The 125,246-nt window shown below is 35.1% G+C and overlaps 3 protein-coding genes and 6 pseudogenes across 4 annotated transcripts; 4 read left to right on the top strand and 5 right to left on the bottom strand.

Annotated features, from left to right (window-relative positions):
* The first annotated feature begins 5,704 nt into the window (after window positions 1-5,704).
* LOC120203290 lies at window positions 5,705-11,122 on the top strand (annotated as a pseudogene).
* A 5,052-nt stretch (window positions 11,123-16,174) lies between these two features.
* On the bottom strand, window positions 16,175-17,931 carry LOC120203299 (annotated as a pseudogene).
* Window positions 17,932-48,161: 30,230 nt separating this feature from the next.
* Window positions 48,162-50,457, bottom strand: LOC120203279 (annotated as a pseudogene).
* A 1,892-nt stretch (window positions 50,458-52,349) lies between these two features.
* On the bottom strand, window positions 52,350-73,567 carry LOC120199182 (annotated as a pseudogene).
* Window positions 73,568-74,911: 1,344 nt separating this feature from the next.
* Window positions 74,912-83,673, top strand: LOC120203268 (annotated as a pseudogene).
* Window positions 83,674-85,630: 1,957 nt separating this feature from the next.
* LOC120203259 (interactor of constitutive active ROPs 3-like) lies at window positions 85,631-89,984 on the bottom strand. Its single transcript, XM_039203590.1, is given in 6 exon segments — window positions 85,631-85,909; window positions 86,001-87,201; window positions 87,204-87,678; window positions 87,957-88,128; window positions 88,916-89,033; window positions 89,209-89,984. Coding segments are annotated over 4 exon segments (1,857 nt in total). The 5' UTR covers window positions 88,936-89,033; window positions 89,209-89,984; the 3' UTR covers window positions 85,631-85,909; window positions 86,001-86,011.
* An 18,662-nt stretch (window positions 89,985-108,646) lies between these two features.
* LOC120199173 (LOB domain-containing protein 1-like) lies at window positions 108,647-110,035 on the top strand (the record flags this gene model as incomplete). Its single annotated transcript, XM_039200354.1, has 2 exons — window positions 108,647-108,961; window positions 109,611-110,035. Coding segments are annotated over 2 exons (657 nt in total), but the record flags the coding sequence as incomplete, so codon positions are not given.
* A 9,356-nt stretch (window positions 110,036-119,391) lies between these two features.
* LOC120203245 (isovaleryl-CoA dehydrogenase, mitochondrial-like) lies at window positions 119,392-124,760 on the top strand. 2 transcript variants are annotated; one of them, XM_039203573.1, is made up of 15 exons: window positions 119,392-119,530; window positions 119,648-119,731; window positions 119,834-119,891; window positions 120,049-120,173; window positions 120,264-120,308; window positions 120,788-120,836; window positions 120,945-121,054; window positions 122,113-122,189; window positions 122,578-122,628; window positions 122,721-122,785; window positions 123,118-123,272; window positions 123,355-123,395; window positions 123,475-123,527; window positions 124,246-124,304; window positions 124,595-124,760. In XM_039203573.1, exons 1-15 carry the CDS (start codon window positions 119,420-119,422, stop codon window positions 124,739-124,741), a joined length of 1,230 nt encoding a protein of 409 aa, XP_039059504.1. In that variant the 5' UTR covers window positions 119,392-119,419; the 3' UTR covers window positions 124,742-124,760. The 2 variants fall into 2 exon arrangements, with proteins under 2 accessions (XP_039059504.1, XP_039059508.1); XM_039203577.1 differs by lacking the exons at window positions 124,246-124,304; window positions 124,595-124,760 and adding an exon at window positions 123,959-123,999 and having other exon boundaries at window positions 123,475-123,550.
* A 206-nt stretch (window positions 124,761-124,966) lies between these two features.
* LOC120199163 overlaps window positions 124,967-125,246 on the bottom strand; it is a 4,738-nt pseudogene continuing 4,458 nt past the window's right edge.

Here is a 125,246-nt window from a genome sequence, read left to right as displayed (position 1 = left end):
TGTTATGATTACTATATTTTAAGGTGTCGTTTGGTTCACTCGAATATTTTTGAGGGAATTAGAATCTGTGAAGGAATTGGAATCTAAATCTGTAACATGTTTAGTTGGCAGGAAATTGAATTGGAATCTAATTCCATATTCTATTTAGTTCGCAGACATGTCAGATAAATTTGATTTCAATAATATAAAATGACATAATTGCCCTTTTTGTTTTTTTTTTGCCTAATTTTAGTTTGTTTTATAACTTACATGTAGAAATATATTATAAAAAGTAAAAATTATTAAATTTTCATTTTATTGATTGATTATTCATTTCAATAAAATATAAAAATCATACTAATAAACATCATAAGTTAAAATCATCCCAATTAGGATGGCTATGAGTCGGGTTTTTGGTTCACCCGACCCGAGAACCTCCACCCGAGACCCGACCCGACCAAAATAAAGTTTCACCCGACCCGACCCGAATATATGAATTAGAAACTCGACCTGACCCGACCCGAAATAATAAAAAAATTATTCCTAATATATAAGGTAAATTATATATTTTTTCGGGTCGGGTTGGATATTTTTCACCTTAAACCCGAACCCGACCCAAATATCACACTTAAAAAAACCCGACCCGACTCGACCCAAACCCGATTTTTTAAAAAAAAATCCGACTTGATCTTGAAATTTTAAAAAAAAACCCGACCCGACCCAAATATCAAACTTAAAAAACCCGACATGAACCTGATTTTTTTAAAAAAAATCCGACCCGATTCCAAATATTAAAAAAAATCCGACCCGAATACTAAAAGATTGATGAGGGTAGTATGGTCAAATTTCACATTCCCTCCTCTAAAGGATTTCAATTCCATCATGTTATGGATGGAATTTACTTTCACTCCTTTGATGGAATTGGATTTCAATTCCCCCTTTGAAAACTTGAACCAAACATGGGAAACTGGTGGAATTGGATTCTAATTCCCCTAATTCCAAGGGATTCCAGCGAACTAAACGCCACCTAAGGTCTTTTACCTAAGCTATTAATTGTCTAAAAGTCATTTTGATAGCATTTAGAAGCATTTAGTTGCATTTAGGTCATATAATTTCATGTAGTGGAAAAATCTTAATGCATATTAAATTTATTGATAAAAATGATGTTGTTGAAGGGAAGGGTCTTGTGGTGGTGGTGTTGTGTAGGAAAGAAAAGTAGTCAAGGAGAAAAGTTTCACTATACCATTTTGGAGCAAAGGAGAAAAAATTTTGCTGTGGCAAAACTTTACACCAAAGCTAGGCGCAAAAAAGGACAAAAAAGAAAAAATATCTAGATGCCAGTTGTCCAAGGCTCACGTGAATGCACTACCCTGCTGATATTTTTGGGACTACCTGCCAGTTTTCCTCATATTCACGTGTAGGGTGTGATTCCCTAGGGTATAAAGGGATATGATAAAACAAATTCTACGACAATACCTCTCAGCGTGAACTGCAACACTAGTCTATCAAATACATCATATCCCTTTTAGTCGATGAAACCCTCTCCTTTTCTCTTAGGCAGATTAGAACCTCACCATCCCGGTTTAGCTCCCTTGCTCATGTCGATCTAGCCTAACTCTCTTGGTATTAGGCATCTATACTTAGAAAATGGCTATATCTCGAAAGATTTTACAAGACTTAGCATTTAAAATATAAACAATGAGCAAAACAACATTTAAACATAAAAATACATAAACCATTCATTAACATAAAATAAAAATTTATTCAAAACAAACCCAACGCCAAATAAATTAATTCATGGTGGGGCTAAGTTCATCAATCCTCAACGTTAAGTACAAAACCATATAAAATAAAGAAATGAAAGTACAAGGAGAAGAGAAACTCTCAAATGAGCTACTGTCGTGACTCTTAGAACCACTACCAAGAACCACCTTAGTGAGCTAGCCTCTCTCAAGGTCCTAGCTGCTACCCCTTCGAAGCTAGGCTATGGAGGACACCACGAAAAATGAGGAAAGAATAAGAAAATGGAGGTTTGTGAGTTGTCGCCTCCCTTGCTTAAGTCACTCTCAAAAGTCCTCTAAAATGTATGGTATCCTTATGTATTTATAGTAAGGAATTTTCTAGGGGTTTGAGCCCAAAAATTCCCTTTATACCCAAGGATTCGTGCTATTAATGTGAATATGAGGCAGGTTGGTAGGTGGTCCCAAAAGTGTCGTCAGTGCAGTGTAGTCACGTGAGGCTTGGACAAAATGGTAGCTTGATATTTTTGCTATTTTGTCCTTTTCTACACCTAGAATTTTTGTATAAGAATGATGTAACAGTATTTTCTCTCGATTAGTTTCATCAGTCCTTCGATCTCTAATCTAAAATGCTACATTGAATATTTTCTTCTCGTCAGCTTTCGTTACCTGCATAACACCACAAACATGAGACCTTTCCCTTCAACAACATTAGTTTTTGCAATAAACTTATGTAGTAAAACTTTTCCACCACATGCAACCTTATGACCTAAATGCAATTAAATGCTATGATAATGGCTTTAAAACAAACAACAATCTAAGTAAAAAGGCACAAAATTTAGCCTTTTACGGAGTTATCATTTTTATATCGCTCATTTCAGAGAAGATATTCGTGAGAGATGTGAATTTGGTAGCCAAAAGTCATTTCAGACTGAGCTATAGTGCCCATTACCTACTTTTATCAGATAAATTTTTTCAATAACCCTCGGGAACTCCAGATGCTCCTCTAAATATATGATGGTTGGCTACTTAAGCTTGCATAGAGGAAGTCGAAAAAAGGGTAGTATTTTTCCCATATAACACTACTTACTAGAGAAGAAGGATTTTGTATTAGCCTCTACCATTGTTTTGCTAATAGAGCCACATTAAACTTTTCTCGGTCACAAATCATCTTTAAGTTTACTGAGCTCTTTTCACGAACAATAGTGAATCATGTGCTTATGAACCGATTTTTGTCACCATAATTTAGCCATTATGCCTTCGAGGTCATAACACAAGCTTTCCGGGATGTGAAAGCAGTTCATCGTATACGGTGGGAAGGTTTGAAGAACGAATTTGATGAAAACCTCCTTCTCTCCTTGTGATAGGGTTCTTATACTCTAAGTGTGTATTTGATATGATTTTTCCTTTAAAGTGCTCAAACGTCCTTTTATTTCGATCTACAAAAGTTGGGAGTCTCAAATATTTTTAGGGTTTAAGGAGTTCAAAGCCTCAAGGATACCTCAAACGTCCATCCGATTTGCTTCAATGATGTTTGTGTTGAAGAACAAACATGATTTGCCGAAATTTATTCTCTGACCTGAGTTGTGCCCATATAATCGTAGCAATTCTTTCATGTTGTCTGCCACCTTTTTCGTGGCTTAATTAAAGATTAAACGGTCATTTACAAATAAAAAATGAGTAATGGAAGGGGTGCATATGTTTACTCGTACTTTTTTAAGGCTCTATATTATCAAAACTTGTCATAAGAGTGCCGAAAAACCTTCACTGCAGATGAGAAAAAGGTGAGGACTAAAAGGGTCCCCTGAACATAAGCCTCTTTGCGGATTGAAACGTTCACCTTCAATGCCATTTATGATTATTGAGCAAGAAACTGCAGATACACACCGCTTTATTAAGTCGATTCAGTCTCTTGAAAATCCCATCTTATCCATGATTTTTCACAAAAAAATAGATGAACAATTTATTAAATATGAAATGTAATAAAATTTATGTTGTAAAAAGTATACGATAGAGATGATTGATTTATTTAATTTAAAATAGAATGAAAATTTGTAACAAGTCAGTTTGACATTGTTGAGATTGACAAATCAAAGGAGAATGGATTGTTGAGATTAGTCTAAGATCTTCGGTAACTTGGTATCAATTTAGTTCTAATTAAATAATTTAATCTTTAATATTTTTTTTATCAATTTAATTTTCATATTTAAAAGTTTATATGTTATATCCTGATGTATAGAATTTATATGTGTTATTATGATATATGGAATGTTAGGTAATTGATGTGTGTATAATTATAGAATTGTAAATTATTCAATCTTGAATTGTAATAATTTAATATGTTTTTATGCAGTTTATGCTTTTAATATAACCAAAATTTAAATATTAATTTTGACGACTTAATACATAAACCATATGCTGAGATTCTGCCCGAGAACTTTGCTGATATGGGCAGAACTGATTGATACCCAGAATTTGGATAAATTTCTGAGTAACAATATCAAGGAGTGGATCATCGAGAATCTGGAAACAACCCACTCCCCTTCACCATTAATAGAAAGCTCGCCATCTTTCTTCAGGTTTGTAATTTGGTACATTTGGAAAAGAAGAAATCAGGTGATCTTCGACCCAGAAATGATCGAAAGAGAATCTATTATTCAACAAGCTATAAGGTTGTCTCAAGATATACATAACCCAAGAGTTAACAAATCTGGAAGCACACAAAGCAGGAACGACATCCGATACAAATGGCAGAAGCCTAATAGAAATTACTGTAAAATAAATACAGACAGAACCAAGAATCAGAGCACTGGAGAAGTTATGCGCGGGGTAGTTGCAAGAGATCACAATGGAAATTAGCAATGGGGTTTTGGTAGAAGAATAGGGACTTGCTCCATCTTGGAAGCAGAACATTGGGGCATTCACGAGGGTTTAAATATGGCTTGGATTAGGGGAGAAAGAAAAGTGGTTTTGGAGTTCGATAACAAAGAAGCTATCAATCTTATCAAAAACAAATCGGTTGAGCACATAAAACTTACCATATTGCAGCACATAGAGAAACTTTTAAAGGAAAATTGGGAAGTCGAGTTGAAGCACATAACTAGAGAGGCCAACCGCGTCGCAAACTTCATCGCCAAGCAGATATGGAAGTATCAGGAAGACACAATTTTTCTGGAAAACTCACCCAAATAAGTTGAGGAGTTGTTAATTGCTGATAGAACGGGCAGCTAGGTGACCCTTTTTACCTGTTTCAACCAAAAAATCAATGAAATAACCATTAAGAAAATTGATTAAATGATTTAAGCTAAAATTAACAACGAACTATTAAAATAAAAACAAATTTTAATATTAAATATGATTTTATAAAAAATGGTAAATTATAAGTTCGATACATAAATTATCAGTTTTGATTCGTTTTAGCATCTAAACTTTTAATTTTTTCAAAATCATGCCTAAAGTTTATTTTTTGTTTCATTTTAGTATCCCATTCAAATTTTAATATTAACTTTTGAAAAAATTGAAAGTTTAGGTAATAAAACGGATCAAAATTGATATTTTAGGTACTAAACACACTAAATTTTTAACGGCGGGTACTAAAATAAAATAAAAATTAAACCTTAGGTATGATTTTGAAAAAATTAAAAATTTAAATACTAAAACAGACTAAAATTAATAGTTTAGGTACTAATTACGTAATTTATCTAAACAATAAATGAATGAGTAAAACAAGATATGAAAATAGTTTAAATAATAGATAGGTTACAGACAAAAGGTCTTGACCCAACTTTAAAATTTGATAAAATATGGAAAAGAAACGGCCCATCAAAGTCTACGTGGATTATACTGATTGGTGGAGATGACAGCGTTTGTGTCAAATAAATGAGGAAAAAATAGGAAATAAAAAAAAAAAAAAAGTTTGCAAACGATATGGATAATTGATAAATCCATAAATAAACCAATTAAACAAGCAGAAACAGTCTTAAATTTGGTGAAGCACTCATAAATTTTTTTAACTCGCAGTTAAATCTCCCCTCCTCGAGAAAAGAAGATCGAATAAGGTTTCTCTTATTTTCTCCTTGTCGGTTCCCTTTCCCCTCCCGAAGTTTCTCTCAACTCGGTATTGATACCTTCTTTTTCTTCTTCTTCTTCTTCTCATATTGCCTCTTATTAGACAGAGAATTATCGATTTCGGAAGTTCCTGGATTTGATTGTTTGGCTGGAGAGAAAGGAATTTCACGGAAAATAATATGAATTTCTTTTCCTTTTGTTTTGTGTTGATTGAAATAGGGATAATGTTTTGAGCATGATGCTATGTTTGAACGACTGAAGTTCCTTGATTTGATTGTTTGGCTGGAGAGAAAGGAATTTCACGGAAAATAATATGAATTTCTTTTCCTTTTGTTTTGTGTTGATTGAAATAGGGATTATGTTTTGAGCATGATGCTATGTTTGAACGAGTGAAGTTCCTGGATTTTATTGTTTGGCTGGAGATAGGAATTTCACGGAAAATAATATGAATTTCTTTTCCTTTTGTTTAGTGTTGATTGAAATAGGGATTATGTTTTGAGCATGATGCTATGTTTGAACGAGTTCCTGGATTTGATTGTTTGGCTGGAGATAAAGGAATTTCACGGAAAATAATACGAATTTCTTGGATACAGAAAATATAAATTCGTGCGATAGTTTTACTTCTTTTTTTCGTTTGTACAACTTCACTTGATCTCAGCGCGTTTAAGCCTTTTATTTTTGTTTCATTAAAATTAGATGCTTTGCTTTCTTTTTACCTCTTATTAGATAATTGATTTTGGAAGTGCCTGTATTGATTTGTTTGACAGCTGAAGGAAGAATTTTCATGGAAAATAGTTGATTTTTTTTTTTCATTTCCGTTTTATACTCTTGTTTGATTAGAATGGATTATAACTGAGCATCATATTATGTTTGAATTAGTAAAGTTCCATTCGTCTGGATATAGAGTTTATAGTTTTATGGTATTTTTTCTCTTCTTTTTTTTAAATTAATTTGTTCTCGGTGCTTATGCTTATATCAATGTTTTATTACAAATTAAATGTTTTAAAAGAGTGAGGATACTCGATTAAGAAATATAGTTTTTTTAATTTTCCTCTATTGAATATTGTTCTATTGTGATCAGGTAGAGCAAAATGATGAGGCTGCGAACATATGCTGGTCTTAGTTTTGTATCGACACTAGCAGTTATATATCATGCATTCAACAGTAGAGGCCAGTTTTATCCTGCTATGGTTTATTTATCGACCTCTAAGGTCAGCTTGGTGTTGCTTCTCAACATGGGCCTTGTAGTTATGTGTGTCTTGTGGCAATTAACGAAACTAGTATTTCTTGGGTCTCTTCGTGAAGCTGAGGTTGAGCGGTTGAATGAGCAGTCATGGAGAGAGGTCATGGAGATCCTCTTTGCGATCACCATCTTTCGGCAGGAATTCTCTGTTTCATTTCTTGCAATGGTTACAGCTTTATTGTTAATCAAGGCTTTGCACTGGTTGGCACAGAAGAGGTCGAGTACATTGAAACAACCCCTTCTGTTCCAAAGTTAGCTCATGTTCGAATAGTTTCTTTCTGGGTTTTCTTCTTCTTCTAGATTCTCTGTTTTTATACAGTTCAATCAAATTTCTGATCCAAACTCGACAAGCGTCAGTTTCCATCTTCTTTGCATTTGAGTAAGTATGTTTTAATTTAAGAACTTTTCTTTTTTTGTAATTATCAGTTGAAAATTTTCTAAATTTGTTAGTGCCTGTCATGCTTTATGGTTCATCTCTTTAAATGGATTGGCTGGGATGAGCTCATGGTTTGAAGTCCTACTTTTCTTTTGTGATTTAATGTCCTGATGGAATATGTATTGGAATCTTGATTTTTTGGAGCATGATTACAAAGGACTAGAAAATTCTGCATGTTATGTAAGGACTGCTAGACTATAAAGAGACAGGAAGAAACACTTTAAATGTCTCTTATGTGAGAATGATAAATGTAGTTGACAGTGTAAAGGCCACCACAAATCGAATTATTAAGGTTGCTAGATGAAAATGCTCGTTAAAACGCTGCTATTATTTGTTTTACTGCAATTTACATAAATATTTGATTACCTTGACCCTACCCCCTTGTTTCTTACAAGTGCTATGTGTGCAACATCATATTTCCAGTTTATCTGTTTTTGCTGAATTCTTATTTCTTGTTTGGGTTGTAGGTACATGATATTGGCAACAACAACAGTGTCGACTTTTGTAAAATATTTTCTATGTAGTGACATGCTTATGGAAGGACAATGGGAGAAAAAGGCTGTATATACCTTTTACTTGGAGCTCATCCGAGATTTGCTTCACTTATCTATGTATCTGTGCTTCTTTCTGCGATTTTCATGTAAGCTATTTATTTTACTTCCTGCGTGATCACATATATTTGTTATATTTTTCTTGTGCATAATTTTTTAATGGAAAGCTTGGTTGGGCACTACAAGATCTTTAAGGAATAATGTATACTTAAAGAATGGACATAGAAAGATAAATGTACTATAAAAGAGGGACAAAACTTAAAAATCAATCCTTTTTTTCTTCACCAAAGTCTCAGATCTCTTTAATTGTATCTTATAGATTAATTCATGGTATGGTTGTTGATCTTGATTGGTGTCTGCAGGAACTATGGTGTACCTCTGCACTTAATAGGGAGCTTTATGAGACATTTAGGAACTTCAAAATTCGGGTTGCTGATTACTTGCGTTATAGAAAGATCACTTCAAATATGAATGATAGATTCCCAGATGCAACCCCTGAAGAACTCGCTGCGTGAGTTGGATAGATTTTTTTAAACAGAATCTTTCAGTTGCAGGTTTCTATTCTTGATTCTTATTTCTTAATGATGTGCTGATTGTATGAACAGAAGTGATGCAACCTGTATTATATGTCGTGAAGAGATGACCTTGGCAAAGAGTTAATCTGTGGACATCTTTTTCATGTACACTGCCTTCGGTCATGGCTAGAGAGGCAACATACTGTCCTACCTGCAGAGCACTGGTTGTACCATCTGAAAATGGAACAAGTTCATCTGGAGGGCAGCATGGAGCTGGTCAGATGCTCGTCAACAAGGTAATCTCTTTGTAACATCATCTATGATAAAATGAACTCATCTTTTTCTTGACAAATCTACACTGGTGTATGCCAATTATTCTGCTATTTGATTTTGAGATAATAGGAATCATGCATGATAAATTGCCCTATTTCTGAAAGTTGACTGTTTTCTTCTAGGTATCAGGCAAAGCTATCTTTGAGGTCTTTAAAAAATTTCCATTTGTTATTAGTTCGAGATCCAGTTTTTTAGTTGATATTACTATGCTTGTTGACCTGCACTTGAGCTAGCTTAGCATGCTCCTCTTAAATAATGTGTGAAAATGCAGAATCTGCACAGATGTTACACGTGTACTAGTATGTGTTGCATTACTTGAAGGCATTTCCTCCCCAGCCCTATCTTGAATGTTATTCATGTTTTGTTCCTTTTTTGGGGGATAACTTGTTCCCTAACCTACGTATTATGCCATATATATACATCACATAAAAGCTTGTAAGCTGATTTGAGTTGCAAAGAATTTTGGATGGATATTAAGTATTACTTTGGTTGCGGTATTGCTTATCTTACAATTTTGCAGTTAATAAAACTGACTTCATGGTCTGAAAAAGGGCTAACTGTTTAAAGTTGAACAGGGTCCAGCTCAAGTTCTGCCACACAAGGTCCTGGTGTTGAGGTAGCCACTGATAATTTGACCCGCCATCAGGCCAGCTTCAGGCTGCTGCTGCTGCTGCATCAATATATGAAAAATCATACGTTTATCCTTCTGCAAACACTCTAGTTTGGTAGGTAGTTTTATGCTTTTAATTTTTCATATCTGTCGATGACATTTGCAGTTTTCTTATTTATCAGCCTCATAATCTTGCCTCTTTTCTCCTTGGGATTTTTTTACCATGTGCCCATTACTTTGCGTCAATTTATCAATTATTGCAATTTCAAAGAATTTCTTTAAGTCTGAGGACCAGAGAAAAGAAATAGGGATGTGCCATTGAGAGACCTAATTTCTTTTGCTTCTGGTTGTACAAAACTTGTGCGTGTGAAGTGGCAACACTTTTCTCCTCTAGTTACTTACCAACTTAATTTAGAGATCTTAAATATAGATATAATAAAAAAAGGTAATCAATTGCATTCAGACCTTTTACATGAGTTGAGAAGTGACATGTCTATTGCCTAGAGAAAGGGGGCACTTAAACACATGCAGATATCAGAATATATTGAATTTGTGTTCTATTTTTTTACATCTGCTATGCTTTCTAATTCTTATATCAATGCACTTGTTTTTCTTTTCACAAGATCTGGCTGTAAATTCAATCAGATAGGTTTGCTAATAGAAATGGCAATCCATGTTACAATTTTGTGCATGGTACATGCAGGTCTCCAGGAAATGCGTTACTTCCCAGGGCTTCTGCTCCATTAGGCGATTCCATGAAGGTGGAAAGCACATCCATTGGACAACAACAGTTTGCCATTCCCAGTGGACAGGCAAACTTAACCTTTCCGCAATTCCCACACTGTGTTTTTGTTCCTATCCAGTACCTGGTGCCAATGGAAACTCTGGAGAAGGGTCAGGTAGTAATCAGAATATTTCAGATTCCAAGTTGGAGGCTCAGAAGAAGATCATCCAGCAGCAGATTGAGGTATTATTTTTGTAGTGTACTATTACCATTCTTGCTTTCTCTATATAATTGTGTTTAAATATTTTAGAAATCATTCTCTCATATTTCTTGTGCCCTTCCAACGGTTATACATACTTAGCAAACTATATAATGTATGTCCGTAACATTTTGGGATCAAGTGAGAGACTTGGAGTGCATGGCTTACATGAAATTCATCATGGCATGACATTTTGAGATATCCATCATGACTAATTTCTCGATAGCAACCATCTAGTTGCAGTAAGATTTGATAGCTTCAAATTTTTTTTTGGTTTCTTTCCCTTGTATGGAGCTTCTTCTTTTATAGTCAAAATACTGTTAACATTTAACACTAAAAAGCATAAATTAACTCACACTGTTCCCATTTATAGCTTTTGTTTTTCAACTTATTTTCCTAAACATGCTGCAGCATCAGCTCCAAATACTGCAGATGCAGAAGCCAAAAACCGAGGAAAGCTCGGGTGTTGGTCTCACAGCGTCATCAGATTGTAAAGGAAAGGCTGTTGCATCTTCTTCTGAGGAGGAATGAAGAGGGTACATAGTTCTTGCACAACTCCAGCGTATCTGAATTAGTGTAGTGATCTTAACCCAACACAGAGATTATTACATGCTTCGGAATTTTACTCATAACGTTAGTACCAAGTCACCTCTTTCCTTTTGTTTTATCTTTCTAGCTTATCATACCAACACTTAAACCTTTCTTTCGACGTTGCATAAGCTTTTTAGGACAATTATTATCGTCTATCAAATGAGTTGGAAGAAGGAACTTTGAATCAGAAAAAAATAGATGCTCATTAATCTAAGTTCTGGGAATTAAAAAATTTCAACCCCTTCATTGTAATCTGTTCATGTCTGTTGGGTATAGTTTTCTGGCCGGGCTAATGTGACCGGTCGAGGCTTTAGGTAGAATTTGTTTCCGAAGGGCAATGTGCAAGTAGGTTTTCGAGGAAAACTAGTGAGAAAGAAATTTATCAGAATCTTAGCAGCATTTTAGTTTTTATCTCTGTACATAATCTGTTTTAGTCATGGATAACACTCACATCCTGTAGCAGCTCCTTAAACTCAGAACTTTCGCGCTCCTTAAACTCAGAACTTTCGAGGAGAACAACATTCTTTCTTACTACTGAGAACTCAATGAGTAACGTCGACATGCATTTTAAAAATGAAGAATTCGAATGAACAAACATAACAATCATACTCACAGCATCGGTAATCATCTCTCGAACTTAAATCCGTTGGCAACGCATCCTTGGCTGCCAAATCTAGACTACTTATTCATGTGACACAGAAACGTTAATCATATATTGTATAATGCCTTTTGGGGGTTTTACCGAAATGCATAATAAAGAGACGGAAGCAAAGTGAAGTTGCAAATGGATTTGAGCAAGTTACTGGAGCAATGTGGCACGATCAAAACTTTCCAGCTTTCACCGACTCTCCAAATTATTTCCTCTCTTTTTCCTGATACGAAGATGCGGTCCCAAGTGAAATGAATATGTTCCATTTTTGGGCATCTAATTATCGTGCAATCGATGCATGCATTCTTTATGGGCGTAGAACTAACATTGAAATAGCCTATAAATAAGTGCAGAAATGAACTAGGCAATCCATGAGAGCACACGAGTCTTAATTTGATTGAAGAGCAGAGTCTGGCCTGAAAGCTAAGGATGATTGCCGGCTTCCTTTCCCCAAGGCCCAAGTGCACATGCAGCCGGCAGTCTTCTGGCTTTCTTGACAGCCTCTTCTTCCATGCTAACCCTCCTTACTTGTACTATGTATGGGTCTTATCAAAGCATCGAATGAAAGGAGCTCTAACTCTGAATTCCCGTTTGATTGAATTTGCAGACAAATGGTGGAAACTGAGCAATCTGAGCAATAAGAGATTTTAGTCGATGGTTCTTTTTATTAGACATTGAATAGCCTATATTTTTTTAATGATAAATTTATATTTATCGTCAATTGTATAGAACTACTTCTCGATATAATGATATCTTCTTTATACGATAATACTATAATTGTGGAGCTTTATGAACCGTCTTCAAAGCATCCTCCACCTTGATATGGAAACATGGAAAAGAAGACAAAACCACTCTAGTTCATTCTTTTATAAAAGAGGAATAGTTTCACGAAGTTCTTATCCACTTCAATTTACTAGATTCGTGGGTTACCTACTAATGGACTGTATTTCTACTCTACAATGTTAGTCACACTAAATATTGGGAACAAGTTAACAAAACAAGGGCCCGTAGTCTAATCCTACAAAACATTTTTTTTATACATGTTGAAGATCATCGCACATTCCTTAGGTACCGAATGATTACATAATAGGCTGAGTCGAATTTTAATTATATTTCCTTTCAGATTTTGGTAGTTCAATATCGAGTAAAAATTAGGTTTCCAATAAAATTGTTGAAAAAAATCGAATTGTAAGTTTAAGGGAAAATAAAAAAACTTATTTATAAATTATATTTTTATTACACTGCAAAAATTATTTACTAGATGTATTGAATTTTGAATAAAATATCAAAAATATTATTGAACACCCAATTACTCACACAAAACAAACATGATACTTTTTTTAAGAGAGTTAAAGCTCAACTTCAGTTATCTCCATCTTGTAAAATAATAAAATAATAAGATTAATTAAGTGAAATTGAATAAATAATTTAAAAATAAAATCTAAATATTACTATTGATTTTTTAACGATAAAATAATGAGTAAATGACTAAATAAATAATTTATCTTTAATTATAGGTAGATCTTTTAATTTTGGGTCCCGGACAAAAGCTCATCTACTCAAGCCCATATATCCTTGTATTTAGTCCATTTGTGACCAATCCTAAAATAGAGTTTTTTTCGCTCGCATTAATTTTATTCGGGTTTAGAAGAGCATCATCCCATCTAAAACTCGACTCAATTTTTAAGTCAAATTTACATCAGTCCAATCCGAATTATATATATATATAATTCTTTTTAATTGGATTAATAGATTTATTTTAAAAATAATATAAAAATTAAATATTATCATAATTACTTTTAAACATATAATAAATAATTATAATTATATCATATCGAATTAAGACTTTCTCATCTTAAATTTAAATTTGATTCAATCTCACCTTTTAAAAAGATTCTACACAAATCTTAATTTAAAAAATAAAAATTAATTCAATTAGATCATAATCCATCGGATACTATGAATTGCTGATCCCTAACTAGGAGTATAAGTCGAGTCGAGCTCGAGTATTGCTAAGCTCGACTCGACTCCAAAACTCTGAAATGAAGTTCAACTCGACTCGAAAACTCCGAGTTTAAAATTTTAAGCTCGATTCGAACTCGAAATCCTTAAATAAGCTCGTGAGTAGCTCGAAAAGGCTCGAAATGAAAAAAAAAATTCTTAAACTTAACTATATTGAATCGTCAAACTCGAACTCGAACCTTAAATACATGAGTCTTACTGTATTTGTTTTTAAAAATCAACACATAAATGTTAATATTATTAATAATTTATTTTTAAAAAAATAAAATCTTAATATATTATATTTTCGAGTTGCTAACGAGCTTTTCGAGTCGAGTATCAAGTAGCTCGTTTCAACTCGTTAAGAACTCGAGTCGAGTCCATTCGATCCAAGTATTTATCAAGCTTTTGACCGAATCGATCTAGAATAACTCACGATCTATCTCGTCTCATTTACACGCCTATCCCTAACTACAACGCTAACGATGACGCAAATCTAAAGTTGTAATGAAATGGTGCCGTTTCAATGCGCTTAACAAAAGATGATCATCTTCCCCATTTAGCTATCTTATAACCCTCCATTTTATATTGGAATCTTTAAAATTGACGGGAAGCTAACGGCTTTTAAACCCAAAACCTCTAATTTCAAATCTAAACCCGTTTCACCCCACATCTCCTTCAAAACCATCACTAAATTCTAGCAAAACCCTTCAGTTACCTAGCAAGACCTCACATTCGTCATTCGGTCTTCTTTTCCAATGAAGAATCCTCTCTTTTCCGCCCTCCTAAAGACACTGATTTCGGGATGCTTTCTGGGTTTAAAGATTGGGTTGTAAAGTTACTTTAGGAACGGATTTGGAACAGTTACAGGGTGATAAAATTATAAATTGTTTGAAAATTTTGAAGCCCTGATTTAACATTGATATTCTTTGATTTCACGATGAATATTTGTAGGTCCTGGCATTTAGGAGATATTTTTCGTTGGGAGCATACCCTAATGTTGGAAGGTAGTGATTCTAGTTTTGAGTGTTGAATTGATTATTCCTTTCTCGTTCGAATCTCTCTCCTTTTTAATGTTAATTTGGTTTCTATTCATAGAAAATTTGTCATGCATTTCATGGCATTGTTTGTATCGGTGATATATGTACTTAGTGGCTGCAATTGTTGGTGCTTTTGCATCTGAGTGCAATTATGTTATAATCAGATGACTTCGTAAATGCTGATTACACAAATGCTTTTCAGTTAAAAAGTTTTTATTTGAGATTTGAGATGGCTCATGATGCTATTCTATATGTTCTTGCAAAGATGAAGGACCATGAATCTCTTTCTTCATATGACCTTTGATTTAATAGTCTCTCATACAACTTGAGGCATGCTGATATCATGTCGGATGTATGTAATAAAAATCAAAAGATTTGGAACTACTTAGAGCAAGTGAACTTATTCTAGTCATAAATGACTTCTGAAGGCAATCCATGCCACAAGCTGCAGTTTCGTTCCCTGTGTTACTTAGACTCGAGATGCCCCTATGTTACTGACTCTGGATGCAGGTGTGTTCAATTATTTTTTTAGGTTTATTCATGTATTTGATTCGTATCTCTCCGTCCCATGTCCAAATATGTTGAACATGGGTGTTAAACACATATTCTTCTATAGAAATGAAAAGAAATGGAAAGTCGAAGCAACATAGTTCGTTTGCAAGAGATTGAAGTGAATGAGCTTCGGCCTTCTGTTGTTTTCATTAAATACAATTGATTCAAGATATTGAAATTTCGGTTTTTTGGATGTTGCAAATCGATCTTTTTCTCATTTAATTCTGGATTGAAACTATTTGTACTACATTTAATTAGATGACTTACAGTTACAGGATGACTGGTGCTTGGAAAGTAATCTATATTTGCAAGCCTGCAACAACAAAATTCCATTACAAGTGTTCAAGAACAATTAGCTTTTGCAGCTGCCAACAACTTGATAGGCTGTTCATATTGCAAAGAGTATTCGATTCGTTTCAAGTTTTTATAATTTTAAGTGTGCTTTTCTGCCCTTTAGCTATGCTCTAATTTTATTCATAATGGTAGTTTCTGAATAAACAAAAATTGTGTTAACCGAGTCTTTTCTTTCTAAATGAAACAAGGAGGTTTTGATTAAGTCTGAAATTATTTGGAAAATAGAGAAAAATAAGGTTAATTCTAAATATTTGAATGCATGTTTTGATCACATTAGCTTTATAGTGGCCCTATGGTATGGGATGAGCTCTGTTATTCATCATCTTAAGATTGCTGGTTCATTCAATGTTTGAAGGTAATGTCTTAATGGGTTTGGAAGCTTGAATATCTCATCACCATATGTAGATTGGGAGTAGAGGTTTGTGAGTTTTGAAAAGTTTTGCTGGATCAGATATCCTTCGAAAGAATATATGCATGTACATGTATTAGTATAGATATGCAGGTTCGCATGCATACATGTAATCTATTGGATAATAATGTTGCATCAAGAAAATTGAGCATCTCTTCTGATATAATTGCACAAGGGAAGACAGTATATTATTTTGCATTCCTGTCTGATTTTCATGCAGAATCTAGCACTCTTCTCATGTCTAATTTATCACATTTTAAAGCATACCTGCTTCAGTTTATGTTCTTAATGATGGTTTTTTCTGTTTGTTCAAGCAGTGCATCTGTGGACGTCCCAATAAAACAGTAGTATTTATGATCCACCAAGTTGTCGCAATTCTTCCACAAGTCTATCCAAATCTTTCATGGAGCTGCCCCCATGACTCGCTGCTTCCTGAGCCTTCTCTTTCAGATCCTTCGCCTTCACCTTCATTCCTCCGTCCTTAGCCATCGCCTGCTATGGCTTGGCCTAGTTCATCAGAGTCGGGAACCGAGTCTGCACCCCGCATACCCTAACACCCACGCCGATATCATCCACCAAGAGTCTAGTGTTCACATACTGATCAGCTTCCATAGGCCAAGCCAATAGCATGACTCCACCCACTATTGCTTCCGAAACCGAGTTCCACCCACAATGGCTCAGAAATCCACCCACCGCTTTGTGATTCAGTATCAATACTTGGGGTGCCCACCCTTTTATCACCAACCCCTGACCAGCAATCCGATCCTCGAATCCATTGGGAACAACTCCATACCCTTCTTCCTGTTGTCGGATTGTACCCAGTTTCACCACCCAGATAAAACGTGTGCCACTCTTTCAAGCCCGTTAGCCAAGGCTTCCATTTGGTCATTTCTCAATAGCTTCTGACTCCCAAGCAAACATAAACAACCGAAACCATCAGGGCATTGATCGAGCCAAGTCAAGACCTGATTATTTTGTTCAGAACCAGAATTGCTCCGGCCTGTACTTCAAGGCCTGTCAACTCAATGGTCCGACGGTGAAAACACGATCATGACTACATGTGTCTTCAAATATTGAACATTCTCGGCTTCCAAACCATCAAGGAATTCAAAACATAACCCCAACTCTTCGTATTTGCAATACATCCATCTTTCACAAACTCTGAGTCCGGATCCGATCGTTATAGAGCTTGAACAAGGATGGCAAATGTTCCTGCTTGAAGATTGGTGACCGGGGAGATGACCAAACTCAACTTCACTCAAAGACTTCACTTTTTCAACATTGTTCCAAAGATAATCAAAGATGGAGACCAGCAAAGTAGAGATGGAGAAGAAAGCGATTATGGGGATCTGTAAGCGGGTCGCAAGGGTTGAGTCCAACCAAGGAAGAAATCGGATATGATAGCAACAGGAGGGTTAGAGTGAGAATCGAACCAGTTGAGTAAAGGGTCATGAAGTTTGCCTAAAGCAGCCATGATGGGGAAGTTTCCAGTGTTGCCAAGGTCTTTAACATGTTCGACACCCGGTGGGATGAGAGGATGAGAAGGGAAAGGAGAACGAGAGGGATGATGGAAGAAGGGTGAGAGGAGAGGAGAGGGAGAGGGAAGAGAGGTTTTAGGGGTGACTAAAATGCTGATGGTTAGGCCTCGGGAGCAAGTGGTGGGTGAGGTCTAGAAGGGCAAGCATGTGGCCTTGAGCAGGGTATGGGAACACCAAGATGTGAGGGCTGGGTCCGGTGGCCATGGTAGATAGTAGTGGATGGCTTGATCGTCGATAGACCAAGAGAGGGCAGCTGCTTTAGGTGAAAGGAGAAAGGAGAAAGGAGAAGGAGAAAGGAGAAAGGAGATGAACTGCTGAGTCAAGCTGAGTTGCTTGAGGATTGTTGACTGAGGTGTAAAGCCTGTAAAAGACTAATACTTAATCAATGGAGTCCGTGTCGTGGGTGCGCGTCAAGGACCACAAGAATCTGTAATTACTATATTGGAAATTTAGAGTAAACTAAGTGATCACTTAATTATTATCTTATTTTACTTTGATTATCAATATTTTTATTTCATCAATCAAATCATTTTATTATTTAAATATATATATTTAACGGAAATGTTAACTTAGAAAAATTGGTATAATTATATATTTGATTCTTAATATTTATATAGTTTATTATTTTGATCTTAATTTTAGTTTAATTCAATAAATTTAATCATTTAATCAAATTGTCATCATTTGATTGAAAAAGTTTTTTTTATAATTTATTATTAAATTTAATTATTTTTTTCATCCAACTAGATGGTGATACAATTCAATAAAAATATGAAAAATATTAAATTATAGATTCTGAACTACACAATTTAATAAAAAATAAATTAAAATATAAATAATTTGTACATTTTATTTTTTAGTATGAATAAAATAAAATAATTAATTAAATTAAAAATGCTAAATTTCAGAATATATTTATATATATATAATCCTCAAATTATAAATATAAAAATATTAAATTTAATTTAAAAATATATAAATTTTAAATATATTTTTTAAAATGGAGTATAAATTAGTGTTTTAAAATCTATATTAAATCTATCAAATTATTAACCAAATGTAAGATTTGTTTAAGTGGTTAGATATTTTGTATTGTGATAATTTTTATTCTAAGCACTGGGATGCTTTACACGTTATTGTTGTTTTACACTGTTACTTGTTGGATATTGATAATGATTGGGACACATTCCAGTGGGTCAGGGACCCAGAACAGACTTAACGTCTACAAGCCGAAGGGATGGCACTAAAAGCTGGAATGGTTTCAGAAAGCGATTGAAGCAACTCAAGCTAAACTCACCGGTACGTTACGAACTCAGGAATGAGGCAAAAGGTACTATCAAATTGTGTTGGACGAGCTGGAGGAACTCAGAGTTCATATCAATTTGATTCAACTGGCTGTGGGTAAAACGGGTGCAAGCGTTGTTGAGAGAAGTCAGAGGGTTAAGGTAACTGAACCTCAACAATACAAGGGAAATAGAGATACCAAAGAGCTGGAGAATTTCTTGTTTGATATGGAACAATACTTCAGGGTAATGCAGCTATATAGGACATGGCTGAGAATGATAAGGTGTTCTATTTTCTTGAAGGGCTAAAACTGTGAGCTAGGGCAGAGATTTAAAGACAATGCGTGAAAGATGTCTCTGAGGCCATGGCTATTGCTGAACGTCTTACTGATTATGCTACTTCTGCACTTAAAAGGAAGGGCCTATTCAAGGAGAGGATAACTTAGTTCACAAGTTTGGGAGTAGATAATAGATCATCGTCCAGAGATCCAACACTAAGTATTTCAAGCAATGGGTATAACTAGGGTGATGAGAAACCAAGACAATCTATGGAGTCTCTTCCAACAATGGGCATCGACAGAATGGAGAAAGATCGAGGCCTTCTTTGAAGTGTTTCTTGTGTAGGGGTCCCCATCGGATGGCTGAGTATCTACAAAGGATAGTACTTAATGCGTTAGTGAATACATCAAAGAATGAATCGCAACAAGATCTGCCTGAAAAAGATTGTGACAATGGGCCATTTTTTTGTATTAACTACAATATAAAATATATAAATTACTGTGTAAATATAGCATAAATGATGAGATTACCTTAGTGGTTAAGGTGTGTGCAATCCATTCCCATGACTTTAGTTAAAGTCTTTCCACCTGTTTTATATAGAGCTTCTTTTTTGTATTTTGCTTTTTCTTCGACCGAACGTTGATAAAAAAATAATTAAATTAAATTAAATAAATTTAAATTATAAAATATATAAGTATTATAGATCGAATGTGTAAATATTAATTTGTTATCTATCACGTTAACACTTTCGCTAAAAGTTAACGATACGTAATTTCATTAAAGTATTTAAATATTTGGATGGTCCGATTAATAAAATCAAAACATCGGTGATTAAAATGAAAGGAGACAACAGTTGAGTGGTCACTCATGTAGTTTACCCAGAAATTTAAATTGATTAAAATATTACCTGACAAAAACTTTTAGATAATATGGCTTATTTAAGTTGCACAAAATTAAATGTTTTTTTTAGGTTAATATAAAATAAGTGCTTAAATTTTATCTCGAAAATCAGTTGGTGTCTAAAGATTTTTTTTCGCTAAAATTTGGTGTCTAATATTTCTCAGTTACACTTTTAAGTATCTATACTTATTTTTTTATTATAAAATATTATTTTTTAATTAAAAAAACTTAATTTTTTTTACAAAATTTTAATGAAATTACAAAAAAACTCTAAAAAACTAAAATCTCTCATTTTAACCCCTTGCCAACCGTCGCTGACCATCTCCGAGCACCATCGTCATCGCTGAACGATCACCCACCCGTCGCCAGCCACCCATCAATCAATCTTCGCCCTTACCGTTACCCAAATCCCTAAATCTCTAAAATCCCTAATATCCAAAATTTTAAAACTTTAAAATCTTTAATCTTCATGATTGAGCGCCGGAGGAGCACCGACGGAGCGACGACGAGGATGAGTCTTGAGCAAAATTACATGATGGTTCGAATGGCGGTGATAGTGCGGCTTATGGATGTTGGGATCAACCAGAATCGACGAAAAACAACAACAATGGCTTAAAATCCGACAAACCTTTGAGCGTTTTTCCATGACAAACGGCGAAAGGCCAACGGAGGTTTGATTGGGGGTCGACGTCGGTGCTAATGATGATGACGGTGGCAGTCATCGTTGGTCGGCCGGTCGGCGACCATGGAAGGGGGTACTGCTAGCACGGGTTTTTTTAATAAAAAATATTTTTACTTTTTTTAATTTTAAAATAAATTGTCAAAATTATCAGGGCTTGACATGTGTCACTTAACGGTCAAATTTAACTGTCGTTATGGTGCAAGAATCTAAAAGTGTTCCGATAAAAACGTTAGATATCTATTTTTAGCGAAAAATTCTTTATACACCAAAACGTTTTTCGAGGTAAATTTCAGATACTTATTTTTATATTAAGCCTTTTTTAATAGTTGACTGTCACATTCGACGACCGATAAAGTCCAAACTTTTTTACCTCATGAAAGCGATTCCGGCCTCGATATTTTTCAGGAAACGCCTCAATCTCCCTAAATTGACGATGAACTCTTCAATTTCTTCATCATCTAATCTCTATAGTACACCGTTGGATGGGCCTAAAACTAGACTATGTTGGTCAATTCGTCATTCTCTCATGGTCCATCGTTCGAATTTTAATGATGGGTAATAAAATAAAACAAAAAATAAATGTAAAGTATGGTTTTGAAAAAAAATGAAAATTAAGATAATAAAACAGATCAAAACTAATAGTTTAAGTTCTAAACACATAATTTACCCTTATTAAATACACCCCTTCAATTCAACGGATAAATATAACTTTCAAATTTTAAAAATAATACCATTACTGGAATTTTCCCACTCTAGAGACCCATAAATCCAAACACTTCACGTTCACACGCACTCCACCATTTTAGCTAGCTGCCAAGAAAATAAGGCGCGAGAATCTAAGCCAGTGGGGACGCTGTCGATTGAGGAAAGTGGTAATTGGGGCTGGTGGTTGGAGAAATTATCGTAACATATTAATATTTTATTTATCAAGAGAATTCATCACGCTTCATATATAGAGAAAATACCCCAGTGACTAAAAATGCCTTATAATATATGAATTTAACCAACTTTTTTTGGATTTGCCAAAATGACCAAAAAATTCGCAACGCGAATTCCAATTTCGCAACTCAGTTTCCAAATTCGCAACGCGAATTTGTAAATCGCAATACAGAAGTCAAATTCGCAACGCGATAGTCAAATTCGCAACGCGAAAGTCAAATGTTTTTACGCGAAACACATTATTAATTTCACAACACAAATGTAAACAATATTATCGCAAATCATCTCTAACCTAAAACCCTAAAGCACAACTCAGTCCCATTTCCATCTCTCACTCTCTCCCACAAAATCCGTCCCCATCTCCGATGAAATCCGTCCCCATTTCCGACGAAATCCGTCTATCTCCATCTCTCAGAGCAACCCTCACAACCATTCACGGTCAGAAATGGAAAATCAACCACCGAGGGTTAGTTTTTTAATTTTTTTTATTTTGAAATTTTTGTATTATTATTAGATTAACCATTTCACTGAGATTGTTAAATTCATTCGGTTACTGCCAATACTGCTAAACTGTTTAGTCTTTAACCCTGTGAAGTTAGTATTTGTCTTTGTTTTGTCTTTTTGTTGAAGTAACCCTAAATCGCAACACCAAATTCGAAACGCGAAAATGAAAATCGCAACGCGAAACTAAAATCGGGTTGCGATTTTCATTTCGCGTTGCGAATTTAAGTTCAGAAACTTCTGTTATTCTACAAATTGAAACTTGAATGAATTGCATTACTTCAACCAAAAAACAAAGACAAATACTAACTTCACAGTGTTGTTAATCTAAGTTTCAAGAATAAACTACTATTCTTTATATTGTCCTTGAACCTACACTAAACCTATATGTTGTCCTTTTAAATGTTTATATAAGTGCTTACTTCTGGAATGTTATCTGATGCATTTTGTGAACTATGAAGAATAATGACTTGGGTGAATACCGTGCTAGTTTGAAACATATTTGGCTTTGTTTTCACTGTTTAATATCATGTCTGTTTATAGTGTATAATTTCTAGTTTTTGGTATATCTAACTTGGTATGTTTATTGTTTTTGTAGAAATATTTTTTCGGATGCATTGACCTTAAGGAATAAATTAAGCTTAGCCACTAAAATTGCATCGACGCTTACACCTCTACAAAGAAAATTGTTTGAGGATACTTGCTTCCGGCCATGGTTGAAAGTGCAACATACGGGTGGAGATGCTATGTTGACACATTTGTTTCTTCAGACCATGACCAACGATCTACCCGAGGGGGTACAACGTGGTGATAAGGAGATATGGTTTCATTTTCCTCCGGCACCGGCGTATACTTGTTTTGGGCGGGAGGATTTTTGCTTAATTACTGGTCTACGCTTCGAACACGATGATATAGGTCGGTACACTAGTCATATCACCTGCCCATCATGGTTATATCGGGTTTTTCCTGAGCTGGCAAAGTCGAAGCCGAGTATATACGTCGACGACTTGAAGAGATTATTTGATAAAGATGGTTTTACTCGGATGGATGACCTTGATGTTATCTGAGTATGCCATTTATTACTTTTGCATGCCATCTTTTTAGGCAAAGAGGGCAGACAACCAATCTCTGAGGACCTAATATTATTGGTAGAGGACCTAAATGCATGGAACCTGTTTCCGTGGGGTTCATATCTATGGAAAACTACCTGGAAGAAGTTGTCGTCTGCCTTTGAGGACCGAAAAAGTTTACGGGGCGATGGTTCTAAATACACTTTGACAGGCTTTACTTGGGCCTTTAAGGTAAGAATTTCTATATTATAATGTTTCCAAAATTATAATTATTATTTAACAATTACTAATGTTTGTGTATTATATGTTTGTAGATTTGGATATTTGAGGCTTTCCCCAGCATGCGGACATATGCGATAAAAAGATCAAATGATATTCCTAGGGCTATTACCTGGAAGAGGATCCGCATGTTGGATTAGGAAGAGTTACTCCCATATACGACGATGAATAATGTAAGTTAACACACAAATAATACCATATAAACAAGTTATTACTAGTACAAGTTTAACTTTATTTGAGCTTTTATATTGTTAGGTGGCCAACTATCTATTACAGAGGTTGACACCCACAGAGGCTGAGCTTGCCACTGATTGGTGGCAAGCTAGTAAGCGGTTTTTTGATGGGACGGATGATGAGCACCCCCACCTCGAGAGCCATCACATGATCGGGCCAATTCTACAGCTCGACACCCGGAGCCATCACCTGATCGAGCCTCTTCTCCACCTCCACCATCACCTATTCCATCACATCATCATGCATCTTCTCCACCATCACATCATCATGTCTCTTCTCCACCATCACCTCATAATAGGTGACCGGCAAAGAGGCCACTACATTTATCTCTCTGTTCTCCACCTCCACGGGATGAGTTAGGAGAATTACGTGATGAGGTCGGTGCTTTGCGTCATGAGGTCTGTACTTTACGTGAAGATAATGGTGCATGGCGTGATGAGGTTCGATCTTTACGTGGTGAGGTGGATTTTTTACGCGATGACAATGGTGCGCTACGCTATGAGGTGTCTACCTTACGTGATGAGGTTGCCACTCTACGCGAGATTGTTTCATTGTTGTAGAATGAGGTTAATACTCTATGCAATGAGGTAAATTTGTTTAATATTATACTAAAAATGCAAATAACTTTTTTTGGCATTATTTATTTATTTATTTAATGATTTATATATTAATTTATTTTCAGCGGCTCGATAAGGTAGATGCTTTATGTCGGGTTTTTCTTGCACGACGGGATTCACGCATCAAACGTGGTGCACGTGCCATTACGTCTCCGTTCACTCCACTAGTGCCAAGACTCCGTAAGAATAAGCCCGATGCACCTATCATCATTTAAGAGGCGTCTCCTATCGTTCAAGAGGCCCCTCTCATCATCGAAGAAGCCCTTCCCACCGTTCAAGAGGCCACTGTCATCGTTCAAGTGGTCTCGCTCGTCGTTCAAGAGCCCGATTCACATGGCGTCATATGTCGACATATTGATAAACCCCCTCCCGTACCCGATATAATGGATGCGAGTTAGCTTTCGTATGTGTTACCGGCCAGTACCATTCCTCAAGAGGAGAGGGAAACACTGCCAGAAATAATTACTGATCGCAGTTGATTTTTATCTACATGAGCGGAGCAAGGGGTGTTATTCTGACCTATGCCAAATCGACGATGCATATCATTTGTTTCTTGATCGGTCTTGGTGGGGTATTTTATTAGGGGTTGAAGATAATGGCTATCTCGAATGGGTGATAAGTCTTATATTCTTCTTATATTGCATTTTGATTAATTGTTTTTAAATTTATTAATAAATTCACTAATATATGTATTTTTTATAAAACAACATATTGATGCATGGGTGTCACGTCTTCTAATAATAAGGAAATTGAAGAAAATAAAAAATACTCAATGGACTATTATGCCGACGTCTTTTCACACAGCTCGCTTGAAGGATCAGAGGGATGCTTCATATAAGTTGGCTAATGGAAAAAGCTAAACTTTATCATGTATGGTGGGAGGTCGATAAGGTTGGTATTTATTTTTTTGAATATTTTAAAGGTTTTCATAAATTTTATTTGATGTGCGCAATTATTTATGATTGCAGGTGTTTATCCCTATTTTGGAACGTCGTCATTGGCTTCTCGTCGAGCTTCAGCTCCAATCCCTGAAGACAATGGTATATGACAGCATGTTGAATTACATACCATTGTCTGATTTGAGAGATATTATTACAAAGGGATGAAGCGATCATTTGGCTAAATACTTGAATGCGCTTGATTATTGGACAAATTCTGGAAACAAGAAGCCAAAGAAGTTCAAAATTACAATGATCAGAGACGAAACTGCGCCACAACAAACGCATGGAGCCAGAGGGGATTGTGGTCCTCTCATATGCTTGTGCTTGGAATGTTTGACGACAGGAAGTATACAGTATCTACCTCCTACAGATAGAGATAGAGCTGCAGTAGGCTTGTGGTTTCGATATTATATGGCCAGATCGATATATGCGAGACGCTGCCTACCTGCATTCGCGTGCTGAAAGTTGTACATAAACAATTGGTAAATTTGAGCAAGTGTTGTTATATGTACTCTTTAATTGGTTTGAAAATATTTGGTTAAGTGCCTAGAATTCAGTAATTTGTTGTTTGTTGGTTTTAGATGTATAGAAAGTGTTGTTTGATCAAATGTTTGGTTTCTGCAGGTTAATCCTGAAGTGAGCTGTGTGAAATGTATTTGTGCATAAACAACAGTCTGGGGTACACTTTTTTTTCTTTGTTTAATTGAATTTTATATTGAAAGTTAATTTGTTTAATTGATGAGGAAATAAGATTTATGTTTTGATTAATTTGATTTGTAAAAGATGATTTATAAAAGTTGATTTGTTTAATTTGATTTGTAAATAAGAATTATTTTTTTGCTTGTTTAATTGATTTGTAAAAGTTGATTTGTTGTTTCTAAAAAATTCAAGCTCATTATGTTTGAAGGCAAAAAAGACATGTTGAAGGTACAAATTCGCAACGCGAAATAAGCGTTGCGATAGTCAAATTCGCAACATGATTTTTTGGTTTGCGAATTTGACTTTCGCGTTGCGAATTTGACTTTCGTTTTGCGAATTTAACTTTCGCGTTGATCGCAACATACAATATCAAGGTGTAGATGCTCGTTTTTGTCCGGAGGCTTCGTATCTAGTACACGATACAAATTTGGACCAGGGAAAGCCCAAATCAGCCCAAACAACATGTTATCCTAGCCTCCAGTCCACGTGAGTTCCTGCAAAACACAAATAAATATCCAGCGGGAAGGAGAGAAGCAGTTTTGATCATGGGTGGGATACTAAAATGTAAGTCGATTTTTTATTGGCAATTAACCTCCAGAAACGGAGAACACTATCATCAAAAAGGAAAGAAAAAAACACATAAAAAAGATGAGAGAATACGAGAGCAACAGGGAGGAACCAGAGACTATTTTGGAGGGGAATCATTTTTCCTACAGGGTTTTTACTGAACCTATCGCAAAATTAACCATTGTAACAACAGTCTTACTGACCATTGTATAAAAAATCAAGGAGGCAATAAAAGCAGAGGATTTTTCCTAGCATCTAGATGCAATTCTTACAAGGTTTTTTTTTTCTTTTCCTTTGTTCTTATTTACCGTAGTATTTTCTGCATTTATTTATATTTTTTTTCCTTCTCGTTTTCAAAGCAATGTATAGGAATAACCAAGTATAGATCGAAATCTAGGTATCATTTTTTATTTCTAATTCCCCTAATCGAAAAACCAAAGAAACAAAAATATTTAAAATCAAGAAAATAAGAAAACAAACAGATGGAACCTTTTCTTAGATCTTTTAGTTTCGAAATAACGAAATAAAAGTAAGAGAGGTTGATTTACCTTCGGGTATAAATGTAGTCGATGTAAATGAGTCGTCGAGGTTGTAACGTTGCCGGAGTTGGGTCCAAGGTCGAGGCGTTGAGAGGCTTGCATGTAGGTTATAGGTTCAGTTTAAATTGGGATTTTTTTTTTGTGTAAAATAAAAAGAGTAAGAACAAAGAGAGAGTGTGAAAATCTTTTATCTTGGTGAGAACTTCGACGTTAGGAGGTGACCGGAGTGAATGTAGACCATTTGATGAGCAGTTGAGCGTAGAAGAAGAGGGAAGAGAAGCGACAACCGGTCTCCTTTTCTGGTAAGCTGTTTGCGTGAGAATGAGTGAGGAAGAAGGAGAGTTAGAGAGTTGAGAGTGATAGAGATAACGTCGCAGAGAATGAGGAATTTGTTGGGTTTAGATATTAGGGTTTCGTCTTTAGGTTAGATTTTATTTTAGAATTAGCTAAAACACCGTCGTTTCAGTTGATGCTTTCCTAGTTTTTATATTTGACCCAGTATTCTTCGCGCATTCCATTTCGGTCTCCAAAATCAGGCATTTTTTAGCTTTATTGTTATTTTAATATTGTCTCTTAGTTTTAATCGTATTTATTTTAGTCCTTAAATCGTTGTTTCCATAATTCTGATTTTGTCTCCATATTTTACCCGAATTTAATTTCATCCTCACTGGTAATGTATTTAGTTTATGCTTGTTTATGCTTTTGACTTGTACTTTTACGCATGTTATATTTTAGTCCTAGAGTAAAATCTTTTCTGTTTTTTAATTTAGTTATTAATTGTTGCGTGCATTTAATTTTAGTCACTAAATCGAAGTTTCCAAGATTATAATTTGATCTTCATATTTGTAATCCTTTCCTTTTTAGTCATTAGTTTATGTTATTTTTTTGCTTGTTTATGCATTTGGCACGTAATTTTGGTTAATTGGTGTTCTATCCTTTAAATCTAATCTGTTGTGTTTTAATTTGGTCTTTGTATTGCATGTTTATTTAATTTTAGGCACAAATGTTGATTATTTTGTTTTTGTCATTTAGACATTAGAGTTCTATATTTTTGCATGTTTCTTTATGTCCTAAAGGTTGATTTATTTCTTCATACATTTGACCATTTAATATATACATGTGCACTTTAATTCTTACTTTGTTTGTATTTAAAAATAGTAAAATTTTGTTTAATATGATTTAGTCCTTAAATATAGTTATCTCGTGAAATTTGTATTTTGGAGTTAATATGTTTTTTTTTCAAGTCACTTTCGTACATTACATATTAATATATATATATAAGTTATAATTTGTGGTATTTAAATATTTTGGCATGACATCCACTTTTTTGCATAATTTACATGATAGCCTCACGTGCATAACTCGACCTATTACATAATCGGATTAAGGGTAATACCCTTTTAATTTAAAATTGTTTTAAGTGGGCAGTCATAATTGATTTGAGATCTGCTTTTAATGATTTTAAAATAAAAGTGTATCCTGAAAGTGAAACCAAAAAATTGTTTCGTCACCTAAAATTTGGGAACGAGAGAAAAGGAAATGTTTGTTTATTTAAATATATCGAGAAAAGGTTGTTATATCTTTAAGATCTGGTCTCGATATTTGTAAATAATCGAACATTCTTTATCTTTCTAAAATGACTTGGTAATTTTAATTTAATTTGTTTGAATGCTTTTGAATGTTTTTAAATTTACATCTTTGTTTTATAGGATCAAAAATCAAATTAAATTCGAATTTGTAAAGTTCATGGCAAAGATATTAATTAATCGACTAGGTACCGTTTTAGGGCGTTGTGGGGGTGCTAATCCTTCCATGCACGTAACCGACTCCCGAACTCGGATTTTGATAACGCAGACCTTAACTTGTTGTTTTAATTAAAATTAATTTTTATTTAAAATAACAAATATTTTTGGGTGCCCAATCACACCCTAATCAAAGATTGGTGGCGACTATTTGAACCGTATTTTTTCGATCGTAAAGAAAATCTAGAATTTTCAAAACGAGAGTTTTTTTAAAATCGCATTTGTTTTTTTTAAAAATCGATTGAACGAGATAAATTAATGTGGTTTTCAAAATCTCACCTTTTCACCTTTAAGAAAAAAATCGTTTCGACAGCTTGGCGACTCTGCTAGGGACTTTTTTTTAGAGAGTCAGGCCGATAGTCGATTAATTAATTGTCTTTGCAATTGAAAATTACAAAGTCGTTTTAATTTGGTTTTTGATCCCTTGTTTTGTTTTTAATAAGTTTTGTTTGTATTTTGATTTTTTTTAATTTAATTCGATTAACAATTAAATAGTTGTACTAATTTGTTTGCTAATGATTTCAGATTAATTGTGTGAATTTAAGAAATTTTGAGTGTTTTTATTGTTTTTTTTCGCTTTTCCTCACACACTGCATATTGCATTTTCATGACATGAGCTAAAACCCCGCTCCGTCCTAATTAAGTAGGAGTGAGAGACTATGCCCTCGTGTGGTTTTCACCTCTACATGGGATAGTGGATCGCTCCTGGAGCTCACGCCTTATGGTCCTCGTGATGGTAATCACCTCCGCATGGACATAAGGAAGTGTGTTCCCTCAAAATTGAACTCGATCCCCTAAGGCCTGTGATGGACTAGGATTGAGGGTTCGGCAGCCCAAGGGGGCACCGACAAAGACAAGTCGAGAACATATTACTTTAGAACCTAACCCGGCATATAGTGAACGTAGAGCCTGAACTTAGGTTGAACCAAACCCGAACCTTAAGAATCCTGTGAGGAGGGTATACAAGGAAAAGCTTTTTTTTGAGTTATTTATTTTGGTTTTTCGAATAAATGCATGCGAACTAGATATCATGCGGTTAGGTTTATTTTTTGAATAAGCATGAGAACTAGATATCATGCAGTTAGGTTTATTTTTTGAATAAGCATGCGAATTAGATATCATGCAGTTAGGATTTATTTTTGTGAATAACAAAGCATGGGGGTAGATATCATGTTGGGTAGGATCTGATAAAGCATGATTGGGTAGCCAGCATATGAGTAGGATTCTTGAACAAATTATTATCCCGACTTAATTGCTTTATGTTTACTAACTGATCTTTTGTTGTCTTTTCTTTATTTCTTTTCTGTTTTGCATTGCAATGTCCATTACATGGTGTTGATTTTGGATCGATGTCCATATAGAAGGCCAATAATATGGAACGAACGGTTCAGAAAGAGGTTGAAGACAATGCAGATATTCTGAGGTGGTCGGAACGGTCCCAACTGACCAATGGGGACAACGTGATGCCTGGATATGTGTCGGAGTTATTTGGTTACACTCACATCAACGTACGTCAGAATGATCTGAGTGAACTAAAAGAGGTATGGGGAAGATGGGAAGCAACCGACAAGGAGATGTTTTATCAGTTGTATGGCGATATTCCTTATCTTTTCGATGTTTCTATTGGCCAAAATCTGTTTAGAGCGTTGGCACAGTTCTGGAATCTGGCTTATAGCTGCTTCACATTTGGTAGAGTGGATCTGACACCAACAATATAGGAGTATCAAGCTTTGGTCCGTTGTCCGAGGTCCCAGATAGATAGAATATATACCAAGCTGCCAGTCACTCCTTCGTTTAAGAAGAAATTACTATTGATGACCGGAATGAGTGAAGATTGGGTAGTCAGAAACATTAAGAAGAAGGGAGACAGTGAGTGCATCTCTTGAGCTGCTTTGAAAAAAGTAATTGCTCATCACCCTGATAAGAGAAAGAAGCTTGACTTGTGTGCTTTAGGGATTTATGGGCTCATTATTTTTCCAAAGGTGTTAGGATATGTAGACGTATCAGTCGTTGACCTGTTTGAAAGATTAGACAAGCACGTGGATCCTGTTCCAGCCATTTTAGCTGAGACGTTCCGGTCTTTGAGTTCTTATAGGCGCGAAGGAGAATGACGCTTTATAGGATGTGCGCCTTTGCTGCTAGTGTGGATTCTGATTCATTTCAAACATGTTGAAAGAGCACCAAGACGAGTGTTTCTAGAGGGGTTTTCACATTTGAAGGATTTTCTTTCTAAATAATGGCCTGGGGGCTTCACCGAAGAAAAATGGATGGTCATCTTCAAGGATATCAGAGACGGTGATATTTTGTGGCGAGCTTCGTGGAATGTCTCTTCGGCTATACTTTACCAATGTGGAGAGCGAGATTGGGTTCTTTTACCAGGTATATGGGGTTCTGTTAGGTATGCACCGCAACTAGTTTCCAGACAGTATGGGTCAAGGCAGTTCATTCTAACCACATGGGACTTGGTAGGGTCGATTTTGCATTCAAAAGAGATCAGTATAAGGGTAAAGTTAAAGGGGTTACTGAGGCCTGGAAGCAAACTCGTCTTGTGAATCTGTTCACTTATGATCTCGAGTTATATCAAGAATACGAGTAGTGGAGAAGCGGTCGAGTAAATGACAACATCCCGATAGTGAATCCTGAAAATATTCAGTCGGTGGAGGAACAGTTGAGAGTGGTGCCATCTCCATTAGAGTTAGCTAAGCGCGATTTCGAAGCAGAACGGAGATAATGGAGAATGACTTTGCAGAAGTTGGAAGATAAAGTGTATCAAAAGGGATTGGAGATTGACATTCAGAAGAGTAGAGCAGATCGAATTGAAAAAGTAGAGAAGCAACTTCGGCTAGATTTTGACGATCTTCGGTCAACTTATCAATGAATGGTAAAAGTTCATGCAGGTTCTAGCTCGAGTAAGTCTGTCAAATTGAGGCAAGAGGTGGCAAGCCTCAAAAGATTAGCCGGAGAGAGTCAATAAGAGCTCAAGCAAAGCAGACACCAAGTTAAGATTTTATCGAAAGAAAATGATTCTTTAGAGCAACTGTTACAAGAGAGTCAAGCCCAGAATGAGAAGTTGAAGGAGAAGATTTCAAGTTTAGAGACTACATTATGACGATACCAAAACAGGGAAGGTAGCTCGAGCAAGGAGGAGGTTGAAAGTCTGAAAAAACAAGTGAGTGAGCATGAAGCCATGGTTCAAGATTTTCAGAGGCAAACAAGTGAGCTATCGATAGTTCCTTATGAAGGGGATATACAGTGGCGTTTTTGATGGGAGCGAGCTTAGGCGAGAGTTAAGCAAAGAGAGGACCTTATTGCTTGTTACCTAGGACACGCGCGAAGAATAGCTCAATATTTGGTCATTTTATCTGAGGAAGCTGCTGATGTGACTGAAGAACTGGATCCAGAGGCTGAAGAAAATCAGAAGATTATAGAGTTGCTAGCACATGTACAGCAAATAGGAGAGATGGTACAGATTTATTTGTGATATGTTCCAACTTTGTAATTGAACGTCGTTATAATATAAAGAGTTATTCTAAGGAGTTGTTCCAGGATCAACAAAAGGACTCTGTGACAGAGAAATACTTGAAAATCCCAAGCATACCTACAGAACCAGGAAGAAAGTTATGGATGACAAACTTGCCCAAATTGAGAAGGCTCAGTTGGAGTTACAAGATAATATCAAGAAAATGCAAGAAGATATGATCAATGCCCAAAAGGAGATGTTTGCAAAGTTTACGAGTATGTTGGCAGGAAGAAATCCTGAACATGGGAAAGACCCTATGCCAGAAGGTGTAATTGAGGACCCACTTTATCCTCCAGGGTTCACCCCAGAGCAATCTCAGAACGTTCAAGGGACTCATGTTCATGTCGGGAAGGTGCATATTAATCCAGTCGGTGCTTCTATTAACGTACAGCCTGGATCTAGTTCGTATTAGGAAGAACATCAATATCATCAAGTTCCGGACCTTGATGAAGAAGCCAAGAAAAACCAAAATAATCCGCTGGAAGAGAAATGGAAGCAGTTAGAAAGAGAGGTCAGAGCCATGAAGGAAGATACAAGTGTTTATGGATTTGACGCAAAGGAGTTAAGTCTAGTTCCTGATCTGGTCTTGCCTCCAAAGTTCAAGGCTCCTGACTTTGAGAAGTTTGATGGTACCAGGTGTCCCTCTGCGCATATCATGATGTTCTGTAGGAAGATGACTGGATACATAGGGGACGATCAACTGTTGATACACTGCTTTCAAGAAAGCTTAACTGGTTCGGCAATCCGGTGGTATAACCAGCTGAGTAGAGCTAATATTAAATCGTAGAAAGACTTGCCTATGTCATTTCTTTAGCAATGCAAACATGTAAAAAATGTTAGGCCCAACAGGATGATGTTGCAAAGAATGGAAAAGAAGTCTAACAAGAGTTTTAGACAATATGCTCAAAGATGGAGAGATGTAGCGGTGCAAGTCCATCCACCATTGGAAGAGGAGGAAACAAATATGCTTTTTGTCAATACCTTAAGGGCTCCTTTTTTCTCACACCTTGTCGGTAATTCTTATCGAAGTTTTGTTGATGTAGTTATGGCGGGAGAAATGATTGAAATGGAGGTTAAGAGTGGAAAGCTCGAGGGAGAAGAGTCTAGTAAGAGGCCACCAACGAAGAAAAAGGAAAACGAAGTCAGTAATGTGAGGCAGTACAATTCTAATAACATCACTGTTTCCCGTCCTCAAGGAGTAGGGTCATCAACACAAAATAACAATAGACAAGGGGAAAGGGACCAGAAGAGAGAGAGACCTCAATTTGACCCTATCCCGATGACTTATAAGGAATTGTTTCAGATTTTGTATGATCGACATGTGGTTTCACCGTATCACGTGACACCAATGTAACCTCTTTTTCCTAAATGGTATGATTCTAGTGCTCAGTGTGAGTACCATGCGGGGAATCCCGGACATTCCATTGAGAATTGTAATGCGTTTAAGAAGGTTGTCCAAGCTTTGAGAACGAGGAATGTCATCAACTTTGGTGACAGTGAGCAGCCGAATATAGCTCAGAATCTGTTGCCAAGCCATGCAGGGGCAGGAGTTAACGCAATTACTGAAGAGAAAAGAAAGAGAATTGTAAGGAATGTTAGTGAGGTGGTATCACCCATGAGTTGGGTGTGGTGCCAGATGGTTAAGGTAGGATTGCTGAAGCCCAGTTTGATGGTTGAACAGTTTAACAGTGGAGAGGTATGTCAGTATCATAACAGTAAAGGACACAGTATTCAACAATGTCCTGACTTCCTATCTTTGGTATAATACATGATGGACAGTAAAGAAATTGTGTTCTTTAAAGAGATTGCTGAAGAAGAGAGAGCAGAAGTTTGCGCTTCAGAAGGATCGTCTAAAGGGGTATACAATGTCAGTTGTCCCCTAATCATTACTCCCAAGAATCGATTGCCTGAAAAGGTAGCTTCGAAAGTGGTTATTACACCTCCATCTCCATTCCCATATCGGGATAATAAACAAGTGCCTTGGAGATATGATTTCCAGATGGGAGATGTAACAAAAGAGAATGAGGAAGTAGATGATGTGGGACACTTTACCAGAAGTGGTAGGTGTTATTCTCTTAATCCACCTAAAGAGTCTGAGAAGAAGGTTACGGTTGATAAGGGGAAAAAGGTTAATATTCAGATAAAAGAAGATGAGCCTATTATCAATGAACCAGTAACCGAGAGTGAAGCGGTGGAATTTTTAAAGTTTCTAAAGCACAGTGAGTACAGTGTTGTTGAACAGTTACACAAGTTGCCTGCCCGTATTTCTGTTTTATAATTACTTTTGAGTTCAGAGGCCCATAGGAATGCTCTGTTAAAGGTTTTGAACCAGACTTTTGTTACGAAAGAGTTGCCCATTGAAAAGTTGGACCGGTTAGTTTCCAATATACAAGCTGATAATTTTTTATCTTTTTCTGAGGACGAGATCCCTTCTGGGATGATTGGTAGTCAGAAGGCTTTGCATATCACAGTTAAGTGTAAAGGGCATGTGTTGTCCCAGGTTTTGGTTGATAATGGTTCGGCTTTGAATGTGATGCCCTTAGTGACTCTGAAGAAGCTTCCATTAGATAGTACGCTTATGAGAACATGTCAAAGTGTGGTTCGAGCTTTCGATGGGACTAAAAGAGAAGTGTTGGGCAAGATTGATGTTCCTCTAACTATTGGTCCAGCAACTTATGAAGTTGAATTTCTCGTAATGGACATTATGCCTACGTACAATTGTTTGTTAGGAAGGCCATGGATTCATCAGGCCGGTGCAGTTTCGTCCACATTACACCAGAGACTGAAATTTGTGATTGATGGAAGGTTGGTATGTATTCATGTTGAAGAGGACATTATGGCTTCTGTTTCTACTACTGCTCCGTACATTGAAGTGGATGAGCAAGCGGTCGAGTGTCCTTTCAGATCGTTGGAGTTTGTCAATGCTACGTTTATGGCTGAAGGCAGGAAGATACCAAAGCCTAGACTGTCAAATTGTACCAAAATGGGACTCAAGCTGACCCTTGGAAGAGGAGCAAAAGTTGGAAAAGGGTTAGGAAGTCAGTTACAAGGACTGGTGAATCCAATATGCCCTGTTATTAAAAGAGATCGATTTGGTTTGGGGTATCAGCCAACTTTGAGGGATAAACTGAGGGGAATTAAGAAGGGTCAGGAAATGAGAAAGGCCAGATTGGCTGGTGAAGACCTTAGCTGGGAACCCATGATCTTCCCGCCGTTGAGCAGCATTTTCATATCTGGGGGACATATGTTTCAAGGGAATTCAAGGAATAATGAAATGATGGTTGAGTATGCCTTGGGAGATTTAGGCATTAATGTTATAACTGATGGTGAGTTTGAGGAAATGAGAGCTATGGGTGTTTATCCTGCGCCGTCGGGCTTCGTGTTGAATAATTGGACCAGGGAAGAACTGCCTGTAGTTTACAAATCTATTACAGAGTAATGCACTGGAACTTTCTCCCTGTTGTTCATACCCTGGGGCAATAGGTGATTTTATGTAAAGGGTTAAGCTGTTTGTTTTTTCTTACTTTCAATAAAATATGCATTCTGTTAGTTCAAAATGGAAAATATTCTCCCATTCATTTCATCAATTCATTCTTTGTTGTATATATGTATTTATTTATTTATTTCTATTTATTTATATGGGAAAAGATCCTCCCATATGTATATATGTATATATATCTTCTTTTTCATTATCTTTTCAGGAGCTCAGATATCAATAATATGAATGCTAATGACTCTGACCCGGAGATTGATTTCGAGAAGCCTATATGTCAAGGGGAAATCGAGGATTGTGATTATGATGAGGGATGTGAACTACCTTCTGAATTGCTGAAAATGGTGGAGAATGAAGATAAGCAGATTCTGCCTCATAAAGAGTCTATTGAGATTTTTAATTTGGGGACATATGATGATAAGAGAGAAGTAAAGATTGGTACCACTCTGTCAGTTGGAGGTCGACAAGATTTGATAGAATTACTTCGAGAATACAAGGATGTGTTTGCTTGGTCATACGAATATATGCCGGGTTTAGATACAGATCTGGTTGTTCACAAACTGCCAATAAAGCCTGAGTGTAGGCCGATACAACAAAAACTGAGAAGAATGAGACCTGAGATGCTGCTCAAGATTAAAGAGGAAGTGAAGAAATAATTTGATGTCGGGTTTCTTAAAGTGGCTAAATATCCTGAGTGGGTGGCGAATATCGTCCCAGTACCGAAGAATGATGGAAAAGTTCGAATGTGTGTCGACTACAGAGATCTCAACCGAGCTAGTCCAAAGGATAATTTTCCCTTGCCACATATAGACACTCTAGTGGATAATACTGCTGGAAATTCTTTGTTCTATTTTATGGATGGTTTCTCTGGCTACAATCAATTTAAGATAAACCCTGAAGATATGGAAAAAAAGATGTTTGTTACCATGTGGGAACATTTTGTTATAAAGTAATGCCATTTGAATTGAAAAACGCAGGGGTAACATATCAAAGGGTCATGGTGACGTTATTTCACAATATGATGCATAAAGAAATAGAAGTTTATGTCGATGATATGATTGTGAAAGCTAAGACAGAGGAAGAACATATTGGGAATTTGAGAAAACTCTTTAAAAGACTAAGAAGATGCCAACTAAAACTCAACCCAAATAAATGTACTTTTGGGTGACATCTGGGAAGTTGTTGGGATTCGTAGTAAGCCAAAAAGGAATTGAAATAGACCCAGATAAAGTAAAAGCTATTCAAGACTTGCCAGCCCCACGAACACAAAAAGAAGTCAGAGGATTTTTGGGGAGATTGAATTATATAGCTCGGTTTATTTCACAACTGACGGAAAAGTGTGATCCCATATTTCGCCTTCTTCGCAAGAATAACTCATAAGAATGGAGTGAGGATTGTCAAAGAGATTTTGAAGCAGTGAAAAGATATTTGTCGAGTACTCCAATCTTGGCGCCACCCATCTCAGGCAAACCATTGATTCTGTATTTGTCGGTTTATGAAAATTCAATGGGGTGTGTGCTGGGGCAACGTGACCAAACTGAGAAGAAAGAAAGGGCTATTTATTATCTCAGCAAGAAGTTCACTGAATGTGAGACTAGATACTCACCCATTGAAAAGTTGTGTTGCGCTTTAGTATGGGCTACCCGAAGGCTTAGGCAATATATGTTGTATCATACTACTTGGCTTATATCGAAGCTTGATCCCTTGAAATATCTAATGGGTGTGCCCTGCATTATCTGGAAGAATAACTCGTTGGCAGATCCTATTGTCCGAATTTCACATCCATTATGTAAACCAGACGACAATTAAAGGAAGTGCTATATCAGAATTCATTGCAAGTAGGGCTTCGAAAGAATATGAGCCGTTGAGCTTTGATTTCCCATATGAAGATTTAATGGCTATTTCGGTAGAAGAAGTAGTGGCATCCACTAGTAAATTTTGGAAGTTGAACTTTGATGGTGCTTCAAATGCCATGGGACATGGAATCGGGGCAATTTTGGTCTCACCAGAGGGAGAGCATTATCCTTTCACCAGTCGGCTTAATTTTGATTGTACAAACAATATGGCCTAGTATGAAGCTTGTGTTCTGGGTCTTAGAGTTATTGTTTTACGCAAAGTAAAAATGCTCAAGGTGTATGTGGATTCAGCTTTGGTAATCTACCAACTCAGAGAAGAATGAGAGACAAAAGATCCCAAGCTTGTAGAATACCGTAAGTTGGTTATGGAACTTGTTGAAGAATTTGAAGAAGTAACTTTCAATTACCTCCCTAGAGAAGAGAATCAAATGACAGATGCCTTAGCCACACTGGCATTGGCATTTAAGATGAACGAGCATTCAAATATGATGCTCATTGAAATGAAAGCTTATGAGTATCCAGCCCATTATTTTAATATTGAAGAGAAAGAAGATGGAAACCCCTGGTATTATGATGTCTTGCAATATATAAGGTATCAGAGTTATCCAGAACAGGCCATTGAGAATGATAAGAGAACCATTAGAAGAATGGCATCAGGGTATATGCTTGATGGTGAGACTCTATACAAGAAAAGTCTGGATCAGGTCTTGTTAAGGTATGTTGACACGAAAGAAGCCAAGTTGATTCTTGAAGAAGTGCATGAGAGAATATGTGGTACCCATGCTAATGGGCATGCTATGGCTAGGCAGATTATGAGATTTGGGTATTATTGGTCAACTATGGAAACAAATTGTATCAATTATGCCTGAAAATGTCACAAATGTCAGATTTATGGAGATAAGATACATACTCCTCCTCATCAATTGCATGTAATGACAGCTCCGTGGCCATTCTCAATGTGGGGCATGAATGTTATTGGAAAAATTTCGCCCAAAGATTCAAATGGTCATCGCTTCATTCTGGTAGCCATAGATTACTTCACCAAGTGGGTAGAAGCAGCTTCTTAAGCAAATGTTACCCAGTCTACAATATACAAATTCTTAAAAAATGAGATCATTTGTAGATATGGTTTACCATAGGGGATTATCTCCAATAATGCGTTGAATTTAAAAAATAAGATGATAGACTCGGTCTGTAAACAGTTCAAAATAAAGCATCATAATTCCACCACTTATTGCCCAAATATGAATGGGGCAGTAGAGGCGGCTAATAAGAACATCAAAAGGCTCATAGAGAAGATGACTGAGCCCTATAAGGATTGGCATGAGAAGTTGCCCTTTGTTCTGTTTGCTTATCGAACTTCAGTACAGACTTCAACTGGGGCAACTCCATTTTCTTTTGTTTATGGGATGGAAGTTGTCTTACCTATTGAGGTGGAAATTCCCTCACTTCGGATTTTGTCAGAGGTGAAGCTCGATGAGGCAGAATGGGTATAAGCTAGGTATGACCAGTTGAATTTGATTGAAGAAAAGAGATTGAAAGCTATTTTTCATGGTCATATGTACAAAAAATGTATGATACGGTCACATGGTAAGAAAGTTCGCCTTCGAGAATTCCATGAGGGAGATTTGGTGCTTAAAAGGATTTTACCTGTTCAGAAGGATTTCCGAGGAAAATGGATGCCCAATTGGGAAGGACCTTATGTTGTCAAGAAAGCCTTTTCTGGGGGAGCTCTAGTCTTAACCAAAATGGACGGATCAGAATTACCCTAACCAGTGAATTCTGACGCTGTTAAAAGATATTTCGCTTGAAGAATAAATGAAAAAAAATGGAAAAAATGAAAAATGGAAGAAAAAATGAGAAAGAAAAAAGAAAAGAAAAAATGATGAAAAAAGAAATAAAAGGGGGTTCAAGATGAAAATCTGCAAATGGCGTCTTGAAACCAAAGGAGGTCTCAAGTTGAAAACCCATAAAGGGCGGCTTGGGTTTTAAATTCAGAATTCGTGCATGGTGAAGGTTCTGAATTGATTTTGGATGTGGAAAGAGCTCCTGATATGGGTAGTAACAATGACAGTTGGCGATAAGGATTAAGACTAAAGATTAATGAGTCTTGATTGAAACAACCAGAAGAGAAATTGAATGCACATGAGATTCAATACTGGTTTAGGGCACCCAATGATGGGAGATTTTGGAGTTTATAAGTAGCTACACACTCTTAAGCATCATCACAATTTTGGAGATCCTTTCGACATAAGCTACACTCGAGTCATTTTAACGGCGTGCCACTTCAAAAGCATTTTCATTATTGATATTTGAAGATGCCCACTCTTTTGTTCTTTTATTTTTCCCAGTTAAAAGTTTGCCGTGTAGTTACCTAAAAATTCTCTGCATTTTGTAAATAAAGAGATGTATTTTCTTGTTAATTTCCCTTTTGCAAACATCTTATTTTGAAAAGTTAAAACATATAGCTTAACTTGAAGTACATGAGATCATTTTGTATTATTGTGCAAAAGGTTTTGGAAAATGCAGGTATTCTGAAGCTGACAATGGTTTAAACATGTAAGCTTGTGTGGTTACGGGAAACTAAAATCTTGGAATTCATAAGAAATCTCAGCCATGATAAGAAAACCCAAGGAGATTGTCATTAATCAAGAAGTTGGTTATGGGTACCAGTGGGTTTCCAGAAAAGAAAGAAGTCAAGGTCCTGTTAAGCCGAGAGATATGGAATTGAGATTGTTAACTGGGGTAAACTGGTCAAATGTTCTATACCCAAGATGAAACCGAGTTCCATCGAGATCAAAATGAGAGGGAGTTCATTTGAAGAAGAACACGCATTAAATTGCATAATTGCATACATTTTAGGCATGAATAGGATCGTGGAATTCATGATTGCATGATGGCTTAAATATCTACAGGTTTCCCAAGAATAGTTGAAGATTGAAGATATGGAAACATCAAGATGAGGATAACTAGTTTTGAAATCTTGAAAAGAATGATGTTTAGATGACGATTGAGCCAAAGCAGATCCGCATATCCAATGGCTTCCAGACAAGTTTTCACGATGTAGATGGATTTTCAGAAATTTTCTCAAATTCTAAATTTTTTAGTATAATATTTTTCAAACATATATTAATGATTGGTAATGTTTGATTTAAAGGTTTGACCTTCGAAGCAAGTCAATCTTAAGCCTTCACGGAAGAGTAGTGAAGCAAGTCAATCTTAAGCCTTCACGGAAGAGTAGTGAAGCAAACTTATTTTATGAAGATCGAGTCCTATACTCTCTGAAAGAATAGGGAGCGGACACGTTTATATTGAAGATCGAGTCTTATACTCTCTGAAGGAATAGGGAGCAGACCCGTTTGTTGAAGATTATTCGAGTCTTATACTCCCTGAATGAATAGGGAGCAGACACGTTTGTTGAAGATTGTTTGAGTCTTATACTCCCTGAATGAATAGGGAGCAAACACATTTGTTGAAGATTATTCGAGTCTTATACTCCCTGAACGAATAGGGAGCAGACACGTTTGTTGAAGCTTGTTTGAGTCTTATACTCCCTGAATAAATAGGGAGCAGACATAATTGTTAAAGATTGTTCGAGTCTTATGCTCCCTGAAAGAATAGGGAACGGACTCGTCATTAGAAGATTTTTCAAGTATCACTTATCCCAAAGTAACAGTGGGATAGTTTAATCTTTTGAAGTTCTCATGACCCGAAGAACTCGATCATCTTTTTGATCTTTGCTCTATTCTCGTTACACGATAATGAGTAAAGAGGGGCACCTGTAGATGCTCGTTTTTGTCCGAAGGCTTCGTATCTAGTACACGATATAAATTTAGACCAGGGAAAGCCCAAATCAACCCAAACAACATGTTATCCTAGCCTCCAGTCCACGTGAGTTCCTGCAAAACACAAACAAATATCCAGCGGGAAGGAGAGAAGCAGTTTTGATCGTGGGTGGGATACTAAACTGTAAGTCGGTTTTTTATTGGCAATTAACCTCCAGAAACGGAGAACACTATCATAAAAAAGGACAGAAAAAAAAACACATAAAAAAAGAGGAGAGAATACGAGAGCAACAGGGAGGAACCAGATACTATTTTTGGAGGGGAATCATTTTTCCTACAGGGTTTTTACTGAACCTATCGCAAAATTAACCATTGTAACAACAGTCTTACTGACCATTGTATAAAAAATCGAGGAGGCAATAAAAGCAGAGGATTTTTCCTAGCATCCAGATACAATTCTTACAAGGTTTTTTTTTTCTTTTCCTTCGTTCTTATTTACCGTAGTATTTTCTGCATTTATTTATATTTTTTTCCTTCTCGTTTTCAAAGCAATGTATAGGAATAACCAAGTATAGATCGAAAGCTAGGTATCATTTTTTATTTCTAATTCCCCTAATCGAAAAACCAAAGAAACAAAAATATTTAAAATCAAGAAAATAAGAAAACAAACAGATGTAACCTTTTCTTAGATCTTTTAGTTTCGAAATAACGAAATAAAAGTAAGAGAGGTTGGATTTACCTTCGGGTATGAATGTAGTCGATGTAAATGAGTCGTCGAGGTTGTAACGTTGCCGGAGTTGGGTCCAAGGCCGAGGCGTTGAGAGGCTTGCATGTAGGTTATAGGTTTAGTTTAAATTGGGATTTTTTTTTTGTAAAATAAAAAGAGTAAGAACAAAGAGAGAGTGTGAAAATCTTTTATCTTGGTGTGAACTTTGCCGTTAGGAGGTGACCGGAGTGAATGTAGACCCTTTGATGAGCAGTCGAGCGTAGAAGAAGAGGGAAGAGAAGCGACAACCTGTCTCATTTTCTAGTAAACTGTTTGCGTGAGAATGAGTGAGGAAGAATGAGAGTTAAAGAGTTGAGAGTGATAGAGATAACGGCGCAGAGAATGAGGAATTTGTTGGGTTTAGATATTAGGGTTTCGTCTTTAGGTTAGATTTTATTTTAGAATTAGCTAAAACGTCGTCGTTTCAGTTGATGCTTTCCTAGTTTCTATTTCTGATCCAGTATTCTTCGCGCATTCCACTTCGGTCCCCAAAATCAGGCATTTTCGAGCCTTATTGTTATTTTAATATTGTCTCTTAGTTTTAATCGTATTTATTTTAGTCCTTAAATCGTTGTTTCCATAATTATGATTTTGTCTCCATATTTTACCCGAATTTAATTTCATCCTCACTGGTAATGTATTTAGTTTCTGCTTGTTTATGCTTTTGACTTGTACTTTTACGCATGTTATATTTTAGTCCTAGAGTAAAATCTTTTATGTTTTTAAATTTAGTTATTAATTGTTGCGTGCATTTAATTTTAGTCACTAAATCGAAGTTTCCAAGATTATAATTTGATCTTCATATTTGTAATACTTTCATTTTTAGTCATTACTTTATGTTTTTTTTTGCTTGTTTATGCATTTGAAGCGTAATTTTGGTTAATTGGTGTTATATCCTTTAAATCTAATCTGTTGTGTTTTAATTTGGTCTTTGTATTGCATGTTTATTTAATTTTAGGCACAAATGTTGATTATTTTGTTTTTGTCATTTAGACATTAGAGTTCTATACTTTTGCATGTTTCTTTTATGTCCTAAAGGTTGATTTATTTCATTATACATTTGACCATTTAATATATACATGTACACTTTAATTCTTACTTTGTTTGTATTTAAAAATAGTAAAATTTTGTTTAATATGGTTTAGTCCTTAAATATAGTTATCTCGTGAAATTTGTATTTTAGAGTTAATATGTTTTTTTAAGTCACTTTCGCACATTACATATTAATATATATATATATATATATATATATATATAAGTTATAATTTGTGGTATTTAAATATTTTGGCATGACATCCACTTTTTTGCATAATTTACATGATAGCCACACGTGCATAACTCGACCTATTACATAATCGGACTAAGGATAATACCCTTTTAATTTAAAATTGTTTTAAGTGGGCAGTCATAACTGATTTGAATTCCGCTTTTAATGATTTTAAAATAAAAGTGTATCCCGAAAGTGAAACCAAAAAATTGATTCGTCACCTAAAATTTGGGAACGAGAGAAAAGGAAATGTTCGTTTATTTAAATATATCGAGAAAAGGTTGTTATATCTTTAAGATTTGGTCTCGATATTTTTAAATAATCGAACATTCTTTATCTTTATAAAACGACTTGGTAATTTTAATTTAATTTGTTTGAATGCTTTTGAATGTTTTTAAATTTACATCTTTGTTTTATGGGATCAAAAATCAAATTAAATTCGATTTTGTAAAGTTCATTGCAAAGACATTAATTAATCGACTAGGTACTGTTTTAGGGCGTTGTGGGGGTGCTAATCCTTCCCTGCACATAACCGACTCCCGAACTCGGATTTTGATAACGCATACCTTAACTTGTTGTTTTAATTAAAATTAATTTTTATTTAAAATAACAAATAGTTTTGGGTGCCCAATCACACCCTAATCAAAGATTGGTGGCGACTCTTTGAACCGTATTTTTTCGATCGTAAAGAAAATCCAGAATTTTCGAAACGAGAGTTTTTTTTAAAATCACATTTGTTTTTTTAAAAAACGATTGAACGAGATAAATTAATGTGGTTTTCAAAATCTCACCTTTTCACCTTTAAGAAAAAAATCGTTTCGACACAAGGTATATACAACATCAAACAAATTCCAAGCTATAAATACAAGCTAAGGACACTTGAAGAAGCAAGAGAACAGCTATCCAAAAAATCAAACACAATAGAAAAATCCCAATATGATAACAACTGAACAGATCATATCAATGTTCAAACTCAAGTTGTAGATTTTGATTTCCTTTTGCTTGGCACCATATGAGATTTAGATTTTGATTTCCTTTTGCTTGGCACCATATGAGCTTTGGATTTTGATGAGCATCAGAAGCATTTCGGACTTATGATTTGGGTGGTACTCAGAAGCATTTCGAACTTATTATTTTTGTTATTATTACAAGTTGTAGCCCTCAATTATCAGGATTTTTAGTTGCCATTTGTTGCATTTTTCGTATACCACCCAGATCATACGCCCGAAACGTTTCTGATGCTTTAAAGTTGACCAAAAAATACGATGATCGGGATTTCCCTCGCGTTTAAAGTTGAAAAAACACAATGGAAATTAGAAATAATCAATTATAACATGCATATTGTCTTGGGCTAATATTTATAGTGGAGCCGAATTTTATATTGAAATTCAAACTCAAATTGAAATTTAAATTCAAACTCCAATTACATATGAAATGAATTTGAAATGCAGTGTTAAATTGAACATGTAAATTGCATAATTGATTCATACTGTTCAAGTAATATACTTTATGAACCATCAAGCTAAAAGACAATATTGATTTGAGTTCAAAGCTGAGTTGTGAGTTGATGGGGTTGTCACACTTGTCACATGGTTGGAATAAAGTACTCACATGGAAGAGATAGATTGTTTTGTTATACACAACCCATCTCATCTGAATGAAAATATACATACAATATAATCAAACCAAAACATACATACACAACAAATTTATACATAACAATGTTCAAATAATGTACCCACAAAAACGAAATTAATCCGATGAAAAATGGTTATTTCTAACGAAGTCCGGAACATTATTTTTCCAAATAATGTACCCATAAAAATGTTCAAATAATGTACTCACAACAATGTTTAATTGATTTGTTATTTAATTTTCAATCTGCATTATGTTGAAGGTAAAAAAGACCTGTTGAAGGTAAATTCGCAACGCGAAAGTCAAATTCACAACGCGAAAGTCAAATTCGGTTTGTGATTTCGCATTGCGAATTTGAATTTCGTGTTGATCGCAACATACAACATCAAATACATTCCAAGCTATAAATACAAGCTAAGGACAATTGAAGAAACAAGAGAACAACTATCCAAGCAATCAAACACAAGAGAAAATCCCAACATTATAACAACTGAATAGATCATAGCAATGTTCAAACTCAAGTTACTAATGAATGTCTAACTGAAAATGTATGCATTCACACATAAAATACACATAATATAATGTTTGCATTTAAAAATCACCTAAGTTAATAAGTCCCAAAAGGTGAAGCCGGTTGTGATTAGGATTTTGATTTTGATTGCGATTTTGATTGCGATTTTGATTTCCTTTTGCTTGGCACCATATGAACTTTGGATTTTGATGAGGATCCATTTTTTGGTAGAGGAAAAGATGATTGTGATTGCACCATATGAGCTTTGGATTTTGATGAGGATCCATTTTTTGGTAGAGCAAAAGATGATTTTGATTGCGATTTTGATTTCCTTGCACTGGTGATGCTTATGGAGACCCCCCAACAATTCCAAGGCATAACATTTGGCTCTCCAAGCTTGAGAATATGAGATACTAATCTTGAACCGAGCATTCATGTCAGTCATAATTTCATGTCCCCGATATACCCTTCTATTCAAAAACATTAACTCAGCCAGAAAACCACCTAACACCTTTTTGTTTGCCTGTCTATGGTAAGGAAAAACTTGGGTTCTTGAACATGTATGTTTATCAATAAAAGTCCTAACTTGAAACATTTCACAATCTTTTATCCTCTTTGCAATCATACGCCACGTACAATTTTTGTCAATCATACACCTTGTTTCTAAATAATCTTTTCTTGATTTGTTAACTCTTAGTTGATAGTCATCTTCCACACATTTCGTATACAAAGTTATATTCAAGTCTTCCTTTGTATCAAAACAATCATCTTTCTTGATACGAATAACTTTTGTGTAACAATCAGCTGATATCTTTACCAACTCTTCTTCCAGTATCTGAAGTAATTCTGGCATATTCCAGTTATACTCCCGTGGCATTTTATTCTTTTTCCTTTCTTCGGGGACTTCTTCTTCTTCTTCTTCTTTTTCTTCTTCAGGGTTATATGAATTACAGAGTGGATGTTCAACATGTTCATTCACAGTCGTAACTTCCTCCTCATTATCATAAACAACATCTTCCTCGGCAGTTGCTGTTTCATCATCAAAATTCGGGTATTGACCAATATCAAAATCATTACATGCATGGTTTGTTTCTTCTTCCATCACATCATCAAAATCCGAGTATTGACAAAGATCAAATTCCGGGTATTGACCAAGATCAAATTTCGAATACTGACTAGTACTCACAATTTTTTCTATTGGCTCATAATCGTCTAACTGGTCAATACGAAAATCGGAATTTGGTGCTGAAAGTTGATTGGGATTTGGATTAGGAAAAGTTTGTGGGTTTTGAGATTGTGTTTGATATTGTGTTTGGTATTGGAAATGTGGTGAAACAAAATTTGCTTGGTGATGAAATTGTGGTGGAACCATTAAATTTTGGGTTGAAGAACTTAGTTGATTACTACCCGCTACTGACCCAACTTCATTACTTCTAGGTTCAACAACATACAATGTAACATCATCTTCTTGCGAAACACTAATGTAATCAATGAATCGTTCAACATCTTCATTGTCGGTTAACAAATAAACTTTACCTTTTCTCAGATAAGATAGCCTAAATCCACTTAGAGGCTCTAAATTCAATTTCTTTGCAACACGTAACATTAGAGTTTCATAAGTTAATTTTTTTAATGACAGTTTTAGTTGAAGATTCATGGGTAAAGGCACATATTGTAAAACACCATGAAAATTCTCCCATGACCCTCCAAAACACAAATCTATCCAAACATGATCAACATTAGATGATTTCATTCTAAAAATTGTAAATTAATTTACTAAACAAACGAGCTATAAACTAGATATCATGACTAACTTAGAGAAAAACATACCTTTATTAAGTTGATAGTTGATAATTTAGGAGATAAATCATTGAAAAATTATATAGAAATAAAATTATGTAAAACAAATAGTGATGGGGAAGGATGTCGTTGGATATAGGAACGGATGTCGTCGGAGAGAGTGATAGATGGAGATGGAATGAGTTACGATTTAGGAATTTAGGTTATGAGTTGTTGCTGCTGCGTTGTTATATACCCAAAACATTTGTGTTGCGAAACTAAAACCTATTGCGAAATTAAATTCGCGTTGCGAATTTGACTTTCGCGTTGCGAATTTGACTTTCGCGTTGCGAATTTGACTTTTGTGTTGCGAATTTGACTATCGCGTGCGAATTTGACTATCGCGTTGCGAATTTGGAAAATCGCAATGCGATTTACATATTCGCGTTGCGAAATTGGAAACTGGGTTGCGAAATTGGAATTCGCGTTGCGAATTTGAGATCGCGTTGCGAATTTGTTGGTCATTTTGGCAAATCCAAAAAAAGTTGGTTAAATTCGTATATTATAAGGCATTTTTGGTCACTGAGGTTATTTTCTCTTATATATATACATACACTGAAAATGGGATCTTTTATCAAATTTGCTTTCATGTTTCATTGCATGTGTTATTGGGATTGTTTGTTGTCTATAACTTTCATACCTTCTCTGTTAGCTGATTTATGAATGCTTGATGTTTCCATAGTTTGGCTAGATCCCCAAGAATTCAAACTCGTTAAACGCACTCAACTGAGTCATATTGTGGACAAGTTTAAGTTTGCTCTCCCTCACCAACTTCAATTTTGGGGCTTCTAATTGAATAACATATGAGTGGCAGATCTGCCTCATGACCGGCTTTTATCATCTTCAATGCATCTGGGTGTAAAAAACCTAGAAGTCTCTACTTGCATGAGGTAATTTAACTTGCAACTCATGTTTTTCGTATGCTTTAACATCATGGTTCAGCCTCCGGATGGATGGAATGACGGTGTCGACCCTGTTGGGTTCATATCGAAGGAGATGATTCAAGCACGCTGCCCTGTCCCTAGTGAAGATATTAAGGGAAATTTTTCATTCATCCCGACTTTCTTTTCCTACCGTGTAACTTCATGTAATGTTGGATGTAGTGATATGATCTTCCACTCCATCGATACAGATTTTGAGGTGCGGACCGCCTCCGATGAACAAGGCAATGGCTGCCCATCTTGAAGGTCTTGGACACTCTTCCGAAATGCAATTCCAGTTTTAAGTCTCCACTCTTATGTCATAGCCTGCAATCTTTAAAATGAATCCCAAAAGTAATGGTCAATCACCAAAAGGAACTCGATAAAGAAGTCACAAATCCGAACACGAACATAGACAGAGAACATTTGAATTATGTTGTATTCATCACAGCTTTTTACAGACAACATTTCACTTCTAAAGAGAAATCAAGTTCCAACTTTAGAGATAAAGGAAGTCACAAATCTGAACATCAATTTTACAACTTCAAAGCCTCCATATCCCTACCAATAATCTTGCATCTCATCAAACTCCCAAGAGTACTTAAAACCATCTTAACATCTTCAAATCGATCTCCCTGAGCTAACTTCTTGTACAAGTAACTATCAAAAGTCATCCTTTGTACATACTCACTCCCACAAACTTCGACCAATGCCTCCCTTGCTTCATCACTCCCATAAAACACCCTTTGCAACAAATTCAGAAACCTAAATGTACTCAAATACTTTTTATCCCATTCCATCAAATACTCTCTCTTCAAATCATCTTCGCTTATCATCGATTCTCTGCCGTCTGATTCTCTTACTATCGCCTCCCCGCACATCCTCCCTGATTTGGCTACGAAATATATCCCTTCACCGGAACACTTTATGACGTACCCAACTGCATCCCCCATGAGTGACACACGACCTCGTACTCTTGTTGGCCGGGGATGTTCGGGGATCGGGTGGGCTTCCACTTTGATCACTTTTCCACCATTAATCTTGGTTTGAACTCTTTGCTTGATGCCTCACTGGTACAGTTTGATATCCTGCTTCGCGCGCACCGTACCGGTACCCACTGCCACGTGGTCGTATTTGGTGAATACCTGCGCGTAAAAATCGGGTGACACGTCATTTCCCACGTACATTTCGACGAGGTTTTGGTAATACTCCATTTTGTCGTCCGGTAATTTGATTCGCTCTTGGAATGCTATTGTGCAGGTGTAGTTACCGGCTTTTATGGATTTAGCCACTTTGCTGTTGGCTTCGTCGGCGTCGATGATCGCATCGTCGGCTAGGGTTTGACGAGAGTTGTTGATCGTGTGGTGGATGACGTAAGGGGAAGAAGAGGAAAAAGGGATTTCGAGATGGGTAACGAGGGAAGGGATCATTCGGGCGCCGGCAGATTCGGCCTGGGTCTGAAGGAATGAGTCGAGGACTTCACGGCGGAGCATGGGGATGGATTCATATGTCCGGAGGGATTTTGATCTGAAATCGACGGTGAGATTCGAGGGGGAGATGATTTTCATCTTGGTGACGTGACGGTCAATGAGGTGGATAGGAATGGAAAATTCATCGATCATGCACAGAGGGATTACGCCGCCGCAGGGTATGGCGGTGGAAGGGCTGCGTTCAAAGAGGAACGTCTCGATTCCGCCAGAAGCCAAGGCTTCCGCGGCGAAGGAACCAGCTGGACCTCCACCAATGACGGCGACCCGGAGTTTCCGGTCGTGAAGGCGGTGATGGGCAGCTATAACGCTCAAACGACGGGGTTTAACAAAACGGGGTTCCTGTTTTTCGATCGGGCGTTGAGAAAATGGGGTCTTGAGAGGGTACTTAAGTTGAGAAGAAGCTGCCATTTTCTTTGGAATCTCAAACCCTAGTCTTGAAGTGAAGAAAAAGAAAGTGACAAGGCTTTGGCTCTTCCCTGTTTTCAACTATCATTGCTTTAACCTCAATGAGTGCATTGGGTTAGTGGAGATTTTGGATTAGTTTATGGGGTTACTGTTTGTTTATAACAAAGGAATTTCACAGTTGACAATGGCGTCGTTCCTTTTGATGTATATAATATAATAATAAGATGCTGGTTTTATCTGGTAGTGGATACAAATACATACCTACGTACAATAGACAAACCAAAGAAGAACAGTCATTTTAGTGTTGAGTGGGAACAAATAATAGTAAACATTTCACGTGAACGATACAGTGAAACAAACCAATTGGACGATAAAGGAAGTGTACATATTATCATTATATTTTATATTAATTGATACATCTGTCTTATCTTATTTTCATTACCGAGAGTAAAGTGGAGTAAAATTAGAGTCAAAAAATTAATTTTTTTACTCTTTTTGATTGAAAAAGTTTGATTTGAATTGATTTAAAATTGTAATTTTATAAATTTGACATAATTTTAAAAATGTTAAGTTTAAATCGAGTTGTAAGATATGATTTGAATGATTCGAATATTAACACGAATAACTCAAAATTTTTAATAATTAATGAATTAGTTTTCAAAGTTTGAGTCGAATCTCTCGATTTTGTATAATATATGTATATCACATATGAAAAATATGAAGATATATATATATATATATATATTGTATATATTTATAAAAAATCATTTATATATAGTTGAGGAGATCAATTAAAACTTGAAAATCAATCCCCATTAAAAAAAATAGATTGGAAAAAATGGAAAAAGCAGGATTAGGGGTTTAATCATCTGCTATCAACGCAAATGACAAAGGGTTTGAACTTGTATCCATCACCATGCTAAAATTCTACCCAGTGAAGTCGCAGGGCGTGAAGGTCTCCATCACGAGTAGGATGAAGGCAGTTGCAAAGGCAAAAACTGCTACCCCAATTAATCGAGTCACAATGTTGTCATACCTGTAATGATCAGTGTTCTATCTTTATGATATACTTGTCTCTACCTTTTAATAGTTTTCAGTCGTTTGACCATTATTTACGTTTATCTTTTTTTTTTCTAGTGTTGTATTTGACATCGTCATGACTCATAATGATGACGTTCATCTGTTATCATGTTGATCTTTCCTGCTTTGGGCTCTCAGATTGATTTGGATACACATTTTACGTTTGTGAATAGTTTTCTCATGTCGCTCGACTCTAATTTATGATTAGTCGATGATCTTTTAGGAGCTTCATTCCTTTTGTGGTTCGTTTTTTGATGCAGTAAGATTTATTCGTATATTTATTTTTTGAGTTTTTGGTTAGATTTTTTAACCTTTTCTTTTTTTTGGTGTTTGTGTGATCTAGGTGACTAATTTTTGTGTAAATGATTAAATAAAAATGTTCTAATTATAATTTAGTTTATGTTTACGGTTATACTTATAAATCTTTAATAAAATTAGTTATTTTCCAAAAAAAAAAAAAAAGGATAGAAATCAGCAACAGGTACCTTAGAATGAAGCTTCTTCAAAATAAAAGGTTTAGTAAAAAGCATACGTGGAACTGCAACTAATACCAAAACTAGCAACGCAATCTGCACAAATTTAGCAAAAATAGGCCGCTGTGAAGACTTGAAACACAACAACATGGCAAATAACAGTATGCAACAGAAACCAGAAGAGACAAAATCACACCTGAAGTCATATCTGGCCCCAAAACAACTCATTATCACCAAGATCATCAGTGGGACTCAAGAACATACAGATCATAACATGATAAAGGTCTGCTTGAGAACCAGTGCACCACTTGATTATAATGAGCAGTGAAAGATAACCAAAAGGGAGTTAAGAAATATCATCTGTGGTAAGAACAAGATGATATTTATCAGAATAGCAAAATGGTAATAATGCTATTTGGAAGCTGTACAGAAATTGAAAAAAGTTACATTAAAAGTACATAGCGCCCTCCAAATAGCATCTCCATAAAGCTTCCAAGTTTCTGTAAGGTATCAAACGAACGAATTAGATTAGTATACATGCTATAGATAGATTTTGGCCAAGCCTACAAGTGACACAAGCACTATAACCATTTTGCAGCAAAATCATAGAAGCATGAAATGTTATCCTATCAAGAAATGTAAATTACTGAAAGCATTTATATATAAACTAAGCAAACCAACAGAAGAAGAATTTCCTGTTCGATTTCCACCATAACCATAGCAGTTTCTGTATTATGCACATAAAACAAAGTCTGTTAGTTTCAACTCTAAAGATGATATGTTTGCACACATGCCTGAGTGCTGATTTGGCTTTCTCGAGCTATGAGGACCAATGCTCCTAATAACAAGCATATTCCATGACCCCAATCACCAAACATCGCCGCAAAAAGAAATGGAAAAGTAATAACGGTGTAAACTGCAGGATTTGCCTCCTGATATCTAGCAACACTGCAAAAAGTTCTCATGTTAGTATCCTGATAGCAAGTAAAAATTCAACTCGAAACATACAAACAATTTATCCTGAAAACATTACAGTTTATGTAATTGATCAAGAACGCATGAAGATGCAGTCCTGCACCAGAGGAGACACTTCACCTTTGACATATTATGGTGTCATTAGATAAATCTTTTAACAACTATCTTTATGTTTGGAAGTAAACCATGTTGGCCAAGGAACAGAAGGTGACATCCACACCCCCACCACCCAATAAAGATAAAACATCTTATATTTACCATCTAAAACATAAACCCCCATATAGTTGAAAGTTATAGATGAACACAATAAGATTCCTAATACCAAACAATCATCCTATTTAAAATGAGTAGCTTATACAATTTTGTTGGAAGTTTCAGTGTAAATCATGCCGGCCATAAGTTAAAGCAGCAAAGCATCAAGCTAGAACTCGCCCATATGCATCAACAATCTCCTGATATGCACTTGTGAAATGGTTGGTTCTGAAATATGTAGGAGGTGATTCTACAGAATCCATCACATGAAAATTATTCCAACTTGCGAATTGCTTTTAACTGTTGCCCTGTGCAGTGCTTCTTGAATCTGTAAGGTAAAGAAACCCATTTCCTCAATTCTAAGGCTACAAAGCTCTAACAGAAAATCAAGAGAGAAAATGACAACTGTCGTTTTCGATGTCAAAATAATTCCTTTTTCTAAATTAATCAATAAGGAAATGTGTAGTATAGAGAAATAAGGGTCGAATCCTCAGGGACTTAGAAAATCACAAATTTATGTTTGATTGGTTTTAAACCAAGCGAAAGACAGTAAAATGGGAGGGGTTTGGTGAAATGAGATTTAAATAGTAATAAAAACGATTAAATAAATAAAAGCTATTAAAGTAAAAATAAGATAATAAAGATTGTGAATGAATACTGTAAAAATAGCCTCAAGCCTTGTTTTGACTCAATTTTCTTTAGATCATCGAATAAGATTTTCCCTCCGGGATTCACGTCGGTTACTTTGTCTACAAAGGCAATCCCCGTGACTCTATCTTGTATACCGAATACCCAAGGCAATCTTTGATTCCAGCTTCGGTAATTGATTCTAATAACATCAATTGTCGTAGATCAATTACCGTTTAAGTTCGTGGCGACCGACTCGAATTATTGCTTCAATAACCGTCAATTCCGATCTCAATTCCCTCTTGGCGAAGCCATCTCGCCAAGTGTGTTCCCCGGAAGTCGAATTGTTTTCTATAAACCGAATCTTTCTCCTACACGTTTAATCACAACAACCTCTTGACCAAAGTCAATCTTTGATTTTGAAAACTGTTTTGATTTTGAAAAATAAGAGCAGAGATTGAGAAAGATATTTCGAAGATATTAAGGGCCTGTTTTAATTCTCTCGTTGGAATTGAGTCATCGCGTCAGCTCTCGGCTTATGAAAAATTTAGCTAAGCATGACAAAAGGCATACTTAGCATATTGAAAACAAAGCTTGAAAAATAAAAGAAAAATGAAAAGAACTTGAAAAGTAACAAGAGAAAGCTTTTATAAAAACTAGAGAGAAAAGAAAATTGTAATATGAGTGATGAGTTTAGGCTTACCCCAAGTGGGTATTTATAGCCTTTCAAAGCCTAAGGATAAACAAAGAAAATAAAATAAAATAATCCTAAAGATAATTATTTAATTTAAATTCAAACTTAAAATTAGTCTACTAATGCAACTCTGCTCGTCCATCTTTCAAAAGGCGTGCGAAGGAAGTCTTCTAGAAATCATCGCTGACTCGACTTTCTATAAACTGCCACGTTAGACCGCGTCGTGCCCATGTCTCCAGCTGTGACCAAATAAAAAAAATTACAGAATGCGCCCGTTTTGTCACTAATTTTGGAAAGTAAGGACCTGCACGAAAATAGGCATAACACAACCAAATCAGCAGCAATAAATCCACAAAATCGAAGAAATAACGAGCAAATATTAACGATTCTGAAAACTCATCAAATTCTCCCTCACTTTTCTCATGTTTGTCCTCAAGTATGATACAATCAAATTTGTCAAAAACACTATTTATCATTCTTTGTCAAGTCTCACATTCAAGGAAAGCAAGGTAGAGACCACAATAACTATTCAAGTCAAGAAATCAATCAATTGAACATCATCAATTGGAATAAGTCAAGTGCAATTGTAATATCCATTCATTCATTAATTTAAATGGTTATAACTCAACACCTTATCGGGATTCACTCAAATCACTCAATGTGTTTGGGGTAAAAAAACGCTCAATGTCAGAATTGACACGATATTACCATAGGCCTGCAAGTAAATCAAATCTCCACTACTAATAAGAACAAGGTGCATAAATCAAAGGGTCTTTTATTGGTTGTAACGAGACTCGGGTAAAGGTGGGAAAAAGGCTAAATAGATGGCTAAATAGATGGCTAAATATTCAAGGCAATGAACTAACAAATAATAATCTCAATTTCATCAAAACATTAAGCACAACAAGATAAAAAAACAACATATCAAACAACAAATTTCTTTTCGAAATGTATTTTTTTCTCTTCGTTTTTTTCGTCTTTTTTTCTTTTTTTCGAACAACATCCTTTTTTTTTCTTTTTTCGAACTGTTGCCATTTTTTTCTCTTTTTTATTGAGCATACATCGGATAATTGTTCACTTGCCCTGAAAATGGTAGAAAATAGTGATACGATAAAAGGTTTGGGTTTATAAATATGGTGAAAACAAAGAAGCGGGAATAGGCTCAAAAGTGGTTAACTAGGGGAAAATGTATGGGTAGGCAATTTAGTGGAGAAAATGAATGGTTAATACTAAGGTGCCCAAATCATCTTTAAGCATCATGTTCATGTGTAATCTCGACAGTATTTAACATGCAGGTTCTAAAATACCAATGCTAAATTCGACACATTCAATCTAACAAAATGAGAGCGAAAATAATACGCTCGTAAAGGCTCAAATTTCACCAAATTGTTTTCATGCATTGGGTTAATCACATTGCAATCAACAAAGTCATGGAATATAAAAAAATACCAACTAATCACAATTCATGCTATCCATTATCAAGAACATCCTAACATAAACAATCATGTGTTCCCAAACAAGCATAACATTCCAAAAATTTTCAACAAGACAAAGAAATTCAATGAAATTTACGACAAATCCAACCAATACATATTATCATCAAAACATAAAGATAAGCAAAGGGAAATTAAATCCTATACTCTACTCCCCCTCACTTAAAGCGTTTTGCCTCAAAACGTAAAAATAAAGTGCAAGAGAATGAATAAAGTACTCCCCGAATTTAGTGTCGACCACAGCCACAGTGATAGGCGAAGAAGTAGGCGGCTCAGGTTTGATGTTGTGAACTAGAAGCATGGTCGGGTTGTGTCGTTGGTGGAAAATCGACTTTGAGATCCTCTGTAAAACCATAAATCGGATGGTACATTAGTAATAGTTGAATGGAAATAAGATAAGAATTTACCTCCGGAGTATTTTTCGATGCCGTCGAATGCATCGACAGTTGTGGAAGAGAGGAAGTAGTGCCATAGTTGGCATGGACTAGAAGGACAGTGATGGAGAGCGCGACGAAGATGGATGATGAACAATGCTAGATCCGCTACAGAGAGAGACGGTGGGTACGAACGCCGAATGATACGACGTGGTCGGAGTGTTTGATGTTGGCCTCGACATCATTGTGTTGTTGGTTCCTTGTGCGCACTATCGTGGAGTGAGCATGTTAGCAAGGGCATTGTGGTTCTATAAGGCTAGTGACAATGAAGAAAAAAAGAGACGATGGTGTTTTTGGGGGAGTAAGTAATTGTTTTGAAGAAGATGAAGCGGAAAAGAGGTTTGGATTTTTTTATTTATGTTGTGTGTGGGGGAAGTGTTTGAGTCAAATTGATTTAATTTTTTATGAGAATAAAAGAGAGTTTAAAATTAAAGAGGTGATAGAGATAGGGATTGTGGAGTCCACGGTCAAAAGGAATGAGAAGAGAGGATTGGGGAGTGGGTAGGCGGTAGAAAGATAACAAAAAAATGTGGGAAAAGTTTTTGGGTTTTGCTAACGTGCACCGGTCTCCTCTAAGGGGTTTTTCTAACGTGCGTCGTTTAATGAAACGGTGCGCACGAGTTGGGGTAATTTTTTCACTTCTTTGTGCGTCAGTAACTGCTCGAAATTGGCACTGTTCGAATGAGAATTTTTGCAAATCTTCATCTTTTAAGTTTGATTAAAAATATTTGGTTCCTGCAAAATAATAATAAAAATTAAATAAAACATGCTCAATCAAAAATTAAAAAAATGTAACAGAATTAAAAAAAACAATGGGTTGCCTCCCATGAAGAGCTTTTGTTTAACGTCGTTAGCTCGACGACCTGATTTAGACTACATGTTCTGTGACAAACACTTCCACTTCATTCGTTTTTTCCAACTAAGAAATTCCTTATGAGAAATTTGAAAACTCTCATAAAGATTTCTTCGGATATTTCCCAATTTAAAAATCTTATCGAAAAGAATACCCGTTAAAACATCTTTTTACCAAATATTAATTTCCTCAAACGATTCTTCGATGGTTTCGACTTAATTTTTGGTGCCTGCAAAACAGAAGGCAGAATTTTAGACTTAGAAAGAATCAAATCGGCACAATCTGAAAATATTTTTTTCAACTTTCTGATTTCCTCATCATGATCTTCTAACTCCCTGCATAGATCAAAAGAAAAATTAGTTTCTACAAACTCATTTTCCAAAGGATTGATAACACCAACATAATTTATGCTCTCCACTTTGTTTGGGTGTTTCATTTTCTTATACACATCAAATTTAACAATCTCACCATCAAACTCCATGGTTAAAGTCCCGCTTCTTACGTCAATCTTTGTGTGTGTAGTACTTAGAAATGGACACCCCAATAGAATATCAGACGAAGTTTTGGTGTGATCACTCTCCATGTCAATTACATAAAAATCAGCAGGAAATATTAAGTTGTTTACCTCCACTAGCACATTCTCTAAGAGTCCTTCCGGATAGATTACAGATCTGTCGGCAAGCTGAATTGATATCCTTGTATCCTTCAAAGGCTCGTTAGAAATCATATTATAAACAGAGAGAGGCATTACATTAATAGAAGCGCCAAGATCACGCATGACTCGTTTTATCCCAACTTTACCAATTTTATAGGGTATTGCGAACATACCTTGGTCTTTTAATTTTGGTGGTAACTTTTGTTGGAATACAACTGAGACATGTTCGCCTAGATTTACCTTCTCATTCCCGGTAAGCTTCCTCTTTGTTGTACAAAGATCCTTCAAAAACCAGGCATATCTTGGAATCTTTCGGATAACCTCAAGGAGAGGTATATTGATTTGCACCTTCCGAAATACGTCTAGTATTTCATTTTCCTCAACTTGTTTATCTCTTTTAACTAACCTCGATGGAAAAGATGGTGGCACGTCATAGGGAGATGACGTTGAATCATCCATTTGTTCTTCATCATTCTTCTTCTAGGATCCTGAATCACCAGTCTTCTCCCCTTTTTGGATTTCTTCATCTTTTGGAATAGGTGGCACCACTATTGTACCACTCTGAAGAGTGACGACGCTGATATTTTTCATTGGATTTACCTCGGTTTGGGATAGAAGTTTACCTCATGATTCCAAGCGGCCTACGGTTTGAGCTAGTTGGCTCATTTGCTTGTCTATCTCTTGTAAGTTGGCTTCAATACGAATCTAAAATTTTTCCTGGGAAAGTGCTAACCTCTCGACAATCAACTTTAATGATGTATTATGCGGCTGTTATAGTGGTGGAGGTGGTCTCGCTTCATAACCTTGATTCGGTCTTGAGTTTTGAGCCTAACTAAAATTCGGATGATCCCTCCATCCTGGGTTGTATGTATTATCGTAGGGATTATATGCTCTTTGGGGAGGTCCTGGAAAGTTCCCGACTGCATTGACTTGAGTTGTTGCGCCATCTTAAATCAGTGGACAATTATTTGTCGGATGATCATGTAATGCGCATATTCCACATAATCTGTTTGGTCTTGTCTTTCCTGCAACAAGAAAGTTGACAACTTCTGTTAACTTATCTATCTTATTTTCTAAGGAAGATGAACTTATCTCATGAACCCTTCGAGGAGGTTCATTATTTGTGCGGAACTATTGGGAATTTACGGCCATTGTGGAAATTAAATCCCTAGCCTATATTCACCAAGGCTCCACCGCTGGCAGCATCGATCATCTTCATTTCCAGGAGAGATAATCCTTCATAAAAGTATTGAAGGACTGTTTGTTCAGTTAACCCATATTGTGGGCAGCTATAACATAATTTCTTAAACCCCTCCCAGTAGTCGTAAAGTGACTCTCCATCAAGCTGCTTAATTCCAAGTATTCTCCTTCGTAGTTCATTCACTTTTGTCGCAGGGAAAAACCTGTAAAGAAAAAAACGAGTCATTTAAGCCCATGTAGTTACAAAATTAGGGGAAAGATAAAATAACCACTCCTTAGCCGATCGACTAAGGAAAAAGGAAAAGCTCTAAGTTTGATTTGGTCCTCGATTACTCCCTGTGGTCTCATGCTGGAACAAACCATATTAAATTCCTTGAGATGTTTGTGTGGATCTTCGTTTGGCAATCCATAGAATGTAGGGAGGAGATGAATAAGGCTAGTTTTCAACTGGTACAGAGTTTCGCCTTGGGGAAAATCAATGCACAAAGGCACTTGTTCAGTAGGTGCCGCGACTAACTCCCGGATAGTAGGGATCGATCATCGGAATTGGTTATGTATCAACGAATTCTCCAGAGTTTGATTCTTCTTCTGGATTTGTTTGTTGTCTCATTCTTTCCCGAAGCGTCTTTGCGTGGAGTCTCCTAGCTTTGGCTTCGATCTCAAAGTCGTACTCCACTAATGTGCCCAGATTAGTCCTGGTCATAAATCAAAAGCAAACAAAAAATTAGTAACTTTGGCGAAGTCCCTGACAACGGCACCATTTTGACAATTGTCGTTTTCGATGTCAAAATAATTCATTTTTCTCAATTAATCAATAATGAAATGCGTAGTATAGAGAAATAAGGGTCGAATCCTCAGGGACTTAGAAAATCACAAATTTATGTTTGATTGGTTTTAAATCAGGCGAAAGACAGTAAAATGAGGTGGTTTGGTGAAATGAGATTTAAATAGTAATAAAAATGATTAAATAAATAAAAAGTTATTAAAGTAAAAATCAGAAAATAAAGATTGTGAATGAATACTGTAAAAATAGCCTCAAGCCTTACTTTGACTCAATTTCCTTTAGATCATCGAATAAGATTTTTCCTCCGGGATTCACGTCGGTTACTTTGTCTACAAGGGCAATCCCCGTGACTCTATCTTGTATATCGAATACCTAAGACAATCTTTGATTCTGGTTTCGGTAATTGATTCTAACAACATCAATTACCGTAGATCAATTACCGTTTAAGTTCGTGGCGACCGACTCAGATTGTTGCTTCAATAACCGTCAATTCCGATCTCAATTCCCTTTTGGCGAAGCCATCTTGCCAAGTGTGTTCCCAGGAAGTCGAATTATTTTTTATAAGACGAATCTTCCTCCCACACATTTAATCGCAACAACCTCTTGACCAAAGTCAATCTTTGATTTTGAAAACTGTTTTGATTTTGAAAAATAACCGCAGAGATTGAGAGAGATATTTAGAAGATATTAAGGGCATGTTTCAATTCTCCCGTTGGAATTGTGTCATCGCGTCAGCTCTCGGCTTATGAAAAATTTAGCTAAACATGACAAAAGTCATACTTATCATATTGAAAACAAATCTTGAAAATTAAAAGAAAAATGAAAATAACTTGAAAAGTAAAAAGAGAAAGCTTTTATAAAAACTAGAGAGAAAAGAAGATTGTAATCTGAGTGATGAGTTTAGGCTTACCCCAAGTGGATATTTATAGCCTCTCAAAGCCTAAGAATAAACAAAGAAAATAAAATAAAATAATCCTAAAGATAATTATTTAATTTAAATTTAAACTTAAAACTAGTCTCCTGATGCAACTCTACTCGTCCATCTTCCAGAAGGCGTGCGGAGGAAGTCTTCTAAAAATCGTTGCTACTGAACCTTCTAGAAACTGTCACGTCAGATCGCGTCGTGCCCAGAGTCGTGCCCATGTCTCCAGCTGTGACCAAATAATAAAAAAATTACAGAATGCGCCCGTTTTGTCACTAATTCTGGAAAGTAAGTACTTGCACGAAAATAGGCATAACACAACCAAATCAGTAACAATAAATCCACAAAATCAAAGAAATAACAAGCAAATATTAACGATTCTGAATACTCATCAGAAAAGAAATGACAAATGTTAGTTACATAGAAATTGAATTTAAACTGATGATGCATAAAAGATACCTTAGCTTTTGCTAATATGGGGCACATCCCCAACAAGACATTTCTTTTTAGAGAAAATCGCCTCAGTGACCAAAAATGCCTTATAATATACGATTTTAACCAATTTTTTTTGGATTTGCCAAAATGACCAACAAAATCGCAACGCGAAATAAAAATCGCAACGCGATCCCCAAAATCGCAAATCAGTTTCCAAAATCGCAACGCGATTCTTGACAATCGCAATGCGATAGTACAAATTCGCATTGCGATTTTCCAGAATCGCAACGCGAATATGAAAATCGCAACGTGAACACATAAATCGCAACGCGTATCCGTAAATCGCAACGTGTATCCGTAAATCGCAACGCGTATCCGTAAATCGCAATGCGTATCCGTATATCGCAACGCGTATCCGTAAATCGCAACGACAATACGTAAAATCGCAACGCGTATCCGTAAATCGCAACGCGATTTTTAAAGCGCCAATATAATCGCTACGCGTATTTTATTTTCAAATTACAAAAACGAATATTAAGACAAAATCCCGTAATCGCAACTCATAACCTAAAACCTAAAATCACAACTCAGTCCCATCTCCATCTCTCACTCTCTACGGCGAAATCCGTCCCCATCTCCGGCGAAATCCCTCACAACCATTCACGGTCAGAAATCCCTCACAATATTCAGAAATGGAAAATCAACCTCCGAGGGTTAGTTTTTTTAATTATTTTTATTTTGAAATTTTTGCATTATTGTAGGTTTTTCATATTGAAACTGATGATAAGTTTACTGGTAATTTCAATAATAGATTAACCATTTCACTTAGATTTCATTTCGCGTTACGATTCCCTCGTTGCGATTTTCATTTCGCGTTACTATTCTCTCGTTGCGATTTTCAAGTTAGTATTTGTCTTTGTCTTTGTTCTGTCTTTTGGTTGAAGTAATGCAATCCATTCAAGTTTCAATTTGCAGAAGAGTCGCAACGAGATAAATGAAAATCGCAACGTGAAAATGACTATCTGCAACGAGAAAATGAAAATCGCAACGAGAGAATCGCAACGCGAAATGAAAATCGCAACGAGAGAATCGCAACGCGAAACCAAAATCGCATTGCGATTTTCATTTCACGTTGCGATTCTCTCGTTGCGATTTTCATTTCGCGTTGCGATTCTCTCGTTGCGATTTTCATTTCTCTCGTTGCGACAGTCATTCTCTCGTTGCGATTTTCATTTCAACCAAAAGACAAAACAGTGTTGCAAATTTTAGTTTCAAGAATAAACTACTACTTTTTATGTTTATTGTTTTTGGTATATCTTCACAGTGTAGTTTTTGGTATATCTAACTTGGTATGTTTATTGTTTTTGTAGAAATTTTTTTCGGCTTCATTGACATTAAGGAATAAAGTTAGCCTAGCCACTACAATTGCTTCGAAGCTTTCACCTGCACAAAGACAATTGTTTGAGGAAACCTGCTTCGGGCCATGGCTGAGAGTACAGCATCCGGGTGGAGATGCTAATTTGACCCATTTGTGGCTTCAGACCATGACATCAAATCTACCCGACAGTATACAACGTGGTGAGGAAGAGATATGGTTTCATTTTCCACCAGCGTATACTTGTTTTGGGCGGAAGGAGTTCTGCTTAATCACTGGTCTACGATTCAGACACGATGATGTAGGCCGGTACACTCGTCATATCGCCCGCCCATCATGGTTATCCCGGGTTTTTCCAGATGAGTCAATGGAGAAGCCGAACCTACACGTCGACTACCTGAAGAAATTGTTTAATAAGAAAGCTGGTTTCACTCGGATGGATGACGTCGATGTTGTCCGAGTATGCCTTCTACTACTTGTGTATGCCGGCTTTTTAGGCAGAGAGGCCAGACAATCTATTCCTCGGGAGCTAATAATATTGGTAGAGGACCTGAATGCATGGAATCTGTTTCCGTGGGGTTCGTATATGGAAAGCTACCTGGACTAAGTTGTCTACTGCCTTTGATGACCGCAAAAGTTTGCGTGGCGATGGGTCGAAATACACTTTGTCAGGCTTTGTTTGGGCCTTTAAGGTAAGAATTTCTATATAATGTTTCTAAAATTATAATTAATTATTTAACAATTACTAATTTTGTTATTATATTGTTTGTAGATTTGGATATTCGAGGCTTTCCCCAGCATGCGTACATATGCAATAAAAACGTCAAATGATATTCCCAGGGCTATTTCCTGGAAGAGGAAAAATCTATTGGATTGGGAAGACTTAATACCATATGCGACAATAAATAATGTAAGTTAACACAAATACTTTCATATAATATATAAACAAGTTATTAATAGTAGACGTTTAACTTTGTTTGAGTTTTTATATTGTTAGGAGGCCAACATTCCATTACAAAGACTGACACCCACGGAGGAAGAGCTTGCCACTGATTGGTGGCAAGCTAGTCAGAGTTTTTTTGATGGCACGGATGATAAGCAGCATCCACTTCCTCCAATTCGAGAGCCATCACCTCACCCAGAGCTATCACCCGATCGACCCGACTATACACCTCTAGAACGAGAGCCATTACCTATCCCGTCACATCATCGAGCCTCTTCTCCACCATCACCTCATGATAGGCGACCGGTAAAGAGGCCACGACATTTATCTCCTTGTTCTCCACCTCCACGGGATGAGTTACGTGATGAGGTCAATGCCTTGCGTGAGGAGATCGGTACTCTACGCGATAACGATGGTGCATGGCGTATGGAGGTGTCAACTTTACGTGGTGAGGTTGCCGCTCTACGTGAGATGATAGTATCGTTGCAGAATGAGGTTCATACTCTACGCAACGAGGTAAGTTTAAGATTTTCCATATTTAACTTAATGATAAATTTACTCGTAATTTCACTTAGATTAGCCATTTCACTTAGATTGCTTAGTAAATTTATTCGGTTGCTGCCAATTCTGCTAAACTGTGTATTCTTTAACACTGTGAAATAGTATTTGTCTTTGTTTTGTCTTTTGGTTGAAAGTAAATTTGTTCGGTTGCTGCCAATTCTGCTAAACTGTGTATTCTTTAACACTGTGAATAGTATTTGTCTTTGTTTTGTCTTTTGGTTGAAAGTAAATTTGTTCGGTTGCTGCCAATTCTGCTAAACTGTGTATTCTTTAACACTGTGAAATAGTATTTGTCTTTGTTTTGTCTTTTGGTTGAAAGTAAATTTGTTCGGTTGCTGCCAATTCTGCTAAACTAATACCCTGAAGTCAGTATTTGTCTTTGTTTTGTCTATTGGTTGAAGTAATGCAATCCATTCAAGTTTCAATTTGCAGAAGAAGAAATAGTTTACTTTCGCAACACGAAACTTAAAATCGCAACGAGAGAATCGCAACGCGAAATGAAAATCGCAACGACAGAATCGCAACGCGAAACCAAAATCGCAACGACAAAATCGCAACGCGAAACCAAAATCGCATTGCGATTTTCATTTCGCGTTGCGATTCTCTCGTTGCGATTTTCATTTCGCATTGCGATTCTGTCGTTGCGATTTTTATTTCGCGTTGCGATTTTGGTTTCGCGTTGCGATTTTGGTTTCTCGTTGCGATTCTCATTTCGCGTTGCGATTTTAAGTTTCGTGTTGCGAAAGTAAACTATTTCTTCTTCTGCAAATTGAAACTTGAATGGATTGCATTACTTCAACCAATAGACAAAACAAAGACAAATACTAACTTCAGGGTATTAGTTTGAAACATATTTTCTTTGTTATCTGATGCATTTTGTGAACTATGATAGAATAATGACTTGGGTGAATACAATGCAAGTTTGAAACATATTTGTCTTTGTTTTCACTGTTTAAATATCATGTCTGTTTATTTACTGATTTTTGTATTAATTATTTAGCGGCCCGATAGAGTGGATGCTTTACGTCGGGTTATGCTTGCACGACGGAGTTCACGCATCAGACAGCGTGCACGTGCTATTAAGTCTCCGTACACCCCAATAGTGCGAAGACACCGCAAGAAGAAGCCCGACTCGCCTGTCATCCCTCAAGAGTCCACTCCTATCGTTGAAGAGGCCCCCCTATCATTCCTCGAGAGTCCCCTCCCACCGTTCAAGAGGCCACTGTCATCATTGAAGAGGTCCCTCCCACCATTCAAGAGCCCGATTCACATGGCGTCATATGTAGGCTTCTTGAGAAACCCTCTGACGTGCCGGACATGATGGATTCAAGTTGGCTCTCGTATGAGTTACCGGCCAGTACCATACCGGTATCTGAAGAGGAGAGGAAACAACTACCGGACACAATTATGGATAACACCCTTTGGGCTAAGACCGCAGTTGATTTTTATCTACATGAGCGGAGCCAGGGGTGTTTCACTGACATATGCAAGCTCACCGATGATATCTATTTGTTGCTTGATCGGTCTTGGTGGGGCGTATTATTAGGGGTCGAAGACAATGGCTATTTCGATGGGGGGGTAAGTCTTATATTTTTCTTATATTTCAATTTGATTAATTTTTTTTTAAATTTATGTAAGTCACTAATATATGTCTTTTTTTGTAAAACAGCATATCGATGCGTGGGTGACACGTCTTCTAATAATAAGAAACTTAAGAAAAATAAAAATATACGATATACAATTATGCCGACGTCTTTTAACGCCGTTCACTTGAAGAATGCACGAGATGAATCATTTGATTTGGGCAATGGACAAGCTAAACTTTATCCTGCATGGTGGGAGGTCGATAAGGTTAGTATTTATTTTAGATTGAGTTTAAAGGTTTTATGAAATAAGTGCGCAAATGAATGAATTATTACTTATGATTGCAGGTGTTTATCCCTGTTTTGGAACGTAACATTGGATTCTCGTCGAGCTTCAGCTCCCATCCCTTAAGACAATAGTGTATGACAGCATGATAAATTACATATCATTGGCTGATTTAAGAGATATTATTAAGGGATGGAGCTCTCATTTGGCTAAATTCTTGGATGCGATCAATTATTGGACTCGTTCTGGAAACAAGAAGCCAAAGAAGCTCAATATTACAGTTATTAGAGACGAGACCGCGCCACAACAAACGGGAGGAGCCAGAGGAGATTATGGTCCTCTCGTATGCTTGGCGTTGGAGCGTTTGACGACGGGAAGCACCAAGTATCTACCTCCCACCGATAGAGATAGAGCTGCAGTAGGCTTGTGGTTTCAGCATTATATGGCTAAATCGATATATACGAGACGCTGCCTACCTGCATCCGCGTTATAAAAATGTCCATAAACAATTGGTAAGTTATAGACTTTTGGTTTGAAAATGTTTGGTTAAGTACCTAGAATAGAATAATTTGTTGTTTGTAGGTTTTAGATGTGTAGAAAGTGTTGTTTGAGCAAATGTTTGGTTTCTGCAGGTTAATCTCAGAAGTGAACTGCGTGAAAATGATGTATGGCTGCAAAAGTTGATTCAATAGTTTAATTGATTGTTTTTTGATTGTTTAATTGATTTGTAAAAGTTGATTCAATAGTAGATGATTGGAAATAAGAATTATTGCTTATTTTTTGATTGTTTAATTGATTTGTAAAAGATGATTTGTAAAAGTTGATTTGTGTAATTGATGCGAACATAATTCTTATTTGTGCTTGTTTAATTGATTGAAATGTAATGGTTGATTTTGTTGATTTCAATCTGCATTATGTTGAAATGAAAATCGCAATGCGAAATGAAAATCGCAACGAGAGAATCGCAATGCGAAATGAAAATCGCAATGCGGAAATGAAAATCGCAACGAGAGAATCGCAATGCGATTTTCATTTCGCATTGCGATTTTCATTTCCGCATTGCGATTCTCTCGTTGCGATTTTCATTTCACATTGCGATTTTCATTTCGCATTGCGATTTTCATTTCCGCATTGCGATTTTCTTGTTGGGATTTTCATTTCGCATTGCGATTCTCTCGTTGCGATTGTAATTTCCGTGTTGCGATTGTAATTTCCGTGTTGCGATAGTCAAATGCATGCCTAATAAGTGATAACAACTGAATAACAAGAGTTGGTTAATTCAAAATGGTTGGCCTGAGTCATTAATTCAACTGAAAATGTTAAAAGTTCACACATAAAATCCACATAATACAACGTTTGCATTTAAAAATCACCTAAGTTAACAGTCCCAAAAGGTGAAGCCAATTGTGATTGGGATTTTAAAGATGATTGCCTTTTGCTTGACACCATATGAGCTTTGGATTTTGATGAGGATCCATATTTTGGTAGAGGAAAAGATGATTTTGATGGCACTGGTGATCCACATGTCAACCTTGTATGACCACTTTCCTTGCACCGACTACATATCGATCTCTTCTTCTCTTCACCCTTAGACGGTATACGATCGTGACTTTTTGGTCGGCCAGGTAGCCTTCTGTCCATGGCTGGTGGCAAAACTGTTTGTAAGTCATCTGGTATGTCCCACTCAGAAGGATGTGGAATAGGGTAGACAATCTCGGCATAAGTCTGTCGATAAACTTCTGTAGTGTAGCAATCCATAGCGTATGCGCTTGAATCATCTTGGTTTAAATGAAGAGCAACTTTTATAACATGGCCACACGGATAACCAGATGTTTGCCATTTCATACAACTACACGTCTTTGCATTTAGATCGACTAGCCCATTTAAGTTATTATCCAGTACTTGAAACAAAGTGTTTGAACATGGTTCAACTCTCCATGACGTTGACTTCACAACACGTTTCGTTATCTTTTTTTCAGTCCATGGTGTAACACGATGTTCCAATGTTCCTGTAAATTTAAATAAACAATACTTAGTAAATATATAAATATGATAAGTTACGAATTCAAAGAAATAATACATGCATGGTTTCTTTTCTTGTAGTACCACTGTTGAATAGAGGCTCGAAAAAACTCCATTAACATAGTAATGGGTAATTTCCGGGAATGACGACTTAGAGCGTTGATTGATTCTGCACTATTAGACGTCATGAAACCATATCTTGCTCCAAGTTGATGTACTCTTGACCATCTTTCAAACCCGACATCTTCTAGTGTTTGAGCACACTGAGGCAAAACACGTCTTAAACAATTTATATGCTTATTGAAATCCACTTCCCGATAAGCTTTTACAGCCTTTCAGTATGTCCATTTGTGCTTTTTTATACCAGCAGACCTTGATTTTAGATTTCTATACAAATGAACACCACAAAGTCCATGAAAAGCATATGGGAAACACCTTCTAACAGCGTTGTCAATTGAGTTTGCCCTATCGGATATGATTGTCAGATTGCTAATAGGACCTATGCAATCCCTAAGATGCCCCATAAACCATGTCCATGAATCAGAGGTTTCAGATTTGCCAACCCCGTAAGCTATTGGCAATATCCCATTGTTAGCATCCATGGCTACTGCTAATAAGTTTACTCCAAGGTATCGACCTTTCAAATGTGCTCCGTCAACTATAATAACTGGGCGCATGCAAGTAATAAACGAACGAATCTACAAAATAATATACACAAGAAATAATCATTTAAATGTGAAATGCATGTAACTAACAAAAATGAGTCAACAAAATTATATTGATTTACTAACCGTAGCACCAATGGCGATAAACAACAACTCAAAGTGTCCATCTCTATCTGTTTTGATATGAGTTACCGACCCAGGATTTTTCAGCTTTAAATTGTGACAATAAGCCGGCAGTTGGGCAAACGATGCTTCTGGCGACCCCCTCAACAATTCCAAGGCATAACATTTGGCTCTCCAAGCTTGAGAATATGATATACTAATCTTGAACTGAGCATTCATGTCAGTCATAATTTCATGTCCCCGATATACCCTGCCATTCAAAAACATTAACTCAGCCAGAAAACCACCCAACACCTTTTTGTTTGCCTGTCTATGGTGAGGAAAAACTTGGGTTCTTGAACATGTATGTTTATCAATAAAAGTCCTAACTTGAAACATTTCGCAATCTTTTATTCTCTTTGCAATCATACGCCACGTACAGTTTTTGTCAATCATACACCTTGTTTCGAAACGATCTTTGCTTGATTTGTTAACTTTTAGTTGATAGCCATCTTCCACACATTTCGTATACAAAGCTATCTTCAAGTCTTCCTTTGTATCAAAACAATCATCTTTCTTGATACGAATAACTTTTGTGTAACAATCAACTGCTTTCTTTACCAACTCTTCTTCCGGTATCTGAAGTAATTCTGGCATATTCCAGTTATACGCCCGTGGCATTTTCTTTTCTTCGGGGACTTTTTCTTCTTCTTTTTCTTCTTCAGGATTATATGAATTACAGAATGGATGTTCAACATGTTCATTCACAGTCGTAACTTCCTCCTCATTATCATCAACAATACATTCTTCGACAACGGCTGTTTCATCATCAAAATTCGGGTATTGACCAATATCAAAATCATTACACGCAGGGTCTGTTTCTTCTTCTGAAACATCATCAAAATCCGTGTATTGACCAATATCAAAGTCTGGATATTGACCAAGACCAAATTTCGAATACTGACTAGTACTCACAATTTTTTCTGTTGGCTCATCATCGTCTAACTGGTCAATACGAAAACTGGAATTTGGTGCTGAAAGTTGATTGGGATTTGGATTAGAGAAAGGTTGTGGGTTTTGAGAAAAACTTAGTTGATTACTACCCGCTACTGACCCAACAATACTACTTCTAGGTTCAACAACATACAATGTAACATCATCTTGTGAAACACTAATGTAAGCAATGAATCGTTCAACATCTTCATTGTCGGTTAACAAATAAACTTTACCATTTCTCTGATAAGATAGCCTAAATCCACTTAGGGGCTCTAAATTCAATTTATTTGAAACACGTAGCATTAGAGTTTCATAAGTTAACTTTTGTAAAGACAATTTTAGTTGAAGATTCATGGGTAAAGGCATATATTGTAAAACACCATGAACATTATCCCATGACCCTCCAAAACACAAATCTATCCAAACATGATCAACATTAGATGATTTCATGGTTGTAAATTAATTTACTAAACAGACGAGCTGCGAAACTAAAACCTGTTGCCGGATTGGGAAGGATGTCGTTGGATATAGGAACGGATGTCGCCGGAGAGAGTGATAGATGGAGATGGAATGAGTTGCGATTTAGGGATTTAGTTTATGATTTGCTGCTGTTGCGTAGTTATATACCCAAAATTTCAGTGTTGTGATTTACAGATTCTCGTTGCGATTTACGGATTATCGTTGCGATTTACAGATTCTCGTTGCGATTTACGGATTATCGTTGCGATTTACGGATACGCGTTGCGATATACGGATACGCATTGCGATTTACGGATACGCGTTGCTATTTACGGATACACGTTGCGGTTTACGGATACGCGTTGCGATTTATGTGTTCGCGTTGCGATTTTCATATTCGCGTTGCGATTCTGGAAAATCGCAATGCGAATTTGTACTATCGCATTGCGATTGTCAAGAATCGCGTTGCGATTTTGGAAACTGATTTGCGATTCTGGGGATCGCGTTGCGATTTTTATTTCGCGTTGCGATTTTGTTGGTCATTTTGGCAAATCCAAAAAAAGTTGGTTAAAATCGTATATTATAAGGCATTTTTGGTCACTGAGGCGATTTTCTCTTCTTTTTAACATCAAAATTCAACGTACCCTATACAGCTTTCTCCCTTCGTACCTAGTTTAAAACAAAAATAAATCACAAGGGTCTTAGTTGATAATATTGCAGCATCAAATATATCCTACTTATGGGATTTTCATATGCTAGTTAAATAGTTTTGCACGAAAAGATGTTCATTGCCTTAACAGAGGAAACAAATATACAAGACAATGTGCATTCGCTAGTATATCTTACCATGCTCATCCATTGTGTATTTGTGTTAGATGGCATCCAATTGAAGTCAGAGCTTTATTTTGATCACTGGCGGAGCCAGCTCTATACGAGGGGTCTCAAATGACAGCCCAAATTTTTTTGAAATTTATAAATTTAGCACCTTAAAATATATATTTTTTAAAATTTGACACCCAAAATTTTTTTTTTTTTGACACCACAAAATAATTTTTTTAAAATTTGACATCCCAAAATAAATGTTCTAACTCCGCCCTTGATTTTGATGGCGAATACCGGCATCCATTGTGACCTCCAATTCTTAAAGACGTGACGAGACCTGTGACAAAAAATCGAAACTTTAACCAGAAAAATAAAGATTTCTATATTCCAACTAATCAAGGATGAGAGATATTGATAAGCAAGTGAAAAGGTAGAGCCAAATTATATTAAAGTTTGCCGTTGCTCTTTTATGTTCCAGAACAAAAGAATCAATATACATATATCTGTTGGATCGTCTCCTCAAAGAATCAAGAAATCATTTAAGGCTTGGTTGTGAGACGCATACTTGTGCTTCATCTTTTCAGCTGGAAAAACAAAATTTTTAACCTCCACGATGCCGCACTTACTTCCCTAGTTATTTGTCTTTGTTTACTTAAGTCACCAGGAACAGGATAGCAACTAGCTCCAAATGCTTCACAAATTTTCAAAATCTTTGCTCTTGCCTGTTCTCCAGAGAAAAAAAAACTACAAATACTGACCCTACCTGCAAAGATAACTAGAAATGGAAAATTGTGAAGTTGAAATCAATACTGTGACAATGTAGATAGCCAAAAGAAATACGATAAACCTCTTTGGATGTAGACAACCCAGAATAAGAATGTACCAAATAACAGTAACAAATTCCAACTGAAAAGATGGTTGAAATAAGATTTAGCAACATAGTAGATGATTATGTGTAGGAAAAAGAAACCTTGTCAGCAGATAAAGGATCCGTGATTTCTTCACCAGCCAGTGCCTGATTGAAAAGCATATTGCCTCTAGTAGAACGAAATAACATCCTCTCAAATCTAAGAGCCCTGGATTTACAAATAATCCTGCTGATGAATCTCAACCCAGATTGGTCTGCAGTCCTCATTTCCTGTACGGTCAATAATGATATAGTAGATGGGGGACCATAGAAAGAGACTTGAAAAAAATAATTAATAACAGGGTCAACAAATACCTGTTCAATTAATGACGATGCCTCAAAATAACTATGATCAGAGCGCACATTCTCACTTAATTCCCTTTCCTCGGCAACTGCATGGTTATTACCAGACACAAGAAAACTACCTGCCTGGAATTTGAGAAATATGTATCAGAAGGCATTCAATAGTCAATAAAAAAATCTGGTTATCGAAACCTTACATAAATGCAGCATTCAAAATGTAAACTGAAAAGAGTTTACACATATTTGACAACGTTACATATCAATACCACAGATAATAGTATTCATTTCATATGTTACTTCCCATTTTATCTTTACTATTTTCTTTCAATTTCTTCCCTTCTGGTTCATCTAGTGGTTTACTGTTATGTTTGAATGATTAAGGCACGCGTAGGATCATTGAAGTGCTTAATTGCTTGTAAAACAATGGATTGAATACAAAAATGTTATAAAGCCCACAACTATGCACCGACACACAATGGCTTTAGGGATTCAACAAATGATGGAATACTTAAGGTTAGACCATTTAATGGAGAGAGAAAAAAAAAAGCAAGACCCTCAAATGACTCTTAGCAGTGAAGATGGGATAAAGTCATTAAACAAATGTAATAATGCTATGTTACTCTGGCACCTTTTTGTTATTGTTGAAGTACCGTGTTCAAAACTCATTTTGGACATATATATGAATATGGGTAGAGGGATATGACCTTCTAAGTATCCTCCAAATACATGAAAAATTTATAACATACTCGAATCTGACGATCACACTCCAATCTGAGTAACATAAATCATTGATAACTACAAAAGAAACATAAACAAATAAGAAGAAATGAATCCAAAAGTTCACCTTTAGCATAACTCTCTTGAACTCCAGGAGCTCATTGTATGTTTGACGAAGTTTCACTGTTGGAGTTCATTTCAATTAGCTCCTGTTCATGCCCGGCAACTTGTATCTGAAATTGAAACAAAAGCAAATTTGATAGTCCTTATTCCATAAAAGACCAGTAATACTTAAACTATCATTGCATTCAATAGATTATCACTTTATGTTATTGCTGGAATAGCAGAACAAAACACAAAGCAAGTCAAAGTGGGGAAGGAATAATTATGCACCGGGAGTAGAGAAAATGAACCTCTAATTCCTCCAGTTCCACATCTGGCTCCACCACAGTGTGTATTGAGGATAGTATCCCAGCTTTAATAATTTGATCTTTGAAAAACCGTAGCTTTCTTGTCATTTCTCCACAACGCTTCACCTGTTAAGACCTTTGAGAAATTAAAGCGACTACAATATTTGGTAATCAGAAACTGTAGTTAATGTCCTCAAAAAGAGAGAGATCCAAAATAAAGTTGACATCAATGAGGCATGATTAGCAGTTTCCTCCTCTGTAAAAATTGAAATAAGTCATGAACATCACAAAGAAGTGTTCACCTAAATAGATTTTTTGCACAAACAAAACAAAATTAGCAATACACAAAAGCAGGATAGAGCCACAGAAAAAGAATTTCTACACTTCTTATAATGTCGCCTTAGATAAAGGTGCCAACTAGCTAAGCTAGTGCTGTCATTTGGAGGATACACCAAGAAGGAAATAACTAGGGACAATTCCAACCTTCTCTATGAATGGGGAGAATAACTGAAAGGAAGGGACTGGCCAGCCAGCCATTGGAGATAACAAAAACGTCACCTTAGTCATTATCCTCTCATGATTTACAAGGAACTCTAGGAGGCTATTCTGAGGCTTTGCAGACAAACCTTGAACTGGGAAGATGAACTTCGATGGGTAACTTTGTATCTTAAAGGGAAGTCTCTTCTTTACTCTTGTTGTTATTCTAAAACTTGCTTGGAGTGCTTATATCTATAGCATATGGGAAGAGAGGAATTGCATATTTTTCCGGGAGACCGCTCATGACACTTTCGAATAAGTGCCTTTTTCATTCGTTGAAATTTGTCCCATTAAGTATGAGAATATAGTTGATGTTAGCAGAAACTGTGGCAGCAAAAAACTAACGGAACAAGATAAATGACAAGCTCACATAAGTTAAAAAAAATAAATTCGAAATAATAACTAATTTTCATCACAAGATACCAAACACTACGTTAATACCAAGTCTTTGGACAGTAATACTAATAATAAACGGTACTCTTGTTATAGTAATCAAATATTGGCAATAAACTATGTCGAACAAAAGACTAATATTTGGACTAATGTAATCCTCACATAAAGATTACCTTATAATTGTTACATATTTATTATCATAGGTGTCACTTGAAATCCGGCCAATTATCAACTTTCCTTTGGACTAATTAATAAACGCATGAATTACAAGAACACATAATCATCTTGATATTTTAAATAAATTAACCTATACAAAAGACATCACTTTGACAACATTTTATTTCAACGAATTCGCTAAAATACCAAATTAATCGCTTTGCTTGAAATAATAATAAAAACTTAACGCATAAGACTTATCTCTTTTAAACCAAATTAAATAAAAAAAACTCTTAAAATATTCAATAAGTATACATGTATACCCAATGGAATTGTAAAAGTTTAGTCGGTTAATATCCTTAAAATATTTCTCCTTTCTCTTTTCTCAATAAAATGTCTTCGTTCTTTTTTCCATGATACATTTGAGGCTTCAACATCTAGCCACCGCCATTGTTGTCAGGATCCGAAGCTGACTTATTAATGGCTACGGCCACTTCCATCATACAGTCGCCGGCTGTCTTACTCTCTAGAAAAGGGACAGTATCCGATCAGAAAACTTCGTCTCCCTTTTAAATTCCCCAGTTTTCCTTGAAACGCCGTCGGTTCGCCGCTCTTTTCGCTTCCCTCCACGACTGCAACAACATCAACGACGGAAGCAATAAGATCACGAAGGCTGTTGGATTGGAGAAACTTTTCGTGGATTCCCCGTTCGACGTTGATTCAAAAGACTCCCCTTCGCAACCCAGTATGAAAATCTCCGTTTTTTCGTTTTTCTTTTTAGTGTTTGTATTTGGTTTAATTAAAATTGACATTTCACTTTATTTTCTCCAGGACCTCTTACTTCAGCCCAATTATCTAATACAATCTCTGATGGCCCTCGCCTTCGCGTTGCATATCAGGTGTTTTCTTAACGATGGCAATTATTTATCTATAATTATTTTTTTAACTTGCAGATATGTTATATTTTTTAATTATGGAGTTATAAAATTTGATTATATTTCAATGAACTTGTTTGATTAATTTATATTGAATTTTGAAAGGGAGTTCGCGGTGCCTACAGCGAAGCAGCTGCTGAGAAGGCCTATCTGAATTGTGAACCTGTTCCCTGTGATCAATTTGATGCTGCTTTTGAAGTAATTACTTGAACTCTTTTTTTCTCTCTCTTTTTTCATGTTAGAAATGAGGCTCATTAGGAACCGATTTTGATTATTGTTTTTAATTAGGCTGTTGAAAAGTGGTTAGTGGATAGAGCAGTATTACCGATCGAGAATTCCTTAGGTGGTAGTATTCATCGGAATTATGACCTCTTGCTTCGCCATAGCTTGCACATTTTTGGGGAAGTTAAGCTTGCAGTCCGTCATTGCTTACTGGCCAATCATGTTGTTAGAGTTGAGGACTTGAAAAGGGTTCTTAGTCATCCTCAGGTATGATGTAAGATTTAACCTTCTTGTTGACTAAGTTCCCTCTTCTTTTTAATATTAATGGTTTTTATCTTGATCATGTTCCAGGCTCTAGCTCAATGTGAGTACACGTTAACGAAAATAGGGTTGAGTAGGGAAGCAGTTGATGATACAGCCCTTGCAGCAAAGGTAAGTCTTGATTTGAGAACTGAAATTACCATGACATGAAAGATTATGTAAGCTTTGTAGCTGCGTGTTCTAAGTCAAGTGTATTAAGTTCTTTGACTGTCTAAGGTAGCATAATAGTATATAGGACTATAGTAGGTAGGCAGGAACTGCTTTATCTGGTTCAGTTCAGGTGGCTTCATTGGTGATCCAAAATTGATCAAATACATTTTATTTTCTTGTGTGGGTATAATAGCAAAGAATGGAATCAGTGTTTTAAAAAGCGTGCCTGAGGCGCTAGGCGAGGCGAGACGTTTAGAAGAAAGCCTCCGACCACTAAGGCGGCGGCGAGTACATGAGGCGGCAATTCAGGCGGCGAGAGACGACGAGGGGATGCTTTTAGCGATTCACGTACAATGACCCATTTTAGATTGGGCTTTTTGTCTTCATGCGAGTGAGCTCAGAGATAGAGAACGAGATCCGGTCAAAGGAAGAGAAGGGGAAGGGAGAAGCTGGGAGTGCCTTCCGGGTCGACTCAATGAGCCGTGGATGAAAGACACAAGCGAGTTGGAGGCGGCTGCCATTGGTGGAGAGATGATCATCGCCATTCCCCAACTGTGTTAGACATTTTCAATACATGTTTTCATCGTAATCATCGCCATCAATATAACTGCATTATTTTACCTAATTTTTACACTTTGTTATTTCAATTTCTTTGAAACATATATTTTCCTATCTTTTTTATAATAATTAATATTTTAAATTCAATCATTTAATGATACAATAATATTAAATATTCTAAAAATGGTAACTAATTAAATTGGATCAATTTTTTTATCAATACGATTTTATTCGAAAATATACATCCTCTACTTGAAGGTAACATTTTTTATACATAAAGATGATATTTAATTGTAAATGTTAATATAGTATTAATTTATTTTAAATTGAAATTTGTCTGCTAAGAAAATTGAGGTCTCAAATTATATTAGGGTCATGTTTAGTATTGTCTATTAAAAGTATTATTGAGATTAAAAGTATTCTTGAAATTTGGTGTTTTTTCTTATTAATTTAATTATTAAGCTATTTTGTGTTTGAGGTATGATTATAAAATATTTATAAATGTTTTGTAAAATTAAGTGCCTAACGTATGTGAATCCCTCGTCTCAAAGCACCTCAAAATTTGAGGCTCTTGGGTAGCTAATCGTCTTGGAGCGCCTCGCGCCTTTTAAAACACTAAATGGAATTAAGATTAGATGATTTTTTTTTTGAATGAATTTCCACTATCAGGGGACAAATACTTTTTAATTTTGACTGGTTTAATGATTTTTTTTACATGTATATCATGTGGCTTTTGAGAAACTAATGTTGGAAGTCAAAAGATGGGATTGTAAGTAAGTCAAATTTGGAGGCTGGAAGCTGAAAATCAAAGCTGGAAATTAAACAAAGGGGGGCATCGCATAGCCTAATGTTTTTTCAACATAAAGGGGTTGAAAATAAGAAAAATAAGGATCATATTTTCAACAAAGGGGGCACCATTTGGTGCCCTAATTTTTTAATTAAATTGTAATAAGGTTAATTGCACATTTAGCCAATGCACACTTTAGGGTATTGACAAGATTAGTCCTCAAGCTTCAACTATAAATACCCTAGCCCATTTAGCTTCAAAATCATCCCAAAAATCATTTTTTCCTCCCAATACTAGAGAGTTTTCTTGTGAGTAGTGAGTGTTTTGTAAACACATGTAAATTTTCTCTCTTAGTAAAAGATCTGCAGCAGCCCGGAGACGTAGGCACAATTGGCTGAACTCCGTTATTAATTTTTCGGGTATTATTTTTTCATTTTTTATTTCGCATTCTCACTAATCTGGTTATAGGGAAATTACTTGTTACTTGTTTATTTCCCAACAACTGGTTATCAGAGCTTTTGGTTGTGAATTTTGTCAATTTTTTTGGGAGGTTACTATTCATTATTGTTCACGTGAATAGTGAATTTCGTGAATAGTAAAAATTTTGTCGGCGATACGAATTTGTCGACGGATGTGTTCTAATACACGGTGGTTCGCAAAGATTGTCAGAAACGATCCAAATGAAGCCAGATTCGAGTGGGAGCGATGGCTGCATTCGAAGGGAAGGTGAAAATTGAGAAGTTCGATGGTGCAGACTTTGGCTTTTGGAAAATGCAGATTGAAGATTTTCTGCACCAGAAAAATCTATATTAACCTCTCTCAGGAAAGCAATCAGAGGGCATGAAGAATGAAGACTGAACTCTTCTCGACAGACAAGCCCTCGGAGTTATCCGACTGACGTTGTCCCGCAATGTTGCTTTCAACATAGCAAAGGAAAAAACCACGGCGGATCTTATGGCATCTCTCTCCAGTATGTATGAGAAGCCATCGGCCTCAAACAAAGTGCATTTGATGAGGCGATTATTCAATTTACAGATGGCGGAATGGGCATCAGTGGCTCAACACTTGAATGAACTCACACAATCACAACCCAGTTGAGTTCTGTGGAAATTGAATTCGATGATGAAGTTCGAGATTTAATTCTCTTATCATCTCTACCAGACAGTTGGAATGCTACTGTTATCGTAGTTAGCAGCTCGTCGAGAAATAGTAAATTGAAATTCGACGATGTTCGGGATCTGGTATTGAGCGAAGAAATTCGACGGAGAGAATCGGGTGAAGCATCAACCTCCTCAGCCTTGCACATGGAGTCCATATGGAGAACTTCAGAAAGAAATTCAAATCGTGACAGATCCAAATCCAGAAGGGGAAAATCAAGAACGGGAAAATCAAGAACGGGAAAGAAAGATTATACCTGTTATAATTGTGGCAAGAAGGGTAACTTTAAAAGAGATTGCCGAGCACCGAAGAAAAATACCGGCGCACAGGAATCTGCCAACATGACAGAGGAGACAGGTGATGTCATGATTCTAAGCGTCAACAGTCTGATTGAATCATGTATCATTGATTCAGGGGCATCTTTCCACTCCACCCCATGCCAAGAAATCATGGAGAACTATGTCAGTGGTGATTTTGGGAGGGTTCATCTAGCTGATGATGAAACCTTGAAGATCGTCGGGAAATGATACATCCGATTAAAGTTTCCAAACCAGACCACCTGGACGCTGAAAGGAGTGAGAAATATTCTTGGCCTCAAAAGAAATTTGATTTCTGTAGGACAGCTTGATGGAGAAGGATATAGCACAACCTTTTCAGGCTATGAATGGAAGATTACCAAAGGAGCACTCGTCATTGCCCGTGGTAAGAAGACCGGTACTCTCTATGTAAACTCAAATTTAGAGAATATCATTACAGTAACAGATGCTGATGGAAAATCAAACCTATGGCACCAAAGGCTTGGTCATATGAGCGAGAAAGGGATGAAGACACTTTTGTCAAAAGGGAAGCTGCCAGATCTAAAGAATGTAGATGTCGAACTATGCGAGGATTGCATCTTTGGCAAACAAAAGAAAGTCAGCTTTGCAAAGATTGGTAAGACACCCAAGGCTGAAAAGCTAGAGTTGGTTCATACTGATGTATGGGGACCATCTCCAGTTCCATCTCTTGCAGGCTCATTAAATTATGTCATCTTCATTGATGATTCTACAAGGAAGGTGTGGGTTTATTTTCTGAAGAAGAAATCATAAGTCTTTGATACCTTCAGAAATAGAAGGTCATGGTGGAAAATGAGACTGGTCTGAGAGTCAAGCGGTTGAGGTCTGACAATGGAGGAGAGTACAGAAATCGTAGATTCAGAGATTTCTACGCAAAAAATGGGATCAAGATGGAGACAACAGTTCCCATGACACCGCAACAGAATGGCGTAGCAGAGCGCATGAATAGAACTCTGAATGAACGTGCCAGAAGCATGAGGATACATGCCGGATTGCCTAAATTTCTATGGGCTGAAGCTATCAACACTGCAGCTTACCTGATCAACCATGGGCCCTCAGTTCCTTTGGATGGCAGAATACCAGAGGAAGTTTGGAGCAAAATAAATAAACATTTCACACTTAAGAGTGTGGTTGTATTTCTTATATACACATAGATTCTGCTGAAAGAAGTAAACTTTATGCTAAGTTCAACAAATGCGTCTTTGTTGGTTATGGTGGTGATGATTTCGGTTACCGGTTTTGGGACTATGAAAATCGGAAAATCATCAGAAGCAGAGATGTCATTTTCAATGAGAATCTGATGTACAAAGACAGGTCAACCATGGAATCAAGTAGCTCCAACACCGAAGCTGAAACAAAGGAATTTGTTGAGTTTGAGGAGATTTCTGGAAATGATGTTCAGATCACTCCTGAAGCAGTTCAATAAGAACCAGTCACACCAGAACTAAGACGCTCCTCCAGAATTCCTAAACTAACCCAACGGTATTCTCCTTATTTGCACTATTTGTTGCTGATTGACAATGGTGAACCAGAGTGCTATGATGAAGCAATGCAAGTGGAGGATTCAATCAAGTGAGAGTCTTCCATGAAAGATGAGATGGACTCGCTTATGTCAAATCAGACATGGGAATTAGCTGAATTACCACCAGGCAAGAAAGCGCTCCACAACAAGTGGATTTACAGGATCAAAGAAGATCACGATGGGAGCAAACGCTACAAAGTAAGATTGGTTGTCAAAGGCTTTCAGTAAAAAGAAGAGAATTTACATCTTGAGCAGTTAGATGTAAAGACAGCTTTCCTTCATGGTGATTTGGAGGAAGAAATCTATATGAGGCAGCCAGAAGGCTTCATAAAGGCAGGCAAGAAAAACCTGGTATACAGGTTGAAGAAGAGCTTGTATGGTTTAAAACAAGCTCCTAGACAGTGGTACAAGAAGTTCGACAACTTCATGGGTAGCAATGGTTTTACCAGATGCCAAGCAGATCATTGTTGCTACATCAAGAGGTTTGATAATAGCTTCATTATTTTATTGTTGTACGTTGATGACATGCTCGTTGCAGGTTCAGACATGCAAGAGATTATAAACTTGAAGCAAAAATTGTCGAAGCAGTTTGCTATAAAGGATCTGAGCGCTGCAAAGCAGATTATTGGGATGAGGATTAATAGAGACACAAAGTCGGAGACTTTGATGTTATCACAGGCTGAGTACATCAACAAAGTACTCTACAGGTTCAACATGCAAGATGCTAAACCAGTAAGTACACCTTTAGGTGTTCATTTTAGACTTTCCAAAGAACAGTCACCAAAGACGGAGGAAGAACGTGCACACATGGTGAAGGTGTCGTATGCCTCAGCAATTGGAAGTCTAATGTATGTCATGGTTTGTACTAGACCAAATATTGCTCATGCAGTGGGAGCAGTTAGCAGGTACATGAATAATCCAGGCAAGGTACACTGGGAAGCAGTCAAATGGATCCTCAGATATCTACGGGTACTACAAACAAATCACTTTGTTTCAAAGGTGGAAATACGATACTGACAGGCTATGTAGATGCTGACTTAGCCGGAAATGTCAACATCAGAAGAAGCACTACAGGGTACGTCTATACCCTAGGAGGAACTACAGTGAGTTGGGTTTCTCAACTATAGAAGATAGTTGCTCTCTCCACAACTGAAGCAGAATATGTCGCTGTTACGGAAGCCAGCAAGGAGATGGTTTGGCTCTAAAGTTTCTTGGAAGAGTTAGGCAAGAAACAAGAAAATAATGTCTTGTATTGCGACAGTCAAAGTGCTATCCATCTAGCAAAGAATCCGTCTTTTCATTCCAGAACGAAGCACATACAACTGCGATATCATTTTATCCGGTCTCTTCTGGAAGATGGGATTTTGAAACTTGAAAAGATCAGTGGAGCTCAAAATCCGGCAGACATGTTAACAAAGACGGTGACTACGGACAAACGGAAGTTGTGTTCAGCTTCAGTTGGCATGCTAGAGTAACAAGACCAGAAATGCTGCTGCATTGATCGAGGTGTAAAGACAGATTAAAATCAGTCTTCAAGTGAGAGATTGTTGGAAGTCAAAAGTTGGGGCTGTAAATCAAGTCAAATTTGGAGGATGGAAATCAAAGCTGGAAAACAAAGGGGGGCACCACACAGCCTAATGTTTTTTTCAACATAAGGGGGTTGAAAATAAGAAAAAAAGGGGTTCACATTTTCAACAAAGGAGGGCACCGTTCGGTGCCCTAATTTTTTAATTAAATTGTAATATGGTTAATTACACATTTAGCCACTGCACACTTTAGGATATTTACAAGATTAGTCCTCAAGCTTCAACTATAAATACCCTAGCCCATTTAGCTTCAAAATCATCCCAAAAATCATTTCTTCCTCCCAATACTAGAGAGTTTTCTTGTGAGTAGTAAGTGTTTTGTAAACACATGTAAATTTTCTCTCTTAGTAAAAGATCTGCAGCAGTCCGGAGACGTAGGCACAATTGGCTGAACTCCGTTATTTCGCATTCTCACTAATCTGGTTAAAGGGAAATTACTTGTTTCTCGTTTATTTCCCAACAACTAAAGATACGGGAGCTGTTGCAAGTTCTAAGGCTGCAGAGATATATGGACTGAACATTCTTGCTGAAGATATTCAGGTTTATGTCAGTTATATTTGTTTGTAGTTGTTTTATGTTGGATTTGTCAGAACTTTTGCATCTTGTATGCCTCCTCTTTTGACAGGATGATTGTGATAATGTTACTCGATTTCTCATGCTGGCTAGGGATCCCATTATTCCTGGTATGGAGAAGCCATTCAAGGTTAGCCTCCAAACAACATTACCATTTGCATTCAAAGTACTTGATCATAGTTGTTCCTTTGCTATGCTGCATTTATGAATCATTATTGCTCATAAAGTTCTGTTAATACAATTAATTTGCAGACCAGCATAGTTTTCTCACTAGAGGAGGGTCCCGGTGTTCTTTTCAAGGCACTTGCTGTGTTTGCTCTTAGGCAGATAAACCTTACAAAGGTAGTTTTTTTAAAAACATTTATATAAATTCTCTCTATATGTTTAAGTTGCCTTGAAAAACTTCGTTTGAAAGGTTTTCTTTCCTAGGTTGTATTAACATCCTTTATTTGTTTGTTACCTTTGATCAGATTGAAAGCCGTCCCTTAAGGAACCAGCCTTTGAGAGCATCTGATGATAGCAACAATGGTTCAAAGTAATTTTAGTAAAATGTTGCCTTTTTTTGGTTCAAAATAGCTTTTACTAATTTTGATAAATTATATACATCTTTATTTACATCCTGCTACCAACCATTTGGTGGGTTGCTTGAAAAGATTTCATCCTCATTGTGTCAATCTGCTCTATTAGATATTTTGACTACCTTTTCTATGTGGACTTCAAAGCATCCATGGCCGAAGAGAGAGCACAGAATGCCCTTAGACATTTAATGGTATATTGCACTGCCTCTTCCATAACCATTCAAAAGAATTAGTTGTTAGATATCTATCAATATGTTTCAATTCTACAGTTGGCACCAAGTCTAGTATTCAAACCATGGATAACCCCTTCCTCTTCTCCTTTAAACAAAGTTGTGACATATCTAACAGAATGTTTCCTTGGCAGGAATTTGCAACTTTCTTGCGAGTCCTAGGGAGCCATCCAGTGGATACTACCATGCTATGAATGCGTTGTGAATCATTGTAAGTTTTCAAATTTGAACAAATATCAGTGGTTAGATCGATGACAGACTTCATTTTCTTTACAATGATTTTGTGGCAGAATGTTGCTAGAGATCATTATCATTTTCTAGAATTTTGTATAACTTTTTCAAATTAATTTTCAGAGCTTTAATAAAATGCTGGGAAAAAAAATTAGGTTGCTTGGACTGATGCCATCAGTGATTAATAGAACTAAAACAATTTTCTATTTCTTGGAATTTATGAAAGAAATCATTCTATCATGTCAATCTGCTCTGGTTCATGAATATTTTGTTATTGAAGTGTGACTAATCTGAGAAGTAATCACTAATCCATTGTCTCTTGTCTGCATTGTTATAATAAGAATCATCATTTGAATTTGGTGGTAGCTATAAGAAAAGACTCAAGGCACTGGAGCTTTGAACATTTTCCCTGCTCCTTTTTCTTCGTTCTTGAATGTTAGAAGTTGGAGCTGTTTTGTATAATGGTGGATGTTTGATTTTTTACAGTTCAATATAAACATATGATTTCTAGGATGAATAATGATTATCTAATCGTTATCCTTTGAAGGATGGCCTTGTGGAAGATTGCTGTTTGATCTCCAAGAATATGACACTTATTATTAGAGACACTCGTATTCATTTTCTGATGGCTAATACATGCTATCCTGTTGTCTTTGTTATTGTTATAATTGGATGGGCATAATGGTAGTTCAAATTTAAGGTTATTTTTGCTCTCAATCTCTTCTTGGGACTTAGTTGGTTATATATATAATATACAAACTAGGGAGGGCAACATAAGGGAACTGGTCAAACTTTAATTTTGGACCACTTGTTGGAATGGTTTGTTTCTGCCTTCTCGAAATGATTCCTAGTTTCACCGTCATCAAGGAGCAACAGTCAAGTTGTTTACCCTACGGATGGTCTCGGATTTACCTCATCCCTCTTGGCCTGTTTCTTCCCAGCTCTCTTGGTTACATGACAAATATGGTAGTTGTTGCTAGTTGTTAATCTCTTCCTCTTTTCCCTTTAGGTTCGGCTTAGAATCGTTGGAACTTTTTTCTTGTTTACATTAGAGAACTTTACCGAGTAATACCCATAGTTAATTTATGTATATAGACACACCTATGCATATACACTTGATTGACAATTCTGATGCAGAATTCTATCTATGAATTGCAGATTTGTCACTTATTACGTAAGTTGTGATTTTTTTACAATGAGAGAGGCGTCGATAGATGGCCAAGCTGACCAGAAAACCACTGCATGGCATGAAGGTGCTGACAAATACCAATTTCACCATATGGCATTATGTACTTAACCGTAAGTTCCTTTCTTATACCAAACAAGGACTGATGGATTAGTTTCCTTTTAAATTTTGAGATTTTTTTAAATCTTGGTAACAGACTATCTACTCTCTTGTTTTCATATAGATTTAGACAATTGTGAACATGATAACAAAATAGGATATGAATACCATTGTAATAGACAGAGTATTTCCAAGTACAATTAAAAGTGATTAGCAATATATGATAGAAAACATGGTGCAATGTCGCTAACGTTTTATTTTTTTCCTCTTTGTCCAAATGGAAGCCACCAGTTTTTTTTCTTAATTCTTACATTTATCTTCAACGAAGTTCAACAGGTAAACAATGCTCTGCTATGTTCTTACACTAATACGCCACAGTATGCACAAAAATTAGCCAATGACCCAACAAATAATACAAACACACCCGAGACGCCTGCAAATGCTATCCTAAGCAAGAAAAGTTTGATTCACATTGGCTTTCATGGATAAACTTATTGGGCACTCGTGTCTGAACCGATATTCAATGCACCCGAGTCTGGTTAATGACACTGTCTTACAGTAAATCGTTCACCTCATTCCATGGCAGGTGAATGGAATTTAAAAACAAACGATCATTCATGCTCGTAGTTAGCAGCTGATGAAGTGATCATCATACTTGGGCAGGCGGCTTAATAGAAAAACCATAGAATCCAAATCAAAACTTACATTGTGAAGAGAATGTTTGATCCTACAAGCGCAAGGTGAGGACGTGGCACTCACATTTTACATATCCACATAAAAGGAAAAGAAAATATCGTATCACACCTGTTCGGACATCATCATGATGTAACTGAAGACTACACTGTTCAGACATCGTCATGACGTAACTGAAAACTACACTGCAGCAGAAGGCCATTCGTTCGGGTACCCAAAATCTGTATAAAAAAGGTGAAAAGTTAGAGATAAAATAAGAGATAGGTAAGCATGGAACCAATGCAATTTTGATAGAATGTATATTTGGCATGCCTCATGGTCTCCTATTTCTGTGGCTTCTTCCACAAAACCCCAATCTTCTTCAGCATGTTCCCATGTTTCTTCTTCAGCAACTCATCATCCAAATCATCGGTATAAGGTAAGCCAACCCTTCCCTTAACTGGATCATAATTGATATCCAATGAACCTGTTCTCTCCATGAACTTTCCATTGTTGCCTGCCGAAAGCATTGAAGCAGCTGCTTCCGCGGCCTTGCGCCACTGATTAGATTGCACCTTTAACGTTCTCAGCTCTGTTTCCATCTCAGAATTGGCAGTCTGAGCAGCCTCGAGCTGTTCAGCCACCCTGGCAGCTCTCCTGTTATTCTTATCAGCCTCCTCCATTGCAAGTCCAAGCTTCATAATAGCTTCTCGCTCAGCAGCCCTTGCCTCGTCTAGCTCATTTGTTTTACCTTTGTCCGAATCCCTTTTATTGATTTCCAATCTCAGCATCTCATTCTCCTCTGATATATTTTGAAGCTCAGTCTCCTTATCCATCATATTTGCCTTCAGATCAACAATCGTTTCGTTCAATAGATTCAACTCTTTTTCGAGTTCGGATTCACGTTGGCGTGACATGGTTTTCTCAAGTTTCATGCGAAGCTCATCATTTTCCTCGGAGATACACTGCAACTCAGTTTCCTTATCCATCATATTTGCCTTCAAGTCGGTAATACTAATGTTTGCCTTCTCTAGTTCAGCTAACAGCTCGGTCTCTCTCGAGCTTGCTTCAGATTTTATCTGCTCAACCAGTCCATGAGCACTCTTTATCTCTATGGTGCCTTGGGTTTCTTCTGCATGGCATTTAGTCTCGGCAGTTTTGAGAGCAGATCTTAAACGTGTCACCTCAGACTTCAAAGAAGAAATCTCTGCTTCAAGCTGGCAAGATTCCTCGGGTTTCTTGTTTTCTCCAGCTTGATGATCGACAGCAATACAGTTACCATCAGGCTCAATAGAGATACTGCCACCAGCACCAGTCATGGCTGCCTTCAGTTTGTTAACAAGTCCTTCAAGTGAACAAACACGTTTCCTCGATTGGTCTAATTCAAAAGCAATGGAGTTGTAAGCTTCAACGGCTTTCATGCCTTCTGACCTAAGTGCTTCAACAGTCTCTTTTGCAGCTTCCAGTTGTAACCGAGTTTCATTCGCCCTTGATTGGGCCCGAGCTTCTGATTCCTGGCTATCCTTAAGCTGTTTTTCATGTTCTCCACAAGAGAATGAGTTTCAACCAGTTTTTCTTTCAAGCTCTGAAGCTCTGAATGTGCTGATTCTGCTTGCTTGGTCTGTGCAGCCTCGGATTCAGCCACCATTTCAAGCTGATCCTTAAGTCGTTGAATCTCATTCACGGCTGACACCAAAGCAGCTGAGTCAAGAGACTGCTGCCTCTGTATAGCTTCAAGCTCCAACTGCCATGATTGATCCCGTTCTTGTGAGACCGTATGGAGTTCATCTACGTGAGTGTCCTTGGAACCAGACAGTTCGAGAAGCTGCTTTTGGGACTCCTTGACCTTCGCAGACAAGTCCAACAGTTGCTTCTTGGACTCTTCAGCATCTTGCTCAACTTGCTTCCTGGTTGATTCAGATGAACTTAGTTGATCCTTTGCCTTCTTTAGTTCTTCTTGAAGCTGTGAATTTTGTGCTTCCAATTCAGATATTCTGCTCGGGCGCTTCTTCTGAAGCAAGAACAGACAATAAGATCAGTTAATCAAAAACGACAATGTTTATTGGACACAAGATATCAATAAACAATGCAAACCACTAGTTTTCTTCACAATGGATCGGCATTTAACGGTGAAAGAGAAACCCATCATCATTCAAATGACAATGAAGTAATCAATTGACACGCTTCTATAAAAAAAGAAGAGAAAATGGCTTTAATAAACACTTATTTAAAAGCTTTCTAAGGATCAGCAGTGTCCAAAACCTGTATAATGTTCTCTGCTTAGCATACCTCGGAAGCCGGGCTTCTAGGTGACCGACGATCAATAACTTTAGGGCTCTTCTCTTTTGAAGTTCTGCTAGTTGACTTAGGACTAGATACAGCACCAGTCTCTACTGTGGTTGGTTTGAGTTGACGAACAACTCGATGTGAGACCCTTTGTGGCACTTCCGAAGACCCATTTCTGCTAAACAATGGCTAACCGTGATTTCATTTGGTATAGATGAAAAAAGCACGATTACACTCGAAACTTCGAGAAGAAATACAAAAGTTGGGATACAAAAACAGAACAAATCTCTTATAGTCGAAGTCGGGATACAAGAACAGAACGAATCCCTTAGCATGACCTCGCAATTTTCGGTACTGTATTTGTAGTAGTTAAGAGCTTCTTATAATTCAATTGAGCTCAACAGCACATAGCCAACCAACCCTTTCAACAAAAGGTTAAAAATCATTACTTAAACCAAAACTTCCCTTATTCCAATTTTCAATTATATATCTTTTACCCCATTACCTTCCTAAATCGAAACAAAAGTACTAAAGTAAATTCTACTCTTTCTTGCTCCTGAAACAAGCAGATTATCGATAATGTACTACACAAAGGAACAGATTAGGCAATGGTCTCAAACAGATGATAAACCACAAGTTTTCTTTTGGAAGAATGAATCACTTGCAGCATCTGCTGGTTCCATTAAGGCCATTGACTTATTTTATCCTTAAGTTAGGAAACAAACAAAAGATTCACTTTCGTGCAGAAAGAGACTGCACCTCAAGACGGTAACCGGACAATTCGGCCCTTAATAGTATCTAGTAGATACAATTCCGAATGAAGATCATCCCTGTATTTGCATTATACACATGCATTGCTTAATTTTCGAGAATAACCACACAATCACATTGACGAAACTCACTAAGCAACTTCTAACAAGTGAAGAATGAGCAGTAATGAAGGCAATGAATTTAGAAGTTACCTTGCTTTCGGAGTCTGCATAATTTAAAGAATCTTGTCCCTACACAAAGTTAAAGGAAAAAAGAAAACAAGTGAGTTATATTTATCCTACACCACTTCAATGCTTCCCTGCCCCCCGCCTGCAACGAATCGGAAAATTATCACGAGCTGATACAGAAGAATTCAATGTGAATGTAGGGTGAAAAAAAAAGAAAATTTAATGAGCTCATATGAATGGCAAGTGCTCCTTAAGAAACCACAAAGGCAAAAATATAGCATGAGCTATCCACTAATTAACCAGACAGCAATCGCTACCCTTCATCTTTACCGCATTCAATGCTACCAAAAAAAACTTACTTTTGTTTATGGTCCATGGGACATTATGATAGTCACAAGGGGACCCTACAGCTAAAGGGGATGGTAGAAGGCAAATTTACATGAAAGTACCCTTTTTTCATGGGCTCTTAACACTAAAGAAAGGGTTATTGTTGTAATCTAGCAAGTGAATTTTCTTCCTCCATTGTTGCCGTGAATGAGGACATGAAATGTAAAAAAACAAAAAACAAAAACAAAGCGTGGGAGTTGAAATTTTAGAACATGAAGAAAAAAAATGATTTCAAATGCCACTCGAACTTTTTTGTTTATCCAGTGCCAAAAAGATGATATTGAGTACTAACCCCGTTTGTTTCTCAGGAAAATATTTTCTGGGAAAGTTCCTTTTCAGCTAAGAAAAGCTCATTTTAACAAGATCTACAGAAGGATATGAAACGAAAAAAAAGTTACTTTCAACTCAAAAAGATGAACTTTTTTCATCAACTTCAAAGAAAAAAAAAAGACTAAATGCAAATTATTACCCAAAAGAACGGGCAAAAGTTCCCTATAATGCGACCGGAAATGTTTAATTCTCATACTAAAGTGCTCATCCGATTAATTCCTCAAATGGATATTTTTTACAGTAAATTTGGGAACTTTGGCTCAAAAGAACGTAGGAACAAACAACACAAACAAAAACCTCAGTTGGAACTTGGAACAAAAAAAATGTCGAGAGAGAAAAAAAAGGAATTATCTTTTTCCTTCAACGAATTTTCTCGGGAACCCAAAGAAGAATAATAAAACAAGAAGATTAAATTGTAAAGTAGAGATTGCCAAGTGTAGCAATGTAACAACTTGAACATGAAAATGCCGAAATAGGTTAAATTTCAAAGCTTTGTTGAAAAATAAAACTTTTGTTAATGATTAAAACTTCAAATCAAAAGGGTGCTTTTTTTCTTTCTGGGGTTAGTAGAGCGTTGTCTTGTTTGCTTTGATAATTTTCTTCGGCGCGGAACCCGAGGGGTCAGTGCTTCATTGCTGTAGTTTATTAGTCTACGGTTTTGTTTTCCGTATCAGGTAAGAGCTTTTTCAATAGCGGAGGAAAACGAAAAGATGATAAGTGGCAATTAATGGGCGTGTAAATGAATTTAACGATAAGTAAACTGTTTATAAATTGTACGGTTCGTTTATTTATTAAATAAATAAATATAAATAAGATTTTATGTTTATTTAATTAAATGAACGAACATGAACAAAGAGTTTGTTCGTTCATTTATGTTCATTTATGTTTATTTATTTATGTTCATTTATATTCGAACAGAGAGTAAGTTGAAAATGTTACGAATATTATTGAAGTTGTTTGGATTTCAAGAAGATTGTTTTGTTGAACAAATTAACTTTAAGATTTTATTATGTTTATATATCTTATTTATGATTTATGTATGTTTTTATCGTATTCGAACAAATTAACTCTAAAGTTGCATGTTATATTAATAAATTTTAAGTTGTTATTCTTGTTGTTTACTTTTTTTACATTCATTTGTTATGTTCGAATAAGTTTGTTTTTTGTGTTCGTTTATGTTCATTTATTATGTTCGTTTATGTTCGTTCGTTTGTGTTCGTTTATGTCCGTTTATTATTTAAATGAACGAACATGGACAAACTATATTCCTTAATGAACGAACATGAACACAAAAAAATTATTCGTTTATGTTCGTGTTCGTTTAGGTTCGCTTATTTATTAAATGAACGAACATGAACATACATTCGTTCGTGTGTCTTCGGTTCGTTTACAGGCATAACTATAAACAAATGTGAAAATTAGGTAAGAAATAGCGAGAAAGTGTGTTTTGTATTGTATTTGTCCTATTTTAAAACTATAAGTGGCGTTTGGTTAGCAGGAATCCTTTAGAATTAGGGGAAATTTGAATTCAATTACATCACTTTCCCATGTTTGATTCAAGTTTTCAAAGGGAATTAGAATCCTAAGGGAATGTAAATTCCATCAAATGAGGGAAAATAAATTTCATTCATTTCATGAAGGAATTGAAATCCTTTCGAGGAAGAAATGTGAAATTTGACCATACTACCCTCATCAATCTTTTGGTAACTTATTAGCATATTTTGATCGGGTCGGGGTTTTTTAAGTGTGATATTCGGGTCGGGTCGGGTGGTTTTTTTTAAGTGTGATATTTGGGTCGGGTCGGGTTTTTTTAAGTGTGATATTCAGGTCGGGTTCGAGTTTAGGGTGAAAAATACCCGACCCAAAAAATATATATAATTTTACCTTATATATTTAGGAATAATTACAATAATACCCCTCTATATAATTTTTATCAATTAAGTCACTGTTTTTATTGAATAAAAATATTTTTTTTATTATTTCGGGTCGGGTCGGGTCGGGTCGGGTGAAACTTTATTTTTGTCGGGTCGGGTCTCAGGTGGAGGTTCTCTCGTTCTCGGGTGGGGTCGGGTGGACAAAAATCCGACCCATGGCCATCCCTAATTGGGATGATTTTAACTTATGATGTTTATTAGTATGATTTTTATAATTTATTGAAATGAATAATCAATCAATAAAATGAAATTTTAATATTTTTAAAATTTTTATAATATATTGCTACATGTAAGTTATAAAACAACTAAAATTAAGAAAAAAATGGTAATTATGTCATTTTACATTACTAAAATCAAATTCATTTTACATGTCTGCAAACCAAATAGAATATGGAATTAGATTCCAATCAATTTCCTGCCAACCAAACATGTTTCAGATTCAAATTCTAATTCCTACATATTCTAATTCCTTCACATATTTCAATTCCCTCATAAACATTCCAGCGAACCAAACGCCACCAAAGATTGATTTACAAAAATTCCAACTCCAAATTTCAGAATATTTTAATTAATTCCTTAATGCAGCATTATTGTAACAATCATTATCAATTTAATAGTAATTGATTTAGGCAGCCTCTAAATATTCACACGATAACATATATACACTTAATGTTTAAATGCCTGTTGATCTGAATCATAGATAAATTAATTAATCAGAGTAATTGAATTATTAAGCCAATTGTTAACTTAATCAGATGAGATATTTGCCTAATTAAGTGTGAAAATGAAATGTTTTGTTTTTGGATGAAAAGAGAATTACTAAGAATGTAAGTAGGCCATAAATTAAGGGAAAAAAGTTGTACCCTCATTAGAAAGATGAGTCTTTTAAGCTTTCATGTCTTTTCTAGCGTATTAAAAACATAAATGATACATCGACTATTAAAAATTACGAAATAATCGTTCGACATTCGTATGTTCTAACTTGCACTTGGATATGATAAAATTATATTTAAATGATATTTATTGCACTATCATTGGTTTCAAACACTGACTCGACGACATAATGTTTCAAGTATTGACTTGACGACTTAATATAGACAGAGACTCAATTCATAAATATATCTCAAATAGTTATGAAATCAAATTTTATCATATTTTATGAGCATGTTAACGTCCAGCTCTGTTTTTTGATAAGTTTAAACATTTAAACTAGCATTCAACAAAGCAGCACTTGTGAGGGAGCTGTTTTTGTAAATAGTTAAGGAAATTAACAAAGCAACGTTATAGAACAAACGGATCATTCAAATTTTACCTTTAAAAATAATTATATATGTTGATCGCTAATCAATTAATTATTTTTTTATAAAAATAATTATTTTAATAAAAATAATGTTAGAAACTTAAAAATAATATTTAATAAATTAATTAATTAATGGGTTTGTTATTGGGCTCTTGAAGGCAATGATATCTTTAATGTTAAGAGTACTTACATGGTTGGTTATTGGAGGAAAGTGAGATTAAGAGTCCGTTTGTTTGGGAGAAAATTAAGGAAAGTGACGTAATTAAAAATGTTTTCCAATGTTTGGTTGGAGGAAAACTAGTTGGTCAACATAAAATATTTTCCTGATCAACATAATTTCCTTTGTGTTTTCTGGAAAACGACTTACGATTTAATTTTCTATAAGTCATTTTTTGAACTTTCACTTGAAAGAATAAATACTCAAAATAATTTTATTTTATGAATTTAATATTAATAAAATATTTTAATATCATTTTAATCAAAATATTAATTATTAAAATATTTATTAATATTTCTAATAATATAATATTATTTTTAATATTATAATAAATTAATCAATTATATTATAATAATATAAGATATTATATTTTTATTTTAATATATAATAAATTATTAATAAAATTTTTATTATTTATTAATTTCATAGAAATAATATTATTAAATTATTAATGATGAATAGTATTATTATATATTTAATATTAATATAATAATCTAATAATATTTTAATAAATATTTAAAATATACTAATTAATATTTTTAAATATAATATAACACAATTACTTTAATAAATAATTATATAATTTATAATATTTTTATTTTAATAAATATAACAATATTAATAATTTTATTAATAAAATTATAAAAATAATATTTAATAACAAATACATTATTTTAATATTTTAAAAATAATTATATTAAGTTTTATGATAAATAATATTATTTATTGTATTTAATATTTGTAATAAATAATTTTTAAAAAATTCATCAATTAATGAAAAAGGTTTAAACAACATCTTTCCAAACATCGTAAAATGTTTTTCAAAAATGTAATTCATTTCTTGGAAAACATTTTCCGAAAGATGTTTTCCATAAATAATTCATTTTCTATAATTCAATTTTCAGAAAATCAATTACAGCGAAATAAATAGACCCTAAAGATCACATATATGGGTGGACCTAAGATATAATGATTGGATTATCCATCTAAATTTAAAGGCCTTTCCAGCATTTGAAGTGATTGAACAATAGTTGTATATGAATTATGGGCCGACATTTTGCTATCTAAAATTTTACAATATGCTATTGTTATTTTAATTTTTATATATTATGTAGTTCATATTAAAAATTATATATATGTTGGTACATTTTCGGTCTTCGTTGTCGATTGTTTGATCGCTTTTTTTGTTTATCTTTTTTTAGGGTTAGATTTGAGATCGTCTCGACTAATCAAGATGACACTTATTCATTATCATGATGATCTTCCCCCTTTGAACCCTTGTATTAGATTTGGACACGTGATTTACATTCGTGGAATATTTTCTTATGACGCTCAACTCCGATTTGTGATTTTTTGATGGTCTTTCCGTAATTTGATCTCCTTTTTTCGTTCATTTGTTGATGTGATTATATTTGTTCGTATCTATCATTTGTTCGAGTTTTTATTAGAGTTTTAACATTTTTCTTATATGGTCATTGTGTAATTTTAAGTGATTAATTTCTTGTGACAATGGTTATAGAAAAATATCATAATTATGTTTTTATTTTAAGATTATGATTGTAAATTTTTAATGTAGTTCTGGATATTTCTTTTTTAATAAAACTAATGGCTTATATCGAAAAATTATAATTTTTTTATAAATATTAAAGGGTAAAGTAAATGATTTAATAAATTATTTTTATTTAAAATTTAAATTATAATGAATGCTAAATTGTAACCCCATTGCTAAACCAAGAGCACAAATATAGGACCCACAAACCATAGAGAGATATTGTATCATCCATCTCGCGGGATTTCCCTTCCAAGTGTATTTGTAGCTCCGAGATTATATTATGGCTTGTGGACTAATATATGGCTTATTTACTTTGATAGGTTGCTTTGAGATTAGCTAATGAATCGAAAAAAATGTCTATTGTCAAGCAAGATATAACTCTATAACGGATTAATTTGAGACACATATCATTAAGGGAAAGATTGACTTGTTTGAAGTGAGCTCCTTTCAAATGTCGCTCGTAAGACGTTATAATATTTATTAAAAGTGATATATTTACCCTAATTAAATTTGAACTAATCATATGTAGAAATTAATTTTAAGATTCATATTAAACCATCCATGCATCGTAGATAATATTAATATTATAAATAAACTTGACCCGTGCACTCAAATTCTAGGATTTAATATTTTGTTTGTAAGAAGGAAGACAAAAGAATGTTCGACTGCATACTTGTAGCTGCTCTTCAAAGGTGGTAAGATTAATCTCATCAACCAGAGTTCACAATAGGAATCTCATCAACCAGAGTTCACAATAGGAATCTCATCAACCAGAGTTCACGATAGGAATTAAATATTAGTTTATAGAAATGGATATTATTATAATTATTTTTAAATATATAAGAGACAGTTATATTATCATCTCATGTTAGATTGATAATTTTTTTAAAATCCAAATATGACTCGAACAAATCATTAAAAAAATGATCAAACTCAAATTCAACCTTTAAGAGAAAAACACATAAATTAATAAGATGAATTGAATCGAAAACTATGAGATCCGAGTTCCATGTCCATGGTATTAATACCCGTACTTCCACGTTGTAGACACTACTTTTCGCTTAGTAACCTGCCCCAAAGTTCACAGCACCAACATCACCAAGTCAGCAAGTTTTAGTCTCAATAGGACTCTATCACTAACAAACCAAACATTTGAGTTCAAAGGAAACTCTCTAAAATTAGCAAAGTCCTAGGCTATAAATGGATACGAAATACACAGCGAGGGGGGGGCGGTGAAAGCAAAAGCAAAAAAACAGAGGGGGGAACATTCGAAACAAGGGTGCAAGCCATTCGGGAAATCTGAAGCCTTCGAAGGAATAAACTCGAAAATACATTGCATGCATCAAGATCGGAAAAGAAATACAAAGAAAGGAAAGTCTTTACCATTTTGGTATTAACCGCATCCTTCTCCATAAAATCGTCGTCCTTCGCCGTTAAAGTCTTCATCGGCCACCGTGAAACTTGTTGTTCACCATTGGGAATACCGTCATTTTTTTAAGTATCAGATTGAAGGAAACGAAAAAAGGAGAGTCATGCTGAAGAAGAAACAGAGGTGGGGAAGATGAAAACATGCGTGAGTTAGGGATTTTAGTGCATTTGGAAAGTTTTTGGTTTAATTATCACTCAGGTCATCCAAGAGTTACGTATTTTCATATATGGTACTCATTGTTTTTCCTTTCAAATTGGTCACTTCATGTATATTGATTACTCCTCTAAATTTTCACTTTATTATTTTTTATCATTATTTTTAATCAGTATTATTTATGTTTATCTTTTAGTTGTTTTTATTTTATTATTTTTAAGATTTAACTTTTTATTTTATTTATTTATTTATTCATTCATTTATTTTTTATTTATTTACTTCTTTTATTTTTATTTTTATTTTTATTTTTATTTTTTATTTCATTCATTTTTTCTTTCTTTTGATTCATTTAACATTTATATATTATTTGTTGTCTAATATTTTTTTCGACCTTTTTTTAGAGAAATTACAATCGATCAAAGGTAAGTAATTCGAATAGGTTTTTAAATTTAAAATTTTCAATTTTTGCAATTAAGACAACCAACAAATTAATTGGTATCGAAAGGGCGGTTCAAGAGTGCTAATCATTCCTTGACCGTAACCGACTCCCGAACCTGACATATTTCTAGTAAAACGCAGATCAGATAAGATGGTGTCTGAACTACCTAAATATCAATTTAAAATGATCGGTGGCGACTCCTAATCCAATTTTCCAAGTCGAAGCCCAATTCCGGGACCCAACCGAAAGACGGCCGCGATAGCTTGGCAACTCCGTTGGGGACAAGTAAGTGAGTCAGGCCATAATTAATTTTTGGTTGTCTTTTTATGCGAAAAGAGTAAATTTTAATTTTAATTTATTTATTTATTTGATTCCAATTATTTACATTTGATTTTTTTTTTCAAATAAATAATTGTACTAATGTTTTCTTTCAATGATTTCAGATTTGAAAAATTTTCATCTTTGACTCTATACCCGAGCTCCAAACCCTTTTTAAGTGGGGGTGAAAGCAATGAGCCTAGCAAGTAACCTTCGGGATTCATATACCTTATGTCTTCGTGTGAATTTATTCTCCGTATGGGCATAAGAGAATGTTTCATCTCGAGTTTAACTTAGTCCACACAAGCTTGTGATGTGCTTAGGACTAAGGGTCTGGCAAGCCCAATGGGGCACCAACAAGGAGAACTCGAGTACCTTTTTAGAACCTAAACCGGGAGAGTACAGGGAATTAGAGTCCACCCCAAGACCTCATTCCAAACCCTAGGCTGCTTTGTTTCTTGTTTTATTTTCTGTTCAAAGCATGCGAACTAGACAAATATGCGGTTAGGATTTGTTTGAAATTAGCATGCAGGATCGAGATCATGTCCGGGTAAGAATTAAAGCATATATGGTAGATATCATGTGGGGTAGGATTTTTTTTTGATTTATCTCACTAACTCTTTTCATTTATGTTTAATTTTCTTTTATTTTCATCACTTGCATCATTTAAAAGAGGTGTTGATCTACTAAAAACGTGTTTGTTAAACATGAATAATCTGCATTAATGGACAAAGGGGTTGTAATACAAGAGATGAATATGCAGAGGACACTCTACAAGGCGAGTATGTGTCACATTCAATCCAGAAGACGTGGTGTCCACAATTGAATGGTACATCACTCTGCTGCATTATAAAGGACTCAGAATAAACCGGGTCTACATCAAGCTCAATGAAAGTCTATCTTTGAAGAACTGACTGGCACAGGTTGCAGGGGAAAGATGAAGGTTACTGATCTTGGGAGTCCCTTCAAAGACAACAATGGCAAAACGATAGCTGAAATTGGAGACCCCTGCTGACGAATTCAAGAAACAAACAAATGAACTTCACATAGTTCTTATCAATTGAAGACTCCAATGATGTATTCGTTGGGAACAGGTTCAACAAAAGATAAATGCCAGAGATGCAGTCATTTGAGACTTCTTGGGCCAGTACAAAAAGCAACTCAACATTTGCACAGTTCATCCAGGGAAGCCAGAGCGATTCGACAGGTTATTCAACCGGTGACAGACGAAAGCAGAAGACTAGTCGACATATCAGAAGCTGTCAGGATATTTGTGTCTCTTAAAATATAAAACACTTTTTTCCCCAATAAGGATTATTTCTAATAACAGACATATTTTTTGGATCAATACCTCGAACATTGCATGCATCATGCATTCCTGCATATTTCACATTACTTTTTTCTTTTTTATTACATTCACATATCTAATAAAAATGAGAACATTTCGATCCTATGACATATAAGGAGCTTTACCAACAGTTGTTTGACACACATGTGGTGTCACCATATCCAGAGAAATCCATCAAGCCCTTATACCCCAGGTAGTATGATGAGAGCGCTCATTGCGAATATCATAGCGGTGTCCCAGGACGCACTATCAAGAACTACTCCACATTCAAGAGAATCGTACAGAAAATACAAAACATGAATTGGATCAACTTCAACACTCGGGGGTATCCAAGTGAGGCAGATCATTTCATGATTTGAGGCATTCTGTTTGAGTTTGTTTTTTTCATTTTTCTCAAGTTTTTGTAAGAACATTTGAATAAATTTATGTTACTTTAATGATGACGAGCAATGAATCACATTTGCAGACTTGCAATTCTTTGAATATCATTTGAATTAAGAAACTGTTAATGGTTCAAAGTTACAGATCTTTGATGAAGTAACATGATTTAAAACAAGGACTTTGACCTTACCCAAAATATACACTCAAACACTTGCTCTTGCAATTAACCAATGTAACATTTTCCTTTCATAAGGTGCGGACAACATAGGACATCATTTGCATATGACAATTACTATATTTTTTGTTTAAGACGTTCAATGATGATCATTATCTTTACAGATGAAATAGTCGAGTAAGTGAATCTAGTTTAGGTCAGTTGCTTGAAATTTAACTCTAAAGATGAAATTTTTTACTTTCAACAACACCTAGACTATAACAGGTTCTTCTTGACAATCTTAAGAAATTAAATCCGTAAAGCTGAGCTATTCCACTAAGGCAATTGGTTACAGAGGAAACTTGAAAGCCCTGGCCTTATGAATAGATTACGTTCAAACCATGACATTGTTCGGACACTTGGCAACTCGATGTTTGCTCCACTGTTATTGTCAGGCTGAAGACTTTGTGATGAGATGAACCCTTCAGTTAACCTGATAAAAGTGATAATAATGTTAAGTTGTTCCTCTAAAGCAATTGGTTAAATGCCTCGGCTTTATGGATTCAACTAGCCAGATAACGACAAATTAAATCAAATTTCTAAGCAAAAAAATTTTAGTAATGATGGACTAAGGGAGTTAAGGAACACCTGTTATAGTCAGCTTCACATGAGCACTCAATAATTTCATATTTAGACTGATATTTCTGCACTACCTTTGTTAGAGAAGCTTACAAAACTTGAACAAATGGAAGATTTCAGAGAATCGAAATAGAAGGTCTAGTAATTAATCATGTTAGTTGCCTCATTTTGTCCGCATCCAATTAAAATGCCAAGCCAAAGAAAAGCATGTTGCAATAACAAAAAAAAAGACCTTTTTATGGCTGAAACCTTAGGTCAACTCATCCATTTGAACATTTTTCAAAGAGTTGTAACTCTAAAAGCATTAAAAGAGTTATTGATTCCTTTGATATTATTTGAACTCACGTTTATAATTTGATTCAATTGTGAACAATATTTTACAGAATTTTATCCTTTTCCCTCCTAAAACAAGAAAAAGGAAAAAACATTTTCAAACAGGACAGTCTCAAATATGAAAGGTCTGTAAAGCCAAAGCTCGAGAAGTAAATGGGGCACGATCGATTCCAAGGACCAGATTGGCAGACAAAACACGGGACTCCAATCCAAGAGCAAAGACATAACTCATTCATGTTGCATGCATCTTAGACATACTTAAGAGCATCATATTTATCATTTTTAGCACACATAATTTTTTTACAGCTTTTAGAGTCAATTTCAACTTCACAGCGAAGGATATTAGACTCGAGACAACACAAGCTCAACTTCACAGCGAAGGGGTGACTGACTTTCAACAAACAACTTTTCAGTTTCATTCAGAGTCAATTTCAACTTCACAGCGAAGTTGGACTTAAGACAACACAAGCTCAACTATACAACGAAGGGGCGACTGGTTGTCAACAAATAACTTCCCAGTTTCAGAGCTAATTTCAACTTCACAGCGAAGGATATTGGGCTCAAGACAACACAAGCTCAACTTCACAACGAAGGGGTGACTGATTGTCAACAAACAACTTTTCAGTTTCATTCATAGTCAATTTTAACTTCACAGCGAAGGATATTGGACTCGAGACAACACAAGCTCAACTTCACAGTGAAGGGGCGGCTGCCTGTCAACAAACAACTTCCCAATTTCATTCAGAGCCAATTTCAACTTCACAGCGAAGGATATTGGACTTGAAACAACACATACTTAGATTTCAACTTCACAACGAAGGATATTCAAGTCAATTCTCAACTTCACGACGAAGGGGCCATCTACGATTTCAACTCCACGATGGAGGATATCGTACCCACACATCCACGATTTCAACTCCACGACGGAGGATATCGTGCCATCTGAGGCTCAACTTCACGACGAAGGGGCTTCCCAGTTTTAGAGCCAATTTCAACTTCACGGCGGAGGATATTGGACTCGAAACAATACAACTTACTTGGATTTCAACTTCACGATGAAGGATATCCAATTCAAGGCTCAACTTAACGACGGAGGGGCCATCCACGGTTTCATCTTCAAGACGAAGGGAATCGTGCACACAAGCAGCATCCATCTCCATATTTGGATTTCAACTTCACGACGAATGATATCCAACTCAAAGAATGAGTGTCTGTCAATAAACTTTCCAGTTTCAGATCCAATTTCAACTTCACGACGAAGGATATTGGACTCGAAACAGTACAACTTTAATTGGATTTCAACGTTACGACAAAGGATATCCAATTCGAGGTTCAACTTCACAACGAAAGGGTCATCCACGGTTTCAACTTCACAACGAAGGGAATCGTGCCAACCAAAGACCTTCGAGCTCAACTACGCTCAGCTCCAAGGCACATTATTTGCAGCATAGCTTAAGTCGAGAAGTGCTATCTGCCAAAGACCCTCGAGTTTGATTACACTCAGCTTCGAGGGCACATAATTTACAACATAACTCAAGGCTAGAAACGCTCAACTCCAAGGCACATCATTTACAGCATAACTCAAGGTTAGAAGGGTTATTTGTGACCAAAAGGCCTTCGAGTTCGAGTACGCTCAGCTCAAGGCACATCATTTACAACATAGCTCAAGGAAAGAAGGGTTATCTATCAATAAAATTTTTGAGTTTAATTCCATTCAGCTCGATGACACCTCAATCACACTACTGTCTAACTGCAATCGAGGTTTTCAAGCCGAGAAGAAGATCTGGGTTAGTCGTGCCTTAGTGACAAACAACCATTTTTCGGCAGCATAGCTTAAATCGAGAAAAGCTATCTGTCAACGAAGACCTTTCGATTTCGGTTTCATACAGTTCGAGGGTCTATCAACCACATTGTGGAGCCAAAGAATTTCCAGTCGATTTTTCAAACCAAGGTCTTTAAACCGAGAAAAAGACCGAAGTGGACTACAACGAGAAGCCACATCCTGATTCAAATCCCAAACTACAATTTCAATTCTATATCACTTCAAGATGGACTCGACTTTGCGACGGAGGAGCCATCCGCAGCTCAATTCGACAGGGAGTTATTGAAACATTAGAGTCAATTTTCAACTCCACCGAACGAAAAGTGTGTCTTTTAATCTTTGCCCTATCCCCGTTACACGACTATGGGCAAAGAGGGGCAGCTGTAGACACTACTTTTCGCCCATTAACCTCCCCCCGAAGTTCACGGCACCAACATCACCAAGTCAGCAAGTTTTAGTCTCAATAGGACTCTATCACTAACAAACCAAGCATTTGAGTTCAAAGGAAACTCTCTAAAATTAGCAAAGTCCTAGGCTATAAATGGATACGAAATACACAGCGAGAGAGGGAGGCGGTGAAAGCAAAAGCAAAAAAACAGAGGGGGGGAAACATTCGAAACAAGGGTGCAAGCCAATCGGGAAATTCGAAACCTTCAAAGGAAGAAACTCGAAAATACATTGCATGCATCAAGATCGGAAAAGGAATACAAAGAAAGGAAAAGTATTTGCCATTTTGGTATTAACCACATCCTTCTCCATAAAATCGTCGTCCTCCACCGTTAAAGTCTTCATCGGGCACCGTGAAACTTGTTGTTCACCATTGGGAATATCGTCGTTTTTTAAGTATCAAATTGAAGGAAACGAAAAAATGAGAGCCATGTTGAAGAAGAAACAGAGGTGAGGAAGATGAAAACAAGCGTGAGTTAAGGATTTTAGTGCATTTGGAAAGTTTTTGATCTAATTATCACTCGGTCAACCAGGAGTTACATATTTTCATATATGGTACTCATTTTTTTCTTTCAATTTGGTCACTTCATGTATATTGATTACTCCTCTAAATTTTCATTTTATTATTTTTTTATCATTATTTTTAATTAGTATTATTTATGTTTATCTTTTAGTTTTTTTATTTTATTATTTTTAAAATTTAACTTTTTATTTGTATTTATTTATTCATTTATTTATTTATTTTTTTACTTCTTTTTTTATTTTTTTATTTTTTTATTTCATTCATTTTTTTTCTTTTGATTCATTTAACATTTATTTATTATTTACTGTCTAATATTTTTTGACCCTTTTTTTAGAGAAATTATAATCGATCAAAGGTAAGTAATTCGAATCGAGTTTTTAAATTTTAATTTTAATTTTTCAATTTTCGTAATTAAGACAACCAACAAATTAATTGGTACTGAAAGGGCGGTTCAAGGGTGCTAATCCTTCCTTGACCGTAACCCACTCCCGAACCCGACATATTTCTGATAAAACACAGATCATGTAAGATGGTGTCCGAACTACCTAAATATCAATTTAAAATGATCGGTGGCAACTCCTAATCCATTTTTCCAAATCGAAACTCAATTTCGGGACCCAACCGAAAGACGGTCGCGACACACATATTCTAGGATTTAATGTTTTGTTTGTAAGAAGGAAGACAAAAGAATGTTTGGCTACATGTTTATGGCAGCTCTTCAAAGGTTGTAGGAAAATAGGTTTTAGGGACTTAAATCTCATAAACCAGAGTTCACGTTAGGAATTTCAAAGTCTTTTCCCCTTCATTCGATTTGATGATTGCTCAGCTTAAATTTGTGACTCACTCACTCACCCTTTTTCTTTTCTTCGGACTGAGAAATTGGCAAATTCTTCAATAATAATAATAATAATAATAATAATCCATGGAATGGTAAAAATTGTTGACTCGGGACTCACTCAATTAGTGGTTAAACTTTAAAGTATTATGTTAGATTAACAGAGAAATGGCAAAACTCAGAATTTTTAATGCATTTGTGTCTCGGGACTTTTAGCCTTGGTGTGTAAAACGGCCATGTAACCGCAAGACTCGAAGTTTCCTGATTTTGGCTTCACATTTCCAAAGCTCCTTCTTCCACACCACCATTGCGTTCTCTACAAACTTAGCCTACCGTACGCCACAAGTTCAACGCATTTCATTATCATCATTTATGATCAACACGACGCGATTAAAAACACAAACATCACCGTAGTTTAAATCTTTTTTCAAACGCCAGTCATCAACTGATGTGGATTTGACTTTGTTCTGCACAAACTGCAGTCTTTTGAGTCGTTGAAATTGAGGGGGGGGGGGGAAGCAAGAATTTTAAGGAGGTTGCTGTTGGTCAGTGTTCCCAGCGAACAAATATTGCTAGCGGTCTGAGTGGGAAAACTAGGTTAAAACCAAAGACCCCGCTGCCCTAATTTCGTGTGGTGCGGGACAAGTTTCGAATTTGATTAGAGTCAAATTTTGTTCTTCAATTCAGATAAGAATTTAACAAGTCTGCTCCCAATATAACTCGTATGGGATTACAGTACATATACAGATGATGCGACTACTTTCAAAAGTAGAACGCAACTCAACATGAGTACATGGAAGAATACCAAATACGTATAGGAATGTGAATATTGATAGTTGGTTCAACTTCCACTACCTTTGGTTGGTCATTAAAGATATACATACCATGAACATTAATTTGGTGGCTCCAAACTTAGGTTTATGACCAATAAATGACAGTTGCCTGGTCAAGTCTAAAAGAATAAAGATGCCTTAGCTTTGCATTAATAATTACGCAAGTTTCGGGAAGATCAGGGCATCCCTTGTGTTTGATAAGGGCTGCCTGCGCTATTTAATTCCTTGGCTGCTGTACTATTTAACCACCCTGTCCCTGCTTATGTTCTTTCAAGGAAGCACCAATGCCGTATAACTTGAGTGCAATTCTTAATCACAACCAATTCTTAGATTCATATCCTATTGCCAACCATTCTTCTTCTATATGGCTTATTATATATATTTACACAAGTTGTGTAAAATTTATTTTATATATTTTATCTATTTTAATCCTAAATCTTAAAATCTAAAACTCTAACATATAAATCTTAAAGAATTAAAAAAATGAGTATACAAGTTTTCTTTTTCTTTTCTATTTTCATTAACAAATTAAACTAAATTTAATATTTTTCTTAAGATAATGGGTGTGTAATGGCTCCCACATACGTCCACCCCTGCATAGCAATGAAGATCGACAAATGCACTTAATTAATTTAAAAATATAACACACTTATAGTATATATAATTTTATATGGTATTATTATTTTATATACAACAAGTAGAAAAAATAATTTCATAATTGGTCTTAAAATGATGGCATCTATTATGCTTATAAGTTATTATTTAATACACTTACAAGAAAAAGGAACGGGTAAATTATAGAATTGGTCGCTTTTTTTTAGTTTTACAAACTTTTCCTCGTTCAATTCAAAAAACATAATATTTGATAACTTTCGTTTCGTTTTAATTTAAGATATGATCATTAAAGGTTAACAGTCGTAAACCTTTAATTATTTGTTGACGTGACACAATAAATATATAAAATTAAAATTACATCATTTTCACGTAGACAATATTTAAATTAAGTTTTGGTCACTTTCCTTTCATATTTGTATATTTTTCTCACCAAATTCAAAAAATATAAATTTTGGTCACTTACGTTATCATTTAATTAAGTTTTGATCACTTGGACTTTGAATGTCGTTAGTTTGATGACATGACTCATAAATAAAATGGTTTAATTTTTATTTTAACCCCTAAACTTTAGACAAAATATTGATTATGAGTCTTTTTGTAAATTAAAATTAGTTTAGGAAACCATTTTAATTTACCCACCTAAATATTGCTCATCTTATCCCTGCTTCTTCTTCAGACATATCGGCTCCATTGAAATAACCTTCGTATTTCTAATTATTAGCTGTAAAATTTTGAAGTCAAATTAGGTGGGTTCTCAGTTGTAAGAAAATGTATAAAAAACTAATAAATATCATGAAAAAGGCAGAGAATCAAATTGAAATTATTGTATGTTTCGGGTGTTTGGGCATCTACGGTCAAATGAGTTAAGATTCGTTGGAGTACCTTATAATAATCCTTAGATTAATAAAAAATAATTAAAATTAAATTTTAAAAATTAAAATGGTAAAGTACACAAATGATCTCTCGATTTATGATATTGTTTTATTGAGTATCTATGTATTAAAAGTTATAAAATGGTCATCTGACTATAGGGCATTGCTTTATTGAGTTTCATGTCTATTAAAAATCACAAAATAGTTATCTGACTATTCATATGTTTCAAACTTGTCATTTTTGTTAAAAAACATTAACGGTAGTTTAAATTGAACTTTAACTTGTTGGTTGGGATATGATAGTCATTTGTGATTTTGGGATCACACTTAGTAGATTAAAGTCTAGCTCAGAATGTCGTCAATTTTTTAACAAAAAAAAAAGAATGAGTTCGGAACATATGAGAATCATTTTATAACTTTTAATAGTCGGGAGACTCAATAAAGTAATGTCCTATAGTCGGGACCATATGTGTACTTTACCCAAAATAAAAATTAAAAAAATTCCGAACACAATATATCTGAGCCCCACGATATGCTTTACCTGGATCTAAAATGCAATGGGAAAGCTCACTGAGTTTCAATTCTGAGAGTCTGGGTTTAACTCATTTGTATATGACTTAATTTGCTACGTGGACAAGAAGTAGTTATTATATGGACCCCTTGTGTTTTGTGTTTTCTATTAATAAGCTCGGAAATTTCAATTATTTATAATTTTTTAAATACTAATGAAAATTATTTTTAAAAAAGTTTATTTATATGATCTGGCAATGCAGTTGCTAATTCTCAGTTTGATTTTCCTCCCACATGTCAAAGGATTTTTTTTTTATAGAAGTGCAAAATGGATGATGACTTGAAAATACTCATACTATTGAATATTTTAGTTTCATCTTCAAACTATAAATTGATTTCTAAATTTTTGAATAACCTAAATTCATCCCTAAACTATGATACTCATTCTAAATTAGTCTCTAAAATTTTGAACATCCCATTAATGTTCCCCAAAATCATTCAAAACTTAGGGATGTAATTGGAACATTAAATAGTTTGGAGCCCAAAATAGAATGGGGTTCATAGCATGGAGATGAATTAGGAATGTTAAAAAAATTAGGATCAATTTAAAATAAAAGTCATAATTGGAGGATAAGATTAGAATGTTCAAAAGTTTTTAGGGATGTGTAGTGTAATTTACACTCTCTCCTTGTATATATAAAATGGTTATATTTTATATAACTCAATTAATATTTTAATATAAATCATGAATTTTGTTTATTTTTAAATAATTAAAATAAATTATTAAAAGTAATAAATTATTTTCTAAGAATATTTATATCAAATTATTAAAATAAAATGAAAAATAATTGAGTGGAGTCCATGCATTACTAGGGGTAAAATTATAATTTGCTTCCAAACGCCAAGTTAAATGAAAAGGCTAGATATCCTAAATTTTGCAGTTGGTTGAAACTATCGTTTCTACCGTAATTTTTTTCATTTTTATCCATTTGACATTAATTTTACGATCAAAACAGACTTTTTAACTAAAAGCATTTTTATAAAACATTACCTAACGGACTCTAACTAGAATACATAACGTGTTTAAGCGCATTTAAAGGGTAAAATTAAGTATCTATGTTAGGAACAACTAAATTGAATTATAATTTTTTAATAATTAAAATGTGAAATTACTATTTAGTTGGTTTATAATTTTAAAAAATTAAAAATATTAAATATTTTTTCTTATTTTAGAAAAAATACAAAATTTTTAAATAAACAAGCATATATATGATTACAAAATAAGACCCTTTTTTCTAGCATTTGAAATTAACGAATGACTTGGAAAATTTTATTTTATTTCTAGAAAAAATATCATTTACTCTAAAGTTAGGCGGGCCGGTACATAAATTTTGTACTGCAAAACAATATCTTTTAGGGTTGTAAATGATCACAAATATTTGAATGATAATTATAATTTATTAATCATATATTTATATTTTAATAAAAATATAAAGTATAAAATAAACAAATCATTCGATAATATGGATATTAAAATTATAATTTTAGATGTAGTAAGTGATTATCCAAATATATAAATGCCAATATTAATATATAATACTAAACTTTTCTAAAGATATATAGTTTTACCAAAAGCGCCGTGATTAAGTGATCTTTATATTAAAAATATATTTGTATATTAGAGTTAAATTACTACCCACATCCCTAAGCTATAACTTTAATTATAAATTAATCCTTAAACTTCAAAATATTTCGTATCCCCAAACTATGATTGACGCTCATTCTAAATTAATCCCAAAACTTTGGAACATTCTAAATTCATCTCCGAACTGTGACCCTCGTTATAAATTGGTCCTGAAACTTTTGAACGTTCCAATAACATCCTCCAAAATTACTAAAAAAATGTAGGGATGAATTTAAAATATTCAAAAGGTCATAGACTAACTTAGAATGAGAGTCATAATTAGAATAAAACTTATTAGTTTTACATAATGTGTTAAGAAAAATAAATAAATTTTACATACTTAATGTTTTAAGAAAAAAATATTAAAATTTTAGACCACATTCTTAAATTTCTAGATTTACACACACAAAAACACACACAAACATATATATATATATATATACCAACAATCAGTTGTTTAGTGAGATGAAATAATAAATTCATATTGTCAAGAGTTCAATCTAGAGATTACGAATAAAGTAAACTGGGTCGAGAGTATGAATTGTTCTAATGAAAACACAGTAAAGCAGCCAAATAGCAATCTTAAATTACGTCATATTTCTTGGGACATGACATCATTGATTTACCTAATTTCCACTATAAATAATACCCTTTCTAACAAAGCTTCCAACAACATTAATTGTCATCACCCAACTCTTAATTTATCCCCACAACTCACCTTCAAAGCCTTAAAACAGACATGTTTAAGATGGAACACCGTGAACCAATTCTTACTGCCACCACCACCACCACCGCTACTACAACTTCTCCGAATTCTTCAATTTCGCCGTCATCGTTGTCTCCTCCTTTTCCACCGCCGGCGGTTGTTATCAGCCCCTGCGCTGCCTGCAAGATCTTGAGGAGAAGGTGTGCTGACCAATGTGTGTTGGCACCTTATTTTCCTCCGACTGAACCAGCCAAATTCACCATTGCTCATCGCGTTTTCGGTGCTAGCAACATCATCAAGTTCTTGCAGGTAGTTTTGTTTGCTTCTTTTGGGGTTTAATCACTGTTCTCCGTTTCCCATTCAACACTCACTGTTATCATCATCTAGTGTGAAAATGCTAGGAGGTTACCTTTGTGTTAAATCGTTGACAGATGTGGCGCAAACATATATATATTTAGGGATCATATTTTAACATGATATTAACTTGATTCGAATCAATAGAAATAATAATATAATTTTTTTGGACTCAGATTTAGATTGAGATACTCAGACCCAACCTGATCCGAGATAACAATATGATTTTAATTTATAAATTTAGGGATAGTTGCTACAATGCTCTCTTTATTGAACATTTAATTAGGTTCATATTTTATTGAATAAAATTATTATTATTTTTATTTATGTTGGATAGGATCTAGTTGGATTCATATTTTTGTCTTTGAGTAAAGGGTGTATGCTTCCCGGGTTGGGTTAAGTTCAGGTAGAGCGTGTATACTTCTCAAGTCGAACCGGTTTGGGTGAAGGATATATATTTTTTGAATTAAATCAAATTCAGGTCGAAAGTGTATGCTTTTCAAATCAAGTTAGATTAATTAAAAATTGTACCCCATCCAAGCCGTTGCTATCTCTAGATATATCAATGAAATAGTGTCCAACTTGATTAGTTTCCTCTTCTAAGGAACTCCCCGAGTCTCAAAGGGCCGATGCAGTAAGCAGCATGGTTTACGAGGCGAATGCGAGAATCCGAGACCCGGTTTACGGTTGCACGGGGACGATCTGCCAACTGCAAAAACAAATCAACGAGCTCCAAGCACAACTAGCCAAAGCACAAGCCGAAGTGACCAACATGCAATTGCAACAAGCAAATCTAGCCGCCATGCTTTGCATGGAGATGGCGCAATCGACGTCTCCTCAACCAAATCCCCAGCAATCCATGGACATTTTGATTACCAACAACAACCCAAGCCTCGTGGAAGATAACAACAACTTTGGGTCATCATGGGAACCACTTTGGGCATGATTTAATGTTTAAATTTACAAAGTCCCATGAAAACTCTCGCCCAAGGAGAAGTTTAAGGATAGATTTAATAAAGTTAGTTTTAGGGTTAAAATATGAAGAAAATTAAGATATACTTATGGGAATTCATGTCAGCTTAGAGATTTAATATATCTTTGTTAAGGCTAAAAACGAATATTTTACATGTTTGAGAGAGGAGGAGAAAATATGTACTTCATGTTCTTTTCAACTATAAAGTTAATATCTTTTAGGTCACCTAATTATATGATTTATTTGTTTATTTTATACACCCCATTCATAAATTAAATGATAAGATAATATTACGTGTTTAAACATATTCCAACTCATATCATCTTATATATTATATAATATTAACAATCAATTGGTCTGATGAGATAAGACACTAGATTCCTTAGGCGAGGTTACGGGTTTAAATCCTGACATTCGTGAATGAAGTCAACTTGGCAGAGAGAGTCGTTCTCATATTAAATCTCTACAATAATCTATTCAAATTAGTCGATTAATAGACCAAATATCGACATTTATACGTAAAAATAAGATTCGACCTACGTATTAAAATTGATATTTCAGATCTTAATCCAAAATTTAATACTAATCAAGATTAAAAATGATGTTATTAGTTATCAATTACCACTAAAAAAACAGAAAATTACTAAGAAAGAGAATGAAAATATGGAAATATTAATCGATTAGCGTTTAATTGGTAGAAATATTATTTTCCATTTTCATTTAGACTTTTTCAAATTTTATACACACACACACAAAAGACTAAAGAATGGGATTGTCATGATCATCGAGATGCCGTGATGTTCTTCTATACGTCTAAGTCCTTTTTCCCCAAATATTTTTAGTATTTTTTTAATTACTATACCCCACTAAAGTATTTCTTTTATCTCAATTATTCTTTAAAAATAGTTATTATGTTAAGTATAATATAAAGTTGTCCTTTATAAAAAGAGTTTTGAACATCCGTTCAGAAAGAAAGTGACTTCAACGAGGGGATATTTAAATAGCGTGTTGGATGGAGTTTTATTTGTAGCTTGGTCGTGTGGATCGGTTTGTTATGATGATTTGTGGGAGTTTACTTGATTTTATAGGGATCATGTCGTTGTGAGTAAAGGAGGTCGTTTTACAAGTCTGCGTTGAAAAGCAAAGTGAAATGTGATATCCTTTATCCGATTCATACGAATGATCAAAACAAGCATGTTACACACATTTATTGAAATAGAAACATAATTAATTTAAATTTTATAAAAATATTCAGGGATCAAACTCATAAGTAGATCATAATCAATAAAGTTTAAAACATCATCTATGCCCATTGTATCAGAGTTTAATCACGTAACACCACAATCTGTACTTGACCCGGATACAAATCTGATATGTCACATTGACTTTTCAAAGTATTTACTTTTACAAAAGAATGAAGAAATTCCAAATTAATTAAAAACAATTGCTTTACAAAATATATCAGAGCGTATAAAAACTATTCAAATCTCTTAATTACATGCCAAATATATTTATTAAAACAAAATACATATTAAGCATTTCTTTTTGATCTGACCATCGGTAAGGAGAAACTGACCTGCCTTGCTCCTCTTTGCTCTTTAGTCTTCTCGAAACCTACGTGTGAAATATTCACACGCTAAGTCTATGACTTAGTGAGGCATATACAACTTATAATGGAAACTCTAATTCCTAACAATGCATGAACACTTAATACTATTATATCATACACAAGCATATATCCTTTCATATAACAAATACACACATACATGTATATCATCATCTTCATTCTTAGCATTATCATTAATCTCTTTTATCATATAAGCCTTTACATACCATGTATACACATCATATATCACATATATCACTTCACAAAGAAACAAACATGTCATTATATCAAGTTTATTTATATTATCTTTTTATTAGCCCATGTACACATGTGAGAACTACAGATTTGTGAGTCTATAGAGGTTGTGCAGATATGATGTCACGTATAAAATTCTACTAGGGGCACATAGACTTTGTCCCGAAGGACCGCGTAGAAATGTCCCGAAAGACCACATATAACACATATGTCCCGAATGACCACTCCTTAAAGATCACATATATATTCAAATGACCAAATATGTGTTACGAAGAACCTCATATATGTTCCAAAGGACTACATATATATCCCAAAGGACTACATATATATCTCGAAGGACCACGTAGAACCCTCGACTCTTGGCATGCTAACTATACCTCTAGCTCTTATGACACATAACATGGGCATTGTCATTTATATCTATCACATAACTTGTAACACATATCATATACATATAGTCACGTAGATCACTTTTCTTATAGCGTATATCAACTTCTCATGTCACATATCACATGCACCTTTTCTCATATATCTCATGTAACCATATATATCTTATTTCATAACATATATCATATATGCATGCCTTCACTTATCTCATATCATATAATTTATGTTCTGTCCTCTTATATTCACATGACATATAATGCATACAAGTCATACACACAATATGAATCCTAATTATTATTCTTCTCATGAAATCATATATTTCAACATGTAGGAAACAGACTTATCGCAAGTCTAATTTCCCATCAAATCAAATTTAATATTATTATGCACTCATATGGCCTCACTAGTCAATATCGATCTCTTTCTCGATGATTATTACTTTATCGACTTGTTCGGACTTTGCTCTCGATCGTTATTTACACGAACACACAATCCAATAAATATTGGGATTCGAATTACTTGAAAATATTCTTACTATTATCAACTAAACAAAGCACTCATTCCTTAATTTCTTCTTTAGTAGTATCGATACTACAAGCAAAGTACGATACCTCTATGCTTGTAGTATTGACACCCCTCCAAGGTATCGATACCCAATTTCGATTCTGTCATCCTTATTTCAAAATGGTATCGATACTTACTTAATGGTATCGATACCCAAGTATCGATATTGATCCTTTGGTATCTATACTCTATGAACAATTATATGAATTTATGCCTTATGGTATCGATACTCATTCAACCAGTATTGATACCCAAGCACCAATTATCATTCATTTTCTCTTTGAAGTATCGGTACTGAATGAACAATACTGATACCTCCTGCCCATAACACACTTCTTTAACCCGAAAATCTGACCAAACTTACTTAATTATTCTACCATAACCTCCTTTTAACCTTTTAAGCTTAAATACATATACTCTAATCAATTAATATTCATATAACACATCCTTAACTTCAAAATTTCATCATATCTTTAAATCAAGAATTCTACAAATTTTCCAACATGCTCTAATTTCACTTCTAACACTTCATATTTCTTAATTTAGCTGGTGACAAGTAAAATTTCACTTCAAAGCTTATTTATCAACTCTTTCTCAATAATTCCCTTAAAAACTCTTTATCTTTAATCTTACATAACTTATTCATATTTGGGTTTTAAGTCACCTTAAGCATTCCCTAAGCTTTCTTAATCCTCTAAGAATCAAACCCCATCATAAAATTAAGGAATAATCAACTTGCAAGAAACTCACCTTTTAATTGAGCTCATGGGAAGAAGAAGAAGCTAGCAGAAGCTCTCCAGATTTTTCTTTTCCTTTTTCCCACATCTCCACGTGGTTATATCCTTATAAAGGGAAAAATAAAAATCTTTCTTATTAAATGACCATTATACCCTTACTTCATTAAATATTTACTGAACAATCATTCACAAAATATTCCAATTTAGTCCCTAAACTTTTTAATCTTTTAAAATTAGACCCTAAAGTTTTAAAACTTTTATTTTAATCACTAACCCTAATTTTGGGATGTTACAAATCTCCTCTCCTTTAAGAAAATTCATCCTAAAATTTTCACTGTACTAATAGATGAAGATATTGTCTACACATATCCTATTTATATTCTCATGTTACCTCTTCAATTTAATCTTAATAACTTGGTTTTCATTACTTCAATTCTTCAACTACCTTTTTCCCTTATACATCCATATCATGTCACTTATCATGTAGACAGTAACATCGTTCTTATCACTCAAAATCATAAATCAATCAATTTCTTCATAAATCTCTAATTGCCTTGCAATAATTACCAAATTTTTATTCCATCATCACTTGATTGTCTCTTAAACTTTCTTAAACATATAAATCATTCTTTATTTCTCTGACTACATCTACTTGACCAAGAAACATAACCTTAAATCTTCATCATAAATGATTAAGACATACATTTTGCATAATCAAACAATCTTTCACATCATCTAAGAACCTTTCTTACTTCTAATCAACTTATAATCTATACCTCAACATAACTTTTATCATATTTGATCCTTTAAACTCCATCCTTTTCATTTCCTTATTCCATTATTTTTCCATAAATCAAAATATCCTTATAACATAGGTTGTATCTTTTCCTTCATACTCTCATACTCTTTTTATATCACTTATACTTATCTCTGATTATCAAACTTTATCACAATTTCATGACTTTGATAGTCAACTTTACTTATACAGAACCTCATTATTTATCATCTCTTGTACTTGTATTTTCTTTAAACATACGAATCCTTATCTCCTTTACTACCTCACATTTCTATAATCAAAATACATAATCATATCCAAATCCACACCATACTTGGTTGGCTTATCCTAACATCATCTTCTAATCCTTTAACTCTAATACACTTACTATCGTATAACTTTGTTAGTCAGCACTAGTTCTTCCAATCTAGAGCGTAAACCTTCATCGAGCCATTCATATACATTCTTTCCAATCGAAATTAATCCATCAATAATTTACTTAACTTATCAAAGTCGCATCCTTTCTCATAGACCATGCAATTTTCTTTGTTCAAACTCAACATTTCAACTTCCTTTGTCTTATAAACTAATCATCGATGTACCCATTCTTAAACTCTTCCGAAACAATATCCACATCGTTGAATCTTCTATTATTCTCATGATAACATATGTTCACTATACTTTAACTCAACCGCATAGTAACTAAACTACTTCATCTAACTTCTCCAGTTTGGAATAGTTGAGATCCTCTAACATTATTCGAATGTGTTTTCAATCTTCTGAAAATAATCCTTAACTTTTACAAAGGCGCTCCCTGAGGTGTTCGCTCTTCATCCTATCTGGCCAGGGCAGGTGAATTACTACCACCATCAGGTCTATCACCTCTCACTTTGTTTCGACTCTCATTATCATACTTCTATTATAACGTAACAATCTAATTCCATTAGCAAGATAACACACTCCTTACACTATCAGATCAGAAATTTCCACTTTATGTTGGCATGTACACATTTTAAAACTCGTTTGACTTTGGTTTAATCCTAGAATCGGCTAAACCTTAACTCTGATACCATTAAATATAACACCCCAACCCATACCTGACCCAGATACGAATCTGAAGTTTCACATTGACTTTTCAAAGCATTTACTTTTATAAAAGAATAAAGAAATTTCAAATTAATTAAAAACAATTGGTTTATAAAACATATCAGAGCATATAAAAAATATTCAAATCTCTTAATTACATGCCAAATATATTCATTAAAGCAAAATACATATTAAGCATTTCTTTTCTGATCTGACCTTCGGTAAGGAGAAATTGACTTGTCTTGCTCCTCTTTGCTCCTTAGTCTTCTCGAAACCTACGTGTGAAACATTCACACTCTAAGTCTATGACTTAGTGAGGCATATACAACTTATAATGGAAACTCTAATTCCTAACAATGCATGAACACTTAATACTATTATATCATACACAAGCATATATCATTTCATATAACAAATACACACATACATGTATATCATCATCTTCATTCTTAGCATTATCATTAATCTCTTATATCATATGAGCATTTACTTACCATGTATACACATCATATATCACATATATCACTTCACAAAGAAACAAACATATCATTATACCAAGTTTATTTATATTATCTTTTTATTAGCCCATGTACACATGTGAGAACTACAGATATGTGAGTCTATAGAGGTTGTGTACATATGATGTCACCACAGCTCGTATAAAATTCTACTAGGGGCACATAGACTTTGTCCCGAAGGACAGCGTAGAAATGTCTCGAAGGACCACATATAACACATATGTCCCGAATGACCACTCCTTAAGGATCACATATATATTCCAAAGGACCAACTATAATTTTCGAAGAACCTCATATATGTTCTAAATGATTACATATATATATCCCGAAGGATCGCGTAGAACCCTCGACTCTTGGCATGCCAACTATACCTCTAGCTCTCATGACATATAACATAGGCATTGTCATTTATATTTGTCACATAACTTGTATCACATATCATATACATATAGTCCCGTAGATCACTTTTCGCATAGCTTATATCAACTTCTCATGTCACATATCACATGTACCTTTTCTCATATATCTCATATAACCATATATATCTTATTTCATAACATATATCATATATGCATGCCTTCACTTATCTCATATCATATAATTTATGTTATGTCCTCTTATATTCACATGACATATAATGCATACAAATCATATTCACACAATATGAATCCTAATTATTATTCTACTCATGAAATCATATATTTCAACATGTAGGAAACAGACTTATCGCAAGTCTAATTTCCCATCAAATCATATTTAATACTATTATGTACTCACCTGACCTCACTAGTCAATACTGATCTCTTTCTCGATGATTATTACTTGGTCGACTTGTCTGGACTTTGCTCTCGATCGTTATCTACATGAATACATAATCCAATAAATATCGGGATTCGAATTACTTGAAAATATTCTTACTATTATCAACTAAACAGAGCACTGATTCCTTAATTTCTTCTTTAATAGTATCGGTACTACAAGCATAGAGGAAGCACAGTACCGATACCTCTATGCTTTTAGTATCAATACCCCTCCAAGGTATCGATACCCAATTTTGATTATGCCATCCTTATTTCAAAATGGTACCAATACTTGCTTAATGGCATCGATACCCCAAGTATCTCTATTGTTCCTTTGGTATATATACTCTATGAGCAATTATATGAATTTATGCCTTATGGTATCGATACTCATTCAACTAGTATCGATACCCAAGAACCAATTATCATTCATTTTCTCTTTGAAGTATCGGTACTGGATGAACATTACCGATACCTCCTACCTAGAATACACTTCTTTAACCCGAAAATCTTACCAAACTTACTTAATTCTTCTACCATAACCTCCTTTTAACCCTTTAAGCTTAAATAAATATACTCTAATCAATTAATATTCATATAACACATCCTTAACTTCAAAATTCCATCCTATATATTGAAATCAAGAATTCTACAAATTTTCTAACATGCTCTAATTTCACTTCTAACACTTCATATTTATTAATTTAGCTGGTGACAAGTCAAATTTCACTTCAAAACTTATTTATCAACTCTTTCTCAATAATTCCCTTAAAAACTCTTTATATTTAATCTTACATAACTTATTCATCTTTGGGTTTTAAGTCACCTTAAGCGTTCCCTAAGCTTTCTTAATCCTCCAAGAATCAAACCCCACCATAAAATTAAGGAATAACCAACTTGCAAGAAACTCACCTTTTAATTGAGCTCACTGGAAGAAGAAAAAGCTAATTGAAACTCTCCGGAATTTTCTTTTCCTTTTTCTCACATCTCCAAGTTTTTATATCTTTATAAAGGGAAAAATAAAAATATTTCTTATGAAATGACCATTATACCCTTACTTCATTAAATATTTACTGAACAATCCTTTACAAAATATTCTCAATTTAATCCCTGAACTTTTCAATCTTTCAAAATCAGACCCCAAAGTTTCAAAACTTCAATTTTAGTAACTAACCCTAATTTTGGGATGTTACAAATCATATAGGGACCAATTTGTTGTTTCTCAACGATTGATTTTAATTCAATTCAATTTGATAGTTTTTTTTCAATTTAGGTTTAGGTTAGGTTGAATTATAATCAGATTTAGAGTGAAAAATATCGATCATTCAAATCTAAGAATAATAGTATAATTAATTTGTATATATTTAAAAAATAATTACTAAAATACCATTATGTTTATATTTTTAAATTGGATCTCTATTTTAGTTAATATAAATTATATATATATATATATATATATATATATATATATCATTTCGAATCATAATATATATATATATATATACCTAAAATCATATTGAATAAAACTTCTCTGACCTAGGATCAAATTTAATGATGAATAAAAAATGTTATACATAAATTAAATTTAAATAAATTAAAAATATGATCCGATTTAATTTATAGTTATTATTAATCTTAAGGAAAAATGGCACATGAGGTTCTTAAACTTTCCAAAAAAAATCAGTCTATTTTTTGGATTATTATGGCCCTCTAACTCGAAAAAAGAACCCAATGTGGTCCTTTGACCAACTTTTTCCGTCATTGACCAACGGTTCCATTAGTTTATACTGTTATAAATTGGGTAAGTTACATAATTCATCACTCAACTATTTATTTTAATTTATTAAAATAATTGTGAATCAAATTGTGCACCATTTGATTTGAGGGTTAAATTTATTTTAATTTATTCAAATTAAGACCAAATTCATAGAATATATAAGTAACGGTGACAAAATATGTAATTATATCAAATATTTTAACTGCACATCAGCTTCCCCGTTAAATATTAACTTCAAGTAGCTTAATTGGATGCATTTAAACAATTGAATGACCTGATCGACAAAATTTCAAAAAGGATAGTTAAAATGAAAAGGGGCAATAATTAGGTAATCACGGTATATTTTACTCTTTATTTTAAATAATTTATCTTTAAATTTATGCGTTTTTAGAATTTTAAATTTTTATAAATTAAATTAATGGTATTCATCGTTGATAGTGTTCATCAATGATCGTCAAGTGTGAAAGACTCATTCATATATATATATATATACCTAAAATCATATTGAATAAAACTTCTCTAACATAGGATCAAATCTGATGACAAATAGAAAATGCTATACACAAATTAAATTCAAATAAATTAAAAATATGATCCGACTCAATTTATAATTACTATTAATCTTAAATAATTTAACCTTTAAACTCAAAACTTTTAAATTTTAAATCCATAACTTTAAATACTACTTTTGTTAAATATTTTTGTTTATGATTAAAAACTCAACTGAAATTAAATAAACTCAAGTAATAGGATAAACATAGGGCCGAGTCCTAGTCATGCAAGTGTAAATCCTAATCCAGTGCATGCGTTACATCTACCAACCTCCATCCCAAGCCCATATATATAACGCTTGCTTTTCCTCCATCTTCATCTTCTTCTCCTCCTCATTGATTATATTTCTCTGTATTTTAATTTTTAATTCTCAACTAAAAATTATGCAGCGGATAATTGCAGCGAGTTCTCTTTGCAGCAGAATTTTGAGAAACGAAAGACAACGTGCTTTTTCCTCCTCATCGTCCTTATTATTCGATGACACTCAATTACAGGTTATTCTCTCACTTTTTTTCCTAACGAAAAAAAAAAACTATTTTTGACGTTTAGATGATTATTGGATTTCATTAGTTTTTTTTCATTCTTTTTTTGTTATGGGTTAATGATTACAGTTTAAAGAGAGTGTTAGGCAATTTGCGCTTGAAAATATTGCGCCTCATGCTTCCAAGATCGACCAATCTAATTCTTTCCCCAAGGTTCGAATTTAGTTCATTTCCTTTTTTTATAATTCTTTTTGTAAAAAAAGTTCATTTCTTTGAATATTGTTTGCTGCTTCATTCATTCATTCATTTCTCTAGGAGGTTAACTTATGGAAGCTCATGGGGGACTTTAATCTCCATGGAATAACTGCCCCAGGTAAATATATGTTTATTATTATCAATTCAACCTCATTTTTCACTCTTTGACTCTAAGCGTGATATTCGAGTGGATTCCATAGAATTTTAGCCTCGAACTTCCTATTCATTTTCATCAGTACTTGAGTAAAGAAAAGCACTTTTTTATTCCCTTGTAGAGGAATATGGAGGACTTGGTCTTGGTTACTTGTATCACTGCATAGCGATGGAAGAAATAAGCCGTGCTTCGGGGTCGGTTGGTCTTTCCTATGGTGCTCATTCTAATTTGTGCATCAATCAGCTGGTAAACCAAGTTCCTAACTCGTATGTTGTTCAATCACAATCTACTTCGTCTAGCATGCTTAAGGTGGTTTCCTTTTCTATGGTTACGTAGGTGAGGAATGGAAGCCCTTCCCAGAAAGAGAAATACCTGCCAAAGGTTCTATTTCAAAGTGCCACTTTCATGGATTCCCTATAGACTGTCTTATTTGGGATATATTTTATCAAATGAGTTTAGTTTTTTTCCCCGTGTCTTCGACACTGGTGTTAATTCATAATTATGTGATGCTATATGGGCAATTTTTTGTTGCATATTGCCATAATTGGCATACCCTGGGATTTTTTTGGATTGCTCTATTGTGAAGCTGAAGTTTGATTAGGATCTGTTCGTAATGTGTTATTCTCAGTTGCTGTTAGTTTGTTCTGCCCCCCCCCCCCAAAAAAAAAAAATCCAATTATGTTCTTATATTTGATAGAATATGGTGATATCACAGTCCTTGTCTACTTTGGATTAATATTATGTGTAGCATTGCCATATTCTCTCTTTGGTGTTGAAAGTCAGGCCCTCTGCCAACTTGTTTTATTTGTTCTTTTGGATTCCATCTCACTTATGATATACCCACATCTCACATCTTGTAGCTCATTAGTGGAGAGCATGTCGGAGCCCTTGCTATGAGTGAACCCAATGGTAACTTGCACACACTTTTTCTTAGCTTATGTATTACATTTATTAACTTTCTCATGCTGCAATTTTTTAATTATTTGAACTGGCTAATTTGTTTTGCAATCTCTGCAGCTGGCTCTGATGTTGTTAGCATGAAGTGCAAAGCTGATCGGGTTGATGGGGGTTATCTTATCAATGGTAACAAGATGTGGTGCACTAATGGGCCAACTGCTCAAACATTGGTATACCTATTGAGAATGGTTTTACATTGTTAGGCATGGCTGTGGTTAATTCCGTTTCCTGGTTTTACTTTATTATTTTTGCTAAGTATATATTCCTCGAGAAATGTGTCTATCTGTTATATTTTTCTCTCTTTAAGCTAAATTAAGAGGCTTTATCTATATTGTTCTCTATAGATGCTGCCAAAGTTGACCTTTTAGTTGAATCTATCCTGTCAATGAGTGTTTTGTCTGTCTGTCCTTGTTTCTTCCAAGTTCCAAATATACCGTTGAGCTAAAGCTAGTTTAATTTTCTTTCTGTTAACCTTTAAAACAGTTAGCGGTTTCAAATCTACCAGTGTAGGAGTTGAAGAATGGTTGAGGATGTGCAAAATGTCTAGAAGTTGGTGTTCAAATAACCCTCATCCTCATAAGTATACCAGACTTTCTTGAATATCTACGAGAAGCACACATTCATAACTTATGATCACTTCCTAGTAGGCTGAGTGGATTTTGAAACTTAATCATTAATTTTGTTATTAAATAGACATGCTAGTGAATGATACCCATACAAGGTAATAAAGTTTACTTCTTTACCATTGCCTTTATCATGTATTTAGTGTTGCTAATTTTATTAACTCTGCTATTAAGAGATACGAGACTGAGAACTATACCTTACATTCCTATTCAGTATGAAACATCCTTTGGTCCAATTGGCAGGAGACTGTTGTTTGAATTTCTTCCAACCAATATATAGACGACATGTGTAAACAAAAATTTCTTTTCATGATATGCCGAGGACAAGGTTTTATGCTATAATGTTTCTGTGTGTTTTACTTATGTGGTTACCAAGCGAGTGTTTTATGCTTATTTAAGTGGCATGCAGTAGCATTCAGCAGATAAACCATTTGATTGAATAGAAAACAGTTTCTACACAGTCCTTAGATGGTAAATTTCCCTTTCCAGAGTATCTGATTGTAAAAGCCACGCCTAACATGGATAAAGTTATTCTCTCTGCTTCGATATACAACTTTCCTTTTGCAAGAATTTCTGTTTTTATACTTATTCATCGACTTTTTTAGGTTGTTTATGCGAAGACAAACGTAACAGCTGGTTCAAAAGGAATCACAGCATTTATTATCGAGAAGGGAATGCCTGGGTACATGCATCACATTCATCTGATTATTTTATATTTTAAAAGATGGGAAAGTTGAACATTTTGTATGCTGTTGAGTGATAGTCGAGACATGAACTCTTTACTAGGGTCCTGTATGATAGAAATAAACAATTTTGACTATAATAACATGTATTAGCCTAGGTACTATACCTTTTGGGGTGCTTGAATATGCAACTTATTTTCTCTCATATAAATATTTCTTTGATATAGACATAAGAACCTATGCCACCCCTTTCTAAATGGTCAATAGCTCGCTGGTATTAATGAACTTTAAATATATAAAATCTTTCTCTCGTACTCATCCCTCTTTTTATAGCAAAATAATATACTAGATTTATTCATGAATCTTTTTTATTTTGTCACTGTGCAGATACTCCACGGCTCAGAAATTGGACAAACTTGGGATGCGAGGAAGTGATACGTATGTTTGCACTGCTGTAAATGAAGCCTTATATTTTGAAGCTCTAATTATGCCCCTATCTTTCATACTAACGATGGTGATGGTCTGAGCAGATGTGAGCTTGTCTTTGAGAATTGCTTTGTTCCAGAAGAAAATGTTCTTGGAAAAGAAGGAAAAGGTCTTGCATCTCTGAAAGTTTTTCTTTCTTCTTCAGGGTATAAGAAGGAAATATTGACCATTAGCTGATAGTTTATGAAAGTGACAACATGCATCCTAATTGGATTACCTAATGGACTTTTCATATTATCCATCTACTCTGTTGTTGTTTTGAAGAAAATATGCTCTAAAAGATATCAATATTTGTTAAAAAAATTGCAAGAGGAGTCTTAGTTTTTATTCTTGATTACACCAGTGCTATGTAATGTTGTTGCTCATGTTTCTGCTACAGTTGTGAGGAAATATAATCACTTCTTGTATTATATACTAATCACGGGTTTTCGCTTGTTTCAGGGGTTTATGTACTAATGTCAGGATTAGATTTGGAGAGACTTGTTTTGTCTGCTGGGCCAGTCGGTATAATGCAGGCATGTCTTGATGTTGTTCTTCCTTACATAAGAGAGAGGTCGCAGTTTGGTCGTCCGATTGGGGAATTCCAGTTTATACAGGTTTGTAATAGAAGCTACCCTGGTACTGTTCTGTGGATGCTTTGTCTTAGAATATTGGACTTGATTCTTATTGCAATTACAGGGGAAAGTTGCCGACATGTATACTTCTCTGCAATCATCAAGGTATAGTTTTGCAATATAAACTTATGGTCTCTCTAAATTTGATTTTCATGTGGCAGAAGTTGACAACTTCCATTTTCAGGTCCTACGTCTATTCTGTTGCAAGGGACTGCGACAATGGGAGAGTTGATCCTAGGTTCCTTTTATTTTCCCTCTATCCTATTCCTATCTTAAAAGATTTCTTGGTATTTTTTTTTGGCACAATGTTAAAATCAACTTCCAACGTTTACTTGACTGGTCACTTTAACTCTAATTATTTTTTTGGGGGAGCATTTTAGCCCCCAACAATTCAATTTTTGGTCAAAGTAGCACATGTTGGATGAAGCTGTTAGTTGACTAAGGGTCAATGTTATTCACATGCCACGTTATCACCTTTGGTGATGTGACATGTGACATGTCAACATGCGTTGATCGTTAGTCAACTAACGGTTTCATCCAATAGGGGTCATTTTGATAAAAATTGAAACGTTGAGGATTAAAGTGCTCCAAAAAAAAAGAACAGAGGCTAAAACGACTATTCAAACAAAGGTTGGGGATTAACTTTAACATTATGCCTATTGTTTATGCTGATTCTCGTTTGAACATTTTCCAACCTGGTCATTATCATCATTAGTTGCAATATAGCATGTTCCAGGTCTATACTGTCGTCATCAGGTTGTTTCTAAGGACTAAATAAAACAAGGTCCTATATATATATATATATGTGGGAAAAGGGTTTGAATGCAAGGTTTTCTTGGTCTTTCAGAGAGTCGCAGTTACTATGAATTCTTGATGACTTTCATATGGCCTGTGTTTTCCACTTTACATGCTTACATGGAGATGAATATATATAACTTTGTTGATGCAAAATTTCAGGACTGCGCTGGAGTTATACTTTCTGCTGCAGAACGAGCCACTCAAGTTGCTTTGCAGGTGAAAGATTTGCCAACTTTTATTCACATCACAACTTTGTTTCTATTTCGGTTCTCCTAAAATGCAAGAGTGATGGTACTAAGATCTCCAGATTTGTAATACTATTTGTTCGGGTAAAGCCGGTTTATATGACCAAACCGGAATAGTTTGGTTAATTGGTCGTCGACCGAAGTTAGTTCAGTCGGTGATTGGTTAAAAGATTTTTGAAATTCTTGTTACCTGTTAATCCGATTCAAAAGCATTTGATTAACCACTTCACTGAAATGTCGTGTTCATATTCGGTTTTGCAGGCAATACAATGTTTAGGTGGTAACGGATACGTGAACGAATACACAACCGGACGTCTTCTTCGAGATGCCAAGCTCTACGAAATCGGAGCAGGAACTAGTGAAATCAGAAGAATGGTCATTGGTCGTGAGCTTTGTAAGCAACAGTAAGAGAGACTGAAAAGTGGTGGCGTTTACAAAACTGAAGATAGACATTTTGCGTGTAGTTTGTAGACACCATACATAACAATTCTTGGATGTAATCTCTGTTTCTCATAAACATTATATAGTTTTGGTAACAACCCAAATTTGACAATTACTTGGTAGATGGAAATCTTCAGCGTATTTAATTTATTGTAGCACACAGCAAACACAAGGACGAGGACAACGACGACGTTAAAACAAGCAAACAACAAACTTCATACCCGGCTGCCCCACCGAGGAAGACTTTGATGCTTCCATTATCACCGTTCCAAACAGCTTTGCGTATCGTCGCTTCCCATTCCTATTGTCATCTTCTCCACTTCTTCTTGGGTGTATATATGGATCTTCAACACAACATCGCAGAATTCACTGCAAAACAAAAGGGAAGGGGGGGCGGGGGGGAACCAAAACACTCAATCATAGGTAATTTACTTGCATGAAAGCTGAAAGGCTGAAAAGTGACACTTACTGC

The sequence above is a fragment of the Hibiscus syriacus genome, unplaced genomic scaffold (genome assembly GCF_006381635.1).
Source record: "Hibiscus syriacus cultivar Baekdansim isolate YM2019G1 unplaced genomic scaffold, ASM638163v2 tig00000340_pilon, whole genome shotgun sequence".
In the NCBI taxonomy this organism is placed as follows: domain Eukaryota; kingdom Viridiplantae; phylum Streptophyta; class Magnoliopsida; order Malvales; family Malvaceae; genus Hibiscus; species Hibiscus syriacus.
Note: the sequence above shows the minus strand (reverse complement) of the source record. Positions and strands in the feature narration are given on the sequence as shown.

What these genes read in the sequence shown, in the direction of transcription:
- LOC120203245 (XM_039203573.1), top strand. Translation starts at nt 119,420, where the DNA reads ATGCAGCGGATAATTGCAGCGAGTTCTCTTTGCAGCAGAATTTTGAGA. An exon ending in ATTTGTGCATCAATCAGCTG is followed by an intron (nt 120,174 to 120,263) that starts GTAAACCAAGTT and finishes ATGGTTACGTAG; the next exon opens with GTGAGGAATGGAAGCCCTTC. An exon ending in GGGAATTCCAGTTTATACAG is followed by an intron (nt 123,273 to 123,354) that starts GTTTGTAATAGA and finishes TTGCAATTACAG; the next exon opens with GGGAAAGTTGCCGACATGTA.